The 144179-nt window shown below is 44.4% G+C and overlaps 1 protein-coding gene across 2 annotated transcripts; it reads right to left on the reverse strand.

Annotated features, from left to right (window-relative positions):
• Positions 1–36549: 36549 nt before the first annotated feature.
• Positions 36550–106757, reverse strand: SLC16A14 (solute carrier family 16 member 14). Of its 2 annotated transcripts, none has more exons than XM_082249977.1 (5): positions 106425–106757; positions 64091–64358; positions 59317–59460; positions 54391–55350; positions 36550–37106 (listed from the first exon to the last, which is right to left on the reverse strand). In XM_082249977.1, the coding sequence occupies exons 2-5, from the start codon at positions 64350–64352 to the stop codon at positions 36955–36957; spliced, it is 1518 nt and encodes a 505-aa protein (XP_082106103.1). In that variant the 5' UTR covers positions 64353–64358; positions 106425–106757; the 3' UTR covers positions 36550–36954. The 2 variants fall into 2 exon arrangements, with proteins under 2 accessions (XP_082106103.1, XP_082106102.1); XM_082249976.1 differs by lacking the exon at positions 106425–106757 and adding an exon at positions 90284–90436.
• Between the last annotated feature and the right edge of the window lie 37422 nt (positions 106758–144179).

The raw sequence follows: 144179 nt of genomic DNA on the forward strand, positions 1-144179 counted from the left end.
AGTAGAGATAGACTATGGAGTTTGTCCTCTCCATGCCTTTGAGACCAATTGCAGCTATTTTATATATATATTTTTAAATTCTCATATGTTTATTACATAAGGCTTTGTCCTATTTAGAAATCAATGCTGCCCGGCGACTTCCGTGTTACATGGCGTCCCTGTGGCTATGGCAACGAGGAGGGGAGATTAGCCAATCAGCGAGTAGTGCAGGTTATATACGTGGGTGACGTCCTATCCGCTCTCCAAGACAGCTGAGGAAGTCTCCGCCCATAGGAGACGATACGCGTGCGGGGGGAAGGAGGAGCGACTGACGTCACCCGCTGTCACTCGGAAGCCGGCAAGGTCGTGTAGGACTTGCCGCTGTTGTGTACCTGATCTGCACAATTTTATCTACTACAGAGTAAGAGGCCAATTTTTTATCTGCTGTTTCTTAATAAAGTATTATCAGGTTTACACTATGGTTTGCCCGCTTTTGTCTTTCCTGTAATATGTTTGCTGGAGGGAGCTTTGGAATTTTATCTGACTATCCTAGGACTAGCAGTGCCCTGTGTCCCATGTGAGGAGAGGATATCTTTGCTTACTCCTTGTATGTTTAAGGTGAGAGGCTAATTCTTATGGTGACGGGCTGTTATACACTGAAGATCACCTGTGTCGTCTATCAGGAGTTTGCACTGTCCTTATTCCTCACCTGTGGGCTGCTGCATGGACTTTTTATGTTTGTTTCTACTAGTTCTCATTATTTAGGATTTAGAGTACCACTTAAAGCGCTGCACTATTTTACCATATGATTTCCATTGTCCTGGTGCTCCAAGGCCTTCAAAAGTTTGATAGGTCGTCATGAAATTAGATGTGTAATTTTTGCTCCTAGAACGCCTGGTGGTGCTACTTGAATGTTGGGCCTTTGCATGTGGACAGGCTGTGTAAAAGTCTCAGACATGTGGTATTGCCATAATCAGGGGGAGTAGCAGAATGTATTTTGGGATTTCATTTTTGGTATGTACATGCTGTGTTTTAGAAATATCTTTTAAATGGACAACTTTGTGTTAAAAAATATGTTTTCATTTTCTTTCCACGTTTTCCGAAAACTTGTGAAAAAAAATAACATGTTCAAAAGACTCACAATGCCTCATAGAATATACGTTGGGGTGTTTGCTTTCCAAAATGGGGTCATTTTGTAGGTGTTTCCATTATCCTAGTGCTCCAAGGCCTTCAAAAGTGTGATAGGTCGTCATGAAATTAGATGTGTTATTTTTGCTCCTAGAATGCCTGGAGGTGTTACCTGGATGGTGTGCCTCTGTATGTGGCCAGGCTGTGTAAAAGTCTCACACATGTAGTATTGCAAAACTCAGGAGGAACTGCAGAATGTATTTTGGGGTGTATTTTTGCTATGTACATGCTAGGTGTTAGAAAAATTTGTGTAAATGAACAACTTTTGGTAAAAAAGAAATAAGTTTTCATTTTCTTTCCACGTATTCCAAAAACTTGTTGACAAAAATTACATGCTCAAAAGACTCATAATGCCTCATAGAATATACATTGGGGTGTTTGCTTTCTAAAATGGGGTCATTTTGTGGGTGTTTCCATTGTCCTAGTGTTCCAGGGCCTTCAAAAGTGCGATAGGTCGTCATGAAATTAAATGTGTAATTTATGCTCCTAGAATGCTTAGAGATGCTACTTGGATGTGGAGTCTCTTTATCTGGCCAGGCTGTGTAAAAGTTTCACACATGTGGTATCGCTATACTCAGGAGGAGTAGAAGAATGTATTTTGGGGTGTAACTTTTGCTATGTACATGCTATGTGTTAGAAATATTGTATACAGTTACAGCTTTGTGTTAAAAAAAAAAGTAAGTTTCTATTTTCTTTCCACAAAAACTTGTGGAGAAAATTATACTTTTAAAAGACTCATTATGCTGATGGGCAGGGCCGCCATCAGGGGGGGTACAGCCAGTACTCCTGTATAGGGCTCAGGCACACAGGGGGGCCTGGGCAGCAGTAGGATTGGTGGGGAGAGGGATCAATGACAGAGCAGTGCACTGTCTGCCTCTTCCTCCACCAGCTGAAAGCCGAGTTTTCCCCCTCTCGCTGGCTTTCAGCTGTTTGTCCCCGCCCACACTCAGAGCTGGGACACGGGGACTGCAGTCTGGAGAAGTGGTGGAGTCGTGAAGAGGTAAGACCTGGGAGGAGGTGCACTGTGTGGTGCTCTGCGGGCTCTCCCCTCCTGTCTGAACAACACTCGTCCATGCAGCATAAGAGACAGGATCGCTCATACATTGCATCAGACTGTACATACACACACACACAGTTTGATTACCACCCCCTACCTCCTCCGCGGGCTGCTCATCTCCCGACAGAAGGAAATGTGGGTAGGGAGGTGGTAATCAAACTGTGTGTGAGTGTACAGTCCGATGCAATGTAAGAGCGATCCTGTCTCTTATGCTGTGTGTTGTTCAGACAGGAGGGGAAAGCACAACACAGCGCACCCCCTCCTGGCTTAGTAGTGGTTTCTCCCTGTCAGTTTGGGGGGCTTACAGCAATAATAATGGGAAAATAATTTATGCCTGGGGTGTTTTAGGGATTGGCAGCTCTCTTTGCTAGCAAGTGTAATGGGGATTTGGTAGAAGGAGGAATGGGGGGGGGGGGTGCTTGTAGGAGGGTTTAGGGGATTTGAGCCCGAAAGGGGGGGATTGGGGGGAAAGTTTGTGCTAGGAGCAGGGCTGGGGGATTTGTGCTAGAAGGGGAGAATTTGTGCTGGGGGGATGGGGATGTGAATTTGTGGAGGGATTTGGGGGGTTGTGCTGGGAGGGGTGATTGGGAGGGATTTGTGCTAGGAAGAGAGATTGGGGGGGTGATAATATCATTTTGATATTTTTCGCCAGAAGTGGGGGGGGGGGGGCTGTCAGGTAGGCTGTATGGGGCCCTGGGATTTCTAGCGGCAGCCCTGCTGATGGGTGTAGCCCCGCGCAATGCCCTGTGATCTCTTTACAACTGTGTGGTTAATTAGGCTGCTGCTGTGTTGATGGTTGAAAACCAAATCTAGTAAAGTTAGTAACTGCAGCTCTGCCCTAGTAAAAGTGCATAATACAAAAAACACATTACATTTTTCTAATTGGTGTCCAATCAATTAAGGACATAAAATAAAGTGCTGAAATAACAAGAAAATTATAACAAAATATAATCAAGTTCTGTGAATAAAGTGCTCCGTGCAATAAAAAAAAATCAAAAATAGTCCATTACCATCTAAAGGGCCATCAAACTCTTGTGAATCTTGATATAATGTGACTCCAATGTGGTATGCTCCCCTCCTATGTGCCCCCACTCACCAGCTGTATGCATAAGACAGGCCCAGATAATATTTCTCTTTTCTCCACTCCTTCCACATAGTATGTTAGACTATGAAATCGCATCCGAAGCAGGACTGTGACCCAGTGATCACTCTTTATCACCTTCTTATCTCCTACACTTCTCTCTCCAAGTATTTACCATTATTGTTTTCACCATGAAAGGAACGGGAGAATATCCATAGTGTGATACTGTTAATTTTATTAATAATAAAAAAACGCAATTGCACTTACTTAAAAAAAGATAATTAAAAGCAAAAAGTATTAAAAATTAGCGCCTCGGCATATTCCCATACAACAGCTGCTCGTCATTGACTGATCGCGCTTGACATGTTTTACCCCTCCCACCTTTACAGGGCTCATTCAATAATTGATGGAATTGTGTCTTTTTTTCATTCCAGTATAAAGTCTATGCCATAGTTAATGTATGAATTGTGTGCCAAGCATGGATTATATATACAGTATCTCACAAAAGTAAGTACATCCCTCACATTTTTGGAAATATTATATTTGTTCATGTGACAACACTGAAGAAATGCCCCTTTCTACAATGTAAAGTAGTGAGTGTACAGCTTGTATAACAGTGTAAATTTGCAGTCCCCTCAAAATAACTCAACACACAGCCATTAATGTCTAAACCGCTGGCAACAAGTGAGTACACCCCTAAGTGAAAATGTCCAAATTGGGCCCAAAGTGTCAATATTTTGTGTGGCCACCGTTATTTTCCAGCACTGCCTTATCCCTCTTGGGCATGGAGTTCACCAGAGCTTCACAGGTTGCCACTGGAGTCCTCTTCCACTCCTCCATGATGACATCATGGAGCTGGTGGAAGTTAGAGACCTTGTGCTCCTACAACTTCAGTTTGAGGATGCCCCACAGATGCTCAATAGGGTTTATGTCTGGAGATGTGCTTAGCCAGTCCATCACCTTTACCCTCAGCTTCTTTAGAAAGGCAGTGGTCATCTTGGAGGTGTGTTTGGGATTGTTATCATGTTGGAATACTGCCCTGCGGCCCAGTCTCCAAAAGGAGGGGTTCATGATCTGCTTTAGTATGTCACAGTACATGAAAATAGTAAACTCCGCGCTTATGGAATATTGGATGTAAAATGGAAATATTTAGGCTGCAGCCTACCTATAACATAGTCGGAAGACTATATAAAGGTGAAGAAGTGGGGGGTAGGGGGTGGCGCTGCCTATTAGGTGAGGTAGATGAATGTTGGAGTGCCAAGTGAAGGTGACAACGAATAAATAGTTAAATGCGATAAATTAATATGTGACAATATTAAATATGGTGTGTAAAATAGAAAATTGATGAGTCAAAGTGACATATGCATATACGTCTCTATAAAGTGACGTGTGCTAAGATGATCTTGAAAAATGAAAATGAAGCAATATAGGAACAAGTAATGGTGTAAGATAGCAATGTAATGAATATATACGTCCTGGCATGTGCAAATATGATCACTATGTAAACTCAACAAGTTAAATATAATATATAATATTAACACCAAAAAATAAGTACAAATAAATCCAGGTGCATCTGTGAATCAAAGTGACACGTGCAACCACTCAAATAATAATGACATGTGCTGATAGAACCATAAATGTAGGTCTCGGACATCGCGCTTGCCACGCCCCCAAGACTCCGGCTTTGTACTGATTATAGCGGGACGCCGCTTTTTACATGTTATTCGCTTGTGTTGATCTACTGCCATGTAAGTAGAACTTTGAATAAAGCTGTTTTTATACCGCCAAACGGGATTACGCTATGAATGCTTTTATCCTCTACATATTGCCATACATATCGGAGTCGTGTCTGGATCTATGAGCGAGTGAGGGTTTGATGCAGTCTAGTGATACTTGGTCCGTTCACGCAGAGGAGAGAACCCAGTCCATAGGAGTTATTACTTTATGCTCTTGGCCCATCCATTAATTTGGAGGCCCACTCATTGCGGTAAGCTGCCATCTTGCCTATCCGCACGGGTGACTGTTTTATTTCCATTGCTTTTCACATCTTGGGATCTTCACCCTCTAGTGGACTCTCCACCATCTATATATGCCGAATGGACTTATGATTTAGCGCAATTGATTCATTTTATTATATTGCATTGTTATCAATTGTATATCAATTTATCAACTTTTTAAGCACAATTAATTTTGCTGTTCATAGCGCTGCACTACTTGACACACAATATGAATGGGATTACTATGAATCCAGTGTTCTAGCTGCTACCTTGTTTTATGTTAATTTATCATATACTTTTTTATTCATCATTAAGCGCAGGATATCCCCCTTGATTTTATTTGTTTGTTATAGTTTTATCCTGCCGCTATTTTGTTGGTGTTTTTTATCACTTTATCATGGATATTTTTGAGTTCAGAACTCAGCAAGTTCTGGATATGGAGGATGTTTTCACCGGCACCCCTGTCTCTACAGATGATATTGGAAGTCGATTCACCAGACTTAAAAACCTGATGACTACCGAGGTGCATACCAACTGGGATATAGCGTTCCTTGAACGATATATCGCGGATAAAATGGTACCTAGGAGTCTCAGGTGGGAGGTCAATCCCCAGAATGACGAACCAGACCTTGATGGCTGGTTTAAATACTTCAATGAGGCTGGGATTCAGTTTTTACAATTCCTCATTAGTAGAAAAAGGAGTAAGTTATCCAAAATTGATAGTGAAATCAGTGATTTGAAGAAATCACTGGAAGAGTTCAAGGAGAAGGATGACTATAAAAAACAGTCTGAGCTCCTTGTGAAACACCTTGAGAAGGAAACCTCTGACCAAAAAAACAAGAAAAAACGGAAGTTTAACCGTGATGTAGGTGACTATAAAAATGACACGGTGTTCAAATGGCAAACCAATAGGGCTGTTGGTACTGCTGGTACAAATAATAATATCCAGGGTGAACCCATGGATACTGTGACAGCTACTACTACTATGTCTAACAGCCAGGTTACCACCGGAGGGGCTACTAACAGGCCCACTGGTAATGTGAGGGGTCAAAACTCTAACAAATTTCCCACAGGTGCTCTACCCAATAGAGGATTTAACAGTCATAATAACACTAGAAATGGCAATAGACCACCGTTTTTTAATCAACAGAAACCGCCTTTTAATAGACGGGGCCCACCGCAGTATAACTATTATAATGCTCCCTACACTCCGAGACAAGGAGGCACTATACCCACCTTTAATCGGTTTACTCCTTTGGAAAATAATGGATGGGATTCTCCTAATGATAATAGAGTCATCACTCGACACCCAAGGAACGACTCGAGGGAGTGGAATGATAATGGTGACCGTTTTGGTGATCGGTTCGTTTCTGAGTACGAACAATTCGACTCACCGCGCAATTATCGTCCACCCCCACCGGCTGATATGAATACATATCAAGGGGATTTTCCCAGGGGCAATCAAAATACCCAGAGGGATTTTCCCAGGAACAACCAAAATACCCAAAGGGACACCGAACAAAGAGAGGGACCAGAGGGGGGCGGAAGGCGAGGGCAAAAAAGAAGGCGACTTTAAATGATGGGGGTATATTCAACCTTTCTAAAGCCTCTTTCACAAAAGAGGAACAATCCGTATTAAACCGCGGGTTGAAATTTGCACCTCCTAGGACAATCAATAAGTTTGACACCTTCATCGATGTCCATAAATACATCAGAAAATTTAATATACAGAGATATATATTGTCTAACCCCAGAACAACATCTAACAATAGTAGTAAATACACTCATACTACTTTGGCCAACGCGTCCCTCTTCAACCCACCCGGAAAGGTCTCCTCTTCTGTACAGGTTTTTAAGGAACTTGTACTGGGTGACCTTGAAAGGATTAAAATAAAGAAGCCACCAACCAATAACTCTTTGCAAATCGGGTTGCAGACATTGTGTGAACACAAGGACATAGTCATCCGTCCGGCCGACAAAGGTGGAGGAATTGTCGTGCTTGACAAGGATGACTATGTCCTTGAGATGAACAACATTCTAAGTGATAGGGATACCTATCAGATTCTCAAAAGAAATCCAACAATCAAATATAAAAAAGAGCTTCAGGCTCTAGTTGAGCAGGCCTTTGATAAAGGTATCTTAAAAGAGAAGGAAAAACTATTTTTGGTTCCCCTGGCTCCTCGCTTGCCGGTTATGTACTTTCTTCCAAAAGTGCATAAGAATCCCATCAAACCCCCCGGCCACCCCATCATCAGTGGGATAGATTCCCTATGTTCCCGCATGGGAAGATATGTGGATTCTTTTCTCCAACCCTTGGTGATGCAGATGCCCTCCTACCTTAAGGACACCACCCATGTTCTTAATATCGTTGAGGACATCACATGGAAGGAGGGCATGATCCTTGCTACAGCGGACGTCATGTCCCTGTACACGATCATACCGCATCAACTGGGGTATGAGGCAGTACATTATTATTTAAACACTCTGAGTAATCTGGATAGAGCACAGATTGAGTTCATTTTGGAAATTTTGAACTTTGCAATGACTCACAATTTTTTTTGGTTCAACAACACTTACTTCTTGCAGTGTCGTGGTGTGGCTATGGGGGCGAAATTTGCCCCCAGCCTGGCCAACTTATTCATGGCCAGGTGGGAGGAGGATGTCGTCTATAGGGACCGACCGCCCCAGCTGGTGCTGTGGCGTAGGTACATAGACGACATCCTCCTCCTTTGGGATGGTGACCAATGTTCCCTTGACCTGTTCATGTCCACACTAAATGAGAACAATAGAGGTATCAAACTTGACTGTACCAGTAGTACAACCAGTATTAATTTCCTAGATTTAAATCTGGTGGTCGAGGAGGATAGGTTGGTCACTTCCACCTTCTTTAAACAAACCGATCGCAATAGCTTCATCCCAGTGGACAGCTGTCACCACAAATCATGGTTACAGGCTGTCCCAAAAGGACAATTCATGAGGCTGCGACGGAATTGTACTCATTTGGATATTTTTCTTACACAAGCCTCACAGCTTAAGAGCAAATTTCTGGATAAGGGTTACCAGGCTGATTCCCTAGATAAGACCATCAGGGAAGTGGCGGACATGGATAGGTCTGATTTACTTGCCCCACGTATTAGAACCAATGATAATCGACCTTTCAAAAATTGTTTTGTGACCTCTTTTAGTACACAACATTATGAGGTCAAGAGAATCATGCAGAAACATTGGTCTGTCATCAAGAATGACAGAGTACTAGGTCCGGCCCTCCCAGACCGACCTAATGTCCTCTTTAGAGGTGCTCCATCACTACGACACCAGGTGGCCCACAACGTTATAGAAAGACCGGAGCGGCCCATGTTCCTCCCGGAGTTAAAAGGGTTCTACCCGTGTAAGAGATGCAACATCTGTGCTTTTAATGTGTTTAAAGGTAGAAAAATTGAGAAAATCAGGTCCCATGTCACCGGGAGAGAGTATCCAATTAAATCCTTCATAACTTGTTCAACACAGAATGTAGTGTATCTACTTCAATGTAAATGCGGGAAACAATATATTGGACGAACCCTGAGAAACATGCAAATCCGTATGGGGGAACATGTGGCAAATATACGTAAAGCGTTCCCTGGCCATAGTGTGTCGAAACATTTTGACCACTGCCGACATAAAGACCCCCGTAATACGCTTTTTGTGGCTTTTGACAAATTCACTCCAAATTGGCGAGGGGCAAATGCAAAAAGGGAGTTATCCCGCGCTGAGACGCGGTGGATTTATATTTTGAAAACCTATGTCCCTCATGGCTTGAATGTTGAGTGGGACATTAACAGTTTTATTAATAACAGTTAAATGCTGTCGAGATGGGAAAAGCATAATCATGCTCTATCCCACTCAACATTCGTGTATGAATATGAATCCTTCATTTTTATTTTGTTATTATGTGGCAAAACCTTTTTTAAGTTTTTTTTATATCTCTTGCTTTTGCCGACCAGCTAGAGACCATTGTCAGGTTGATATGTAGAGTTATGTATTATAAGGGAAAAGTGCTGTAATCTGCCTTTTGGCCTTATTAATATTTTTTCTCTTTTTCCATTTAAGTCAAATGAATTTGTTTTTCTTGACTATATACTGTTTAGCCACTAGATGGCGCTTATTGACATCGGTGATCAATATATGCATTTAATCCTGGTTTTCTTTCATATGACACCATGTTTATTTATTTTTTATATTATTTGCTGAATTAATTATTGCTGCCCTTATTTGATTAATTTGATCGAGGATGGCTAATTAGTTATTCTGCTCTGAATCCTATGTTCTCCTCGATGCTATTGTTTTTATAGTGCACTTCCGCCCTTAATGGCCAAGGGTCAGATTTGTCACTTCCGCCCTTTCCGTCCGTGATTGAACGAAGTTCCGGATGTGATTCTTGTATGGGGTATTTGTAAGGCGTGACCGCGATGTCCGGTAACCACGCCCCTGACGACGTCACTCTGACGAAACCGGTCGGGAGGTTCCGGACATCGTGCTTGCCACGCCCCCAAGACGCCGGCTTTGTACTGATTATAGCGGGACGCCGCTTTTTACATGTTATCCGCTTGTGTTGATCTACTGCCATGTAAGTAGAACTTTGAATAAAGCTGTTTTTATACCGCCAAACGGGATTACGCTATGAATGCTTTTATCCTCTACATATTGCCATACATATCGGAGTCGTGTCTGGATCTATGAGCGAGTGAGGGTTTGATGCAGTCTAGTGATACTTGGTCAGTTCACGCAGAGGAGAGAATCCAGTCCATAGGAGTTATTACTTTATGCTCTTAGTGGCCCATCCATTAATTTGGAGGCCCACTCATTGCGGTAAGCTGCCATCTTGCCTATCCGCACGGGTGACTGTTTTATTTCCATTGCTTTTCACATCTTGGGATCTTCACCCTCTAGTGGACTCTCCACCATCTATATATGCCGAATGGACTTATGATTTAGCGCAATTGATTCATTTTATTATATTGCATTGTTATCAATTGTATATCAATTTATCAACTTTTTAAGCACAATTAATTTTGCTGTTCATAGCGCTGCACTACTTGACACACAATATAAATGTAGGTCTACCTAGTAGATTTATACACTGTTACACAAATATATAAGTGCCAATAAACTGAGAAAAAAGTAGATGTGCAAAAAAAAAAAAAAATTTATGTGCAATAGAAATGCAGGTGAAAAAGATATACAGTGATACAATATAACTGTAAAGTGACTGGTGCATAAAAACATCCAAAAATGATGTATCCCAGTGGCGGCAAACGTGGTAAGATGACTAAGACAGTTCAATGGTGAATAGACAATAGTCTATTTGGAGTAGTATGGTGATAAGTGATGAAAGACCGTCCTGAGAGTGTGAATATAATATTCTTTGTGTAAACTATACACTATAGTATGTGACCCCGTGGTGGGTGGTGAGGTGCTCAGTGACCCCTCAGGTAAACAGTACACTCACCAGAGTGTCTCCTTCTCCTGGTCCGGGGTGGGATGTCTGGAAAGGTTCCTAGGGGTCCAGGGGTGGAAGGTCCCAAGTGAGTGCTAATGGGGATCTGATGGGGTCTGGGGATATCCACTCCAGGTATCCGCAATAATGGTGGGGCAAATGTTCAAAAGATAGAGAGGCACATAGTGTAATACTGTCAGTAAGATGTTTATTAGGTATACATCTTAACCACTTAAGCCCCGGAGGATTTTGCAGCTTAAAGACCAGACCCCTTTTTTCAACTTGGCACTTCGTGACTTTAACTGATAATTGCGCGGTCATGCAATGCTGTACCTAAACGAAATTTACGTCCTTTTTTTCCCACAAACAGAGCTTTCTTTTGGTGGTATTTGATCGCCTCTGCGCTTTTGATTTTTTGCGATATTAATAAAAAAAGAGCGAAAATTTTGCAAAAAAATGACATTTTCAACTTTGTCTTTTAAAAAATATCCAATATACTCAATTTATGTCATTTTTTTTTGCCAAAATATATTTAGCTACATGTCTTTGACAAAAAAAAAATCAATGAGCGTATTTTTATTGGTTTGCGCAAAAGTTATAGCGTCTACAAACTATGGTGTAAATACTGAAATTTACGCAGCTTTAATTTCTAACTGCCTATCTCATTTCATGAAGTGCTAAAATGGCAGGGCAGTACAAAACCCCCCCAAACTACCACTTTTTGGAAAGTAGAGATCCTAAGGAATGTTCTGAGAGGCATGTTGAGCTCATTGAATATTTTTTTTTTTACACAAAGTTGTCATTGAAATGATATATTGCTCACACATGCCATGGGTATATGTGTGATTACACCCCAAAATATATTCTGCTGCTTCTCCTGAGTACAGGGATACCACATATGTGAGACTTTTTGGGAGCCTAGCTGTGTACGGGACCCCAAACAAATCACCACCATCAGAATTTCAAAGGGCGTACATTTTTCATTGCATTTTCTCACTACCTATAACGGTTTAGGAGGCCCTGAAATGTCAAGATACCACAAAACCCCCCCAAATGACCCCATTTTGGAAAGTAGACACCCCAAGCTGTTTGCTGAGAGGCATGGTAAGTCCATGGAATATTTTATATTTTGCCACAAGTTTTGGGAAAATTACAATTTTTTTTTTTACACAACGTTGTCACTAAAAGATACATTTCTCACACATGACATGGGTATATGTGGAATGACACCCCAAAATACATTCTGCCGCTTCTCCTGAGTATGGGGATGCCCCATGTGTGAGACTTTTTGGGAGCCTAGCTGTGTACAGGACCGCAAAAGCCAATCAACACTCTCAGGTTTTCTAATGGCGTAAATTGTTCATGTCACCTCTGCACTACCTGTCACAGTTTCGGAGGCCCTAAAACTCCAAGATAGCACCAAACCCCCCCAAATGACCCCATTTTGGAAAGTAGACAACCCAAGCTATTTGCTGAGAGGCATGGTGAATCCATGGAATATTTTATATTTTGCCACAATTTCCGGGAAATATATATATATATATATATATATATATATATTTTTTTTTACACAAAGTTGTCAGTAAATGATATTTTGCTCACACATGCCATGGGTATATGTGAAATGACACCCCAAAATACATTCTGCTGCTTCTCCTGAGTATAGGGATACCCCATGTGTCAGACTTTTTTGCAGTCTAGCCGAGTACAGGACCCCGAAATCCAACCTCCACTTTCAGGCTTTCTAAGGGCGTAAATTGTTGATTTCACTCCTGACTACCTATCACAGTTTTGGAGGCCATGAAGTACATTAAAAAAAAGTACAGTAGGAAGAGTAGAAGAACATATAAAATGACTGACACAACAACAGTTTTTGGATCCTTTTATTTTTCTTTCTAACTGTTTCTTGATGTCTTGATTTGGGACTGGGATCTTCCAGCTTGGGTCTCTCAAAATGTTGATGGACATCCAACATTCTTCGAGACCCTGTGTTTGTGTGCCCTACACTGTGTCGTGCTGTACCCTACACTAATACTCCACTAGTGTATGGTAGTGCTCAAAACATTCCCCGATGCAGAGACCAGGTTGGTCAGGACATTTGGGACAATAATAACGGGTGTCACTCCTACATCCGCGCCTGCTACAGACACGACATCTTCTTTGGGGGTGTCTTTGGGTAGGGGTACTCGGGAGGACATAAGGAAAATGTCTCTCATGCAGCCGGCTCACTGCATCTGGAAGGGGAAGTTGGGCAGGCATGCCTCCTGGGTACAGGTAGGCAAGGATGATCGCTTCCTGGAATTCCCGGAAGGATCCAGTTCATCCTGACGCCCTGTAGAGGACAAAGGCGTTCAGCATAGCCAATTGGTAAAGGTAAACAGACACTTTTTTGTACCAGCATCTGGCTTTACGGGCAACTAAGTACGGCGCCAAAAGCTGGTCGTTAAGGTCCACCCCTCCCATGTTAAGGTTATATTCGTGGACACAGAGGGGTTTCTCCACAACGCCAGATGCCGTAGGAATTTGGACTGTCGTGTCTGCGTGAAGGGAGGACAGAACATAAACATCCCGTGTATCCTTCCACTTCACCGCAAGCAATTTGTCAGTTTTCAAGCAGGCTCTCTCCCCCCGACTAAGAAGGGAATTTACAAGCCGTTGGGGGAAGCCCCGGCGATTAGGTCGCACGGTGCCACATGCGCCAATTTGTAATTCGAACAGGTGACTAAATAGTGGCACGCTTGTGTAAAAGTTGTCCACGTACAAATGGTACCCCTTTCCGGATAAGGGTGACACCAAGTCCCAAACAATCTTACCGCTGCTCCCTATGTAATCTGGGCAGTTCGGGGGCTCCACAGTGCTATCTTTTCCCTCATAGACCCAGAAACTAACTGTATAGCCTGTGGCCCTGTCACACAATTTATACAGTTTGACCCCGTACTTCGCACGCTTGCTGGGGAGGTACTGTTTCATAGCAAGTCGGCCAGTAAATTTAATCAGGGACTCGTCAACGCAGACAACTTGTTCGGGGGTAAACAAGGCTGCAAACCACTGATTGAAGTGGTCTATGAGGGGCCGAATTTTGTGGAGCCGATCATATTCAGGGTCTCCTGAGGACAACAGAGTTCATTGTCGCTGAAATGCACAAATCGCAGAATTTGCTCGTATCTCGCCCTGGACATGAAGGCAGAGTACATGCGCATATGGTGAACTGGGCTAGTGGACCAATATAGCTGCAATTCCCTCTGTTTAGTTATGCCCATGTGGAGGGAAAGGCCCAGAAAGATTTTAAAATCGGAAACCGTTATAGGTTTCCAGCCGAATGGTCTGGCAAGGGGCGAATTTGGGTTGGCGGCGATGAATTGTCGTGCATATAAATTTGATTGATCCACAATAGATCTGTAAAGATCTTCCGTGAAGAACAGCTCAAAAAAGTTCAGGGGCGTAAAACCAGCTGTCTCCACGTGGATTCCAGGTTGGGCGGTGAATGGGGGAAGTACTGGCGCTGTAGAATCAGTGGGTTGCCAATTGGGATATGCCAGCGCATCAGGGAGGGCACTATGGGCTCTACGGGCCTGTCTACGAATACGCGGTGGCTGCGGGCCACTACTCGTGCTAGCCACCGCACCAGCTTCAACTGCACTTAGGGGACTCGCCACGTCACCAGGTGATACTGCAGTGCTGGTTGTACTAGGTCCAGGGTGTACTAGGCCGCTGGCGCTTGCCAGGTCGCCAGAAAAATGAGCGGCACTAGTAACCACACTCTGCTCCATACGAGCACCCTGCGATTCCTGCATCTCAACAACTCTAGAATGGGGTCGGGTACGCCTGGGTCTAACAGGGACCCATCTGTCGTCGGAGCTATCTGTCAGGGAGCCGCTGCTGTCATCTGGTTCGTATACTGACAGTAATTCGGTCATTGTAGCTTCCCCATCGCTATCAGATGACACGGCCAGTATACTATAAGCCTCTTCACCACTGTACAAACGTTTAGATATTTTGGTAACTAAATTTACCTGTACAGTGGTGTTGACTCACAGGTAATAAAAGCACCTGGTTGTCAAGGACTATTTCAAGCGCTACCAAAAAAACTGCTAATGCTAGCAGGGATCAGGCCTGACTCTGCTAACACAGCGGTTTTGTGTGTTGTGTTTTTTTGTAAGTGACAGTAATCTATTGATTACTACACTTACCTGGGTGAAAGGGTTAAACACAGGTGCTGGCAGGAATCAGTGGTGACCGTGCAAACACTGCGTTTTGGGAACCCTAAACTATGGGGGCGCTAGTATAGTTCTGATCAGATCAGATATTGATCTGTTCAAACACTATACTAGTAATGGAAGTGTATGTGCGTGTGTGTGGTAATCAAGGGGTTACTTCTAACTATGCGCCGGGGATCTGGGGGGGGGGGGGGTGGCGGGGACCCTAAACCTCCTTTGGGATAGAAACTAACTCGCTAGCGCAACCTCAAGTCACAATCACACTAATACAAAATACAGTAAAAACAGTATATTATGTGTGTATTAGTGTGCAATGTGACAGGGGGGAAGGGGTTACCTGGATGTGATCAGGGGGGGATCAGGGGGTTAAATCTTTATTGGAAGGGGCTGGCGGGTATCCTACGGATAAAAGAAACGGTGGCAAGCGCTAAACCTGGTCACAAGTCACACTTATACGGGTATATAGAAAATGCTATATACTGTATACAGTGTGTTGTGGCAGGGGGTGTAGGGGTGATCAGGGGGGGATCAGGGGGTTAAATCTTTATTGGGCGGGTGGCGGGGACCCTAAACCTCCTTGGGACAGAAACTTAGTCGCCTGCGCTAATTCTGATCACAATCACACTAATACAAAAATACAAAAACACTGTATATTACGTTTGTATTAGTGCTGATGTGACAGAGGGTGTAGGGGTTAACTGGCAGTGATCAGGGGGTTAAATCTTTATTTGGGGGTTGTGGCGGGTAATTTATGTGGAAAAGGGGGGGCCGCAAGCACTACACCTGACCACAAATCACACTTATACGGGTATATAGCAAAATGCTATATACTGTATACGGTGTGTGTTATGGCAGGGGGTGTAGGGGTGATCAGGGGGTTAAATCTTTATTGGAGGGGTGGCGGGGACCCTAAACCTTCTTGGGACAGAAACTTAGTCGCCTGCGCTAATTCTGATCACAATCACATTAATACAAAAATACAAAAACACCGTATATTACATTTGTATTAGTGCTGATGTGACAGAGGGTGTAGGGGTTAACTGGCGGTGATCAGGGGGGGGTCAGGGGGGATCAAGTGGGGGGGATCAAGTGGTTAAATCTTTATTGGGGGGTGGGGGGTAATTTAAGTGGAAAAGGGGGGGTCGCAAGCGCTACACCTGACCACAAATCACACGTATACAGGTATATAGGAAAATGCTATATGCTGTATGTGTGTTGTGTCAGGGACTGTAGGGGACTGTAGGGGTTAAATTGGGGGGCCATCGGGGGGTAAATGTGCCTATCTAGCTGTGTGTGGTGTGCTTGGTGCAATTACTCACAGTTAGATGTGCTCTCCTCTCACGCTGGATCCAAAAAGACCGTTGGGAGGGGAGGGCACATCTTCTCTAAGCCTGTGTTTACATTTCACAGGCTTAGAGTGTCACTTGATTGGGCAGGACCGATCAACAGGTCCAGGCCAAAAATGATTGGCCTGGACCTGATGACTGATTGGTTCTGAACCCAATCGAGTCCTCGGCGGGATCGCGCGTGCGCGCGCCAGAGCGGCTCAGGCTAGTGACGTAAATATACGTCACTTTGCCTGGCCGGGGCTGACCGCCGCAGTAAATTTACTTGCGGCGGTCGGCAAGTGGTTAAGAGGCTTGGGTCATTTTACAGTTATATTGTATCACTGTATATCTTTTTCACCTGCATTTCTATTGCACATTAATTTTTTTTTTTTTGCACATCTACTTTTTTCTCAGTTTATTGGCACTTATATATTTGTGTAACAGTGTATAAATCTACTAGGTAGACCTACATTTATGGTTCTATCAGCACATGTCATTATTATTTGAGTGGTTGCCACTTTGATTCACAGATGCACCTGGATTTATTTGTACTTATTTTTTGGTGTTAATATTATATATTATATTTAACTTGTTGAGTTTACATAGTGATCATATTTGCACATGCCAGGACGTATATATTCATTACATTGCTATCTTACACCATTACTTGTTCCTATATTGCTTCATTTTCATTTTTCAAGATCATTTTAGCACACGTCACTTTATAGAGACGTATATGCATATGTCACTTTGACTCATCAATTTCTATTTTACACACCATATTTAATATTGTCACATATTAATTTATCGCATTTAACTATTTATTCATTGTCACCTTCACTTGGCACTCCAACATTCATCTACCTCACCTAATAGGCAGCGCCACCCCCTACCCCCCACTTCTTCATGTCACAGTACATGTTGGCAAAAGTGAGTACACCCATCACATTTTTGTAAATATTTTATTATTTCTTTTCAGGTGACAACACTGAAGAAATGACACTTTGCTTCAATGTAAAGTAGTGAGTGTACAGCTTGTATATATGTGTAAATTTGCTGTCCCCTCAAAATAACTCAACACACAGCCATTAATGTCTAAACCGCTGGCAACAAAAGTGAGTACACCCCTAAGTGACAATGTGCAAATTGGGCCCAATTAGCCATTTCCCTCTCGGGTGTCATGTGACTCGTTAGTGTTACAAGGTCTCAGGTGTGAATGGGGAGCAGGTGTGTTAAATTTGGTGTTATCACTCTCACTCTCTCATGCTCGTCACTGGAAGTTCAACATGGCACCTCTTGGCAAATAATTCTCTGAGGATCTGAAAAAAAGAAATGTTGCTCTACATAAAGATGGCCTAGGCTATAAGAAGATTGCCAAGACCCTGAAACAGAGCTGCAGCATGGTGGCCAAGACCATACAGCAGTTTACCAGGACAGGTTCCACTCAGAACAGGCCTCGCCATGGTTGACCAAAGAAGATCAGTGCACGTGCTCAGCGTAATTTTCCAGAGGTTGTCTTTAGAAAATAGATGTATGAGTGCTGCCAGCATTGCTGCAGAGGTTGAAGGGGTGGGAGGTCAGCCTGTTAGTGCTCAGACCATATACATCAAATTGGTCTGCATGGCTATCATCCCAGAAGGAAGCCTCTTCTAAAGATGATGCACAAGAAAGCCCGCAAACAGTTTGCTGAAGGCAAGCAGACTAAGAACCATGTCCTGTGGTCTGATGGGACCAAGATAACTTATTTGGTTCAGATGATGTAAAGCGTGTGTGGCGGCAACCAGGTAAGGAGTACAAAGACAAGTGTGTCTTGCCTACAGTCAAGCATGGTGGTGGGAGTGTCATAGTCTGGGGCTGCATGAGTGCTGCAGGCACTGGGGGGGTGGGGGGGCCTACAGTTCATTGAGGGAACCATGAATGCCAACATGTACTGTGACATACTAAAGCAGAGCATGAACCCCTCCCTTTGGAGACTGGGCCGCAGGGCAGTATTACATGATAACGACCCCAAACACACCTCCAAGAGGACCATTGCCTTGCTGAAGAAGCTGAGGGTAAAGGTGATGGACTGGCCAAGCATGTCTGCAGACCTAAACCTTTTTGAGCATCTGTGGGGCATCCTCAAATGGAAGGTGGAGGAGCGCAGGGTCTCTAACATCCATAAACTCCATGATGTTGTCATGAAGGAGTGGAAGAGGACTCCAGTAGCAACCTATGAAGCTCTGGTGAATTCCATGCCCAAGAGGGTTAAGGCAGTGCTGGAAAATATTGGTGGCCACACAAAATATTAACACTTTGGGCCCAATCTGGACATTTTCACGTAGGGGTATATTCACTTTTGTTGCCAGTGGTTTAGACATCAATGGCTGTGTGTTGAACAACACTCGTACATGCAGCATAAGAGACAGGATCGCTCCTACATTGCATCAGACTGTACACACACACAGTTTGATTACCACCCCCTACCTCCTCCGCGGGCTCCTCATCTCCCGACAGCAGGAAATGTGGGTAGGGAGCGATAATCAAACTGTGTGTGAGTGTACAGTCCGATGCAATTTAAGAGCGATCCTGTCTCTTATGCTGTGTGTTGTTCAGACAGGGGGGGGGAAGCAAAACACAGTGCACCCCCTCCTGGCTTAGTAGTGGTTTCTCCCTGTCGGTTTGGGGGGCTTACAGAAATAATAATGGGAAAATAATTTATGTCTGGTATGTTTGAGGGATTGGCTGCTCTTTTTGCTAGCAAGTGTAATGGGGATTTGGTAGAAGGAGGAATGGGGGGGGGGGTGCTTGTAGGAGGGTTTGGCGGATTTGAGCCAGAAGGGGGAATTGGGGAACGTTTGTGCTAGAGAGGGGCTGGGGGATTTGTGGTAGGAGGGGGGAATTTGTGCTGGGGGGATGGGGTTGTGAATTTGTGGAGGGATTTTGGGGGGTTGTGCTGGGAGGGGTGATTGGGAGGGATTTGTGCTAGGAAGAGAGATTGGGGGGGGTGATAATATAATTCTGATATTTTTTTGCCGGAAGTGGGGGGGGGGGGTCCTGTCAGGTAGGCTGTATGGGGCCCTGGGATGTCTAGCGGCAGCCCTGCTGATGGGTGTAGCCCCGCGCAATGCCCTGTGATCTCTTTACAACTGTGTGGTTAATTAGGCTGCTGCTGTGTTGATGGTTGAAAACCTAATCTAGTAAAGTTAGTAACTACAGCGCTGCCCTAGTAAAAGTGCATAATACAAAAAACACATTACATTTTTATAATTGGTGTCCAATCAATTAAGGACATAAAATAAAGTGCTGAAATAACAAGAAAATGATAACAAAATATAATCAAGTGCTGTGAATAAAGTGCTCCGTGCAATAAAAAAAAAAAATCAAAAATAGTCCATTACCATCTAAAGTGCCATCAAACTCTTGTGAATCTTGATATAATGTGACTCCAATGTGGTATGCTCCCCTCCTATGTGCCCCCACATGAATGAAGCTCTGTGGAATTCCATGCCCAAGAGGGTTAAGGCAGTGCTGGAAAATATTGGTGGCCACACAAAATATTGACACTTTGGACCCAATTTGGACATTTTCACTTAGGGGTATATTCACTTTTGTTGCCAGCGGTTTAGACATTAATGGCTGTGTGTTGAGTTATTTTGAGGGGACAGAAAACTTACACTGTTATACAAGCTGTACACTCACTACATTGTAGCAAAGTGTCATTTCTTCAGTGTTGTCACATGAAAAGATACAATAACATATGTACAGACATGTGAGGGGTGTATTCACTTTTGTGGGATACTGTGTATATATATATATATAAATATATATATATATATATACACACAGCTGCAAGAAAAAGTATGTGAACCCTTTGGAATGACATGGATTTCTGCACAAATTGGTCATAAAATGTGATCTGATCATCATCTAAGTCACAACAATAGACAATCACAGTCTGCTTAAACTAATAACACACACAGAATGAAATGTTGCCATGTTTTTATTGAACACACCATGTAAACATTCACAGTGCAGGTGGAAAAAGTATGTGAACCCCTAGACTAAGGACATCTCCAAGAGCTAATTGGAGTGAGATGTCAGCCAACTGAAGTCCAATCAATGCGAGGAGATTGGAGGTGTTGGTTACAGCTGCCCTGCCCTATAAAAAACACACACCAGTTCTGGGTTTACTTTTCACAAGAAGCATTGCCTGATGTGAATGATGCCTCGCACAAAAGAGCTCTCAGAAGACCTACGATTAAGAATTGTTGACTTGCATAAAGCTGGAAAGGGTTATAAAAGTATCTCCAAAAGCCTTGCTGTTCATCAGTCCACGGTAAGACAAATTGTCTATAAATGGAGAAAGTTCAGCACTGCTGCTACTCTCCCTAGGAGTGGCCGTCCTGTAAAGATGACTGGAAGAGCACAGCGCAGACTGCTCAATGAGATGAAGAAGAATCCTAGAGTGTCAGCTAAAGACTTACAAAAGTCACTGGCAATTGCTAACATCCCTATTAGCGAATCTACAATACGTAAAACACTAAACAAGAATGGATTTCATGGGGGGATACCACAGAGGAAGCCACTGCTGTCCAAACAAAACATTGCTGCACGTTTACAGTTTGCACAAGAGCACCTGGATGTTCCATAGCAGTAATGGCAAAATATTCTGTGGACAGATAAAACCAAAGTTGAGTTGTTTGGAAGAAACACACAACACTATCTGTGGCGAAAAAGAGGCACAGCACACCAACATCAAAACCTCATCCCAACTGTGAAGTATGGTGGTGGGGGCATCATGGTTTGGGGCTGCTTTGCTGCGTCAGGGCCTGGACGGATTGCCATCATCGAAGGAAAAATTAATTCCCAAGTTTATCAAGACATTTTGCAGGAGAACTTAAGGCCATCTGTCTACCAGCTGAATCTCAATAGAAGATGGGTGTTGCAACAGGACAATAACCCAAAGCATAGAAGTAAATCAACAACAGAATGGCTTAAACAGAAGAAAATACGCCTTCTGAAGTGGCCCAGTCAGAGTCCTGACCTCAACCCAATTGAGATGCTGTGGCATGACCTCAAGAAAGCGATTCACAACAGACATCCCAAGAATATTGCTGAATTGAAACAGTTCTGTAAGAGGAATGGTCAAGAATTACTCCTGACTGTTGTGCACATCTGATCTGCAACTACAGGAAACGTTTGGTTGAAGTTATTGCTGCCAAAGGAGGTTCAACCAGTTTTTAAATCCAAGGGCTCACATACTTTTTCCACCTAGACTGTGAATGTTTACATGGTGTGTTCAATAAAAACATGGCAACATTTCATTCTTTGTGTGTTATCAGTTTACGCAGATTGTGATTGTCTATTGTTCTGACTCAGATGATGATCAGATCACATTTTATGACCAATATGTGCAGAAATCCATATCATTCCAAAGGGTTCACATACTTTTTATTGCAGCTGTGTGTTTGTGTATATATATATATATATATATATATATATATATATATATATATATATATATATATGGGATTGAAGGAAAACTCTCGTTGGTAAAGGGGTTATTTTAATCAGCACATAACAAACCTAAATGTCTCCTGAACACTGTATAAAATAAAAATCAAATGTAGCATAAATATATACTAAAGCTGAAACGAAAACTGCATGATAACCTCCAGCATCCAATTGGATTTAATTTTTACTAAGTCACAAAATTAAAAGTTTAATTCTGATTCTGGTTGCAATTGATTAGGGTACTGTGTTCTTAGGCTAGGTTTACATTTGTGCGTTGTTGGAACGCTCACAAATCTTGCGCTTTCCTGCAAAGCACAGAAACATGCTGCCCCAGTGCCCCTTTGCAGACATGCAGAGGTGCCATTAATTCTTAAAGTGGTAGTAAACTCAGAATCATTTAAATCCGCTAACAGGCAGGCTTTTTATGACAGAAAAGACCCCTGCCTGTAATGTGATCTGAGCCAGACATGAGCAGCTCAGACCATATTTACAGCCCGCTTCGCGTGCTCCAGCAATGTGACTACTGCACGCATGCGTGGGAGTGATGTCACATCGGTCCGGCTAATCAAGCGTCTGGAGATGTGAAACTCGGAACGAAGACCGGAGGAAGATGGAAGCACCAGGGACCAGGGAGAGCCCTGACAGTGCATCGCTGGAGGGCTCTGTTTGTAGGTAAGTTTGACATAATGTAAAAGTATGCGGTGCATGCTAGTACATTATGACTTAAAGCGGAATTCTGGGCACAGAAACATTTTTTCAGTGAACATACCCCCGGGACAGTCAGGGCTAGTACATTCCACAATGGCTAGCCTCTGATCTGTCCCGGTTCGCACTTACCTGCAAGAAGAAATACTCATTTATAAAATTTCTTCCACAGCGTTGCCATCTCTGTTGTGGGCAGCTGAAGCCAGCGCGATCCTCTTCTGCGTCCTCTTCCGCGTCTTCTTCTCCCAGAATGCGCCTTCACCGGCCCCTCTCGTCACTTCCGGCGTCGCACCGGAAGTGACGAGCGGGGCCGGTGCAGGCGTATTGATTCCTGGGAGCGATGGCGTTCAGCTTCCAGGAATCATTGCAAGCTGGAAGAGACGGCGCGGGCCGAGGCCGCAGAGGGAGGAAGTGACGAAAGGTGAGTATTTCTTTCTACAATTACAAGGTAAGTAAAAAAAAAAAATAATCCTAACTATCCAATTCCTTTTCAGGTGAAGCAAAGCAAGCGGATAGGCACAAAATCGATTAGGTCGATTTTGTGCCCGGAACTCCGCTTTAAACCTGCAGGGGGCACATTATTTTATATTGTTCATGAGACTTTACTACTGCATTAATGGCACACCTATGTACAGTGCCTTGCGAAAGTATTCGGCCCCCTTGAACTTTGCGACCTTTTGCCACATTTCAGGCTTCAAACATAAAGATATAAAACTGTAATTTTTTGTGAAGAATCAACAAGTGGGACACAATCATGAAGTGGAACGAAATTTATTGGATATTTCCAACTTTGTTAACAAATAAAAAACTGAAAAATTGGGTGTGCAAAATTATTCAGCCCCTTTACTTTCAGTGCAGCAAACTCTCTCCAGAAGTTCAGTGAGGATCTCTGAATGATCCAATGTTGACCTAAATGACTAATGATGATAAATAGAATCCACCTGTGTGTAATCAAGTCTCCGTATAAATGCACCTGCACTGTGATAGTCTCAGAGGTCCGTTTAAAGCGCAGAGAGCATCATGAAGAACAAGGAACACACCAGGCAGGTCCGAGATACTGTTGTGGAGAAGTTTAAAGCCAGATTTGGATACAAAAAGATTTCCCAAGCTTTAAACATCCCAAGGAGCACTGTGCAAGCGATAATATTGAAATGGAAGGAGTATCAGACCACTGCAAATCTATGAAGACCTGGCTGTCCCTCTAAACTTTCAGCTCATACAAGGAGAAGACTGATCAGAGATGCAGCCAAGAGGCCCATGATCACTCTGGATGAACCACAGAGATCTACAGCTGAGGAGGGAGACTCTGTCCATAGGACAACAATCAGTCGTATACTGCACAAATCTGGCCTTTATGGAAGAGTGGCAAGAAGAAAGCCATTTCTTAAAGATATCCATAAAAAGTGTCGTTTAAAGTTTTCCACAAGCCACCTGGGAGACACACCAAACATGTGGAAGAAGGTGCTCTGGTCAGATGAAACCAAAATCGAACTTTTTGGCAACAATGCAAAACGTTATGTTTGGCGTAAAAGCAACACAGCTCATCACCCTGAACACACCATCCCCACTGTCAAACATGGTGGTGGCAGCATCATGGTTTGGGCCTGCTTTTCTTCAGCAGGGACATGGAAGATGGTTAAAATTGATGGGAAGATGGATGGAGCCAAATACAGGACCATTCTGGAAGAAAACCTGATGGAGTCTGCAAAAGACCTGAGACTGGGACGGAGATTTGTCTTCCAACAAGACAATGATCCAAAACATAAAGCAAAATCTACAATGGAATGGTTCACAAATAAACATATCCAAGTGTTAGAATGGCGAAGTCAAAGTTCAAACCTGAATCCAATCGAGAATCTGTTCACAAACGCTCTCCATCCAACCTCACTGAGCTCGAGTTGTTTTGCAAGGAGGAATGGGCAAAAATTTCAGTCTTTCGATGTGCAAAACTGATAGAGACATACCCCAAGCGACTTACAGCTGTAATCGCAGCAAAAGGTGGTGCTACAAAGTATTAACTTAAGGGGGCTGAATAAGTTTGCACGCCCAATTTTTCAGTTTTTTATTTGTTAAAAAAGTTTGAAATATCCAATAAATTTTGTTCCACTTCATGATTGTGTCCCACTTGTTGTTGATTCTTCACAAAAAAATTACAGTTTTATATCTTTATGTTTGAAGCCTGAAATGTGGCAAAAGGTCGAAAAGTTCAAGGGGCCCGAATACTTTCGCAAGGCACTGTATATATAAACACAAGAGCCATAACGCATAGTGCTGCAGCGCCGTTTGTTTCAGTGCGGCACGATTTTTCAAAAGTGTCAGGGACTTCTTTTGGGCATTTCTCGTGCATTAGGCAACCTATTGAACTGAATGTGCTGCCCTACATGCGACATACGGAACCGATAGTGTGAACAGAGCCTAACTGAAAAAGGCAGCAAATCCTTATGCCCTCCATTGCATTTCACAATGGATTTAGCAGCAGTCCCTTGAGAAAGATAAATCAGTGTGTACATGCACATAGATTAAACACAACAAAGGTCTGCATAAAATTAAGTCTTTTATTTTGCTCAAAACTTCAAACAAAAGTTCTGTAGTAGTATCTTTTGTGATAAAAATGACATGCTGAAGCTATAATCTCGACTCATATTTGTTTTATTCCAGTTTCAGTGGAGCTTGTTTAGTCCAAGTTCCTCCTTGAGGTATTATATTTATTTTTATATAACTGATATAAATAAAAAGACTGTCAATGTTTTTGTTTCGCTTCAACCGCATTGACATAAATTGACTACCAGTTTCCTCAAATCAGTGAAATGACTGAAAAGATTATTATAACACTTTCAATCAGTGATCAATTAAAGTGGCAAAACTAACTGTTAAAGTTGAACTAAAGGCAATTTTTTTCAATTTTGGATTGAACAAGGGAGGGTTAAAACCCCTGTCAGATTATTGCCATCTGTGCCCCAACTAGGGAGTTTTTCCTTCACTTCTGGTTCCATAGCCAAAACAGGAAGTGAGAGGAATTCCCTCCAAAGTGGGGGAAACCTTAGTTATGACTAATGTCACCAAAACCAATGAGCCCAGTGGAACATTTCCCCCCTATTTATATTCTGGTGACAACACAAAATTCAGGATTCTTTTCAAATTTACTCTTGATAACAGTCAACAGGAAAAATACAGAAGGCAAATCTCCCTAATAGGGTCACAGACATCAATAAAACATGACAAGCGTTCTCCCTCTCCACTCTATCCAAAACTAAAAAAAGGTTTTGTCTTTAGTTATACTTTAGTTATACTTTTAAAAAATACACAAGAAGTTTTAATTTCAGATATTCCTTAACCACTTCCTGGCCCTCATATAGGAAAATGACGGCCACAAGGTGTTTAAGTTATCCTGACTGGGCGTCATATGACGTCCAGCAGAATGCGCCATTAATGCGCGCCCCCGGGGTTGATCGGGAATGGCGCGTGGCTCTCGGACACAGCCCGTCCCCGATCATGGTAAAAAGCCATTGGAATTGGCTGTTTACCACGTGATGGGCTGTGTCCAATCACAGCCGGTCACAACTGTTAACACAAGAGCCATTAGCAGGAGATCCCGGCTTCTTCTCCTCAAACACCGATCATGGGAGGAGGAGAGCAGGATCAGTCAGTCATTTGTCTTTTACCTTTACAATTATACATTACTGTGCACCACATGCCCCCCCAATAAAGAGAACCTGTCATACAGCCCATCTGGATCTGTCACACAGGCCATCAGTACCGCCATCCGTACCACCATCAGTGACCTGTCCCACAGGCCATCAGTACCGCCATCAGTGACCTGTCACATAGGCCATCAGTACCGCCATCAGTACTGCCATCAGTGACCTGCCACACAGGCCATCAGTCCAGCCACCGGTGACCTGTCACATAGGCCATCAGTACCGCCATCTGTACTGCCATCAGTGACCTGTCACACAGGCCATCAATACCGCCATCAGTGATCTGTCACACAGGCCATCAGTACCACCATCAGTGATCTGTCACACAGGCCATCAGTACCGCCATCAGTGACCTGTTACAGAGGCCATCAGTACCGCCGTCAGGGACCTGTCACAAAGGCCATCAGTACCGCCATCAGTGATCTGTCACACAAGCCATCAGTGCTGCCATCAGTGATCTGTCAAACAGACCATCAGTACCGCCATCAGAGATCTGTCACACAGGCCATCAGTACCACCGTTGGTGACCTGTCACACAAGCCATCAGTACCGCCTTCAGTGACCTGTCACACAGGCCATCAGTACCACCATCAGTGATCTGTCACACAGGCCATCAGTACCACCATCAGTGATCTGTCACACAGGCCATCAGTACCACCATCAGTGATCTGAAACACATGCCATCAGTACCACCATCAGTGATCTGAAGCACAGGCTATCACTAACGCCATCAGTGATCTGTCACACAGGCCATCAGTACCGCCATCAGTGATCTGGCACACAGGCCATCAGTACCGCCATCAGTGATCTGAAACACAGGCTATCACTAACGCCATCAGTGATCTGTCACACAGGCCATCAGTACCGCCATCAGTGATCTGTGACTGTCACACAGGCTGTCACTACCACCATCAGTGATCTGTCACAACAGGCCATCAATACTATTCCCTCTTCAATCTGTCCATAACAAAAAAAAAATGTTTAGTAGTATTACTGGTCTAATATTTCCAAGCACAGTGGTATAACTAAAGGGAGCACTGTACTTTTATCTCCCCTCACAGTGATGTAACTGGTCACAACACCATCCTTTCAGCAGTCACAAGTTTTATATCAGCCTTATTGTGCCACCTTTTCTGTCCATAATATAATTGAGATCATGACCATGATTATATTCCCTGTTCACTAATCACAGTAAGCTGACAACACAATGACACAAATTCTCCTTTTCCTATTACACTATATTTCTATAGTTCTATAGCAATAATGCATCTTCTCATCTCTTGAGGAGACACTTCCCATCCTCATCCAGACCAGCTCAACAAAATTGGGTGTCCAAAGTAAAGATGGGACACGGGATCTAAATGTCTTGTTTATTGCACTATAAACTCCCGGCCTTTGGTTTCAATTACAAACATAATACCAACCCTTATTATTGTAGGAAGAAAACATAGGCCTCTATGTGGTAGCACAGTACGTGATACAGTTGTCACCCAAAAGGAAGTCCTTAAAAAAGAAGAACTATTGTCCTTACCTCTTCACTGCCTGTGGCTCCCTTTCTTGCTTTGTTTAGAATCCATATCTATTGACGAATCTTCTCCATTCTATATATTGTGTGCGTAGGATGCTAGATTTACCAATGCACGCTATGGCTCCATCAGCCGGGTCGCATGTCACTACCAGATGAAGTAGTGATGAAAAGGCTGGATGGAACCACAAAACACAGCAGTGGATCACGGATCCATCACAAATGGAAGTGTGTTGGATCCCCTATCCAACAGAAAACAAGATATAGAAATCGCCAGCACTCCAATATATTTTTTTCAATGATTTATTGTTAAAAACTACATGTAACACAGGTCAAATATCCAGTGTTTCAGGAACTCACGGTGTCCTTTCTTTAGAGTGACTCAAGGATCACTGAGTCACACTAAGGAAGGGACCCTGAAAGGCCCTAAAACCCTGGATATTTGACCTTGTGACATGGAGTACTACGTCCTACATAGTATTTTAAGGTATAACTAAAAGTAAAGTTTTTAGTTTTGGATAGAGTGGAGAGGAATTAGAACGACTGTCAGTTTATATTGCTGTCTGTGCCCCTTTCACACTTGTGCGACTTGTCCTGCAACTTGGGGACTCCGTGATTTCCAATGAGTACCGTTCATGTCTGTGTGACTTCCAGTCGCAATGACTTCAAAGTAGTCCCTGCACTTCTTTGGTCTGACTTTGATGCATTTTGAGGTCTATAGACCTCAAGATTACACAGGCATTGCTTCAAGTCCAGTCAAAATTGCGGAATAAATTATGCGGTAAAATCGCATGACTTTTAGGTGTGAAAGGGGCCTTAGGGAGATTCACACTCTCTATTTGTCTTGTTTACCATTAGCAATGAAAGTGAGAGTGTGAATCTCCCTAAGGCCCCTTTCACACTTGTGCGACCTAAAAGTCACGCGGTTTTACCGCAATAATTTTGCCGCATTTTTGACTGGACTTGAAGCAATGCCTGTGTAATCTTGAGGTCTGTGGACCTCAAAACGCATCAAAGTCAGACCAAAGTAATGCAGGGACTACTTTGAAGTCGTTGCGATTTGAAGTTACACAGATGTGAACGGTACTCATTGGAAATCATGGAGTATGACTTGTCTTGGGACTTTGCAGTCTCAAGTCGCAGGACAAGTTGCACAAGTGTGAAAGGGGCCTAAAAGAAAATCCCAAATTTTTGGTTTTCCCCAGAAAAGTAAGAGGGGAAATCTTCCAACCAACCATCTTCACACTGGTTCTGGTGACCTTGGGGTCCCCAAGGGATTCCCTTAGTTTGCAGGGGTTTTCGCTCACTTCCTGTTTGGCTATGGGACAGAAAGTGAAGAGACAGATGGCACAAAAAAAAAAAACAACAGGATAAGTTATAACCCTCCCTTAAATAGTTTATTTTTATCAATTAACAAGATGGAAAGTAAATGAACAGAAGAGAAATCCAAATCAGATCAATATTTGGATGACCACCCTTTGCCTTCAAAAGAGCATTACAGGAGTTGTAAAGTCAGGAAGTTTTTTTTTTTTATCTCAATGCATTCTATGCATTAGGATAAAATGCCTTCTGTGTGTGGCAGCCTCCCCAGCACCCCCTAATACTTACCTGAGCCCCCCACTCTGTCCAGCGATGTCCACGAGTCCCTCGGCCGTCCTGGGACTCTCCCTTTTGATTGGCTGAGATACAGCCGCAGCGCCATTGGCTCCCATGGCTGTCAATTAAAGTCAATAAACCAATCAGGTGAGAGAGGGGGCGGGGCCGAATGGCAGCTCCGTTTCTGAATAGACACATGGAGCTGCAGCTCGACTCGGGTCCCCCCATAGCAAGCTGCTTGTTATGGGGGCACTCAATAGGAGGGAGGGGCCAGGAACGGGAACGATGGACCCGAGAAGAGAAGGATCCAGGCTGCTCTGTGCAAAACCAACTGTACAGAGAAGGTAAGTATAACATGTTTGGTATTTTCTTTTTTTAACAAGACTTTACAATCACTTAAATTCTTCTATGTACACATGCATACAGTTTTTGAAGGAACTCAGCAAGTAGGTTGTTCCAAATCCTTCTGTCTCTTCATATAATCCATGATGTTGAGATCAGAGCTCTGTGGGGGCCAAACCATTGTTCTTCTCTACACTGAAGATTGTTCTTAATGACATTGGCTGCATGTTTTGGGTCATTGTTCTGCTGCAGAGTAAATTTGGGGCCGATCATACGCCTCCTGATGGTATGGCAGAATGGATAAGTATCTGCCTCTATTTCTCATCATTGAGGACACCAATGGTCCTGACCAGATCTCCAACTCCATTTGGAGAAAAGCAGCCACAAACTTGCAAGAAACCCTCCACCATGCTTCACTGTTGCCTGCAGACACTCATTGTACTGTTCTCCAGCCCTTTGGCTAACAAACTGCCTCCTGCTACAGCCAAATATTTTACATTTTGACTCACCAGTCCAGAGCAGCTGCTTTTATTTTTCTGCACCCCAGTTCCTACGTTTTAATGCATAGCTGAGTTGCTTACCCTTGTTTCCGCAAGGCATGGCTTTTTGACTGAAATTCTTCCATGAAGACCACTTCTGGCCAGACTTCTCTGGACAGTAGATGGCTGTACCTGAGTCCCACTGGTTTCCACCAGTTCTGTACTATTGGCACTGCTGGACATCTTTGGATGCTGAAGCAAAGTAAGCATGATGTGACTGAATCTACTGTCCTCAATGTTGCCCGATCAATGGTGTCCTAATTGCTGAGAAATACAGGCAGATTCTTATCAATCATGCCAAACCATCAGGGGGGTGTGTGATTGCCCCAATTGTATTCTGTAGCAGGACCACAGCCCCAAACATACAGTCAATGTCATTAAAAATATTTTCAATGTAAAGAAGAAAAAGGAGTCCTGAAAGTAATGGTTTGGCCCCAAAAAAGATCTGATCGTAATATCATTGAATTCTTTTGGGATTACATGAAGAGACAAAAGGATTTGAGGCAGCCCACATTCACAGAAAATCTGTAACTAATTCTCCAAGATGTCTGGAACAACCTACCTGCCGAGTTCCTTAAAAAAACTGCGTGCAAGTGTACCTAGAAGAATTGATGCTGTTTTAAAGGCAAAGGGTAGTCACTTCAAATATTTATTTGATTTGGATTTCTCTACCTTTCATTTACTTTCCATCTTGTTAATTGATAAAAATAAACTATGAAGATTTCTATTCTTGAAAGCATTCCGAGTTCTTTCAAAAACTGTGTGCAAGTGTACCCAGAAGAATTGATGCTGGTTTAAAAGCATGTTTACTTTACAGCATTTCTTCATACCTACCTAAAACCTTTGCACAGTACTGTATATATATATATGTATATATATATGTATATATATATGTATATGTGTATATATATATGTATATATATATGTATATGTGTATATATATATATATATATATATATATATATGTATATGCGTATATATATATATATATATATATATATGTGTGTATATGCGTATATATATATATATATATATATATATATGTATATATATATATATATATATATTTTTTTTTTTTTTTTAAGTATTATTATTTTATTTTTTTTGCCTTTTTGTTAAGTGTCCCCAGCAGGTTTTCAAAACAAAAAAGAAAAAAAAAATAGCTCTGGCTGCAATACTCACTTATGCAGTAATTCCTTTCCACCAATAGATGTCCCTATGTCCTCATGAGTCATTCAACCCAGAAGACTGAGGGCATCCTATGAGTGCAGTACATCATAGATCTACCCCATGGCATTCTACACTTACATCCTCTTGTCAACCTGGCATCCTACACTTACATACAATACTGCAGAGACTGGCGTCAACTTATATAATCACGACATGCTATCACATTCAAGCTTATAAGCAAAATTATTAAAAAATTAAAAAATGATTTAAAAAAAAAAATGTATTGAGTTTTTTAAACTTTGAGGACTAAAGTCTAAGCTGACCTGCTCTTAAAACCACCCAGATTATTATTCAGGTAAGAAATGCATAATTGTTTTTTTTTTTTCATTCTGGTTAATGCACCATTATGGAACAGATATGTATGCCTTCTGTTTACCACTGAAATCACAGAAAATAATGAAACAAGATTTACACAAGATCTGCTCGGTCACAAACTGTTAGTACAAAGTCCAAAACATCAACCAAGAACATACCATATGCAAGATAAAGAGTGATAGGATGACCCATAAATATTTATCCCATCCAATATAAAATACACTATTTTCTATCCCCTTGGCAATTCATATTGTAATAGTTTAGCTTAGCAATATAGTTACATGCTGCTCACACATTGAATTGAGGCTTTACCTGGATGCAATTGGCAAGCTTTAGTAACTTTGAATTTTATTGCAAAAAAAATTTGATGCATTTTCTTAAGAAATGTATGAATAATACTTTTTGTGAAGATCCAGTAAAGCTAGATCACCCAGAGCTAGGTATGCATAAGACAGAAGATAACAGAATGCTGCTATCCATACTTATTTTATAGGATGCTTGGCTTAATATTCCTGCATAAAATGTATGGGTTATAAACAATGCCAGGCAGATGACTAAAATAACAGTCATGAGCAGACCACACTACGGCTATGGTCAGATCTGCACTTTGTGTAAGAGATTTGTTTTGTAATTTTTTTCTACCTTTATTAATACAAATGCATTACAGTAAACCCCCGCTCCATCGCGGTTCAGTTTTTGCGGTCCCGGTATATTGAGTTTTTTTTTGTAATGTTATTTTACTATATAAATCATTAAAAATGAAATATTTTTGTGTTTTCCATAGCTCTTGCTATGCCTCTCAATGTCTTTTATGTGTTTAAATGAGTTTCTATTGTTTTAAAAGTGTGTTTAGAGACCTTAAAATGCTTTTACACGTACAGTGACAGTAAAAAAAACATGCCTACAATGCATTTTAATAGGGTTTTTCTATTTCGCGGATTTTCACTTTTCGCGGCTGGGTCCGGAACGTAACCCCCGCAATGGAGGGGGGTTTACTGTATTACATTGTCATCTGAAAGTGTTTTAGAAGTATGCAGCATATGCAGCATCTTAGTACACTCCTCCTGAATATATTGGTAGGTGTCTTAGGCATATGCACATGATCATATGAATTAATGCTCCAAATATGCTGGATTTTTTTCCAGACAGAACTTGGCAGAAAAAGTGTCTCTAGTTTTGCGTATGTATGCATATTTATGCGCGTATGGACACGCGTTTATACACATATGACGTTGAGCATAGATTAATTCTGCTAGTAATAATATTAGTTTATTCTGGCCATTGGAATACATTTACCCTCTTATTATGCATTTATGCGCGCTTAGGTGTGTAAATTATGCTCATAAGTTCCTCTCTAAATGCAGCTTTGGTGCGTTTTTTTCCCCACTAAGCTCTACTCCTAAAATACTGATCCAAACACCTGATGTGCATGGCCACATAGGCTTTTGTAGCATTTATTATGCCAGTGTGCATAAGGCCTTAAAAAAAGCTGTATTATCACATAACCACCAGGCTATTTGTGTTTCATCCTATACTGCATAATTTATCTTGCACCGACTTGATGTTTCGGCGCATTAGAGAAAGTCCTTTCAGCCCCCTTTGTAAATGGGGCTACCAGTCATTGAAATTTGAAAGCGGTGAAATGGCTGAAAGAAGGACTGATTGGTTATGAAATGTCAGATAAGTTCTAAAATTACTCTAGGAAATTCTGCATGAACCACATTAATCTATTCATATATATTCTGCATTTGCCAGCAGACCCGTACGAATTGTAGCAATAGCATCAGATTCCATTGTGCAATATTTGAACTGTCTTTAGCTGCAGGATGTTTCACAAGGGCTGGTTGCAATCTGTTAGCCTTTTATCAGAGAAAAGGACACCTCTCAATTTGTAAATACAATCATTCTTTTTATTCTGTAAATACATACTTCCTAAATAGCCATTTCATACCTGAAGCAGGTTTTTTAACAACTTGCATACACATTCAGCATTCTTTTCTTTTTATTCATGTTGGAATTGGGAAGAGATGGATCATTCTTAGAGACTGACCACTGCACATTTAAAATGAATAGGAAAAATCTCAATTTGTCCTACACAAATCCTGCTAAACTAATAAATATTAATAAAGACAGTGAGAACTTTAGAATTTGGGATGTATATATATATATATATATATATATATATATATATATATATATATATACACACACTATATTGTCAACAGTATTGGGACGCCTGCCTTTACACGCACATGAACTTTAATGGCACCCCAGTCTTAGTCCATATTGTTCAATATTGAGTTGGCCCACCCTTGGCAGTTATAACAGCTTTAGCTCTTCTGGGAAGGCTGTCCACAAGGTTTAGGAGTGTGTCAGGGGGAATGTTTGATCATTCTTTCTGAAGCACATTTGTGAGGTCAGGCACTGATGTTGGACGAAAAAGCCTGGCTCGCAGTCTCCACTCGAATTCATCCCAAAGGTGTTTTATCCGGTTGAGGTCAGGACCCTGTGCAGGCCAGTCAAGTTCCTCCACGCCAAACTCGCTCATCCATGTCTTTATGGACCTTGCTTTGTGCACTGGTGCATAGTCATGTTGGAACAGGAAGGGGCCATCCCCAAACTGTTCCCACAAAGTTGGGAGCATGAAATTGTCCAAAATGTCTTGGTAAGCTGACGCCTTAAGAGTTCCCTTCACTGGAACTAAGGGGCCAAGGCTAACCCCTGAAAAAAAACCCCACACCATGATCCCCCCTCCACCAAAAGATTTGGACCAGTGCATAAAGCAAGGTCCATAAAGACATGGATGAGTGAGTATGGGGTGGAGGAACTTGACTGGCCTGCATAGAGTCTTGACCTCAACCCAATAGAACACTTTGAAAGAATGGTCAAACATTCCCATAAACACACTCGTAAACCTTGTGGACAGCCTACCCAGAAAAGTTGAAGCCGTATTAGCTGCTAAGGGTTGGCCAAATCAATATTGAACCCTACAGACTAAGACTGGGATGCTATTAACGTTCATGTGCGTGTAAAGGCAGGTGTCCCAATACTTTTGACAATATAGTGTATATAGTTCTGGGCACATGATCATTTCTAGATCATTGGTCACATAGTACTCACGGAAATGGAGGCTCACTGTTTACCGGAGCTGTTGACCTCTACCCCCAAGTCAGTTTAACAAAAAACACATGTTCACCAACACCGCAATGCTGGTCAAGTTACAGGCACCATTTATTAAAGTAGCAGATTCTCAATTAGTATTTTCAGTTGGGTATCTGCTTAAAAAATCAGTTTCACCCTCTGCTCAGTGCTGGTTCCTCACCATCCTCCGAAATACATATATAAGCACAATATCGCTACCAAAAATACATTTGCCTGTCTGTAGCAGCCTTCACAGCCAACCGATGTCAGTTACATTCTCTCAATGAATTGTTCATTATGTACAATACACAAATAATCTGGAAAATACATCACTAAAAACTACCAACCAGCACTCTTATCTCTAGTCCTTGGTCCTAAATTACGTTATTAAAAATGCGGCCTTTAGGAACCTTCGTCTTTTCCTCAAGCATGAGCAAAACACATAAGGAAGGTCCTGAAAGCTTGCATCTTTAATAAATTAGATTAGCCAATAAAAGGCATAAAATTAACTGCCAATTTCTGCATTAAACAATGGCTAACGCTTTCCAAGATCTCCAGTGCTTACGAAGACAGCGACGAAAAAATGTATTTCAAGTGTTGGCTCAGTTGGAATTTAAAGGGCAACATCGAATAATAGTAGGGCAAATTTGGGCAAGATTCACCTCTATTTCATATGGCAATCAACATGCACTATTGCACATTAATTTAAATGTGCAGCCCAATACAGAAATCTCAAAGAAATGCAAATGCATGTACTTTGTTTGTTTTTTAAATGCAGCAAACCATAATGCATGATAATAGGTTTTCAAACATCATAATGCGCTGTAAGGCATGTGCATTAGCAAGGTGCTTTGGGGTGCCTTTGCGAATAAATGGCACTTGCAGTACACCTAAAAGAAATGCACCTTAAATCAACTCCAAATCATGTACTTCAGACCTCAAATCAGCCCCAGTGCATGCACTTTATTATTCTGATCAGTTCCAACGCACGCATTCTTGCAGTGCACAGATGTGAACGGAGCGTAATGCAAGGAGCCTATACTATTTGGGACACACAGTGATGATAATTTTCTGCAGTAACTTGTGCCTCTTCTCCAACCCTCAAGGCCATAACAGTCATGTCACACGCTTGCAGTTCAGCATTATGTAGAAACCATCAGAGGAGTGTAGCACCAAAATCAGGCAATGAACTAGGTATGCAGCCAACTAGGCTTGGCAATTCTAGTATGCCTATTACTACTGAAGTCTTTAGGAGGCCAGCATGTGATTATGCTTTCTAGATATATATTCATCATCTATATCTTTCTTCTGAGGATTTAAGAACTCTCTTGTGATAGAGCACACCAAAATTGCAGCTCCCCAGCAAACTTTGCTGTGCAGACTGTCTGGCCCCTCAAGACAACTCTCCAAATCTTCTTAGTCCTGCAGCCTGGATCTTCTTCCATCCTTCTTCTGCTTGAAAAGGTGTGAAATAATATTTTAGTGAAATTACAGGGGTTCATGCACTGGGGCTGAGGTGCAGGGCTATAAAGATATGGAACAGTATCTAGGTGTCTCCATTAGGACATCAAAAATTACAGGGAGCTGAAAGCTAGGTAAATTACCAAACATTTCCAAAATGTTGGGGGGCAGAGGGATCCTGAGGAATAAAAATTGTACTAGAAGGGCACCTGTAATCCTTATTTATGAATGATTCTATACTTATACATGATCCAGTTTGTGTGATTTTCATTTACTGGAGGACTGGTGTAGATCTCTAACAAACGGTATAGCTTTATGTGGTTCTAAACCTTTTGAACAAACCATATATTTTTTTTTTATATTCTAAGTCATCTTTACATTTTTTTTTAAGCAGAAAACTGCAGGAGACATAAATATAGGAAAGGCAACAAATGGCTGGATGTGTGTAAAAATACAGATCCTGCTATGCCATGCCAGACAGGAAACACCATGACAAGTATTTGTACAAGGGCCGACTAGCCACAGGATCTTATTTTCTATAATATGGGTTTCAGTGTACATAGCAAATGTCCTTATTGCATTTTCAGGATTCAGGGATGTCTGTAGTTTTCTTAGTGTTATTCTCCTTTGGTTGCAGACAGGGCTCCATAAGCAAACAGATCATTCCCACCATGTACAGCAAGCCACACACGTAGAAGGAGTAGTCATATTTCTGGGTGATGTCATAGATCCAGCCTGCAAGAGGGAAGCGAAAGGTTTAGACATCTATCACACTGCAAAATACCTGTATAGGAGGCTTAAACTAAAAGTTGTAATGCCGTAGCATTTCAGTTCTTTTAGGGTCCATTCACACTACTGCGTTGTGACAACGCATATCACTTGCATTGGTGCAATGGAGAGTCGCTCTTTCTGAATATCCCTGCAGCACACCTATCCAAGGAACGTGCATTTCAGTGCAATGAGGGGCAATGCACTAATGTGTTGTGGTGCAGTTCACTTCCAGAAATGGTGCATGTATCTTTTTTAATGCATTAGGAATGGGCAGTCTTAAGGCAACACACGTTAGCATGTGGCATACCATACATTAATGCACATGTGCTAAAGTACTGCAACAGTGTGAATTATCACAAGACCTTTTTCCTGTAAAAAAAAATCTCATCGTGTTAAAACCACTGGAATATTAGGTACAGTTCACAAACAGGATGGCAAAAAGTTTTTTCACAGTGTCTGGTTAGTGTCAGTGTCTAAAGCCTCGTACACACGATCAGATTATCGGACGATCTTTCGTCTGTTTTTTGTTGCATGCTAGTCTCATGTCGAAAGTGAAGAGGTTTCTTTCATATGAAAATTCTCGTACAATAGAATTCTACTTCAGAAGTGATGTCATGTGTTGAATTGTTTTGTATGTGTTCTTTCATTTATGAGCATGCCTAGTCTTGCTCTTACGATTTTTTTTTGGATGAAAACTGTACTAATGAAATGAAAATCGGACGTTGTGTTGACGTACGATAAAAATTTTATAGCCTGCACATCCAGTTTTTGTCGTCCGAAAATTCATAATCGGCTGTCGAAAGCACTATACTAACAATCCGAAAATCGGCAGATCGTTCTTCAGATGAAATTTTACTTCCGATTTTCGTATTGTGTGTACGGGCCTTTATTGTATACAATGGCGGCCGGTTTATAGGGGCGCCGCCCCCCCCAATCTGTGGCAAAAAAAATAAATTACAATTTTCAGCCCACTAGGGGCGCTAGACCTACTGGTGGCTATGGGGGGGGTGGCCTTCTGGGGGTCATCGGGGCGCAGAGCAATGCGCCCGACACTCCCAACTCAAGTGCTGTCCTGGCTGTGATTGGTCCAGACTCCAGCCTGGACCAATCATACACGACATCCCGGGTGACTGATGTCGCGTGGGGGCGGTGCGTGCGTCAGTCACTCACCTTCCTGGCGTCACGTCACCTTCCCGCCCGCCGTCAGACGGTCAGAGAGGAGGAGCAGCGGGCCGGGGCGCATGGTGATCGAGGAGGAAGAAGAGAAGACTACGTCTCGTCTCCAATCTCCAGACTAGAGTCCCGACTGGCCGGCTCCCGAGTCCCGTTGCAGCGCCACAGAAAGCAGCAGCATGCCAGGCAGCAGTGATAGTCATTCAGGTAAGTGAGATTAAATGCTGCCAGTGCCTCAGTCAGACTCAGTGCCTCTCTCTCCTGTCTGTGTGGGGGTCCGGGACCGGGACTGCGGACTCGTGTGTGTCCGTCCGGCAGTGGGGGAACTTTTTGGAGAGTGCAGACTCAGACAGTCAGAGAGAGTCTGTCTGAGCCTGACCAGGCCAGCCCAGGACACCTCTTCCTCCGAGTCCGAGTCCTCCAAGCCAGCAGCAGCCAGCAAGTCTCTGAGTCCTGGAGATATTAATGCCAGTCAGTGCAGCCACCAGAACCATGATGTTGGGAATGGGAAGTTGGGAACCATAATCTTATACCAGGCTGCTGTGTGCCATAACCATTTACTATTAATAAATATATAGTGCCAGGCCAGCAGCCTGCTTAGCAATGAGAGTGTACACAATATAAGACAGTGCAGGCCAGGCCAATGACATTGTACATCAGGTAAAGTACTGCTATGCTAACTTAGCATAGCACTTTACCTGTGTACAATGTAACTGGCCTGGCCTGCGCTGTCTTATATTGGGTACACTGCTAAGCAGGCTGCTGGCCTGGCACTATATATTTATTAAAAGTAAACGGCACACAGCGGCCTGGTATAAGATGGTTCTCAACTTGGGAACCATGATCTTATACCAGGCCGCTGTGTGCCATCCATTTACTATTAATAAATATATAGTGCCAGGCCAGCAGCCTGCTTAGCAGTGAGAGTGTACACAATATAAGACAGTGCAGGCCAGGCCAATGACATTGTACATCAGGTAAAGTACTGCTATGCTAACTTTTTACTGCGTTTTTTGCTGCAAATTTTTCTTTTTGCGCTCCCCCCCAAAAATTTTGAGCACCAGCCGCCACTGATTGAATAAGGACTTTTTCCAATGCTGTTGAATATGGGTTGTCAACCATTCTTAATACTCCAGCAATTTTAACACAATGAGGTTTTTTTATGGAAAAAATTATTGTGATAAATAAGTTAAGAAAATCTGAAAAGTTTTGCTGCCACATGGCTCATATGCTTGAGAAAAGGTTTTGATGTTTTTTCCTTTTTTTTCCTTTTTTGTTAACTTTTGAGTCTGAGTATACTGTAGATCTATGTTTGTCCCAAGCATGTATGAAGTCATTTACTGTTGGCTGTCTCACTACCTCTGCTGGAAGGTTATTCCAAGCATCACCTACCCTTTCAGTAAAATAATACTTTCTAAAATTAGTTTTGAACTTTCCTCCAGTTAGTTTGAGGTCATGTCCCCATGTTCTTGATTTTGGTTTCATATTGAAAAAACTGCCTTCCTGAATATCTGAACCTTATTAATCCCCTTGATGTAGTTAAAGCTTTCAATCATGTCTCCACTTTCCCTTATTTCCTTCAGACTGTACATGTTAACCACTTAAGCCCCGGAGGATTTGGCTGCTCAAAGACCAGGGCCTATTTTGCGATTCGGCACTGCGTTACTTTAACGGACAATTGCGCGGTCATGCGACGCTGTACCCAAATGAAATTGACGTTCTTTTTTTCCCACAAACAGAGCTTTCTTTTGGTGGTATTTGATCACCTGTGCAATTTTTACTTTTTGCGCTATAAACAAAAAAAAAAAGCATAAATTTTGCAAAAATAACAATATTTTTCAAATTTTTTACATGAAATTCCCCCCAAAAAATGTAAAAATCTAAATTTTTTAACATTTTAGGCCAATTTGTTTTCTGCTACATATTTTTGGTGAATAAAAAATCACAATAAGTGTATTTTGATTGGTCTGCGCAAAAGTTATTGCGTTTACTAACTACGGGAAAGATTTATGTCATTTTTATTTTTTTAACTAGTAATGGCAGCGATCTGCGATTTTTTTTTGCGGGACTGCGACATTGAGGCGGACAGATTGGACCCTTAACTGACATTTTTGACCCTTTTGGGGGTACCAGTGACATTATTACAGTAATCAGTGCTATAAATATGCACTGTTACTGTAAAAATGACACTGGCAGGGAAGGGGTTAACTTTATTGGTGATGAGTGGGTTAAATGTATCCCTAGGGGCGTGATTCTAACTGTGGGGGGGTGTGGCTTGTGATGTAACCACAGAGACATACGATCCTACATAGCAGGATTGTATGATCTCTGCAGTTACACCAGGGAGAATGACAGGCGGCTTTGTTTACATTAGCCGCCTGCCTTTCTCCCTCTCCAGCGGGAGATCGCGAGTGACCGGCAGGCATCGTATTGTTTTTTTTTTTTGTTTTTTTTCTGAAGCACATGATTAGAGGCTCTAATTGGCTTAAAAAATTGTAAACTTAGGGCCCAGATCACTGCGTCCCCAGCCCACCCACTTGTGTGACAGTAGTGAATTAATATTCGCTATTGTCTTCCTGATTCACTGCCCGGCTAATCAGAAACTGAGTCCTGAGACCCGATTGGCCAGGGAGTCTTAGGACTCCCTGGCCAATCGGGTCTCAGGACCCACTTCCTGTTTGGCCAGGAGGAGAAGCAATGGCCCCGGGGCAAGGAGCAGCAGCCCTACCATCTGCATCCTAAGGTAAGGAGGCCTCTGATTGCCTCCTTCCCATTCATCTCCCATGGGGGGGGGATAGCCGCCTCTCCATCTGTCTCCCTGAGGGGGGGGGGGATCGCCGCCTTCCTGTCCATCTCCCTCCAAATATTGAGCACCATATTTATATAGATGTTCCTCAATTATCAACATATTATCAATAGATAATATCATAAATGGTACATTTTTTGTCGATCAATTACACAATCTGGGGCTACATTTTAACACACATATGCGCTGTCAATTTTATAAACTCTTTCCAATCGATTCCACTACTAACGTTTTGAAAATCGATCATTTAGACTAAAAGAATACGACATGAGGGTTTGTTTTTCTGGCTTCAAATCTGCATTTTGATAATCAAAATGAGCCCACTAACATTTTGAAAGTTAAACAATCGAGCGAATCGAATGCTTTTTCGAACTATTTTCTAACCATGTATAGCCAGCATTAGAAAGAAAATAGGTTTTATACTGCGAGATACAGAGTGAACCCAAGAGCTGAATTTGCAAAGCTGCCCTAAGGATGAGGAAATGAATATAAGTGTAATAGTCGTCTACTAGCATAACCTGTTCTACTCAAAGGTAAACATAACAATAAATCGCATGCTGCAGTTAAAAAAATTCCCACGTTTTCTGAAAACGTGAAAACCTCTTTTGAAGTAGAACTCCTGCCAAAAAAAAAAAAAAACCTCAAAAGCCCATTAAAATATCAAATAAATGTGTGTTTTGCTGCAATATTCAGCTTCAGTGCAGAGAGTTTTTGATTTCTACTGCGAGGTGTCCTCAGTCTGACCAGCATTATTCGGCCCACTTTCTCCAAGTCAAGTCCAAGGCATCTTGTTCCCACACCAGCCTGGGCAGTGAAAGGAGAAGCAGTACATGATCATCCCTCCGTCACTCTGCTTTCTCCTCCTATCAGTATGTTTCTTTTAGCACTTGTTCAGTTTGGCTCCTTGTTTTGCTTTTTCCTCTCACATCTGACCTGGCTGATATCAGGTCAAATTCAGGTACTTACCCTGCTTGCATTTAAAAAATATATGTAATGTTGCAATATTAGAGAAGTATGGTCAAAGCTTTTTTTGTGATACTTCATACTTCTCTTTTGGGTTACAGGAGTGCATTTTCTTTTGTTCTCCTGTCACTCAGAGTCAGCTGATAGGACAGAGCCATGCCAGGCTCTGGAAAGGTCCTCACAATATTGTTGGGATCCACCTGACTGCCAGCTAGCTATGCCTTTTAGCAGGATGTGCCCACCACCTCCCCAGCCTGGCACTCCACTTAGCGCTGGAATAGCAGAGCGGAGAGCAGTGACTGACAGTCACTGTTTTCTGCTCTGAGCAGACCAAGAACTGAGCGATTAGTGCTCATGTGATCACTCAGTTCTTGGTCTTAGAGCCATCATGGGACAGCTGCATCTCAGCACTAGTGCTGTAGCATAAAAAGTTTTTTTTTTTTTTTTAACATATCCCACACTTTAATAATGACAGAGCTGCGTTAATTTGCCATTTTATATCTGCCTAGAGTTCAGGTTTTTGTTACCCCAAAAATTCATATTCCTGATATGTGCCTGCTATACCATGTACTTGTAAGAGAAAGAAAGGGATGTATTCCAGAGATAAGACTATAATCCTTCCACTTTATAAAACTCTGGTCCGACCGCATCTGGAGTATTCTGTACAGTTCTGGTCGCCAGTCCTCAGGAGGGATGTGTTGGAGCTGGAGAGAGTCCAGAGAAGGGCAACTAAACTAATTAGGGGATTGGAGGACCTCAAGTATGAAGAGCGTCTGCAATCGCTCAATTTATTCTCCCTGGAGAAGAGACGCCTGAGGGGGGACATGATAGCAATTTATAAATATCTCAATGGGGATCTCAGCTTAGAAAAAAAGCTGTTCATTCGAAGGGATTGCATGAGGACAAGAGGGCATACAATGCGATTAGAGGAGAAGCGTTTTAACCTCAGGCAACGTGGGGGGTTCTTTACTGTTAGGGCTACAAGATTGTGGAATTCTCTACCACAAGAGGTGGTTTCTGCGGGAAGTATGGTGGCTTTCAAAAGACTCTTAGACTTACATCTCAAGGATCAGGACATTAAGGGCTATGTGAGATGATTACAGCCACACACACCTACACAGGTTGAACTGGATGGACAGTTGTCTTTATTCAACCTCACCTACTATGTAACTATCCTGTTCTCTTTGTATTGCTTCCTTTGTGTTGAATCCCTGGTGTTCCTGACAGTCCCTCTGCTTTCCTATTAAAAACTGACCACACTAATCAGGACAACACACCATGGCCAGTTCTCTAGCTATGCTGGGAACTCAGCCTGCTCTCCTCCAATGATCAGACTTTTCCTGAAATGCCCCTACTGCACAGCCATTCATTGGGAAGCTTAGTGTGCTGCTGCTCCTCCTCCCTCCAGCTTTTCTGCAGCTGAGAACAGAAGGAATGTGATCACTTATAAAAAAGGGTATTTATAATATTTTTTTATATCTATACAAAAATGTTTTGCCTTTCATTTCTATTTTAAACTGAATGGGTTGTTTTACAAGCCGATCGTTTACAATCACCTTAATTCATGCATAAAAAGCAAGTATGCCAAGTTCAGTTATCTTGGCATTGTATCTACAGTACACAGTTACTTTCATGCTTGTTCAGACCTGTATAATTTCAAGCCAAGAAAGTCTATGAACACTGGCCAATCATAGAACAGCCAGGCTGCAGAAAATACACGTCAGATCAGGTGATTTTCAATAGAGAAATTCTTGCACACTGCTTCACACGTATACATATTGGGCCATGGTGAATCTTTGATTATGTTGCTTAACTTTCACTTTTCTCACTATCCCGTAAAACTGTGTACTGTATACCATAAAACCTTTCCCTATTCCGATACCTCCCCACATGCTTCTCTGGTCATTCTAAAAAACTTCCTTCTAAAAATCAATGTGAGAAAATAACAAAATGTGTTTGGGTGCTGTAATAAGGAACAAGTGGAAATTGGTTTGAGTTGGCTGCATTCCTTTCTGTACTCAGCCTGATTAATGCCATCAGTGCCTGACACTGCGGCGTTAAGAAAGAAAATTGCCTTGCATATGCAAAATCAAGGAATTGTGGGAGACAATGCAGAAACAGCAGCCATGACGGTTTAGTTTTACCTTCTGCAGAATAACTATGGCTGGGGATTCTATTTCTCAAAAATGTTCATGAAATAACCTCAAATGATTAGCTAAAGTCATGTGCAGGGCCGGGACAAGGGGTGGACAGAGGGGGATGCATTAAAAGGAGATTGGGGGGGGGGGGGGATTTGTGTTGAGAAGGGGAATTTGGGGGCAGCGGGGCCTAAGAATTGTTCTAGGAGGGCAAATTTGGGGAGAGGTGCTAGGAATGGTGCTTTGGGGGATTTGTACTAGGTTGGGGGATTGGGGGAGGGGAATTTGTGCTGAAAGGGGGGGGGGGACTTGTGCTTAGAGGGGACATTTGGGGGGGGTAGAGGATTTGTGCTAGAAAGGGGATTTTTTTTGGGGGGGGGGGAGTGAATTTTGCTGGGGGAATATTGAGAGAGAGGATTTAGGCTGGGGGGAATGGGGGGGGGCAAAGATTTGTGCTGGGAGGGGGGATTTCAACAGAGGGATTTTTTTTTGGGGGGGGGGGATTTTCAGTGACACACAATGCTCATACATCTTGGGGGGGGGGCACAATTTAGCATGTTCTCCCTGGAGTCTAGACCAGTGGTCCTCATCTCCGGTCCTCAGGGCCCACTAACAGGCCAGATTTTAAGTATTACCTTGGGGAAATGCAGACTAGAGTACTGCAATCACTGAGCAGCAAATGATATCACCTGGGATGTATTTCAGTTATCTTGCAAATCTGGCCTGTTAGTGGGCCCTGTAGGCCAGGGTTGAGGACCACTGGTCTAGATGACCTTGTCCCGTCACTGGTCAGTGCATAGTGATCAGTGCAATTAGTGCTGTACTGAGCAAGCATAAGCAGTACATGTTGTGTCACTTTCTCAGTACTAGAATTTCAGTTTACTGCTTCTGGACCACCCAAGTACATTTACTGCAAAGGGGGTTGCCGCTCTACGTGAAATCACATACCTGTGTGTGATTTCGCTCTTCTTGGTCTGGGGCGTGCACCGCCGACCAGCTCCTGCTATGATTGGACATATTGGGAGCAAATCACCGGGTCTGGTGGGCCAGATGCCTGCCGGGACCCATCGATCATTCCCAAGGCAGGCAGAACAGCGGTGTGCCTATGTAAATGTAGCAGATCGCCATTCTGTGACAGGAGAAGACAGAGATCTTGTGTTTCAGCTAAGCAGGAACACAGATCTCTGTCTTCTTACAGTACAAGCACCCCCCCCCCCACAAGCACACACAGTTAGAAAGCACTCCCAGGGAACACATTTAACCTATTGATTTCCCCTGACATTAACCCTTTCCCTGCCAGTATCATTAGTACAGTTACAGTGCAATTTTTTTTAGCACTGATCACTAGTCCCAAAAAAAGTGTAATTTAGTGTCCGATTTGTCCATCGCAGTGTCGCAGTCCCGCTATAAGTCACTGATTGCAGCCATTACTAGTAAAAAAAAATAATGCATACAAATTCTATAAAAATATCACACAGTTTGTAGATACTATAACATTTGCGCAAACCAATCAATATACGCTTATGGGGTTTTTTATACCAAAAATATGTAGCAGAAAACATATTGGTCTAAATTGATAAAGAAATTAGTTTTTTTTTTTAAATGTTTTTTATTGGATATGTTTTATAGCAGAGAGTAATAAATATTTTTTTTTTTTTCAAAATTGTCTGTCTTTTTATAGTGCAAAAAATAAAAACTGCAGAAGTGATCAAATACAACCAAAAGAAATCTCTATTTGTGGGAAAAAAAGGACATAGATTTTATTTGGGTACATCGTCGCACAACCGCGCAGTTGTCAGGTAAATTATTTCAGTGCTGTATCGCAAAAAATGGCCTGGTCATGAAGCGGGGTAAACCTTCCAAAGTGGATAAACAGCAGAACAAATGTTTTCTTAACCACTTAAGCCCCGGAAGATTTTACCCCCATTCCGACCAGGGGGTATTTTGCGATTCGGCACTGCGTGATTTTAACGCACAATTGCGCGGTCGTGCCACGCTGTACCTAAACGAATTTGGCGTCCTTTTTTTCCCACAAACAGAGCTTTCTTTTGGTGGTATTTGATCACCTGTGCGATTTTTTAATCACGCGCTATAAATAAAAAAAGAGCGTCAATTTTGCAAAAATAGCAATATTTTTCACATTTTTTTATATGAAATTCCCCCCAAAAAAAATGTAAAAATCAAAATTTTTAAACATTTTCGGCCAATTTGTTTTATGCTACCTATGTTTGGTAAAAAAAAATCGCAAAAAGCGTATTTTGATTGGTTTGCGCAAAAGTTATCGCGTTTACTAACAAAGGGAAAGATTTTTGTAATTTTTGTTGTTTTTTTTTTAACGCGTAATGGCGGCGATCTGCGATTTTTTTTGCGGTACTGCGACATTGCGGCGGACAGATCGGACCCTTGACTGACATTTTTGACACTTTTGGGGTTACCAGTGACATTTCTACAGTAATCAGTGCTATATATATGCACTGTTACTGTAAAAATACACTGGTAGTGAAGGGGTTAACTTTATTTGGGAGGGAGGGGCTGTGTGTGTCCCTAGGGGCGTGCTTTCTACTGTGATTGGCTGTGGCTTGAGCTGTAAGGACACTGATCAACGGATCTACATAGTATATCCATGTGATCAGTGTCTTTACAGCGAGGAGAATGACAGGTGGCTTGTTTACACAAGCTGCCTGACATTCTCCCTCTCCCCCGCCGATCGCCGAGTGGCCGGCGGACATCGGGTCCGCTGGACACACGCGCGGGGGGGCCCGTGACCACGCGGGAGCGGGAGCGCGCCTCCGGGGGCGCGCACTCGCTCCCTAGACCCTCACAAGCAATCGACGTAGCCCTACGTTAGTTTGCCTGTGAGGGGCTGACCGCCGACGTAGATAGTCGTGCGGCGGTCGGCAAGTGGTTAAGGACCAGGCCTATTTCTGACATTGGTTGGTTACAAAAAAAAAATCTGTATTTTTTGCTAGACAATTATTCAGAACCCCCAGACATTATATATATATATATATATATATATATATATAGATAGATTTTTTAAGCAGAGACCCTAGAGAATTACAAACAGTCTTCCAAACGCAATTTTTTGGGAAAAAATACACTTTTTTGAATGAAAAAATAAGAGAACAGTAAAGTTAGAACAATTTTTTTCTATAATGTGAAAGATAATGTTACACCGAGTAAATTGATACCTAACATGCTTCAAGATTGCACACGCTCTTTGAATTGCGACCAATTTTGGTACTAAAAAATCTACATAGGCAATGTTTTAAAAATTTTCTACAGGTTACCAGTTTAGAGTTACAGAGGAGGTCTAGTACTAGAATTATTGCTCTCGCTCTAACAATCGTGGCGATACCTCACATGTGTGGTTTGAACACCATTTACATATGTGGGCGTGACTTGCGTATGCGTTCGCTTCTGAGCGTGAGCTCAGAGGGATGAGGCACTTTACATTTTTTTTTTCTCATTTATTTTACTTTTTATTTTTTATATTTACACTGTCCCTTTAAATTGTTTTTTTTTTGTTCACTTTTATTCCTATTACAAGGAACGTAAACATCCCTTGTAATAGAAATAAGCAGAACAAGTCCGAGATCTGGGGTCAAAAAGACCTCAGATCTCACATTTACACTTAAAAGAAATAAAAAAAAAAAAAATGTAATTTATGTTATTTAAAAAAAACATTTGGCCCTTTAAGGTCGTTGGGCGAAAGTGACGTTTGACGTCGCTCCGGTCCTCCAAGGGCATAGAGTCAAGTGGGGGCCATCTTGCCCTCACTCGACTTCCTGCTCATCAGGTAAGGGGATCGGATCCTTTTCCCCACTAACGATGGCTCCGGTGGAAAAAGCGTGGAAAACGACTAGGAATTGGCGGGAGGGGGGCACCTTTCCCGCCACCCATAAATGTGATCCCGTGGCGAATCTGCCGCTGGCACCACTTTTATGTGAAATAGGACCGCCTGTCGTGTAAGAAATACCGGGGTTATGGCAGCTATCGGTCATTAAATACAAATGTAAAGTCTGTAAAAAAAAAAAAAACAAAAGCACCACTCGCATACATAGATATAAATGCACTTAAAATGTCTTAGAGCTGAAGTTTAATCTGCTTATATGTTGCCTTCCCTGGTTCCTCCTCTGCCTCCTCATCCACATGCTGTTTTCGATACATATCTTTTTTATGCCTAGTGATCACTGAGTCCTTGAGCTTTTTTATGCAATGCAGGCAGATAATGACCAGTAGAAGGGTCAGCAGGGGGCTGTACATAACTTCCTGAAAATATCACATCATCCTGCCTCTCTTCTCACATATCCTTCATCACTGATGCAAGCAGTGGGCTTGGGAGGAGTTATGCAAATATCAGTTCATACAAGTTCCAAGGAGTGGGCATTTCTTAGCAGACTGTATTTGCTCACAGACCACCTTAGGTAGTGCCCACATGTGATCCAGAGCTTCCATTAGTGAAATCCAGTGATTAAAATGAGCAGGTCTGGGACGGTCAGGCTCGGAGGAAAGGGCTAGATCAGGGGTGTCCAACTTGTGGCCCAAGACAACTATCAATGTGGTTAATTTTTTTGTAAAGAAAAAAAAAAAATTAGAATTTTTTTGTAAAAATGCATTTACACTTAGCGAACACATAGTTACAGTGCCTTGCGAAAGTATTCGGCCCCCTTGAACCTTGCGACCTTTTTTCATTTCATTTCAGGCTTCAAACATAAAGATATAAAACTGTCATTTTTTGTGAAGAATCAACAACAAGTGGGGCACAATCATGAAGTGGAACGAAATTTATTGGATATTTCAAACTTTTTTAACAATTAAAAAACTGAAAAATTGGGCGTGCAATATTATTCAGCCCCTTTACTTTCAGTGCAGCAAACTCTCTCCAGAAGTTCAGTGAGGATCTCTGAATGATCCAATGTTGATGTAAATGACTAATGATGATAAATAGAATCAAGTCTCTGTATAAGCCCCCGTTCACACTGGGGCGACCTGTCAGACGACCTGGTCGCCTGACAGGTTCGCCGTAGGTTGCCTTGCATTGAGAAGCTATGGACCCGTACTAATAGGAGCGACACAAGTCGCTCCGACTTAGAAAAAGGGTCCGGAGCTTCTTTGGGGCGACCCGGAGCGACCTGCATAGACTTCAATGTTATGAAGTCCGTGCCGGCCGCTCCGAGGCCGCAGTGCAAGCAGCGCGCCGCAACCTCGGAGGTCGCCCCGGGAAGTAGCGTCGCCCCAGTGTGAACGGGGCCTCAATGCACCTGCACTGTGATAGTCTCAGAGGTCTGTTTAAAGCGCAGAGAGCATCATGAAGAACAAGGAACACACCAGGCAGGTCCGAGATACTGTTGTGGAGAAGTTTAAAGCCGGATTTGGATACAAAAAGATTTCCCAAGCTTTAAACATCCCAAGGAGCACTGTGCAAGCGATAATATTGAAAGAAGTATCAGACCACTGCAAATCTACGAAGACCTGGCCGTCCCTCTAAACTTTCAGCTCATACAAGGAGAAGACTGATCAGAGATGCAGCCAAGAGGCCCATGATCACTCTGGATGAACTGCAGAGATCTACAGCTGAGGTGGGAGACTCTGTCCATAGGACAACAATCAGTCGTATACTGCACAAATCTGGCCTTTATGGAAGAGTGGCAAGAAGAAAGCCATTTCTTAAAGATATCCATAAAAAGTGTTGTTTAAAGTTTGCCACAAGCCACCTGGGAGACACACCAAACATGTGGAAGAAGGTGCTCTGGTCAGATGAAACCAAAATCGAACTTTTTGGCAACAATGCAAAACGTTAGGTTTGGCGTAAAAGCAACACAGCTCATCACCCTGAACACACCATCCCCACTGTCAAACATGGTGGTGGCAGCATCATGGTTTGGGCCTGCTTTTCTTCAGCAGGGACAGGGAAGATGGTTAAAATTGATGGGAAGATGGATGGAGCCAAATACAGGACCATTCTGGAAGAAAACCTGATGGAGTCTGCAAAAGACCTGAGACTGGGACGGAGATTTGTCTTCCAACAAGACAATGATCCAAAACATAAAGCAAAATCTACAATGGAATGGTTCACAAATAAACATATCCAGGTATTAGAATGGCCAAGTCAAAGTCCAGACCTGAATCAAATTGTGAATCTGTGGAAAGAACTGAAAACTGCTGTTCACAAACGCTCTCCATCCAACCTCACTGAGCTCTAGCTGTTTTGCAAGGAGGAATGTGCAAATATTTCAGTCTCTCGATGTTCAAAACTGATAGAGACATACCCCAAGCCACTTACAGCTGTAATCACAGCAAAAGGTGGCCCTACAAAGTATTAACTTAAGGGGGCTGAATAATTTTGCACGCCCAATTTTTCAGTTTTTTATTTGTTAAAAAAGTTTGAAATATCCAATAAATTTCATTCCACTGCATGATTGTTTCCCACTTGTTGTTGATTCTTCACAAAAAATTACAGTTTTATATCTTTATGTTTGAAGCCTGAAATGTGGCAAAAGGTCGCAAAGTTCAAGGGGGCCGAATACTTTCGTAAGGCACTGTACATAGTTGGTAAGGTTGAATAAGAAGGTTGAATAAAGACACCAATCCATCCAGTTCAACCCGTGGTGTGTGTGAGTGTGTGAGTTTAGGTCAATAGTAATTCCCATATCCCTGTATGTTACGATCGTTAAGGTGCTCATCTAATAGTTTTTTAAACTATCAATGCTCCCTGCTGATACTACTGCTTGTGGAAGAGAATTCCACATCCTTAACGCTCTGACAGCAAAAAACCCTCTACACAGTTTAAAGTTAAATGCTTCTCTTCCAGTTTCAGTGAATGGCCCTGTGTCTTTTTAACTTTCCTCCCATTGAAAAGTTTTTTCCCTATGCTAAGGTCACCAGTAATGTATTTTTTTATATCGCTATCATATCTCTTCTCAAAGGTCTCTTTCTTAGAGAGAATAAGTTTAATGCTTGTAGTCATTCCTCATAGCTGAGGTCCTCTAGTCCCTTTATTAGCTTTGTTGCTTTTTCTCTGTGGCAGAATTCTAGTTTTATCTCTGGAATAAATTCCCTTTTTAATGCATGCAAATATTCTGCTAGCTTTGCTTGCAACAGCTTGGCATTCCATGCCATTGCTGAGCCTGTCATTTACTAGGACCCCCCAGATCTTTTTCTATCCTGGATTCCCCCAGAGGTTCTCCCCCTAGCGAGTAACTTGCGTTTGTATTTTTAGCACCCAAATACAATACTTACCACTTTCCACATTATGAGTACTCACTATTTTTTACCACCATTTTGAAACGTCCCTGTAATCTGTTTTCTATCCAGGTACATACCCTATGATCCATGCCTACAGACCTCAGTTTGTAAAGTAAACGTTTATGTGGGACTCTATCAAATGCCTTTGCAAAATCCAGGTATACCACGTCCACAGGCCTACCTTTATTTAGATGGTAGCTCACTTCCTCATTGAATATTAACAGATTGGTGTGGCAAGAACGATCCTTCATAAATGCATGCTGATTACTACTAATGATACAATTTTCAACAGAAAATTCTTGGATATACTCCCTTATTATCCGCTCCAAAAGTTTACAAACTATTGATGTTAGACTGACTGGTCTGTAGTTTCCTGGGATATATCTCAGCCCTTTTTTAAATACTGGTACCAATTTTGCTTTTCTACAATCAGCTGATACCATTCCAGTCAGTAAACTGTCCATATAAATTAGGAACAACCCGGTGTAAGCCACCTGGTCCTGGTGATTTATTTATGTTACGTTTTTCAAGTCTATTTCTGACCCTGGCTTCTGTTAGCCACATGGGACAAAGAAAAAAATTACAGTGTCACTTTAATGGAGTCTTATCTTCCCAAAGAAAAATATCCCAACTCCTTACAATCACGCCTTATTCATGTCATCAGTTTTTGGAAGCACTAATATTTGTGAGCAACTATTTTTAGGGATGAAGCATATGAAGGGCAAAATTAGAACTAAAAGGTCTGATGAGCACCTTGAGAATTCACTGAGAATTGCTACTACATCCATCAAACCAGATATTAATGCGTAAGTTTATCAAAAACAGTGTCAAATATCACACTAGTTTTATGTTACCCTCTTTTACTTTCATATTTACCCACTTGCCGACCGCTCACTGAGCTGCTACTGCGGCAAAGTGGCTCGTTATCAACGCTGGACAACGCCCCCTCTCAGCGGCACGCGCGCGCCGCCGGAGGCTCGCTTCCTCTATATTCAGACACAGCGGGAGTCGGGCCAGCGGAGGAGAGGTGTGGGGGATCGAGTGAGGAAATCCGCCCACTTGTGTAAACAAAGGGGGCAGATCTCCTCTGTGACAGACAGTCACAGATTATAGGATACCTGCGATCTGTGTCTGTGTCACACAATCCCCTCCCCCCACACACGTCAGTAAGCATGAGGCATACATTTAACCCCTTGATCACCAACAATAAAGTTTACCCCTTCCCTAACAGTGCATATTTATAGCACTGATTACTGTAGTAATGTCACTGGTACCCCCAAAAGTGTCAAAAATGTCAGTCAGGGGTCCGATCTGTCCGCCGCAATGTCGCAAAAAAAATCGCAGATCGCCGCCATTACTAGTAAAAAAAAATAAACAATAAAAATGACAAATCTTTCCCGTAGTTAGTAAACGCGATAACTTTTGCGCAAACCAATCAAAATACGCTTATTATGATTTTTTTTTTACCAAAAATATTTAGCAGAAAACAAATTGGCCTAAAATGTTAAAAAATTTTGATTTTTAAATTTTTTTTGGGAATGTTATATATCATGATGTAAAAAATATTGTTTTTTTTTTCAAAATTTTCGCTCTTTTTTTAAAAAATTTAAAATCGCACAGGTGATCAAATACCACCAAAAAAAATACATTTTGGCCTAAATATATGACAAAAATTGAATACCTTGGATATTTTTTAACTGTCAAAGTAGAAAATGTCAATTTTTTCACAAAATTTTCGTTCTTTCTTTATTAATATTGCAAAAAATTTAAAAGCGCAGAGGTGATCAAATACCACCAAAATGAAGCTCTGTTTGTGGGAAAAAAGGACGTAAATTTAGTTTGGGTACAGGGTTGCATGACTGCGCAATTGTCAGTTAAAGTCGCGCAGTGCCAAGTTGCAAAAAGTGGCCTGGACGTAAAGCAGGAAAATCCTCCGGTGGTAAAGTGGTTTAAAAGTTACCAAAAAAATGAAGTTTTATTACTCAGATAGGTACATTATCTATATTAGTGATTGTTAAAGCGGAGCTCCGGGCACAAAATCGACCTAATCGATTTTGTGCCCATCCACTTGCTTTGCTTCACCTGAAAAGGAATTGGATAGTTAGGATTATTTTTTTTTTTTACTTACCTTGTAATTGTAGAAAGAAATACTCACCTTTTTTCACTTCCTCCCTCTGTGGCCGCGGCCCGCGCCGTCACTTCAGCTTTACAATGATTCCTGGGAGCTGAACGTCATCGCTCCCAGGAATCAATGCGACGGCACCGGCCCCGCTCGTCACTTCCGGTGCGACGCCGCATTCCCTGCTAAACAGCTTCTGGGCATGCCCAGAAGCTGTGTAGGAATGCGGCGCCGCACCGGAAGTGACGAGAGGGGCCGGTGAAGGCGCATTCTGGGAGAAGAAGACACGGAAGAGGACGCAGAAGAGGATCGCGCTGGCTTCAGCTGCCCACAACAGAGATTGCAACGCTGTGGAAGAAATTTTATAAGTGAGTATTTCTTCTTGCAGGTAAGTGCGACCCGGGACAGATCAGAGGCTAGCCATTGTGGAATGTACTAGCCCTGACTGTCCCGGGGGTATGTTCATTGAAAAAAATGTTTCTGTGCCCGGAACTCCGCTTTAAGGTTAGGATGTCAATCACAAGCTGTATGCTTGGGGGGAGCGCTTCCCCGGAATTCTCTGGTGTCAGCATTATGGATCAGAAGTGACTAATGCAGATAACAGAGGGAAGAAAAAGCAGACAGAAATCACACTAGGTGCTTTGGATTAGGGCAAGTATACACTTTAGAAGGATATTCTTTGCTCGTTTTTAATTTCAGAAGTTTACAATCACTTTAATTTTGGTCAAGGTTTCTTTGATTTTTGTACATCAGCTCTATGGTACATGAAGGTGACTTAGCTTTAGTGTCATGGTACTGTACCTGCAAATGGAGGTCCTAGAAGTGCAGATATCCCATTGGCACATATGATGATCCCATAGGCATTCGCCAGCTGCTTGATGCCCACTAAATCTTCTGTAACAACAGGCATGAGGGAGAAGTAGCCACTGGAGAACCCTATAAGAGCACAGACCACAGCCAGGGCCGCATATACTTGCATAAGTGGGAGGATCAGGATGCAGATACCCATAGTAAAGTTAGAAGCAAGGAAGACATTCCAGGCACTGACACATGACAGGTCACCAATATAACCCAGGAAAATTTTCCCAAATATATGCACAATGGCAATAATTGAGGTGAGTGGAAAGATGTTGTTTTGCTCTGCCATGCCATAAAGCTCCACAATCTCTGGGAGGTGAATAAAGGGAATTACAAAGCTGCAGTAGGCCAGAAGTGCCCACACCACAAATGCTACAAAGACCTTGTTGGTGAAGAGGGAGGCTGTCCCAAAGTAGCTAGAATACCAGGCCCAAAATCCACTTCTCACAGTCACAGTCATGCGGGTCAGTGACTTCAGGATTCCCAGTTTGCTCATATCTTTCTTAACAATGCCATTACTTGAGTCTTCCTTACACCATGGTGCTGCAGTGTCTTCTCCCTCTTCAGGTAGGTTGCTGTTTGCTTTCCCAACATCAGCCTCCAGCAGGGAAACTTCTCTAGTTGTTTTGTGAGCACCAGTCTTCTCCATGCTGCATTTTTCTATATGGTCCAGGGGTCTCATGAGGGCTCCACACACACACAGGTTTAGAGTGATGGCTCCCTGGATTATCATGGCATTCCTCCAGCCAAATTCTGCACACAAGTACTTCAACAGCACAGTAATCAGGAATGTCCCGAACCCTGTCCCAGTGGTGCTCAGTCCCTGTGCCAGTGCACGGCGCTTCTGAAAATACTGACCCACGATTACCACTGCAGGTAGGTACACCATCCCACTCCCGATACCTGAGGAAAGAACAAGCATGCACAGTAACTTTCATGTGTCCATGTTAAAACAAACATCTTCATGTGTGTGCAGGAGTGCAATCTATTCTAAGGCTGGGCACAGATTGCTCAGAATAAAGAGAAAAGGGGCTGAATAGCCCCTTTGATTTATGGGGCAGTGGCAGGTAAGGTTAGTGTAGTCAGAAATACTAGGAAATTCCAGTTGTTAGGCAGAGTTCCAGTCTGTCAGCTATTACTTAGAGCTGATTGGATGGTCAGATAACGGTTAGCTACCCAAGTATCTAGGTAGAATAAGCCCCTTACTTGTTTTATCCTGTTTTTCCCGCCGGTGATACAGGTTTGTGATTGGTTCAGAGTCTTCCAGCAGAGCCATTTAAGGGGTCCCCTCACGGACGGGACTTCACATCGCCTGACAAGAAGAAGACAGCAGAGCGGTTCCCCTCCCCCCCTTTTTGTTTTGTCGCGGTCAGTTTATTATTTTAGGGTCACCTTCGCTCGTTGCGAAGGGGGACGTTTATGTTGAAAACGTGTTTATTGAGTTGGATTTTTTTTTTTTTTTTTTTAAGCCCGTAGCGTGTGCAACACACTCAAAAGACTCCACCCGGTGCATAAAAAAGTGCACACACACAAAGTGAGTAACACAAAAAAGCACAGGGTGTGCGACAACGTATGGTCTTCCCTCCGAGGAGGTAGGACCCAAAACCTCAATCCCCCGGGGCGCAAGGCTCCTGACAGGGACATAAGGTACTCATGGTCTGTCTGGCCGAAACCAGACAGACCCCGTTCTTCAGGGGGACTGCCGAAACAGCCCCCACCGAGTACTAAGTAGGGCTCCCCCGAAGGGAGACCCCATGGGAGAGGGCGAACTAAGCCAAAAGGCCATATCCACCCCCTCCCAAGACTTAAGGCAGGGCCCGAGGACCCACACACTCCAGTCTGTGCAAATAAAGAAAACAAAGGTGATAGTGCAGGTGACGGACTCCAAAGAAAAAGACAAACAAAACATAGAAGTGGGGAAGGGGAAGTGGGGAAAGTGCAATGGTGCCATGTGAGGAACCAAGGCAGGCCTTCCAGCCGGAATAAAAAATTCCTCTGGTGCAAGCCAAATGGCCTGTCCCAAGAGGCAGGTGCGAAAAAGGTGTGCATAGTGCAGTGACCAAGGTGCCAAAAGAACTCACAGCGAGCTGCCCCTCACCAGTGAGAAATTAAGGCACCCCTGGGCTGCCACCCCAGGGGCACTTACACTACGGGCTTTTTCAATCTCAGCCCCCGGCCAGACCAAATGTAGCCTATCCCCACCAGCAGACATCAGAACCTGGACAGCTTGGGGAGAGCTTACCTACAACTGGGGACAGGCCCCCTACAGGCCAGATCAACCCAGGAGAGAAAGCCCCCCCCTCGCCATCCTGTTCCTCAGTCCATTACATCCAGGAGCAGTTCCGCCGGCCCCCCCGAACCGGCTTCCCGCTCCCTTCAAACTGGTTAGGACAGTTCAACCCATTCAAATCAGAAGGCGGCGGGCCCCACATGCTTTCCCAGATGACCTACTTCCCATACCTCAAAACTCAGAGCGCTCCGGGTTTCGGTCATACTGGTACTAGCTAAGGCCCATACCAACTGATAAGAACAGATACTACACTTGATCTTAGCCAAAAGGCCGAGAAGCGATGTATTTAAATTCTGCTAATGGCAACCTGGGTCGTGGTGACCGGGTTGTTTTATTCTGATGTTTATTGATATTTTAATGAGTTATTGATTATGAATTTTGTTAAATAATAAACGGCCGCGGCCTCTTTTATTCCAAACTTTAAAGAATTTTGTGGTGTCATTTATTTAATAAGTTTAAGTTATTTATAAGATAAAGAAAGTCCTGCCTACTGCCCCATACACTGATCAGCATTGCAGCCATTTGGCTGCATCTGTTGATCCAATGTAAATTTCCCAGCAGTCCTGCTAGACAGAAGTTGATAGTTAGATTGGCTTCTGTTGAGTGGGAATGGCCATAAATGGGTCAAAATTTGGCTGGTCCCTGCTAAACCAGCTGAATTTCAATCCATCTATGACCAAAAGTCAGCAATATGCTTCCAACTGGAGGGAGGAGAAGGCAGTCACTGCCCTTGTTTTTTCCAATTATTCAGGTAGTTTGTAAGCTCGACTTCCAATTCTCAGTAATGGGTTAATAATCACACATAACTCCCATTCCAAACCTATGCTGCCTCTTTATTCTTTTCCTGGGCTGCTTTAGATAATAAGGTTCAGCTGCTCTTTAGTCAATGCAGTTTGCTGGACACCATTTGATTATACTACACAATTAATTTACAAATAATGATTAGAAGATTGTTGTTTAATACCACAATGGTGAGAAATTTCAATTGTGAGTAAGTGCTGGTTCACACATATGCCATGCGGGAACCTTGCGAATCCGCCGCGGGTTTCCGCATCACACTCGACTCGCAGGAAGGTCACGCTGCCTTATGCGAATTGCTGGGGGTGTCAATACAAGGTTAACAACACCCCCAGGTCAGTTCACATATCACAGTGCGAACTGTCAATTCGGACATAAATTAGAACGCATAGGTATGAACACCCATGCGATCCGATTCTGGTGCGGACCAAAAAAGGGTCCTGTGTGACTTTGGTCCAAATGCGATGCAAATTCAGCCATACAATCTGTATGGCTGAATTCGCAGCGCACAGACATTGCCTGTGATTGTCAGAGCAGTGCGCTGCGAATCACATGCTATGTCTGACATCACATATGTGTGAACCGGCACTTAAGGAATTTTTTGCTGTTTCACTGTTGTTCTCTACCACTGTAAGGATAAGATGGGGTTGACATATTTGTATTCACTTTATTTCCTCTCATTTGACACGCACTGAATACAGTATATGTCAGGAGATCTAAAACTGTAAGTGCCGGTTCACACATATGCAATGTCAGACATCGCATGGAATTTGCAGCGCACTGCTCTGCAAATCACATGCGATGTCTGTGCGTTGCGAATTCAGCCATATACAGATTGTATGAATTTGCATCGCATTCGAACCAAGGTTGCAAAGGGCCCTTTTTTTGGTCCGCACCAGAATCGTATCGCATGGGCACACCTATGCAATCTGATTCCTGTCCGAATTGACAGTTCGCACTGCTATATGCAAACTGATCTGGGGTGTCATTAACTTTGTATTGACACCCCTAGCAATTCGCATATGGCAATGTGAACTGCCTGCGAGGCGAGTGCGATGAGGGAACCCGCAGTGGATTTGCAGGGTTCCCGCATTGCATATGTGTGAACCGGCACTAAATGTCTTGTTCAGCTAGATTTTCCTTTCTCCTCTCTCTGCTTCGGCATACTGGAGATCAGTGAATGTATTTGCATGACCATCTCTCTAAAACAACAGAGCATCATATTATCACAAATGAGAAGTATGGGATTTAAGGGGCTCAGATTAGGTATGGTTAGTTTATGTGAATTGTCCTATTCATATTATAGGAATTGCCTCTAAAGGGTCTTTCTAAACCAGGGTTCCCCCAGAGGTTGTTAGGGGTTCCTTCAGAAGAGAGCAGTGGAAGACTGATCTCCTGCTTACACTGACCATCAATGTGAAGGGTCATATCTACACTGACCACCAATGTAAGGGGTCACTTTTAGACCATACAGATCACAGACCACAATGTAGAATGGCACTTTTACACTAATCATTGACCACTTAATGGAATCTGTTTCTTTTTCACTGATCATCAATATAATTGGTCGCTTTTACAATGACCACCAATTTAACAAGTCACTACAATTTTCTCTGTCTATGTTCCTTTTCTGGTCATCATTATTAATACTGATCATGCTAATGTAGCACAAGTTGTAGGCCTGATCATTTTAGTGGGGGTTCTAGAAACTATTTTAAGGGTTCCCACATGTTTAAAGGCTCAAGTAAGGCTGTTCTAAAAGATGACAATATTGCACTCACCAGCCATCACTCCAAATGTAAAGAACAGAAAATGGACATTGGTGGCAAAAGCACTCAGCACCCATCCAAGTGACGTCAAGAACCCTCCAATCATGGCAGTCTTCCGACATCCACAGGTGTTAATGAACAAGCCAATAAAAGGACCTGGAGAATAAATCAACATGACAAATAACTAGATAACTTTCAGCAACAAAACAGTTTCCTGTTGTCTTAGACCGCATTGTTGCCATATTGAGTTTAGGCGTAATCTCCCTTACCGTGTTGTGAGGATGAGGAGTTATGTATAAATCTCCTATAATAATTTTAAATAGATGGATGTAAATATTTATTTTTCAAGATATTGAGTATTGATTTCAAATGGATAAGTATGTTTGAAATGCATGCCTGGGAAACCTAGGAGGGGTCTGCTATTTACACTGATAAACAAACGGTAGTACAGCCCCGTAATTATGTTCCTTTTCCCCAGACATTACGGGGCCAGAAAATAATTGATAATCTTCCATGACAGGTCATTCCTTTATCTAGCCCTCTACTTCAAAGACCCAGGAGACGACCTAACATGATTAATCCCCACCCAGAGAGGAGGGCTATCGAGAGGCTGAGTTATGCTAAATATAGGGTACACCAATCAGAATGGTTCTGAACAAGACGAGATGGGTCTATATTAATATAGCTGAGGAGAGAGATCACTCTCTCTGGCAAGCAGACTAGGATGAAGATACTGGGGATGGTAAATATAGACTATACCTCTCACACTTAGAATGTATACATGCTTTTTCTCTTTAGTGTTTGAATACACACTGCAGGCACCATGCCTGAAGCGAAAAGGTAACTTAACTCCATGCTCAATACGTACATGGTATTGTAAATAGGGCTATTGTGGGTAATTTGTATATATGTATATATCTATTATGTAACCCATTCAATAAATGTGTATTGCTGATTGAACTATCTCTTTTGTGTAAAGATCTCTCTGGATCTAGATGTGTATAGGTGCATGCTACTAAAATAATGGGGGTGTATGCACAGGTACAAAGAACAAAAGGCAACAGCATTCACATTGATCCGACTTGGACCGCGACTTGTCAGCCTGACAAGTCGCGGTCCGTCACGCTCCCATTGAGTAGTACAGGACCGGTTCTAATAGGAGCGACACAAGTCGCTCCGACTTAGAAAAAGGGTCCTGTACTACTTCGGGGCGACCTGGAGGCGACTTGCATAGACATTCATTTTATGAAGTCCGTGCAAGTCGCGCCGAAGTCGCGCTGCACGCGACTTGACAGGTCGCCCCCTAAGTCGGAGCGACCTAGTGTGAACCGAGCCTTAGGAGAAGTTTAATCATGTTGTTTTCAAACAACACAACATGCCTGAGCTTCTATACTGTAATATTAATGCTATTTATTAAATAAGCTATAATAAAATATAAACAGAATAGCACAAAAGGTGCCCATTTGTAAAACTAATTGCAGCTTAAGAACTGCCCCTGGCTGCACCATGTATAACTGCATGAGAAGTTCTAAAGCTAAAAAATGTACTGCCTTTGATACATTACAGGTCATTGCAGACTGATATCTGGTATGATTAATGTATGTACATTACTGCTAGGTAGAAGCTGTAAAAACTATTGGCGAGCAGTGGGAGGAAAGCCTGTATACTGTATGTCCATGATCTATTTATGCTGAGCTGGAGCTCTCTCTGGCAGAGGAACAAAAAAGCAAATTGATGGGTCCAGTTGGGCTTGATATTCTACAAGAATTTGTACCTTTATCTGGTAACTCTAAAAAAAAAAAACCTCACAAAAGCTTTAAAGCGAAACTAAACCTATCAATTTAAGGCTCCTTTCACACGGCCGCTCCGTGTGAAAGGTCCGCTGCGGGACTTTTTTTTTTTTTTTTTTCCACGGAGCGGATGACATTTCTGTCATCCGCTCCGTGTGCCCGCATATCATCCCATCCGTTTGCGGATGATATGCGGACATAATGTAAGTATATGGCACTGCGGATGTCAGCGGATGACACCGCTGACATCCGATTTTCCTTCCTTTCCGTTTTTTACACGGAAGGAAAAATGGGGTTCTGTTCCATTCGTAAAAACGGAACAGAACTGACAGGAGGAAAATCGGGTGTCAGCGGATGGTATTCCGCTGACACCCGCAGTGCCATTCACTTACATTATGTCCGTAAATCATCCGCAAACGGATTGGATGATTTGCAGACACACGGAGCGGCCGTGTGAAAGGACCCTAAGAGTTTTGAAAAACAGTTACATTCCTGGCACGTGGTGGGAATGTAACTCACATTGGTTGTACTCTCAATCGAACTGTCAAACCATCAAATGGCTGGTGTCATAACTGATCACATGATCAAACAGAGGCCAAGATGGCAGCTTCCTTGGCTGAAAACGATAGGAGAGTTTAGTTCCACTTTAAGTGATTCTTTGGTTGAAGTTTAAAATTGATTTAAAGTGGAACTATACTTGCCTAGAATCCAGCGATGCTCTGCCCCAGAACTCACTGCCGTCTGCTGATACTTCCAGGCTTTCGGGACTCAATTGCTTGCCACTGTCATTGGCCAGGTGGAGATGATGTCATTCCAGCGCATGCGCGGGAGTTCCGTCAGATTCAGCTTTGCAGATTTTGTGCAGTGAGCTGCACTTGCCCAGCTTACTGTACAGGGACAGACAAGCAGGTAAGTAGCTTTAACGCACAAGGGCCCTTTCACACGGGCGTTCCGCATGTCCGTATATCATCCTATTTTTTTGCGGATGATATACGGACATAATGTATGTCAATGGCATTGCAGATGTCAGCGGATGACCATCCGCTGACATCTGATTTTCATCCTTTCAGTTCTGTTCCGTTTTTTGGAACGGAACAAAACCCTATTTTTGTTCCGTTTAAAAAACGGAACGGATGCAAAATCGGATGTCAGCGGTGTCATCTGCTGACATCCGCAATGACCATAGACATGCATTATGTCCGTATATCATCCGCTCCTTGAAAAAAAAAAAAAAAAAAAGTGCCGGAGCGGATCGCAATGCGGTCCGCTCCGTGTGAAAGAGCCCTAAGAGACAAAGCATGGCTCTTCTTCATTAACCTGCAGCCACTCCCAGGCAAATCGCCGCAGCTGTAAGTCGCTCGCCCTCGGGAGTCTAGGGGCGCGAGTGCGCGCCACCAGCGGCGCGCTTCTGCCCCCGCTCGTCAGCGGGGAAGCCAATACAGTGGGCAGGCAGCTCTAATTGCCGCCTGACCCCTGCGATCGTTCCCCGCTGAGAGAGAAGAACAGTCCGCTGTTGTAAACACAGCCGACCGTCCTTCTCCATGTAATGATCATAGAGCCCCTGTGATCCTTCTATATAGGATCACATGTCTCTATGGTCATTTCAGAAGCCATGCCCCCCACAGTTGGAATCACTCCCCTAGGCTCACATTTAACCCCTTGATCACCCATAATGTTAACCCCCTTCCCTGCCAGTGTCATTATTACAGTAACAGTGCATATTTTTAGCACTGATTACTGTAGTAATGTCACTGGTCCCCCCGAAAGTGTCAAAAATGTCAGTCAGGGGTCCAATCTGTCCGCCGCAATGTCGCAGTCCTGCAAAAAATCGCAGATTGCCGCCATTACTAATAAAAAATTTAAAAAACAATAAAAATTACATAAATCTTTCCCGTAGTGAGTAGACGTGATAACTTTTGCGCAAACCAATCAAAATACGCTTATTGTGATTTTTTTTTACCAAAAATATGTAGCAGAAAACAAATTGGCCTAAAATGTTAAAAAATTTAGATTTTTAAAAAATTTTTTTCAGACTGTCATATAGCAGAATGTGAAAAATATATATATTTTTTTCAAAATTGTCGCTCTTTTTTTGTTTATAGCGCAAAAAATAAAAATCGCACAGGTGATCAAATACCACCAAAAGAAAGCTCTATTTGTGGGAAAAAAAGGACGTCAATTTTATTTGGGTACAGCGTCCCACGACCGCGCAATTGTCCGTTAAAATAACGCAGTGCCGAATCAAAAATAGGACCTGGTCAGGAAGGGGGCAAATCCTTCTGGTCCAGAAGTGGTTAAAAATCTTGCCTGTCTGCTCATTTTCATTATGGAGCCTAAAGTTCCACTTTAAAACAGCTTGTTTTTTAAAGTGAAACTGAAGTTGAAATGCTTTGTCATGGGGTGATATTAATTGTTTAATCCTGGAATAGTGGGTGACTCAACATCCATTATCCCATTAGAACCAGAAGTTATATGTGCTCATTGTGTATTCACAGTATGTTTGACCTGAGCTCTATTTAATGCTTACTGAATAAACCTGAGCCAAGACTTACACATGCAGAGTATACCAACAACAAGAGCATGCACTGAGTAGAATTTAACTGTAAAAATGTTTTGCCTCCCTATGTTTACTGTGTATGTGCGTGTGTACTTCTTCATCAGTGTACATATACAGTGCGAATAGGTACAGCACTTCTGTTTACATATCCTTATGGAAGCACATAGACATAGGATATAGGTACGGTCTGTCTAGACACAAATGCTTGGCTTACCAAGCCATGACAATAGCAAAAGCAAAAAAAAAAAATTTTTATCTTAGGGGAGATAAAAAACATTGAAAGGATTTTTTTGTAACGTGTCCAGCTGACAGTGCCCCCCGATTTGGGTCGGCCAGATCAAGCAACTGTAATGGTATATCTATGAGCAGCATCAGACAAAATTGTACAGTATCACTGAAATGTATAAAAGAGGCAAGATTTTCTAGTGCAATTTCATACCTACGATTAGAGTGATGCCCATTGTCAGGGAACTGACCCAAGCTGTTAGACCTCTGCTTTGGTTGAACTCCTCCAGCCATTCCATGTTGAGAATGCCTAGTGCCATCTGTGATCCCATAATCAGCAAGTGGACAAGGAAAGAAGACAAGACCACCATCCATGCCCAGCCTCCATCAATATTCAGGTTCCCCTTCTGTGTGTCTCCCCGGCCCTTTAGCTTCCTGTCCAATTCCTTCTCCATATCTGCTCCTTCGCTGCACATCTTGGCCTGTATTAAAGAGTCATTAAAAGGAACAGGTTAATGTAAACACATTTTGACAGCATACATCTTTACAAAAGGACTATGTTCATGCTGGGGAGATATGCCTTCTCTTTTTATCCTGTTGACCATTGTCACCAAAACACAAAGTGGTGGAAAATTCAGATCTTTACAGTTTTCTTCAATAATGAAATAGAGGAGAATTCTTGCAAAAGGCACACCTATTCCTGTGACAACTGTCTAGGAGGGGATTTTTCTTCCATTTGGAAAGATATTCTTCTCGCTTAAATCTTTGGAACAGGAAGGAAAGGGAAAATCTGCTCAATGAGATACAAAAAAAAAAAAAGACCCGGAATAAGGTTCTAAGCATTTGTTACTCTACCCAAACCTAAAACAAAATGTTTTGGCTTTTGATAAACTAACTTTAAAGTTGTTCTAATAGTCAGTTCACACCGGGGTGACTCAAAGTCGCCCCGACTTTGAAATCGCCCGTGCAGCACGACTTCATCGCGGCTTGCAAACGACTTCTCATAATAGTAGTCAATGCAAGTCGCTCCGACTTCGCCAAGAAGTAGTGCAGGAAACTTTTTCTAAGTCGGAGCGACTTGAGTCGCTCTGATTAGAATGGTTCCATTGCACAGAATTGAGCGCTACTTGACAGGCGACCAAGTAGTCTAGGTTGGAGTAGTGTGAACCGGGTCTAAAGGTAGAAGGTTTTTTCATTTTATGCATTGAGATAAAAAAACCTTCTGTGTGCATCAGCCCCCCTAATACTTACCTGAGCCCCATCTTGATTCAGCTCTGTTGAGACAGCAGAGGGCTCTACTGGCTACCGCTGCTGGCAATCAGTGAGCCAATGAGGAGAGAGAGGGGGTGGGGGCCAAGCCGTGGTAATGTCTGAATAGACACATGGAGCAGCTGCTTGGCTCGTATGCCCCCACAGCAAGCTGCTTGTTGTGGGGGCACTTGGCAGGAGGGAGGGCCAGGAGTGCCGGCGGGGGACCCAAGAAGAGGAGGATCTGGGTTGCTCTGTGTAAACCACTGAGCAAGTAAGTATAACATGTTTGTTATTTAAAAAAAAAAAAAACAAGACTTTAATATCACATTAAACAATTGTAAAGTCTCATTTTTTTCCCTATAAAAATAGCAAACATGTTATACGTACCTGCTCTGTTGCAGTGGATTTGCACAGAGCAGCTTGGATCCTCCTTTTCTCTGGTCCCTCTTCTGTGCTCCTGGCCCCTACCTCCTGTTCAGTGTCACCACAGCAAGCCGCTTGCTGTGGGGGCACCCAAGCCGAGTCACAGCAACCTGTGTCCATTCAGACACAGAGCCCCGACCTGGCCCGCACCCTCTCTCTACTGATTGGCTAGCTGACTTTGATTGACAGCAGCGGTAGCCAAACAGGAAGGAGAATCTTGGACAGCTGAGACACTCGTGGACATCACTGGACAGAGAGGGACCTCAGGTAAGTGTTAGGGGGCCGACACAGAAGGTTTTAGAATGCATTAAGATAAAAAAACCTTCTGACTTTACAACTCCTTTAAGTATTCTGTTTGTCTTTATCCTGCAGCATTTTCTGGATATTATCTATCAGATCCATGCGACTATAATTATATGACAAAACAAAACAAGGGAAAGGTATAACCAAAAAAGGGGATAAGATAAATGGATATGAAAAAGTTTACCCACTCGCTCACAAGTGAACGGTACTCAAATGGCAAAACAACATACTCAAAAAAAGGGAATTGGATGACTAGAAAAAGAGGTGTCACCCCAAAGAAAGCGCCATATAATAGAGTAACAGGGGTATAGCTTCACAAAATCGAGTCTCAAAAGAAAAACAGTGGCAGTCCAGGAAAAGAAGGAGAGTCAACACTCAGGTGGTACATGATCGTCTGAAGCAATACATTCAAGTAAATCGCATTAAGTGATCGGAAACTGAATGTGGCATAAAAAGTGGTTCCAAATCAAATACAAAAGGAAACCTGAGTGTTGACTCTCCTTCTTTTCCTGGACTGTCACCGGCTGGCGTACCTTCGTCTGAATCCTTGCCCCTGTGGGGTTACTTTTGACCTGTGTTACATTTATTAGTGTCTCTGTGATTCGGCCACTCTTGTGTGCATGTGGATTGCTCTTTAGGTGACAGCAGTCCACCTACAATATCTGTGTTTGTCCTTTGTTTTTAATTAACCACGTGGTTCATTTTTAGGGGTGAGGTGGAAGGTGTTGTACCTCTATTTTACAATGTTACCGTGTGTTCTGCTTTTTGTATTTAATAAAATTTACCATTTTTTCATTAGCAGTGGTTCCGTTGTTTTTTCTTTTGAGACTCAATTTTGTGAAGCTATACCCCTGTTACTTTATTATATGGCGCTTTCTTTGGGGTGACACCTCTTTTTCTAGTCATCCCATCCCCTTTTTTTGACTATAATTATATGAAGCTAAACTAGAAAAACATGATTGATGTTTGTCAGCAGTCTTTATTTATCACAGATGGATAGGTCAAAATCATTTCTGATGGGGGCGTGTCCTGACCATGGAGGAGTGAGGACGCACATTGCCTCGGCTCCGCACCCGCCACAGCCATTACCATAAGAATCCGCCAGCTTCCTACCTCCCTGTCGGCTCCAGCGATGCCCTCCCGACGCCGGACTGCCTCACAACCGCCGCGGCCGGATCGTTCCATGCCGGGCCGCATCCCGGCCTTCTTCCCCGAGGTCCGCGGCCGGGCTCCACAGCCATCCAAGATGGCGGCGGCGGTGGAGGAGATGCTGGCCTCACCGCGTCCTACGGCCAGCCCTGCATGGAGCACGGACACTGGGCTCTCTCCACAGCGATCGGTGCATACGCATACCCCGATCCCTGCTGCCACCCCCTGCCTCTCGGAGTCCCAGGAGGGGGGTCCCGGTCTCACAGCCACTCTGGGGGATGGGGACCTGAGGAGGCACATTTGGGCCCTTCCTACTAAGGCAGACCTGGACAGATTCATCTCCAGGGTTGAGACTGCCTTTAAAGAGGATATTGCTCAGCTGAAGGTGGACACTTCTCACTTGGGATCCCGTGTGGAGTCTGTAGAACAGCGCCTGGATGCAGCTCTCCCTATCATTTCCCAGTTACAGGCACACTGTGTGGGACGGGATCAGAAAATTGAGGCCCTGCTCTCCCAACTTGACGACTTTGAAAATCGCAGCCGCCGGGGGAATATCAGGATTTGGGTCCTCCCTGAAGCCACGGCCCCTAGGGACATTGTCCCCACACTGACGGACATATTCAGAGAGATTTTGGGCCTCCCTGCCACTGCCCCTATTGAAATTGATAGGGCGCACAGGGCCCTGCGACCTCCTTCACAAGACGCTGACAATCCACGTGACGTCATCTGTAAGCTCCATAAATACACCATTAAAGACAATATAATGCAGAAGATGAGAAACAAGCCCTTTTTTGACTTTGATGGTGCACGTCTTTACTTCTACCAGGATTTGTCGCGCCGCACCCTTATGCAACTCAGGGCTCTTCGTCCTCTGCTCGAGTCGCTTCAAGCTGCTGGCCTCACCTACCGCTGGGGCTTCCCCTTTTATCTTCAAGCTACTAGAGGTGATGTCTCGGCTACCCTACGCACCAAAGACGACCTCCAGGGGTTCCTATCGGCCCTGGGCCTGGGACCTGTGGACTTTCCGGACTGGAGAACCCTGCCCGAAATGTCGTCCGTCCGCCTACCTCAGCCCTGGCAACCGGCTCCCCGCCGGCAACGCAGACGTCAACGTCCTCGCCATGTGGAGGGTCCCGGCGTGGCCTCCCCTCCTGCTGAATCTTAGTTGCCTATGACCCTGGTTCTGCTGGTGCCCTATTACATGTGTTTTGGGGCTCCTGCTTGGGACTCTGAACTGTGCCTTGCAATCTCCCGGTGTTCTTGCCTTGGCCCGGTTGTCCGCGGGATCCTTCCGCTGGGGGGGTGGAGGAGGGTCCTTTTCTCTCCCCTTGGCCCCTTTTTCTCACCAGGAACCTGTTGGGCGGGTGCGGGTTGGGTCCCCTATTTTTTTGTTTTTGTTTTTTATTGTTGGTCCCTGCCCTGGTTCTGTGGGTGTCTTCCCCTTGGTGGTCGGCCTACGTTCCCCCAGTAGGTTACCCCCTGTGGTTTTAGTCCCCTATTGTGGACTGCGGCTGCTGCCCAGTGTGCCTCTCCTTCTGGGGTGTCACACTCGGCCCGGCCCTTAGTTCCCTCCCCTATTGGGGTCAGGGTGGTTGCTCGGTTTCTCGGTCAACCTCAAAATTTTTTCTTTCTCCTTTTTATGGGTTATCTTTTTCTGTTTTTTTCTTACTTAATTGACTGTGGTATTATTATCATGACTGCTGTATTTTACTTACCCTCTTTTCTTTGTTCTTTTCCTCCCTCGTGCCTGCACATCCGGAAGCCGGTTCTCCTCGTCTCTCCACGTTATCCCCGCTGCCTCCTTGCTGGTCCGTCGCAACCCTGGTCTTGTGATGTCATCACTTAAGGTAATGTCATACAATGTGCGGGGCCTGTGCTCCCCGCACAAACGGAACAGATTGTGGTGGGAACTGAAGAAGCTCGGGGCGCAGGTGGTTCTCCTGCAGGAGACCCACTTTACCCCCCGCTCCCTCCCAAAGCTCCCTACGCACCTCTATAGTCAATGGTACCATAGCCTATCCCCTGTTAGCAAATCCCGAGGTACGGCTATTGCCATTCACCGGGCCTGTCCTTTTCAACCTGTCGACCATGTAGTCGACCCCCAGGGACGCTTTGTGTTCCTCAAGGGAACGCTCCACGGCAAAATGGTCACGCTGGCCTCACTTTATGCTCCCAATGCGGGGCAACTCACCTTCCTAGATGCCACTCTTGCATGTTTAGCCGACTTTAGGGAGGGGTCCCTGGTGGTAGGGGGCGATTTTAATGTCTGCTTTGACCCCCTCCTGGACACTTCTCATGGCAGATCCTCCCACTCCTTCGCTTTTCTCAAACATTACCGCAAGACCCTCCTATCTCTCCGCTTGGTGGACTCCTGGCGGATTCTTCACCCCCAGGACAAGGATTTTAGTTACTATTCCTCTTTACATGATGTCTATACGCGTATCGACGTCATTTATGTTGATCAGCTTTCCTTGGAGTGCCTGCGGAGATCGTCGATTGGCAACATCACGATCTCTGATCACGCACCGGTCCTGATAGAACTTGCCCTGCCTGCTAGCACCCATAGGTCCTGGACATGGCGGTTGAATGAAAACTTGCTGGATGATTCACAGGTTGTCTCTAGAGTTTCGGAGGTCTTGCGGTGCTATTTTGCTGAGAATGGATCGGACGGTCTGCCTGAGGGGGCGGTGTGGGAGGGCCATAAAGCGGTTGTCCGGGGGGAATTGATTTCCTTGGGTGCCAAACTTAAGAAGGAACGGCAGGCGGACTTTGCTAGAGTCTTGACCTCCCTTCAACAGGCCGAGCTTTCTCATAAGCAATCTGGTGACCCTGATGCCTTGACCCGCCTGACGGAGCTACGGGTGCTCTTTTCCCGCCTCTTGGACCGCGGCGTCCGGGCTCGTCTTCGCCACGTCTCTCATAAGTTCTATGAGCATGGCAACAAATGTGGGCGGATGCTGGCCCGGGCGCTGCGTAGGCAACGGGCCGGACTTTGTGTACCCAAAATGCGAGCCCCTTCGGGAGGACTGGTGCACAAGCCCTCTGACATAGCGGACTGTTTTCGGACTTACTATGCCGGCCTCTATGACCTGTCAGGCCGAGACTCTTCTGCTGCTCGCCGCGTTAAGACTGGTGCGATCCGGGACTACCTTTCAGATCATGCCTTTCCCTCCTTGACGGCAGAACAGCGCTCCTCTTTGGAGGCTCCTATCACTGTGCTCGAATTGGAAAATACTGTCCTCTCCCTGCCTAACGGCAAGAGCCCGGGCCCCGATGGCTACACAAAAGCTTACTACAAGACATTCCTCCCGCTATTGCAGGGGCCGATGTGTAGGTACTTTAATTCCCTAGCCTCGGGTGGATCGGTACCCCCGGAGGCGTTGCTGGCGCATATCACGGTGCTCCCTAAGGAGGGCAAAGACCCCACCTCCCCGCAGAGCTACCGCCCTATTTCACTACTAAATTCGGACGTGAAGATACTCGCTAAAATCCTGGCCAACCGCCTGAAATTCTTAATGCCCCAACTCATCCACCTAGACCAGACGGGTTTCATCGCTGGTAGGGAAGCTAGGGATAACGCCATCTGGGCTGTGCACTTGATCCACTGGGCCAAATCGCACCCTGAGTCCCCGCCCTACCTGATCCTCTCGACCGACGCCGAAAAGGCGTTCGATCGGGTGGACTGGCACTATATGCAGGCGGTGTTGGGGTCCCTGGGCCTCGGCTCCCGTATGATGGCTTGGATTCTGGCGCTGTATGCGGGCCCTAGGGCCAGGGTTCGGGTCAATGGCTACTTATCAGCGGACTTCCCGATCAGGAACGGTACCAGGCAGGGGTGCCCCCTTTCGTCCCTTCTTTTTGCCCTTGTTCTGGAACCTTTCTTGAGCAGGGTTCGGGCGAATGGCGATATTAGGGGTGTGACGGTAGGCAACATGGAGCACAAACTCTCGGCCTACGCTGATGATGTGTTATTCCATCTCACTGACCCCTTGCTCTCGCTTCCGGTCCTGATGCGGGAACTGGAGCGCTTTGGCGCTGTTTCCAACTTTAAAATAAATCTCACCAAATCGGAGATACTGCCGGTGTCCGTCCCCTCGTCCCTCTCCGGGGCCCTTAGGGCTGCCTTTCCCTTCACATGGACCACCACGTCTATGAGGTACCTCGGGATCCAACTTACCAACAGCTTCGACACGCTATACGCTCAGAACTACCCCCGACTGCTATCTAACATCAAACAGGACTTCCTCCATTGGACTAAGACGGCTTTCACTTGGCTAGGGAGGGTTAACATTGTTAAAATTACTGTCCTCCCTCGGGTGCTGTTTTACTTGCAAATGCTACCCATCCCCCTGCCCCGCGGTTTCTTCAATCACCTTGACGGCATGCTCATTGATTTTGTATGGAACGCGAAGCGCCCCCGCCTCGCACTGACTACCCTGAAGCGCCCGAAAAATCTGGGTGGCCTTGGCCTGCCAGATGTGCGTCGCTATTATAGGGCGGTTGTTCTACAACGTATTTTGAACTGGCGTTTCCACACCCACTCCAAGCTTTGGGTTTCCTTGGAGAAGTGTATGGCGGGTAGGAACCTGTCCTATGCTCCCTGGCTGTCCCGGGAATACAGGGGGCTGTCGATTTATACGTCTCCTCTGACGACCCAGGTCTTGGACACCTGGGATCGCATCAATAAGCTTCTAGACCTGGCGCCCCCTGTTTCCCCGCTGGCGCCCCTGGGGGGTTTCCTCTGGTTTCCTCCGGGTGAGCAGATGTCGTTCTTTGACCCCTGGGTGGATGATGGGAACGCTAGTTGTGGTAAGCTGCTGGAGGGGGGCAGACTGTTGCCTTACGAGCAGCTGGGAGGCCGTCGGGGTGGTTCCCCACTTAATTTCTGGAAATACCGCCAACTGCACCATTTCTTCCAGGTTCACGGCCCCTCGATTCGCCCTCCTGCCTCTCTCAAACCCTTTGAACGTTTGTTCATACAGGACGAGGCGGCCCCTCGTCTTGTGTCGGAAATGTACCAGCTACTGGGGGAGGCGGTTCCTGCTTCCAGGCCCGGATTCCTCCGGGCGTGGGAGCGGGACTTGGGCCGGGAACTTTCGGAGACGAGGTCGGCTCATCTCTACCAGCTTACGCACTCGAGCTCCACAGATTCCAAAATGCAAGAGACGAATTACAAAATTATGACTCGATGGTACAGGGTCCCTGCCGACCTTCATCGTATTTTCCCCTCCGTCCCTGCTACTTGCTGGAGGGGGTGTGGTGGCCGTGGTACTCTCCTCCATATTTGGTGGGAGTGCCCGGTCATCGCCCCCTTTTGGCGGGACATCCGCGATCAGATTAAAGCCATCCTGGATGTTGAGGTTCCCTTCGACCCCCTACACGTTCCATGCCTGCCGATTAGCCGATACCGACGCAGTATACTGCCCCATCTCCTCAATGCTGCCAGGAGATTAATCCCTATGTACTGGAAGAGGCCGCAGGTGCCGGGCGGCTCGGAGTGGAGGCGAGTGGTTGACGGCATCAGAGATGCGGAGGAATGGCTTGCTAAATGCAGGGGAACCGGGGACCGCGATGCTGAGAAGTGGAGACCCTGGCGGTTCCTGCTTCCAGGCCCGGATTCCTCCGGGCGTGGGAGCGGGACTTGGGCCGGGAACTTACGGAGACGAGGTCGGCTCATCTCTACCAGCTTACGCACTCGAGCTCCACAGATTCCAAAATGCAAGAGACGAATTACAAAATTATGACTCGATGGTACAGGGTCCCTGCCGACCTTCATCGTATTTTCCCCTCCGTCCCTGCTACTTGCTGGAGGGGGTGTGGTGGCCGTGGTCCTCTCCTCCATATTTGGTGGGAGTGCCCGGTCATCGCCCCCTTTTGGCAGGACATCCGCGATCAGATTAAAGCCATCCTGGATGTTGAGGTTCCCTTCGACCCCCTACACGTTCCATGCCTGCCGATTAGCCGATACCGATGCAGTATACTGCCCCATCTCCTCAATTCTGCCAGGAGATTAATCCCTATGTACTGGAAGAGGCCGCAGGTGCCGGGCGGCTCGGAGTGGAGGCGAGTAATTGACGGCATCAGAGATGCGGAGGAATGGCTTGCTAAATGCAGGGGAACCGGGGACCGCGATGCTGAGAAGTGGAGACCCTGGCTGGATCACATTGGTGACCCTGCCCTTGTGCCCTCCAGCCTCGATAGGGCCCTGTTAGTGCTTGCTGACCCGACCTTAAAGTGGAGTTCCACCCATTTTTGGAACTTTAGATCTTTGTAATCCCCTTTAAAATGGCTTTTACCAATGGAAACTTTTTTTTTTTTGCTAGTAAATACCTTAATTTTGGCTTTATTCCTCCTCTCCTCACTTCCTGGTCCGATCGGCGATGACGTCATTCGGCGATCCGCAGTGTCTGCTGGGATGTATTCTACTTGCAGTAGCTGTATCTGTACTGAGCCGTGCCTGCCCCGCCTCCGCCCCGCCTCCTCTCATTGAATTGCATTGTATGAATGTATTAAGGCTGTTCTCTGCCCAGCCTCCGCCCCGCCTCCTCTCATTGAATTGCATTGTATGAATGTATTAAGGCTGTTCTCTGCCCAGCCTCCGCCCCGCCTCCTCTCATTGAGTTGTATTGAGAGGAGGCGGGGCGGAGGCTGGGCAGAGAACAGCCTTAATACATTCATACAATGCAATTCAATGAGAGGAGGCGGGGCGGAGGCTGGGCAGAGAACGGCCTTAATACATTCATACAATGCAATTCAATGAGAGGAGGCGGGGCGGAGGCGGGGCAGGCACGGCTCAGTACAGATACAGCTACTGCAAGTAGAATACATCCCAGCAGACACTGCGGATCGCCGAATGACATCATCGCCGATCGGACCAGGAAGTGAGGAGAGGAGGAATAAAGCCAAAATTAAGGTATTTACTAGCAAAAAAAAAAAAAAAAGTTTCCATTGGTAAAAGCCATTTTAAAGGGGATTACAAAGATCTATGTATTCCAACCTATTAAAAATGGGTGGAACTCCGCTTTAACGGACTTGGCGGGCCCTTCGCCCCCAGCCCGACCCCTGGGTCCAGTGCCCCCCTCTCCTTAGGTGGCCACTGGAAGCTGCGTGTAGCCGGCTGTTGGAGGGCGGTGGACGGGATGCGTAGTGGAGATGGGTGTGCCCCGGATGATAGCAGGTACGTTTCTCTCTTCCCCCCCTCTTCTTTTCCTGCTGTTCCCCCTCTTTGTTTCCTCCTACTTCTGATACTCTCCCCCTTTCGTTCTATTTCTCTCACTGACTGTGTGATGCCACTTGCTTGTGTTGTATGTGCCCGGCGACAGGCATGCTGCCGGCGCCGTGTCCGTGGACCCACTGGGTCGTGGACACCCTGTCTGCTATTAGTACGAGGTGCTGTGGTGTGCCGTGTGCCTGGCCCCCCCCTCCCCGCTGCCCGGCTTGGGTGGTGGGTCGAGAGATGGGACTGTCCTCTGTTGGGGCGACTTCCCGGAGAGCGGTTTGTTGGAGGCCTCTTTTTTGGGCCCCCCTCTCTCTGGGTGTATCCCGCCGGAGGGCCCCGATGGGGTGCTGTTCCTATTTTGATTTTTCTTTCCTTTTCGCACACCTGGCGGCCTGAGTGCTCCGTTTTTGTGTCCACCTCTGGCGCCTGGTGGCATGCCTCTCGCCCCTGGGCTTCGGATCGCCGGCCCTGGAGGCTTACTGTAGTATGCGGAGCTACAGCACCTTTTGATGCCTAGGATTGCTGCTCCCCTCATGCAACACTTGTCACTTTGCCAATTGTTTGACTTGCTGTTTCTACTGTGCGTTCTTTTTTTTTTTTTTCCTTGTACGGTGTGATTTTGTTATATGTTGAAAAAGAAAGATTGTTTAAAAAAAAAAAAAATAATAATTTCTGATAATATTACGCAATTTAACACTACCTACATAAGTAAATGCAAAATGAAACAAAGAAGTAATCTTTGGCACTGAATAAAAAACATATACATATAATAGCTAAGTTAGATAGGGAATTAAACATTGAATGTCAGTATTACTGATACCAAGATTTAAACGGTAAGATTTATCAGGCCTTTGTTATGATATTTTTATGCTGCCTTGAAGCATGTACTCACAATTCTGTTTGTGTATTTAATGAACAAAGCTGAAAAGAACATATCTCGGTATGTGGCTGACAATGATCAGATGAGAAAGAAATACGTTAGAAGACAAATACAAAGCAAGCATCTCGTTTTGGGATACTGTGAGTCATAGCCACCCAGATCAGAAGCAGCCGACAGTAACTGCTTCTAAACACTGGCTGCAAATTACTATAATATGAGGGGAAAGCTTTTACTATCCCAAAAATTAGGTTTACTCTAACATGGGAAGTTTTTTTTTTTTTTTTAAATCAAACTATTTAATACACATTTCAGAGTACAGAATATAATGCAGTATGTGACTATCAGGAGTGTGTAAATGCTCTGGTTCTTTGACTGTTGCTGGTCTCATTCCAGCATCCTGGTTTTGGCTATGATGAATCCCTGTCTGTCTGTCCACCTGCAAGGTGATTAATGTGACCAGTCTCTGGGTGGAGACCAAACCTGATTAAAGCCAGCCAAGCCTGCAGTCTTATACTTGTGATAGTGTGTGTAATATGTGTGCCAGGCTCCCTGTTTGTCTGCCCTGCTCTGCTAGATTGGATTATCTCGTTGACAACCTCGAATTGGATATTGATTATTCTCTGAACTCTGTCTGCCTTTTGACTATAGATTGACCCCACTGCTCTAAACCTTGCCTACCTTGTCTCTGGACTGTCATTGAACCACTATGCCTGTCTGTTAACTGCAGGTACCTGTTTGCTTTGCTCAGTTTGCACATGCCCTGGCAGGGTAGCCAGGCCCTATAGCATCGTGTATAAGTCCTGGTGGCAACCGAGTACTGGTAGGCCTGCATGCCTTGCCTTATGGGAAAAGGGGGCTGCTATAGGTGAAGAATACAGAAGCTAGCTATAGTGTCTGACCACTTGCATTAGGGGTAAGCGTGACAGTAACAATGAAAGAATTCTGGATACACAACATTTTGTCATCTATAAACATTGTGAGAAAGGGGAGAATTTATTCTCCAGATGACAAAATGAATGTAAAAAACATTAGACATAGCAATGTGTAAAAGCACTTAGAAAAGAAGTTACCATTTGAGGAACTGTTCGGTCTTGTAGGAATAGCCTGCAGAACTTAAGGTCCCTGGCAAGCTTAATTTTAATTTGGGGAGGAGTTGTGTAGGAGTAGAAGGTTTATGTGAGGGCCAGAAGCAGAATGAGAAATATCTAGCATAGGGTGTCGGTAGGTTACACTTCTGGGCCATGGGAGCGAACTGTCAACGGTAGAAAGGGAAATGAAGAGATGAGGGGGAGGGAGAAATAGTAGGGAGGGGAGGGGTTTTTAGTGTTAAAAGTGTGTTAAGATTAATGGAGTCCTTTACCATCTACTTAGTATTTAAAAAATTGTCTCTTGGAAGTTTGAAGATTGCAAAATGAGAATTTTAATGAGAAGTTCTTAATCCTTCAACACTGTTCCAGTGTATAGGAGACATCTGTGTCCCATTCCCATTGCAACAAGTATAAGGCTTTTTAGTCTTGTGTTGGTAGTACCAGTTGAGTTTTGTGTACGGATAAGGAGTGTCTTAATGGACCTGAGCAGGGGTGCTTTCCAGAGGTTGAAACTGTAATGGCCGTTTCATATTGCTAGTTCATCTATGATAAACCAACAGCCTGCAAGTGTGAAATATGAGGTTCTGATTATTCTTTTTGAGAAGACGAGACAGATCAGGCTGGTAAGGGAACCAAGGATGAACTTTGGATTGTCCACAATAGACTATAGGGGGGATTCGCTTGGGGAAATAGCATGTTTTGTAAGGGTTGTAGAACATGTGCCAAGTGATAGTCTAATAGTAGGGTGCTGTTTTTGGCAAGGGGAAAATTTTTCCAAAATAACTGTTCTGTTTTATTTTACGCATTTGAAGGTTTTTATACACATGATTACGTAGGTATCATATTAATATCACAATTGTATTTTTATGGTAAAAAGGGGCGTAACATAGGCAGGCTAATTCTGATCAGGACTTGAAAGAATGCAAGCATGTAATTTAAACATTATTAGTGTCATGTGCACAGTGAGTGAAGTGTGCAATACATACAAAAATAGAATAAAATAATATACAGAAATTACAAATTTCCTTTACAAATGTGATGTTAACTATTTGCTGTAGAAAGTACATAAAATTTAGGAGAATTGCCACCTTAATAATGTTACAGCATCCAAGCCAAAATACTTCAGTGTGCCACTTTGTTAGCAGTAAGTTAACTTTACAAATTGAGCAGTGTAAAATTTAAGAAGAATGTGTCTTTCAAGCTAGCTGAGATGAGAGATACCAAGGACTTAATGGCTGTTAAGGTGATGTTTCAGTTTAGATAGTTTACATGTTGGATACCCCGTTCTGTTGAGCAGCCACAGGGACTACAAAGAAAAACAATAGTATCTAGTTACTCTGATGGATTCTCCATAATTTATAATCAAAAAATAGGTGCAGTTTAAAGTCTACATGGGGCGAGAGACAAACTACTGTGAAGAAATTAATTTACACACAGGATTCATTGAGAGATGCACCATGTGATCTATATGAAACCTTGGCTTTAGCTGGTGGTGATTCTTTGGATTGTGGAGAATAGATCCAAATGGCCTAAATTAAAATATACCTGTTTCCAAGATAAACACTTTAGTATCAGAGGCATAACCAGAACCTTCAGGGCCCTGGTGCAAGAAACCATGAAGGGCCCCCCGGACCCCTGGCCAGGGCACTTCCCTTCAAGCCTGGGGCTCTTCCCACTGATCCTGGGGCCCTTTACTCTTGTTGTGGGGCCCTTTATTATGGTCCAGCAGGGGGACCCTTTCACAAGTTCTGCAGTGGGCCCCCTTCCTTCCATCTTGGGGACTCCCCACGGTGCTGGAATGCCAGGACCCTGTCGCAAGTGTGACCTTTGCGATCCTAGAAGTTCACCCACTGGTGTCAGTAGTTTTTATTTTTTGGTATTTTAATTGTATTTTTTTTATCATTTTATTTTATTTTTTTACAACTTTACTGACTATGACTCCATTCAGAAAAGGAAGGAGCTGGTAAATTACATATTTACTTTCCCCTTCCTGGTTCTCTATTGTGACACATCCCCTGCATCAGCCAGCAGGAGAGGGGAGGGAGCACAGTGGGGGGGGGGGGGACCAGGGGAGCACACAGGGGCCCAGAGACAGCAGGATGCAAGTGAACTGGATAGGAGGAGTGGCGGGGGCAGCATACAGAGGAATCAATCTCCTCCATTTTCTTTCTGCAGCTACAGGAGGAAAAAGGAGGACAGTGATTTCTCTACATGCTGCCCCCGCCGCCCCTCCTATCCAGGTGTACAGGGGAGCCGCACAGGCCCCCTGGAGCATGGGGCCCGGTTGCAATTGCAACCCCTGCAACCCCTGTAGTTACGCCCCTGAAGTGTATACATGTTTCAAACTCACTGGTCTGGCACCAGTGGATTTAGATGAGTTATTAAAAAACTCAGATAAAGCTGGAGGGATGCCAACTATGCCTGACTAAATTATAAAGTACAGATAGGGAAACTTCAGGAAATGCTACCTTAGAAATTTATTAAATACCTTTTTTCACCAGGATTTCTGGGTAATGACATTTTATATGACAGGCCTGTGTTTCCCAAAGTTACCCAGCAAAGTCACTGCTTGTTTGCCAGAACCACTATCCCTGGGCTGATGAGGCCCAGAGGACAAATAGCCCTCTGCTTTTGTGTTCTGGGTCAGAGAAGTCTGTGTGAAGCCGTAAACACCTAGTGGATGCAACAATCCCTTCTATGCCACACACATAAAAACGTCTTTATGTAGAATTCCTTTAAAGGGCATTGTTTCTTGTGGCATAATCATGGGAATCTAAGATATTAATAATGCACGCCTCCCTGAAGATGGAATAGCTACAGAAAAGGGGAGGCAAAAGAAATATCAAATCCCTAATAAAGGATATAACTGGAAAATGGCTATAATTTGCAAATATAACCTTTAGCATTAAACATTTAGGAAAACAATGCTGATGTCATAAGATGTAAAGCATCTTTTAGATTGTAAGCTCTCATAAGCAGGGTCCTCCTAACTGTCTGGTCTTGAACTGTCCCCATGTAAATTGTGAAGCACTGTGCTATATAAATCCTGTGTATTAATAATAACAACCTGTGAGGTTATGTATTTATATATTTATATTTATTATAGGTATTTAAATAGCACTGACAATCTACATAATGTAATTACACATCAGTCCCTGCCCTCAAGGAGCTTACAATCTACATTTCCTATCTCATAACATACATATGCATCTAAGGGCTAATTTGGAACATAGCCTATTACCCTACCAGTAAGTCTTTGGAGTGGGAGATGAAATCCATGCAAGCCCATGGAAAACGTGTAAACTCTGTGCAGGTGATGTCCTGGGTGGGATTCCAACTGAGGACCCTTCCTTTTAATATGATGGGAAGATCATTCTCTCTTCACTTCAGTTAAGAAGAGTAGCAGATAGTAACCCACCAACACATGTTGGTGGATCTCATGGTAACAACTGTAGCATGTTTGTGTTGACCTGGGACACAGCAAAAAAAGCACAAGGCCAAATATAACTTTAGAGCTGCAATTGTGGGGGGTCCCCCCCAAGACCGTACTAGACCGTTTGAGCTGATATGGATTTTGAGGGGAAACCCACGCAAAAAAAAACAACAATGACAAGAGAAGTCCTTTACTAAAAATCTTCCTCCAAACTTCCCCCTCTGGTCTTTTCCCTTCAGTCTTCTCCCTCAGGACTTTTTCCTCTGATCTTCTCCCACCGGCATTCTTCTTCTGATCTTCTCGGTCGCTGCTGTCCTCTCCGCCGCTGACCTGGTCCTCCTCCGACGCTGTCTCCCGTGATTATGCTGGCTGCGTTCTTTGCGGCTTCTTATATAGTCATGGGGTGTGGCCAACTGGTGACGTCACCCAGAGACCCAGCCCCTTTTGTCGTCACATGATGACACGTGGCGACACAAGGGACAGGGGCTCTGGGTGACGTCATCAGGTAGCCACGCCCCATGGCTATATAAGAAGCCACAAAGAGCGGAGCTGGCAAAATCATGGTAGACAGCATTGTATTGTTGTCGGTGACAAGGGGATAAGGTGCTTTGGGGTGGGAAGGTGCAGAGCCCCCCCTGCCCCAAAGCACCTACTCCCTCATGTTGAGGGCATGTGGCCTGGTATAGTCCAGGAGGGGGCGCTCGCTCGTCCCCTCCCCTTTTCTGACCTGCCAGGATGCATACTCATATAAGGGCCTGGTATAGATTTTTGGGGGGGACCCCACGCTGTTTTTTTTTTTTGGGCGTGCGGGTTCCCCTCAAAAACCATATTAGACCAAAGGGTTTGGTATGGTCTTGGGGAGACCCCACACAATTTTTTTTTTCATTTTGGCGTGGGGGTTCTTTTTAAGATCCTCAGCGCACAAGCTGCACCACTTGGATGTGACTTCTATCCAAATGAATGGGCTGAAAGTCGGGTCAAAGACATCTCTCATAGGCAACCATTGATTTTTAATAGAGGTAAAGAAACGTTGCTAAAAGCTAACGTGGCTAAAGGCGCATTAACGCCAATAGAAAAAGCTACTAAAAGCGCATTTTTAAAGCTGCTTTTTCCTGCCATTGGTAGTGGCTTTGCAGCTCCTTTTTTCTAACGCTCTGTGTGCATAAGGCCTACGAGTCACTTTTTAATTTGGGATCTCTGCTTGTACAATGCTCATTTGTGCTAACCAGCTTTATACACAATCCAATGTTTCACCCTGTAAAGTGTAACCTTCACTGGGCAAAACATACAACTGGCACATTAGTAATTCACCAAAAATACTTATGTGCCTACTCTTAGTTTTTATTTACTGTCAGGTAAATAACATCTTTGAAGAGTGTTTCATACTAATTAGGCCCCCCCACAGTGTTACATGACCGAATAATTGTTAGACAAAGAATCAAAGCACTAGAAAGTGGTCAAGGTAAAAACCACAATAGTAACTCCAAATGTGTACCCCTGAGCAAAATCATTAAACTCCTCTAAAATTAACAACCAAACTGTCCTCTTCACTCATTCCAAAACCTCCTGCTCTCTAACTCCATCACTCCCATGCTCACCTACAGATCTTCTCCAGACACTCTCTTATTCTCTGGAACTCCTACACCAATCTATTTAGCAATCTTCTCTTTCCGTCTTTAGGAAACCACATAAATGCCATTTCTTCAAGGAAGCTTATCCAATCTCTGCCTAATAAACTGTATTTTTACATTCTACATCAGCACATCCTTTACAGTTAATACCTTTTGTATCACTTGACCCTTCCTTTTAGATTGTAAGCTCTCACAAACAAGACCCTCTGATCCCTATTTTATTGAATTATATTGTAAGTGTACTGTCTGTCTTTATTTTGTAAAGTGCTGTGCAAAATGCTGGCACTATAAATATCCTATATAATAATGATAATAATAATAATAACCAAAAACAATGTGATCATTCTCCTTACATGAATGGTATCATTTTAGAAAAATAGTGCTGGGAAGAAGATTCTAAGCTGGATAGAGAAACCTCAGATACAGATACAGGCACTAAGCAGTGTGTTAAAGCGGAGTTCCGGGCACAGAAATGATTTTTTACTGAACATACCCCCGGGACAGTCAGGGCTAGCACATTCCACAATGGCTAGCCTCTGATCTGTCCCGGTTCGCACTTACCTTTTAGAAGAAATACTTACTTATAAAATTTCTTCCACAGCATTTCCATCTCTGTTGTGGGCAGCTGAAGCCGGCGCGGTCCTCTTCTCTGTCTTCTTCCGCGTCTTCGTGTCCCAGAATGCACTGCACCGGCCCCTCTCGTCGCCCGGAAATGACGAGCGGGGCCGGTGCCGTCGCATTGATTCCTGGGAGCTATGACGTTTAGCTCCCAGGAATCATCGCGAGGCAGGAAGTGACGGGGTGAGCCGAGGCTCCGAGGGAGGAAGCAGTCAGAGGTGAGTATTTACGATCTTCAATAAAAAGGTGAGTAAACAAAAAAAATAAAAATAACTATCCAATTCCTTTTCAGGTGAGCTCTACCTAGCGGAGGGGCACAAAAAAAAAATCGTTTTTGTGCCCGGAACTCCGCTTTAAGCTTTTAAATCATAATTTTAGACAGATCTGCCTGTTTATGGTCATTGTAAGCATTATACAGTTCTATAAACTTGTGTTCTTATTAACATCCAATCAGGTTAATGGAGGATTTCTTCTGTTAAATTTCCATTTGGATGGAAAAATTAGACAAAGGTTTGTATAAATAGGTTTAGCCCTGGTTCACATTGATGCTCCTTTGAAATCATGCTACTTCACTTGAAGTAGCACAATTTCAAAGCAGCAGGCCAGCGCGATTTCAGGTGCTACTTCAAAAGCCATCTATGCGGCTTCATGCACAGATGTCTATTGAAGTTGCACCTGAAATAAGCAAAAGTAGTACAGGAACTACTTTTGCAAATTGATGCGGCGCCACAAAGTCGGCGTCGCACCTACTGGAACTGTGCCATGTGCCATTGCCGGAAATAGGCTCTGACATGTCATGCAATTGGACCTGTCAAATCGAATGAGAAGTCACTCCAATGTGAACGAGGGCTTATTGTCCTGTACATCTACACAAGAACATTGAGACCAAAGAAAATGATGAAATGTCCTTTGGGATAACAATTCTCTTCATAAGTGATAATCCCTGTTATACTTATAAACTGAGACAATGAGCAGGTGGAATAAGGCCTGCTATAGAACTGTGTGTAAATAGTCTAAAAGTTAACAGGATAAAGTCCACAAGGAGCTGCATTCGGTCACATATTAATTTTTGCCAGCTTGACATTCGTATAGGTCCATATATACACCTCTGCATTCAGACACAAAGTACATTAAGTACAGGGTCACACATGCAGCTCATCTCTTCCAAAGAGCACAGCAACACATTCAAATTAGCAAGGTAACAAAAGTACAGAAAGTACATGGTACGCAAACTGGACCGTTACAAATGATCTGTCCATAGATACACATAGATACATAAAAGACAGCAAAACAGAAAGATAAACTGTAAGAAAACAAAGGTTTCTTTAACAGCATAACTTGTAGTATTTCTTGATATCTGCAACAGTAATACATTTAATAAATATGAGATCAACATGGAACAATCTGTGCATGTAATGTCTAATAGTGTTTGCTCATTCAAACTATTGTAAATCTGAGAATTGTTCTTTTACTGTCCTAATGCCATATCTGGCTGGCTTTGGAGCAAATGGGAGTGGATGTAACTTGCAACATAGGACATGGAATTGCTGCAGAATGTTGACCTCCAACCCTGTCCAGTTGGCCTCTTTAGCTCTGTTTTGTACAAAGCCTGGGATTGCAGAAAAGCACTGGAAATATATGCAATTTTAGCTGGCCATACACTAGTAGAATTTTGTTTGCAAGTGTTTGTGTTAAAATTGAACTTTAGTCAGAAAATGAAGTCCTGCTATATCTCTTCAGGCTGGCCCCTTTTGCAGGTATACAGTAGCTATGTAAAACATTGAAAATATGTGTCTATACCAGGGTTTCTCGACCAGGGTTCCTCCTGAGGTTGCTAGGGTTTCCCTCAAGCAATGGGCAATTTCTGCCTCTCCAATATGTCCCCAATGACACCATTGTTCATTTTAGCTATCTGTAAGGGGGTAGTTCTTCCCAATGATGACAAAAGTAAGAAGCATTCTTCCCACTGACTGTCACACTAATGTCATGTCATGCGTTGTAGATTTTTAATTTTTAGCAGGGGTTCCCCGAGACCAGAAATTTATTTGAAGGGTTCCTCTGTGTTGAAAAGGTTGAGAAAGACTGGTCTATACTGTTTAAAATCCAGTAATAAGCTGTTTCACCCTGCTCTGCACATGCTCAGTTGCTCTCCCATTTTAGGCATTTTTAGGCACTACCGAGTTTGTAGAGGCCGATCTACTAAAAGCCATAAAATTAAAGCGGTGTTCCAGCCTCCAGCCTCCCCCTCCAAAAATTAAAAGTCAGCAGCTACACATACTGTAGCTGCTGACTTTTAATATTAGAACACTTACCTGTCCTGGAGTCCAGCGATGTCGGCACCACAGCCAATGTTTCCATCGGCTGTCGGGTGCTTCCGCCGCCATTGCTGGTGAGGGAACCCTGCAGTGAAGCCTTACGACTTCACAGGCGAGTCCCTAATGCGCATGCGCGAAGCGTGCTGCGCATTTGGATTAACTCGGAGGAGGGGACCAAACTTCCGAGGGACCGCGGCGCCGTCTCCCAGAAGTGGAGAACGGGTAAAAACATGTATCCATTCCCCCCTCCCCTCTGAAAGGTGCCAAATGTGGCACCAGAGGGGGGTGAGAAAGCAAATGAGCAGAAGTTCCACTTTTGGGTGGAACTCCGCTTTAAACTCTCCTATCCTTTACAGCCAAGGATGCTGCTTATGTTTAAACTGCAACTGACAGTTTGGTTGAGGACACAAGAAAATATGACAGTTAACAATCCCTGCATTCCAGGAATGTAACTGTTTTTTGAAACTGTTAAATTGATGGGTTTAGTTCCACTTTATGATTTACTGCTGTTTGGGGGCTCTGAGCTTCAGCAAAATGGAAGCCTCCAGCAAGAAGCAAGTTGTTATGGGTAAAGTTCCGCTTTAGGAACGTTTGTTTGATTTTCCAATTTTTAGTGGCGTCAAATCAATGTCCTTTTTTTATATGCAGTAACAATAAAAATGGACGGAGCAGGATGGAATTTTTTTCTTGAACAAATTAATTTCTAACAGTGAATATAGTTTTTATTTAGGAAAGTCCATTCATTCGAAAGTGGTAAGTCAAAAGCAAACAAAAGTCTGAAGCGCCATCGAATGACATTTGTCAAGTCATCAAATATACTGAGGATTTTAATGTAAATGTTTGTATGAATATTTGTACATTTTGTAAGATTTGATTGAAAACTTACTAGTGTATGTCCAGCTTGCCCTATGGCCCAGCCACCAGTGTATGTTAACAGTCCTGCAATCTTAGCATGTCTGGTTACCAGTGTAAAGATCAGGAAGAGCTATAACAGACAACATTAGGAAACCAATTGCAGAAGAAATAGAGCAAAGAAGAAAGAATGAGTCAAAAGAAATCCCACACTTCCAACAATTAGCTAAAGACAGACAACTTTCATCAAATTGGACTTTAAAGGGAACCTGTCACCTTTACACTAATCTTGCTCCAAAGCCTGCAATTACCATGATTTTGATCCTCGGGATAGTTCTGGAACAGCCTCCTCAGTCAAAGTGAAGCTGAATTCTAATGTGCAGTAACTCACAGTAACAACGTATATAATTTCAATTTCATCAAGGTATTACAGGCAAATCAATAAAATAAATTATTTCTCGCATCACACTGTTTTTTTTTGTTTTTTTTGCGTACTTTACTGAAATGTGACATTTTATTAAAGGATAAGTTTACCGTTTGTAATATATAACACCCATATTCAGGATGTAACATGTTGCACCAGCCCCATTATCCCCCCCCCCCGATTCCCCATTGTGACACCGAGCGGGGGAATCTTCTCCCTGAATTCCTTGTCACAATTTTTAAAAAATGTGGGCACCCGACCACATCATTCATTCACAGAGTTATGTGAATGTGAGAACTACAAGTACTGACAACCTTTGCACGTGTCGGGCTGTAAATCGCAATGAACTGCCAGAGCGCTGTTGAGCCGCTCTAGGTAGTTCATTGATATTTCCTGTCAGTGTATATCTGCCTGCCCGTATGAGGTACGGGAAGATAGCTACACAGACAGTCTGCAAGAGTCCTGCACCCGAAATCTGCTGATCACGGGTGCAATGCTTTGCAGGCTTCTAGTAAAAAAATAATAAATGCACATTTTTTCCCCCTGCAAAAAGATGAACGTATCCTTTAAGTTATATTGGCTTCAGCACAGTGTGAGGCAGTGGAATATCTTGCACTGCACTTTAAAGAAAAACATTACTGCATGCTGTACTTTTTTGTAACTGAGACGTGGTGGTGTCAACTGGTCAGGTAAGAGACAAGGCATTTTGCCTTGTCTTGCAGTGGGACTGCGCTGGAATAGTCACCCATTGCAGTCCTACTGCACCTGGTGGGAATAGGTCCTTTTAAGGTATCTCCACTCTAGATGGAGGAGCAACAGAGACACCCTTGGACAGCAGCATTGTCCTTCTGGGGAGACGGTAGTGTTAGATATACTAGAAGATTATGATGGACTTGACTAACAAATCAAAGCTGAACTCCAACTAACACATTTTAGGCAGTTACAGGTAAATTTTTTTCTTTCCTTTAGGTACAAAGGTTTCATTTAATGAATAATAACTAACCATTGTAAATGTTTTGTCTCTTTCCTCTAACTGCCACTTTTGTACCATAGACTGGTCTGCTAACCACTTGCCGACCGCTCACATGGAGCGTACTGCGGCAAAGTGGTTCGTTATCGTCCAGCGCCGTAGGTCTACGTCGCTGGACTCCTCCCCTTGTGGGCGGCACGCGCACCGCCGGAGGCTCGCTCCCGCTGTATTCAGACACAGCGGGAGTCGGGCCAGGGGAGGAGAGGTGGTGATCAGCGCCGCTCTTCCCCGATCGTCGGGGATCGAGTGAGGAGATCCGCCTGCTTGTGTAAACAAAGAGGGTGGATCTCCTAAGTGACAGCCAGGGACAGATTACAGGATTCAGCATAGCTGAACCTGTTATCTGTGCCTGTGTCACACAGTCCCCTCCCCCACACACGTCAGTAAGCACCAGGCATAAATTAACCCCTTGATCACCAATAAAAGTTACCCCCTTTCCTGCCAGTGTCATTTTTACAGTAACAGTGCATATTTATAGCACTAATTACTGTAGTAATATCACTGGTACCCCCAAAAGTGTCAAAAATGTCAGTTGGGGTCCGATCTGTCCACCGCAATGTCGCAGTCCGCAAAAAAAATCACAGAAGGCCGCCAGATCGCCGCCATTACTAGTTAAAAAAAACACAATAAAAATGACATACATTTCCCATAGTAGCTGCGATAACTTTTGCGCAAACCAATCAAAATACGCTTATTGCGATTTTTTTTAACCAAAAATATGTAGCAGAAAACAAATTGGCCTAAAATGTTAAAAAATGTAGATTTTTACATTTTTTGGGGCGAATGTCATATAAAAAAATGTGGAAAAATATGGTTATTTTTTCAAAATTGTCACTTTGTTTTGTTTATAGCGTAAAAAGTAAAAATCGCACAGGTGATCAAATACCACCAAAAGAAAGCTCTATTTATGGGAGAAAAAAAGGACACAATTTGGGTACAGCATCGCACGACCACGCAATTGTCCGTTAATGCAGTGCCGAATAGTAAAATATGGCCTGGTCAGGAATGGGGTAAAATCTTCCGATCTTAAAGCGCTTAAAAATACGCTCATTGAGAATTTTTTTGTCAAAGACATGTAGCTAAATACATTTTGGCCTAAATATATGACAAAAATTGAATATATTGGATATTATTTAACTGTCAAAGTAGAAAAATATTGTTATTTTTTTCAAAATTGTCGCTTTTTTTTATTAATATCGCATAAAATGAAAAGCGCAGAGGTGATCAAATACCACCAAAAGAAAGCTCTGTTTGTGGGAAGAAAAAGGACATAAATTTCGTTTGAGTACGGCGTTGCATGACCGCGGAATTGTCAGTTAAAGTCACACAGTGCCGAATCGCAAAAAGTGGCCTGGACTTAAAGCAGGAAAATCCTCCGGTCCTAAAGTGGTTAAAGGAAGTTGAAAATAACAGACTTGCTAGCTGTATCAACAGGTGAAAATAAGGAAAAAAAGAAAACTAGTGTCGCCACCACATCTAAGAATTGGAAAGCTGCAGTATAGAAAATCTTTGGTTTTGGGTTTATTACAGTTTCAAACTTTCCTTTTTTTTTTTTTTTTTTAATCTTTTTATTGTTTTAACAAAAACAACAACATACAAACAACAGGTGCAAAAGGTTCACTAAACAGCCTTACAACACCTGGCCATCAACAGGGAGAGCATTCAAGAGCATGGGGTGCCCACACAGGGGCGAAATTACATTGGCATCAAAATGTAACAACACAGCAGTAAATAGCATGGGACAGAGAGTGCAGCTTGAGCGGCAGCTCAGCCAATTCTCAGTCGGCGGTTAAGTAACCCTCGGGCCACCCACACCCAGGCAGGCAGCAAGCAACGGGATGGAAGAGTCCGCCAACCATCTGGCCCAGACTCTGTCGTGCTTCTTGGGGCACCTCCTATGAACAAAATTTCCTTTTTAATCAATGTTTAACATAGTACAACATTCTACTACTGCTCAATTATCCTAGAAGAGTAAATATAACAGACCTGAATCCCTGCACAGTATCTCAGCATCCATATCCTCTTAAATGTTCTCTCTCTATAAATATATATACAGTATCTCACAAAAGTAAGTACACCCCTCACATTTTTGTAAATATTTTATTATATCTTTTTACGTGACAACACTGAAGAAATGACACTTTGCTACAATGTAAAGTAGTGAGTGTACAGCTTGTATAACAGTGTAAATTTGCTGTCCCCTCAAAATAACTCAACACACAGCCATTAATGTCGTAAATCACTGGCAACAAAAGTGAGTACACCCCTTAGTGAAAATGTCTAAATTGGAACCAATTAGCCATTTTCTCTCCCCAGTGTCATGTGACTTGTTCATGTTACAAGGTCTCAGGTGTTGGGGAGCAGGAGTGTTAAAGTTGATGTTATCGCTCTCACTCTCTCATACTGGTCACTGGAAGCTCAACATGGCACCTCATGGCAAAGAACTCTCTGAGGATCTGAAAAAAAATAATTCTTGCTCTACATAAAGATGGCCTAGGTTATAAGAAGATTGCCAAGACCCTGAAACTGAGCTGCAGCTCAGTGGCCAAGACCAAACAGCGGTTTTACAGGACAGGTTCCACTCAGAACAGACCTTACCATGCTCGACCAAAGGAGTTAAGTCCATGTGCTCAGCGTCATATCCAGAGGTTGTCATTGGGAATAGACGTATGAGTGCTGCCAGCATTGCTACAGAGGTTGAAGGGGTTGGGGGGGGTCAGCCTGGCAGTGCTCAGACCATACGCCGCACACTGCATCAAATTGGTAGCCTTCTAAAGATGATGCACAAGAAGGCCTGCAAACAGTTTGCTGAAGACAAGCAGACTAAGGACATTGATTACTGGAACCATGCCCTGTGGTCTGATGAGAGCAAGATAAACTTGTTTGGCTCACATGGTGTCAAGCGAGTGCAAATACAAGTGTGTCTTGCCTACAGTCATGTAGGAGTGGAAGAGGACTCCAGTGGCAACCTGTGAAGCTCTGGTGAACTCCATGCCCAAGAGGTTTAAGGCAGTGCTGGAAAATAATTGTGGCCACACAAAATATTGACACTTTGGGCCCAATTTGAACATATTCATTTAGGGGTATACTCACTTTTGTTGCCAGCGGTTTAGATATTAATGGCTGTGTGTTGAGTTTTTTTGAGGGGACAACACATTACACTGTTATACAAGCTGTACACTCACTACTTTATATTGTAGCAAAGTGTCATTTCTTCAGTGTTGTCACATGAAAAGATTTATTAAAATATTTACAAAAATGTGAGCAGTGTACTCACCTTTGTGAGATACTGTATATGTATATATATATATATATCTATATCTATATATATATATAGATATAGATATATATATACATATATATCTATATATATATATATATATATATATAAGGATATAAATATATATATATATATATATATATATATATATATATATATATATATATATAGATAGATATTGTATACAGCAGTGCACTTTGAGTTATGAAAATGTGGAAATGCTGCCTATATGAAACCAAACAATTATGCAAATCCAATAATCCCATAATAGACCCAACACTTTCCATAAAATATTGCTACCTATACTGACCTTCGCACAGACAATTATCACTCTGGATGATGTAATGCTTTCGTGAAGCACTTTGTTCAGTATATGCAAATAAGCATCTTCCTGGACTGAGCAGATGCCGTCAGTAGAGATTGGACCTAGCGCTCTTTTTCTATTGAACCACAAACAAATATAGAACTATTACTACTGAAAACATTAGAACATTTCTGACCAATGACTTACCTGAAGCTGCATAATATGGAATGAGCTCAGAGGCTGGTCTGGTTATCTTACATGTACTGATTGAACAGTGAGCAGCTTGAGATGAAGTATGTCTGAATCCTCCCAGTTTTGGGATGGACATGGACAATAGTTGATACAAGGCACTCTGCTGGAATGTACACATGGTATAATAAGTCTGAGGAAACATTACCGGGGTGTAGATATTAATGCTGGCAAGGCAAAGTCAGCAAGATGCAAAGTCCACAGTAATAGTCTTAAATGTTGGCGTTTTAATGTTCAATCTCCCACCCGACAAAGGGAAATGAATTGTGTCAAAACAGGATGATTTCTCTGAAAGACAAGGCATTGACAATGATTTCCTAAACTTTTATGTGTCTATAACAGCTAAATGAATTTATGGTCTCTTATCTCTAAAGATAAACTGCTTTCAGGCACCTTGTATTCTACTGTATAGCTTTAAGGCCTCTCTATTGAGAAAATGATCTAATCGGGAACCTGAGCTGTCTGATAAACAATTCATTACAAAATAATGAATTTAAAATGAATAGATCTTAGCTAATAACATAAAGGGGGGTACATATCTGTCCCTAAACACATGTATCACGGTAACCACTGCAAAGGCTCCAGAGAGCCACTGGTTAGTCAGTACCTTGATACATCATGCTCTTCCACTGGGGTAAAAGTTTCCTTGATTTAAATAAGTAAGTAACATTATCTTTTTTTAATTTTAAGGTAGCATACTGCTTTCAGGAATGTCTGCTACTAGAAATCAATTCTTCCTGACTATTATCCACGACAGATCCTTTGAGATTTCCCTCTCCCAACCACAAATCTTCTTAGCTACACTATGCCCCCTCTCGCACCCAAGCTTTTTTTTAGGTCTCCTTACCCATTTCTGATAGCTGGACAGACAGCTATGGTTATGGCTGCAGTTTTCTGTGTCACCTATGTTCTAATTGTTGTTTTTTTTCCCATCACTCTTTACATTATTGCCACAGTTGAATCCACTCTTGGTAAAAATGTTTTTTCTAGGGCGGGGGTCGGAAACCCATCGATTGCGATCTACCTGTTAACTTCGGGCAGGTAATGGGTAGAACACAACCACGTCCCTGCTTTGCCAACCTGTGCTAGGTGCCGCTCCTTCCCGTTGCCTCCTCTGCTGCTCTCATCCTCATGTCAGTGTGGGTAGTGGGTGGCAGCACAGCCCAGGATGGAGGGCGGGAGCAGAAGCTGATCAAGTTAACTTGTCAAGTTAACCAGCAGGTTATTGGTTGCTAGAACACAGGGCGGGGGCACATGACACTACTGTGGGGGGGGGGGGAATGACACTACTGTGGGGGCACAGGTCATTACTGTGTGGGGGCAGAAGACACTACTGTGGGGGAGCAGAATTCCCTGCTTATGGGGCATAGGACACTACTGTGGGAGGGGGCAGAGGACACTACTGTGGGGGGGGGGGGGTTCAGAGGAGACTACTGTGAAGAGTGATATAAAAGGAGGGCAGAGGTCACTACTGTGGGGGTGGGGGGTGGGGGCAGAGGGCACTACTTTGGGGGGGGGGTCAAAGGAAACTACTGTGGGGGGTGATGTAAAGGTGTGAAGGAGGGCAAAGGATATTATTGTGGGGGGGGGGGGGCAGAATACGTTATTGTGGGGGGATGATGTGGAGTGGGGCAAAGGACACTAGTGGGGTGGGGGGGGGGGGAGTGATGTGAAAGTGGGGAGAGGATACTTCTGTGACACTGGATCTGTTGTGTAATGTTAAAGATGTTTTGTAGGTTGTCCAAGCCACTTCTTTAGTTCCAACACGTGTAGGGAAATGTAAACTGGTGCAAGCAGCAGCCTGACAGGGTATAACCAGTAAGTAAGTAAGTGCTGCAGTGTTATTTACAGAAGTGATATTCAACCCTTCTTGGAAATGTCATGTACTGTGTCCCAGCATCCTCCTAAACTTTCCAGGCATGGGCAAAGCTCTAACACTTCCAGGTAGTTTTGGAGCTTGCTGCTAGACCCCCAAACAAAATTCCTACTGCTCCATCATCACGAAGGAAGGTCTCACTGGTCATTATGAATGCCCACGAGGCAGAAGAAAGTTTGCAAGCTTTAGCACTATCTGGATGTGCCTTAAACTTTGCCTCTCAAAATGGCCTCAGAATTGGCCATGATAGGAATATTTGGTGGTTGTTGCAAGTACGTGCAGTCTTCTTAAGCAGACCCTTACCCCCCTCGTCTCTAAGTGATAGAGTTTCTTTATTGTTAAGGGTTAGGTTCAGTGTCAGGGTTAATATGTACTTTCTTGGTAAAGCCTAAGTTTAGGTATTTTTTTAGCATTAAATGAGGGGTGTCCCTTGTGCTGGCTCTGGCTGTTCTAGTTGAAATGCAAAGTCCACTGCCTCCTTCTCCCATACGCCCTGGTGCAGTGGGGGGGGGGGGATTAATACTATTAGCTGGACCTGTCATAGACACATGTCTAGAGTGCTGATTATGCCCGCCTTTTCTGCCCTCCTCCTGCATTCACTGAAGCTGTACTATAGCTTTCATCAATGAAAAGTGATCTATGAATAGAGGAAAGGTGGAAGTCTGCTGCCTCCATTCATAGATAGCTTTTTATTGCTGACAGCTATAGTACAGCCTCTATGAATTCAAGACATGGGTGGAAAAAGTGGTAAAGTCTACACTCTTGACAAGTACCTATGGCAGGTCTAATGGCTCTAATAACCCCGCAACATTGCCATTGTGGGGTATGGGAGGGTTGTCAGAAGAACTAAGATTTCAAATAGGACAGCTAGCACCAGCACAAGGGACATTTTTCAATGAAGGTATGCACCATCCCTTGTGCTTTTTTTTTTTTTTTTTTAAACATTTTTACTTAAACTTAGGCTTTAAAAGCCACCCCCAGGAAAAATGTTATTTTTTTCACTGTATATAGACTTAGGAAGAATAAACACTTCTGTTACTGTCCATAACTCCATTGGGGAGATTTGACCTTTACATCTTTCTTCCTGATCCTGTGACAGAGGGACAAAAAAAATGGAAGAGGTTGTCACTGGGACAAGAAGACACAGATTACAATAACTATAAGTTGTAACTAATTATTTTCCATTTCATTGCTAACAGTATTTTTTTTAACAGTCGAATACTTGACACATCACCTAAAGCTCAACTCTATTGATTTTTTTTTTTTGTTTTACACAGCATGGGAAAGGGTTGGAGTCTCTATCAAATTTTTATCTCCATCATTTTCTGTCCTGATGGGAACTAAGGGGGAATTCTCCTTAATGGGAATGCAGAGAGAGGCCCTGTGGAGTTGGGCTTTAAGGGATATGTTAAGTGTTATGGTTCAGTTTAAATTTAGGGGTTTGGTTATACGTTAGGGTTTAGATGAATGTTAATTGTATAGAAAATGATCACAGGACCAAGACACTTATGTCCTCTAAAGCCTCGTACACACTTTGAGTTTTTTTCTGTTCAATCCAGCAGTCCAGTAATACAGCAAACTCCCTCACTGAGCTGTTATGTTCTGACCAGCGGCGGCTCACGGCTTCTCCGGCATGGCAGCGTCTCCTTGAGTCCTCAGTGCTCGGCTCCCGCCTCCTCCCCAGCCAACTGCATGGGGTTTGCCTTTCGGCCAATCAGGAAGCGCATATCGGACGCGCTTCCTGATTGGCCAGGAGGAGGATCCGTGTGACAATAGCGAATTTTCATTTGCTATTGTCACACAATGGGTGGGCTCAGGGCGCAATGCTCTGCGCCCCGGGTCCACCCTTTGCATCACCCTATTAGAGCCTCTGGCTCTAATCAGGCGATGCAAAAAAAAAAAAAGCCCATTGAACTCCATGCGTCCGGCGCCCTGCATGTAGATTAGGGGGCCGGATGCATGGATAGGGGGGGCAGCGCCCCTGCGCCCCCAACACACCGGCCGCCACTGGTTCTGACAGGGAAAAGGCCCCCATACTAGAACACTCTGGTCAGCGTTCTCTGCCATTGGCTGAGAGCACTGATCAAGAGCCAGTCGGTTACTGATTTGCCAACATGCTTGCCCGACAGAAACCAGGCTTCTGTCAGACCGGCTAGCATACACACAGGCCAATGTCACCCAGCATTTGGTCTGTGTGTACGCGTTTTAAGACAATAATGACATTGGATTCTCTGTGCTAGAAAATAACATGCCACTGTCAGGGGGCCCCAAATCAACTGTCAAACCACAGCTGCCACAACTGATCTAGACTATACTAGCAACAATGTCCATCCCTAGTCTGGGCTGTGAGTTGAACATTTTTGTCTCTAGTCCCATTTATTGTATATACTGTATATTCTACATTGTTCTATAGAAGACAGTAATGTTCAATGTTCAATGCATACCTGCAATCCAATGTACAATGATTCACTTGCCCTTACAAATGTTCCCTGATAATCATTTATTAATGTTTATAACACAATTTAAAGTAGAAAAACAAAGCTAACCTTTCACACACTTTTCTAGTACCTAGAACTTTGATGAGACAGGACACGTTAACAGACTCAATAACTCAAAGGTGCAGTTTTAACTGTGCAAACAGATTATTTTCCTATTCATTTCTTCCTGATCCATCTGCAGGATATTAAGACAAATTACAGCGAGAATATGGGGATTTTCTAGTATACGATCATTTTGGGAAAGCGATTGCAGCAGTATTTCTGTAACCCGAGCCTGCAGTCCTAAGCAGACAACTGTGACAGTTATGCAGAGATTTGATTCCGTAGCAGATGGGGAAATACATCATTCACATGTGTAAACCTGTTTTATAATCTACTGTATCTCCTTTGTACTGCAGCAAGACTGATAAATCTGCCTGTAACCAAAGCATTTTGGAGCATGGAGAACAGCTGATGTATATGACCAATCTGTGACATTGTAAGCATGTGCTCCAAGCCGAAGTGCCTACAATATGGGACAACTAGGACAATTATGGTGCAGTGGGACAGAAAGGATTCTTGGTCTACTGGGCATTTTCACCCCCTCTCCTGCCCCGCCAATGTTCAGTTTTCAGCACTGTCGAACTTTGAATGACAATTGCGCGGTCATGCAACTAAATTTGTTTACTTTTTTTTTTTTAAGACAGATGGAGCTTTCTTTTGGTTTGGTCCACTGGGTTTTTTATTTTTTGCTAAACAAATTAAAAAGTCAAAAATTTTTGAAATTTCAAAAGTTTTTCTTAGTTTCTGTTATATAAAATGTTGTAAGTAAGTAACTTTTCTCCTTCAATGGTGTGAGCTGATGAGGCTGCACTGATGGGCATTGATATGCTGCACTGATGGGAACAGATAAGGGGACTGATGGGCACTGATGAGGCAGCACTGATGGGGGGCACTGATGAGGGATGAAGGAACACTGATGAGGCTGCACTTATATGTGTCACTGATAGGCGACACTGATGGGCACTTATAGGCAGCACTGATAGGCACTGACAGGCATCACTGATAGGCACTGACAGGCAGCACTAATGGGAACTGACAGGCAGCACTAATGGGCACTGTTGGGGCTGCACTTATCATCAGGACACTAATGATTAGCGCCCTGATTATTAGTGTAGATGTCCCCGGTGTGGATTGCCGCTTATCGGCTCTCCTCACGCGCTACCAGCACTGATAGGAGGCACTGATGAGCACTGATTGGCGGCACCATTGGGGCTGCACTGATAATCAGGACACTTATGATTAGTTCCCTGATTATACTGTAAGTGTAGATGTCCCTTGTGTGGATTGCCGCTTATCGGCTCTCCTCTCCTCCCGCGCTGCCAGTGTGAGGAGAGGATTGCCGATAACCAGCATATCTTGTTTACACTGTGATCAGCTGTGATTGGACACATCTGGCCACATGGTAAAGAGCCGCTGTGATTGACTCTTTACCCTGATCCGAAGGACACAGTGATCACAGATAACTGCAAATGAGCGTCGCAGGGGGCGCCCGGAAGCACAATCACGGGAGGAAGTCAAAAGATGCCCTCCTGGCAAAGTGCGACTGCACTGTAGCCGTCATTTGGCTATAACCCCTGACCCTCTGTCTGGACAGTGCTGATTGGCCCTGAGCTGATCACATGCACCATCCCCCCCCAACAAAAATCTCTCTAGCAATGCACACCAAGCTGAGCATATGCAGAGTGCCTCCTAGGGCTCTGTTCTATCAGTAGATGGATTTGGGGACATTGGAAGGAGGGGAGGAACAGAGAAGACAGGATCAAACAGCCTTCTTACACAATGGGCAGGATTAACCCTTTAGGTTCCTCAGTGAGTATAACAAGCATGCTTTACTGCATATACAGACTGATTTTACTGTTGTGGGTTTAGTAACACTTGAACAATTTTTTTTATTATTTTAAATAAATTATACATTTAAATTATTTTTTTAATGTGGTTGTACATATCAGAAAATAAATATGAGCAAAGCATATCTTTCTATAGTCTGTATTTTTCTCAATTAAGAGCTCTAAGTGTCATTTCTGTCTGCTGCTTCCTTTCTCTGCTATCAGCATGTGTCACTTCTGACAAGTTTTCCTGACACCAAGAGAAAAATAATGACAGAGGAGGGACCCTCAGCAAATTGACAGCCTCAACTCGGTTCCTGTGTGCTGTATGGAGGGGGGAGGGGGGGTGTCCCTTCCCTCCAATCAGCTCTCCTCACTGAGCTCTGCAGAGTGTAATTTCAGCTCTCTGACAGCTCAGACAAGCTTTATAAATGTTGGACTTTGAACGGATGTTGAAAAGAGAAGACTGCAGATAAACAGGTACAACTTATGTACCCTTGCTTACTGCGAGGTGATGTCTGCACAAATCAGATACTCCTCAAGCCACCAGATCCAGCGTTGTCATGTTGGCATCATTCTGTCAACAGACACTGCTCAGTCACATGCTGCCATCTTACTTCTGACATCATCGAGATGCTTGCTGGCTATAGCACTAAGCAATATTCTGTGTGTTCTCTTGTTTGGGACAGCTCCTTGCGCCCCCTTCCCCCGTCGAGAGAACACAATAGTAACCCATACACATCTTCTACTTAATGGCCCTGTGTGACGGAAGCCACTTTGGTTGGGGGGCCCGTGGAACCCAGCTTACCTTAGAGAGGTTGGGAAATCCCTGTCTCAGCTTCCCAGGTCCCTCCTATGTGTAAGTCACCCAGGTCCCTCCTATGTGTAAGTATGGACAACTACTTAATGGACACTGAGAATGTGGTTGGAATGGGACAGTAATATTTATCAACAATATCTCTCAAGAAATATATGAAGATTGTTCCTGGATTGTTTGATTTTGAACTATACATGTTCATTAAAAGAGCTGGTCGCATTGGCCTCTGTTCCATGTTCTTCAATGTAGGAGATGGACAGTCAGCTACTGGTGGTCTCCTGCTATTGTCTGTGTATTGAGGTGTTATAAGTTTTCTGCTAAGCATGTCTGTCCCATTGTTAATTGTTAATTGTGTCTCCTATTGTCTGATTAACTACAACATTGTCTGGGTGGACATTGTGTCACCCAGGCTGGTTTAAGTGCTGAGTTATTTAGCATGGTAATTATAACATTGTTTAGGTGTGGATTCCCATTCACCTATTGTTTCTGTCCAGATGGCTAGTTAATTAGCTCAGGTTAATTATGTTTCTGGTTACAGTTTTTATTGTTAGGGTAATCTGATCAGGAGGGGGATGTCCTCCTGGTGAGGTATATATTCTTTGTGAGTTTGTTCAAGGGTTCCAGATCTTATACAAGCTATTCTCGGCTAGTCTTGTATGTAGGGTGGCTAGAATATCTGATATCTATGTTCAAGACTGAAGGAAGTGGTATACTGACAGAAACACACAAGCACACTGTGGGTCAGTTCCGCTACACACTGTAATCCAGTTTTCATCCAATCTTTTATTTCTGTTTTTTTCTTTCTGACTCCCTGTAACATCCCTGTGAGTGCCTGAACCTCTCCACCCCCCCCCCCCCCCACTTTTATTTCATTTGAATAGGCAGTGTGCATTAGTTACAGTTATTTGCATTGCTCTATGCCCACCACAAATCCCATAGTTTCACAAACACAAAAAAGGAATTCAGAGATTTGGCGCAGACTGAGAGCAAAAAAATTGGATTTTTGAATTACCGTAAAATAAATTTCTCTGATGTTCATTGATGGACACAGTTCCTGATATTCATAACCATTGGGTTATTCTGCCCCCTACAGGAGTAGGACACAAGGCAGAGAAAATTTCTGGCTACACCCATGGGCAGTACCAGGGGGTATACCCCCTCTCTCTACTATAGCCACTCAGTTTTGTTACAAGCAGTGGCAGGGGAATTATAACTCCACAGAGGGGTGGGTGCTGTGTCCGTCAATGAACATCAGAGAAATGGATTTTACAGTAAGTCAAAAATCCCATTTTCTCTTTCGTTCATTGACGGACACAGCTCCTGATATGCATAACTATTGGGATGCCCCAAAGCAGTGCTAAACATGAGGTGTGGGAACAACAAAAAATTCCCAAGGTTAAACATTAGCCAACTAGGCAACAGGAGCTCAACCTAACAACTGGAGCCCACCTGAAAAAAAACAACACACCCTGAAAGAGGATCAGGTCCTCTTAAACAGCAGCCTACAAAACCTTGCGGCCAAAGGAAGCATCGGCAAATGCTAACACATCCACCGACAACCAGGTGGCCACCTTGCAAACCTACGTAACTGACGCCAGATGATGGAAAGCCTGGAAGGCACTAAGTGCCCTAGTAGAGTGCGCCTTGACAGGGAAAGGAGGAACCTGACCCCTGATGGAATAGGCCTGAACCCCCCCTCTGTCTGATCCATGTGGAAATGGTCGCAGAGGAAGCGGACAACCCTTTTCGAGGTCCATCAGTGAGCACAAAGAGAGAGTTTGACTTCCTGAAAGACTCCATAGCTGCCAGGTACACCCCAATTGTCCAGATCACATCCAAGGCATGCAAGGCAATTTCCTTTGGATGTATAGGCCTGGGACACAGGGAAGGCAACACAATGTCTTCATTTAAAAAAAAAAAACAGATACAACCTTTGGAAGGAACGACGGACAAGGTAGAAGAACCACCTTATCCCTGTGAATCACCAGGTAAGGTAGACTACAGTATAATGCCGCCAGTTTAAACACCCTGCATGCAAAGGTGATAGCCACTAAAAAGGCCACCTTCTGGGACAGCATAAGCAGGGGAATCTCCCAAATATTTTCAAAGGGAGGCTTCTGTAGAGCTGAAAGCACCAAATTAGGATCCCAAGGCGGTAACGGAGCTTGCACTGGAGGAACCAAATGTCGGACACCCTGAAGAAAGGTACGCACCAGGGAGTGTGTGGCCAAATGTCATTGGAAAAAGACCGATCACTTGGCGATTGATGGTACTCAAGGCTAATTTCTGTTCAACCCCCCAGTTGAAGAAAGGTCAAGATCCAAGTCACCGAGAAGGAGCGGAGAAGAACCCCAAGAGGCTCACACCACGCCATGTACGTCTTCCACGTAAGATGGTAGATCTTCCTAGAGGTAGATTTTGTAGCTTTCAACAGTGTAGGAATCACTGACTCAGATAAACCCCTATCCTTTAGCACCTGGCGTTCAACAGCCAAACCGTCAAAGCCAGCAACTGTAAAGCAGGATGGAAAATCGGTCCTTGGGACAGCAGATTCTACCTGGGAGGAAGCTGCCAAGGAATGTTGGCGACCAGCCGCACCAGATCGGCGTACCAAGCCCGGCGAGACCAGTCCAGAGCCACTAAGATGACCAGAATCCCTTCTGCCTTGATACTGCGTAGAAGTCTACGGCACCACCAGCGCATTTGTGGTGTCAGCCAGATGATCCCTTGACAGAGCCACAAATCTCTGCACTTTTCTGTTGAGCCGAGATGCTAACAGATCCACCTCAGGGGGGCCGCACCGGAGACAGAGCTGATCAAACACCTCCGGATGAAGGGACCACTCCCGGTGGTCCAACGCCTGCCAACTGAGGTAATTTGCCTGCCAATTTTCTACCCCGGGAATGTGTACGGCGGTGAGGGCTGGAACAAACCATTCTGCCCACCTTAAAATGCCAGCTACCTCCAGGACACTTCATGTGCCCCCTTGGTGATTGACATAAGCCATGGCCATGGCATTGTCCGATTGAATGCACACTGGAAAACCCTGAAGACAATCCATCCAATAATCCAAACACAGTCTGATCGCTCGGAGTTCCAATACATTGATCGTGAGTCTGGATTCTTCCAGCGTCCAGATCCCCTCAGCAGAATGCTTGGCGAGGGTTCCTCCCACGCTGGACAGGCTGGCATCCGTGGTGACTGCTGTCCAATACAAGGGGAGGAAGGAATTTCTCAGCAGAAGCGCCAGAGAATGAAGCCACCATATCAGGGACTCCTTCGTGCTCTGACTCAGCCGGATCTGATTGTCCAGAAACTGCAGAGCCTTGTCCCATTTGGCCAGAATTTCCCTTTGCAGGGACTTCGTATGGAAATGTGCAAATGGAACTGCCTCAAAGGTAGACACCATCAGGCCCATCACCTGCATGCAAGTCCGGAGGAATGACCATTCGCCAATGACCAGGAGGCGAATTGCAGCCTGCAATTTCTGGAATTTGTCCAGGGGAAGGAGCACTCTGGCTAAGGCCAAGTCCAGAGTCAGACCCAGATTGTCCAGCTTTGTGGACAGAACCAGAGCAGAGTTCTGAAAATTCAGAATCCAGATGAACTCCCGCAGAGTTCATATTGTGATCTCCAGGTTCTCCCCCAGAGCAGAGGGAGACTCCGCTCGCAGCAAGAGATTGTCCAAGTAGCCTAGTACCGCGATCCCCCATTGGTGTAGCAAGGACAAGGAGGGTACCCCCAATTGTTTGGGACTGTAAATGCCACTAGACACTGAGAAAAATACAACTAAAAGTAAAATAATCAAAACTTTATTTATACAAAAAAGAAAAAATACCACAGCTTGATGATACAACCAGTATACAGCTAGATATACAAAGCAGATTAAAATTGCATGCAATTTTAATCTGCTTTGTATATCTAGCTGTGTATTGGTTGTATCATCAACCTGTGGTATTTTTTCTCTTTTTTGTATAAATAAAGTTTTGATTATTTTACTTTTTAGTTTTATTTTTCTCAGTGTCTAGTGGCATTTACAGTCCCAAACAATTGGGGGTACCCTCCTTGTCTCTACTTACCGGGATGATAGCCACTAACACTAGGTACTAGGTGATGGGACTACATATTCATTGGTGTAGCAAAGATATAACCGGGGCTAACACTTTTGTGAAGACCCAAGGAGCAGATGCGAAACCAAAGGGTAACGCCACAAACTGATAATTCTCCTCTCTCACAGCGAAGCGGAGAAAACGCTGGTGAATGGCACATATTAGAATATGAAGGTAGGCATCCTTGATATCGACAGAGGCATGGAAATCCCCTGATGCAGGGATGCATCCACCGTTCAAATGGACTCCATTCTGATCTTCTAAACCCGCACAAAGCAGTTTAGCGCCTTGAGGTCCAGGATTGGACACACTTTTGCTTCCTTTCTGGGAACTGTGAACAGGTTTGAGTAAAAACCCTGAAAACATTCCGGGGTCGGAACCGAGACAACCACCCCTTGAGGGAACAGGTCTTGTACCGCCCCAAACAGGCCATGTAAGCGGTCTGGAGGCAGGTGCAAGTTGGAAGGAAAAAACCTTGCCGGGGGACAAGAGTAAAACTCGATCTTGTAGCCGGACTGAATGACTTAGTCATTTGACTTCGACTTGTCTTGCACCCAGTAAGTCCATAGGTTCGGAAACCAGGGAAGACGTACTCCCACCCCCCGACAGGGGTAAGGTGCACCTTCATGCTGAAGGAGCCTTGTCCCCAGGTCTGGAGAAGCCCAATCTTGGCTTGCCAGACCAGGTTTGTTTGGATCCTCCAGAAGAGGCCCTGAAAGGCTTTGAGCCCTTGTCAGTCGACCCTGAGGGACAAAAAAACTTCTTATGAGCTGAGAAAGAAGGCCCACGTCTATGACGAGGTTCCTTGCCCTTAGTAGCCTGTGGAAGAAAAGTACTCTTCCCCCCTGTGAGACCTTTAATGTTGTCATTCAGGGTACCTCCAAACAGGCAATCTCCTTGAAAAGGAAGATCAGTCAAGGCTTTTTTTGAAGTCTGATCCGCAAACCCGCACCTAAGCCAAAAAACACGCCGAAGGACCACTGCCAAAACAGAGAGGCGAGCCATTAGGGGAGCTGCATCCAAAGAGGGATGACAGATAAACTGCAGCCCCTGGACCAGCTGGTCCACCAGCTTGGTAAAGGCAGGGGGGAGCTGTTCCCCCTCCAGGTCACAGTGTAGGAGCTTAGCCCACTCGGTCAGAGTTTGCGACACTATGGCAATGGTGAATACGGGCCTCATTGCCGAACCAGCCAGAGTGTACATAGTGCGGGCCACAGCCTCCGCCTTCCGGTCAGCCGCATCCTTAAAGGCCGGGACTCTTTACCTAGAATTATAGTTGCCTTGTTTAATCTTGACTTCTTAAGAAGGGACTCCTCATAGGGGTAACGCCTAGTAAAGTGCATAGGGACCCCACAGGGATGCTTTGGTCATCCCCACTCTTTAGCGACAATTCTGTCACAATTGGCAGGGAAACAAAACACCTTTGCTGCTTTGGATGGCTTGTGAGTGCCAAAGGGCACCTGCACCTCCGTCGCAGCTTCAGCTGCGTCCCCCATCTTCAGGGTCTCACGCACAGATACAATTAGTGCATCCACCAGCGCATTTTCGTGTGCTGTCCCAGACGTGGAGGAATCATCCTCACTATCAGAGGATTCCAGGCGCGTGGTTGCAGACCCAGCAGGGTGACCCAGGAGAGCCCCGCAGTCTCAGAGAGGGGATCAGGTGGGGAAATGTGCTCCAAAGACTCCATGAGTCACAAGGGGGACCCCACAAAAAGTGTATAACAACACTGCTAAGGGACAACCCCTACAGCACTGGCAGCACCCCCTGGTCACTAGACACAAAGCACCAAGCGATCCTTAAAAGAGAGGGAAAGGACCCCACCAGACTCACCACCCACAGAAACAGGCACCTGCAGCCACCAGGAGAATCTGCACTACACGTAGGGCGATCAGGATGTAAAATATCCCAGGAGCCAGCACCAGGGGATGAGGAGGGGCTCCCACTGCCAAAATCGCCGCCCGCATGGCTCCACTGTCATGGCCACTGCTATTTCCAATGACAAACCACAAGAAAATGGCCGCCGGACTACACAAACATGGCTACCATGTATAGAAACACACAGGCTACAACAAAACGGCAGCCCTGTGCGGCATCATGAGGCTTACAGGGACCCAGCAGGGAGACCAGGCCTCAAGGACAGATCCAGGCAGGATGGGGGGCCCTGGCAGGAGCCCCCACCAAGTACAACCCCCCTCCGCACAATCAATTGTCTGAATGCCAGCAGCGCACCCCCCGGCCAGTTAGTGCCCTGCCCCCATCCCGGGGAAGTGGCCAGACCACCCAAATAGCCCCAGCGTGGAGGTGGGGGGGGGCAGGATGAGGTACTTGGCAAGGAGGGGGTGCCTGCAGGAAGGAGGGGAAAGCAGGGGTCCGATCGTCCCAAGGAGGGGCCCACGTCCACCCCAAAACCCTCCAGGGAGGGGGGGGGGGGACAGCTACTCACCACACCAGGAACTAGGCGGGCACCGCTCCAGACAGAACCCCTCTCCATCGAAATGGGGGGGGGGCTGTCGGCCAGGAGGAAGGCTGCAACTCGGGCCAAGACCTGGTCGTATGCGACCTCGCGAGGCGTTTAACTCGCAGTATCACAAAGGGGTTAATCCTGCTCCAGGTGAGAGATAAGTATCCAAGCTGTGCTGGATGCACGTCTAGTCTGTGGACCATGGAAGTAGCGATTGTATAGGAAATGGTTTGACAGCACTCCAGTGTCAGCAGATAAAAAGTCTTTATTTCTCCAAAAACATGACAGCACAATGAACAGATGCCTCAAACAGCAGACGCGTTTCACGAATCAAGTTCGCTTATTTATTGCTGTTTAACTCGCAGGCCAGCCCCCGTCCAGTGGGGCTATGTTGCGGTCGACCTAGCGTGGAGCTGAGGTCTGCGCACACTTGCTGGCCAGACTGGGTTGATCACTGGATCTAGATTATCCAGCCCGTCGCCTAATCTGACAGTTGATTGTAGATCTCACAGGAAAAAATCCAGGAGAAAAAAATGTTCTATCTAATAAAATGTTGCCTGATCCAAAGATCCCAGAAGGAACAAGGTCCTTACTCCTGACTAGGTAGAAAAAAGTGGCTATAGCAGAGTGAGGGAGTATACCCCCTGGGTCTGCCCATAGGTGTAGCCAGAATTATTTTCTGCCTAGTGTCCTACTCCTGTAGGGGGCAGTATAACCCAATGGTTATGAATATCAGGAGCTGTGTCTGTCAATGAAGCAAAGAGAAAATAGGAATTTCTAAAGTTAAACAACAAACTTGGGTACAACCAGCAATTATTGCTAGAGGCTGCTATAGCCGCTAACAATAATCACTGTCTTCTCCCAGCAGGGACGGCTTCCCCTGCCACCCCCCCCCCCCCCCCCGCAGGAGGAATTCCCACATCAACACTGTGGTTGCAGGAAGAAATTTGCTCCATGTATGGATGGCCTATGAAAAAGTTTCACTAAAGCTAGATTGCAGCGCCAGAGTTTAGTGTCACTTCTTCAACAGTGCGCATTGGGGTTGATTTACTTAAAGAGGAGTTCCCCTTTAAATACTGTAGCTGCTGACTTTTAATATTAGGACTTATCTGTCCAGGGTTCACGCAATGTCGGAACCAGATTTAGCTAATGGGTGCTGCCGCCACTATTCAAGGTAAGGGAGACCTTTCAGCTTCACCCCTAGTTTCCTACTGCGCATGCGTGAAGCGTGCTGCGCTTTCTAATTGGCCTGGCGGGAGAGAAAGCAGGTCGAACTTCTGAGGGACTGCGCTGCGGCGCTGTCTCCCGGAAGTGGGGGAGGGTACCTGTCAAAAACAGGTACCCCCCCCCCCCCCGAAAGGTTCCTAATGTGGCACCGGAGGGGGGAGGAAGCAATTAAGCAGAAGTTCCACTTTTGGGTGGAACTCACCTTTAAGGCAAATAGACTGTGCATTTTGCCAGGAGAAGACAATGTGTTGATGGCCGAATTAAGCGAGTTTATTTTCTGCAAGAAAGAAATTTGCACCGTGTATGACAGGCCTATGAAACAATTTCACGGAAATTAGATTACAGAGCCAGAGTGTCACTTCTTCAAGAGTGCACATCGAGTCCTAGACACATTCAAAAGGGATAATGGGGCTATCTAACAATTTTGTGCTGTAGGAGGGGGCTAATATCAGTTTTCATCCTCCATAAATATCCTTAGCACAGACGATGGCCAAGACTTGGGATACATGACCCGCTCATGTCCTGGAGGTGCACACAATAGGGTAATGAAAACCTGCCTTGTCCACAAAGAAAGGCAGTTGTGCCAATGACATCTGTATCCAAAGCTTCCCTTAACCGACAGTAACCTCACACTGCTGCGCTCCTATTGGTGGAGAGCTCAGGGACTGGAGATCCAGTCTTCCTATAAGATCCAGCCTTCCACAATGTATATAGAACCAAACAGTGCACTCACTTCTACCAGCAGAGAGGGTGTTTGGGGGGAAAAAACCTAAACATCTCCATCCACTACAGCCACATAGAGTGCAATGTATGGATGTGCAAACACAAATCACATTCTGTTCTGCTACCCAGGATTTTCTAGCTGAAGGATCAGGAAAACAACATGCAGATATTATTAGTAAACAATAGCTCAGCACATTATACTGCAGATCTGTTTACATCACACACTGATCTGTAGACAAAGGGCCTTTAGATGCATGAAATCTCCATAGAGGTGTGTGTCCCCCTTCCCCAGGTACATGTCATAGATGTCAGTCCCAGACACACACCGATCCAGGCATTGTATCCGCATTGATCCCTTCCACCTCCTGCCCCAGTGACAGCTGTAACTGCCCCCTGTGACAGCTGTACCTGGCTGTCCCCCTGTGACAGCTGTACCTGGCTGCCCCCCGTGTGACAGCTGTACCTGGCTGTCCCCGTGTGACAGCTGTACCTGGCTGTCCCCCTGTGACAGCTGTACCTGCTCCCCCGTGCACGCTCCGCTCTGCGCTCCTCAGATACTCGTCCATAAACAGTCTGCTCCGGTCCCCGGCATCTTCCCGGCTACAGCCCCGGCCGCCCCGCTCCTTCTATAAGAGTCCATAGTGTGCAGGGGGCTGGAGAGCCGACACCGCCGCCTTACTCCATCCTTGTCTGCCCTCATTCCCGGATCCTCGGCTCCTACTCCGACCTGACATCTCCACACTCCTTCACTGCCATACCGGCTAATTCTGGTTCCAGAGAGGAAAATAGATGAACGATGTGTGCAAACATCTCACAAGCACACTCTTGTGGCAGGATGGGGAGCCTGTGTACACTCTACCCAAAGCTATACACTGGGTATATATAATGTATACAGCGCATCAGTGGCGGCTGGTGCTCAAATTTTTTTGGGGGGGGCGCAAACAGAAAAATGTAATAGGCATTGCTTTGTGGCAAAAAACGCTCTAAAAAATTGTGTGACTTTGAGGTCGCAAAAGTGTGAAAGGGGCCTTCAGTAATTAAGGTGTAGCGTGCCCACTTCCAATGCAGAGAGACCAGCGTGCCCCCTTTCAATGCAGAGAGACCAGCGTGCCCCCTTTCAATGCAGAGAGACCAGCGTGCCCCCTTTCAATGCAGAGAGACCAGCGTGCCCCCTTTCAATGCACAGTGACCAGCGTGCCCCCTTTCAATGCACAGTGACCAGCGTGCCCCCTTTCAATGCACAGTGACCAGCGTGCCCCCTTTCAATGCAGAGATGCCAGCGTGCCCCCTTTCAATGCAGAGATGCCAGCGTGCCCCCTTTCAATGCAGAGAGACCGGCGTGCCCCCTTTCAAGGCAGAGAGACCAGCGTGCCCCCTTTCAAAGCAGAGAGACCAGCGTGCCCCCTTTCAATGCACAGTGACCAGCGTGCCCCCTTTCAATGCACAGTGACAAGCGTGCCCCCTTTCAATGCACAGTGATTAGCGTGCCCCCTTTCAATGCACAGTGACCAGCGTACCCCCTTTCAATGCAGAGATGCCAGCGTGCCCCCTTTCAATGCAGAGATGCCAGCGTGCCCCCTTTCAATGCAGAGAGACCAGCGTGCCCCCTTTCAAGGCAGAGAGACCAGCGTGCCCCCTTTCAAAGCAGAGAGACCAGCGTGCCCCCTTTCAATGCACAGTGACCAGCGTGCCCCCTTTCAATGCACAGTGACAAGCGTGCCCCCTTTCAATGCAGAGATGCCAGCGTGCCCCCTTTCAATGCAGAGAGACCAGCGTGCCCCCTTTCAATGCAGAGATGCCAGCGTGCCCCCTTTCAATGCAGAGATGCCAGCGTGCCCCCTTTCAATGCAGAGAGACCAGCGTGCCCCCTTTCAAGGCAGAGAGACCAGCGTGCCCCCTTTCAAAGCAGAGAGACCAGCGTGCCCCCTTTCAATGCACAGTGACCAGCGTGCCCCCTTTCAATGCACAGTGACAAGCGTGCCCCCTTTCAATGCACAGTGATTAGCGTGCCCCCTTTCAATGCACAGTGACCAGCCTGCCCCCTTCAAAACAGTGACCAGCGTGCCCCCTTCAATGCAGAGACCAGCGTGCATGCCCCCTTCAATGCAGAGACCAGCGTACATGCCCCCTTCAATGCAGTGACCAGCGTACACGCCCCCTTCAATGCAGTGACCAGCGTACATGCCCCCTTCAATGCAGTGACCAGCGTACATGCCCCCTTCAATGCAGTGACAAGCGTACATGCCCCCTTCAATGCAGAGACCAGCATACATGCCCTCTTCAATGCAGTGACCAGCGTACATGCCCCCTTCAATGCAGGGACCAGCGTACATGCCCCCTTCAATGCAGAGACCAGCATACATGCCCCCTACAATGCAGTGACCAGCGTACATGCCCCCTTCAATGCAGTGACCAGTGTACATGCCCCCTTCAATGCAGTGACCCTAGCGTACATGCCCCTTTCAATGCAGTGACCAGCGTACATGCCCCCTTCAATGCAGTGACCAGCGTGCATGCCCCCTTCAATGCAGTGACCAGCATACATGCCCCCTTCAATGCAGAGCCCAGCGTGCATGCCCCCTTCAATGCAGTGTGGTCCCGAGAGCGGTGCACTTACCTGGATCAGCAGCGGCGGCGGCGGCAGCTTCTCCCAGTCCCCCGGCGCGTCTCCTCGAGTCCTCCCGCTCCCGCCTCCTCCTCGGCCAATGGCATGGGGTTTGCCTTGCGGCCAAACAGGAATCAGGTATTAGACCCGCTCCCTGATTGGCCAGGAGGAGGATCCGTGTGACAATAGCGAATTTTCATCCGCTATTGTCACACAATGGGTGGACCCAGGGCCCACTGCTCTGCGCCCCGGGTCCACCCTTTGCTGCTGCCTCCTAGAGCCTCTGGCTTTAATCAGCTGATGCAAAAAAAAAAGCCCCATTGAACTCCATGCGTCCGGCGCCCCGCATGCAGATTAGGGTGCCAGATGCATGGATGGGGGGGGGGGGGGCGGCGGCCACCACTGCAGCGCATAGATAGGGGTACACTCTACCCAAAGCTATACACTGGGTATATATAATGTATACAGCTCATACATAGGGGTACACTCTACCCAAAGCTATTCACTGGGTATATACAGTTTAATGTATACAGCGCATAGATCGGGGTACACTATACCCATAGCTATACACTGGGTATATATAATGTATACAGCGCATAGATAGGGGTACACTCTACCCAAAGCTATACACTGGGAATATATAATGTATACAGTGCATAGATCGGGGTACACTCTACTCAAAGCTATACAAACACTGGGTATATAAAATGTATAGCGCGCATAGATCGGGGTACACTCTACCCATAACTATACACTGCGTATATATAATGTATACAGCGCATAGATAGGGGTACACTCTACCCATAGCTATACACTGGGTATATATAATGTATACAGCGCATAGATAGGGGTACACTCTACCCAAAGCTATACACTGGGTATATATAATGTATACAGCGCATAGATAGGGGTAAACTCTACCCAAAACTATACACTGGGTGTATATAATGTATACAGCGCATAGGGGTACACTCTTCCCATAGCTATACACTGGGTATATATAATGTATACAGCGCATAGATAGGGGTACACTCTACCCAAAACTATACACTGGGTATATAGAATGTATACAGTGCATAGATCGGGGTACACTATACCCATAGCTATACACTGGGTATATAGACTGTAAACATCGCATAGATTGGGGTACACTCTACCCAAAGCTATACACTGGGTATATATAATGTATACAGCGCATAGATAGGGGTACACTCTACCCAAAGCTATACACCGGGTATATATAATGTATACAGCACATAGATTGGGGTACACTCTACCCATAGCTATACACTGGGTCTATATAATGTATACAGCCCATAGATCGGGGTACACACTACCCTATAGCTATACACTTGGAATATATAATGTATACAGAGCAAAGATTGGGGTACACTCTACCCATAGCTATACACTGGATATATACAATATATACAGTGCACAGATTGGGGTACACTCTACACATAGCTATACACTGGGTATATAGAATGTATACAGTGCATAGATCGGGGTACACTCTACCCATAGCTATACACTGGGTATATATCAGGGGTCAAGTGCTGGGAAAAAAAGTGTGGGAACTCAGGAACTTACCCAAGATGCCCCCCCCCCCAACCCACCGACATTGCAAAAAAGTACCAAAAATGCCTGTATTCTGTGCTTAACAGTGCAAATATCAATATTTAAACTATAAACATGTAGATAGTGCTATTAGCAATGTGTTTAAGTTAAACAAAAGTGAAAAACCATATTTCTCCATTTACACGAAGGTCAGGTTAATATAACTCAACCAGCAAAGAGTTCTTCCTTACATCAGTGTCTGCAGGATTCCCCCTTACATGGCAAGGGAATTCTGACATAAAGGGGAATGCTGCAGATCATGATCTAAAGAGGAACTCCGATATAAGGGGGGATGCTCTGGTGACCAGAGACCCCCTTTAGCAGAGTCCACTGTGTTCCCCTTTATGATGGCATGGTTATCACGGTACTCTTTTTTGGTCTGTGTTCCCCTTTACATCAGAGTTCCCACTTACATTAGGGTCTGCAGCATTGCCCTTTACAGAGTTCCCCTTCAATTAGCGTCCACAGAGTTTCCCCTTGCACTGTAAGGGGGAAGCCTGCAGACTGATGTAAAGGGGAATGCCGGCAACTCTGATGTAGGGGGAACTCTGGTGACCAGAGACCACCTTCCGCAGAGTGAATGCACTAAGGAAAGAGGGGGAACCTTTATATCAGTGCCCCTTACATTATTGTATTCACTCCCCCTTATATCAGTGACCCCCACCCCCCCCCCCTCAGACTGGCCTGCCAGCACTGTCACTGACCTCCTCTTAAATGCACCATGCTTTGGTTTTATCCTATAGTCTCCTCTCCACAGTCCACATATGTCTGACTTCTCCTGTGATCCCCATCCTGACAGCACTCCCACTCTTGACTCCTCTCATAGGCGTGCGCACGGGGTGTGCCTGGGCACACCCTAATCACCCTGTGTCTGTTAGTGTAGGGCCAGCTGTCTCCCGAGATCTCCATCTTTGGCACTGAGGGTAGTGAGATACTTGGTGGAGAGGCGGCTGTGCTGTTGGCTCCAGCAGACAGTGAGGCTTGCCGGAGCCGCTCAGTGTATGTGACACTTGCAGGTAATGTTAATGCTTGCAGGGGGAAACACCAGCTGTCAAAACTCAGGGGTAATGTCGGGGGTGGGCGGGACCGAACAGCTATCAAACACCAACCAATGGGATGGGGTCTGGGCGGCACCCTAATCACCCTGTGTCTGTTAGTGTAGGGCCAGCTGTCTCCCGAGATCTCCATCTTTGGCACTGAGGGTAGTGAGATACTTGGTGGAGAGGCGGCTGTGCTGTTGGCTCCAGCAGACAGTGAGGCTTGCCGGAGCCGCTCAGTGTGTATGACACTTGCAGGTAATGTTAATGCTTGCAGGGGGAAAGACCAGCTGTCAAAACTCAGGGGTGATGTCGGGGGTGGGCGGAACCGAACAGCTATCAAACACCAACCAATGGGATGGGGTCTGGGCGGCAGCTTCGTTTATGTGGCTCCGCCCCTTTCTTAAGCAGCCCAATCATTGGCTGGTGTTTGACAGCAGCTCGATCCCGCCCACCCCCGACATCACCGCTGAGCTTTGACAGCTGGGCTTTCTCCCTGAAAGCAGCTACATTATATGACAGTGTCACACACACAGTGGGGTACCAATAGCAGGGGCGGGGGGCCACGCAATGGGGGGTGTCAGCCGGCGTTGCTCTGAGATCCCGCATCGCAGTGTGAAGGCAGCTGCAGTCGCAGCTCCTTCAGTCCATGCTGCTACTCTGCAGTCTCTGACCATCTCCTGTATCACGTCTGCAGTCTCTGACCATCTCCTGTATCACGTCTGCAGTCTCTGACCATCTCCTGTTTCATGTCTGCAGTCTCTGACCATCTCCTATATCATGTCCACAGGCTCTGACCTTCTCCTGTATCACGTCTCCAGTCTCTGACCATCTCCTGTATCTTGTCTGCAGTCTCTGACCATCTCCTGTATCATGTCCGCAGTCTCTGACCATCTCTTGTACCATGTCTGCAGTCTCTGACCATCTCCTGTATCATGTCTGCGGTCTCTGACCATCTCCTGTATCACGTCTGCAGTCTCTGACCATCTCCTGTTTCATGTCTGCAGTCTCTGACGATCTCCTGTATCATGTCTGCAGTCTCTGACCATCTCCTGTATCAAGTCTGCAGTCTCTGACCATCTCCTGTATCAAGTCTGCAGTCTCTGACCATCTCCTGTATCATGTCTGCAGTCTCTGACCATCTCCTGTATCACGTCTGCAGTCTCTGATCATCTACTGTATCATGTCTGCAGTCTCTGACCATCTCCTGTATCACGTCTGCAGTCTCTGACCATCTCCTGTATCATGACCTCGGTCTCTGACCATCTACTGTATCATGTCCTCAGTCTCTGACCATCTCCTGTATCATGTCTGCAGTTTCTGAATATCTCCTTTAGCAAGTCTCCAATCTCTTACTCAAACTTAAACACATTGCTAATAATATTAGCTATCTATTTATGCTGAAGGTAGGACTGTGCAGGGGAGGCAGAGAGTGCAAAAGGGGGAACTGTGATTAGGGAGAGGGGGGGCAGACTGCAAGGGGCACTGTGATGGGGGGCTGTGAATTTTGTGCAATAAATATTCTTGAAAACAATACAATTTTTTGTGGGTGGTTTTACATTTTAAAGTTGGGGGGGTGCCAGATATAGGATCCGCCCCGGGTGCCAAATACTCTAGGCATGCCACTGTACACACACTGAGCTGCTCTTGCAAGTCTCACTGTCTGCTGAATGTGAAACTCCCCCTCTCCCCTGTTAGTGTCCATAAGTGGTGCCCAGTAGTGCCACCTATCAGTGCCACCTCATCAGTGCCCACCAGTGCCACCTATCAGTGCCCACCAGTGCCGCCTCATCAGTGCCCATCAGTGTCACCTAATTGTGCCTATCAGTGCCCAGCAGTGCCGCCTCATCAGTGCCACCTATCAGTACCCACCAGTGCTGCCTCATTAGTGACATCTAACAGTGCCTATCAGTGCTTCCGATCAGTGCCACCAATCAGTGCCCACCAATGCCGCCTATTAGTAGCCATCAGTGATGCCTATAAGTGCCCAGCAGTGCTGCCAATCAGTGCTGCCTATCAGTGCCACCTATCAGTACCCATCAGTGCTGCCATTAAGGGCCACCTCTCAGTGCGGCCAATCAATGCCCATCAGTGCAGCCTCATCAGTGCCAGTCAGTGCTGAGAACAAGTGCCTATTAGTGCTGCCTATCAGTCCATATCAGTGCCTCACATGTAATTTCACCTGTAATACACATCAAAAGGAAAATAAGGCATACATCTTTTTCAAAAATTAGCAGTGATGGTGGAACCCCTCTACAGATATTTGCCATACAATTTAACTTAAGTGCAAAAACTTTTTAGTTGGAAGGTTTACACCAGTAGAGCACTTTGGAATTTTTATTTTTTAGATTGTTACACTTAATTTTATGTGTTTTAGTTAGTATTATAATGTAAATTATTGCACTTGAAGTTAATTTTCCACCACCCATGCTAAGTCCATGTCATTATGGACCTTGCTTTGTGCACTGGTGCGCAGTCACGTTGGAACAGGAAGGGGCCATCCCACAAATTTGGGAGCATGAAATTGTCCAAAATTTCTTGGTATGCTGACGCCCTAAGAGTCTAAGGGGCCAAGCCCAACCCCTGAAAAACACCCCACACTATAATCCCCCCTCCACCAAATGATTTGGACCAATGCACAAAGCAAGGACCATAAAGACATGGATGAGCGAGTTTGAGGTGGAGGAACTTGACTGGCCTGCACAGAGTCCTGACCTCAACCCGATAGAACACCTTTGGGATGAATTAGAGCAAAGACTGCGAGCCAGGCCTTCTCGTCCAACATCAGTGCCTGACGTCACTAATTCGCTTCTGGAAGAATGGTCAAACGTTCCCATAGACACACTCCTAAACCTTGTGGACAGCCTTCCCAGAGGAGTTGATGCTGGCATAGCTGCAAAGGGTGGGCCAACTCAATATTGAACCCTACAGACTAAGACTGGGATGCCATTAAAGTTCATGTGTGTGTAAAGGCAGGCGTCCCAATACTTTTAACAAGTGTGTATGTATATATATATATATATATATATAGTGTGTGTGTATGTGTATATATATATATATATATAGTGTGTGTGTGTATGTATATATATATATATATATATATATATATATATATATATATATATATATATATATATATATATATAGATATATATATACTCAGTATATATATATATATCTATATATATATATATATATATATACATACACACGCATGTGTGTTTTAGCTTTGGGATGCACACCCTAATGCAATAGGCTGTGCACACCTATGACTCCTCTCCAGACACCCCCTCAGAGACTACAGACATGATAAAAGACAAGAGATGGTCAGAGATTACAGACATGATACAAGAGATGGTTAGAGGCTGCAGACATGGTACAGGAGGTGGTTAGAGGCTGTGGAGATGGTACAGGAGATGGTCAAAGGCTGTTGACATGATACAGGAGGTGGTCAGAGGCTGCGGACATGATATATGAGGTAGTCAGAGGTTGCTGACATGGTAGAGGAAGTGGTCAGAGTGTGCGGAAACGATACAGGAGGTGGTCAGAAGCTGCGGACATGGTACAGGAGATGATTAGAGGCTGCAGACATGGTACAGGAGATGGTCAGAGGCTGCAGACATGGTATAGGAGATGGTCAAAGATTGCAGACATGGTACAGGAGATGTTAGAGGCTCCAGTTATGGTACAGGAGATGGTCAGAGGCTGCAGACATGGGACAGGAGATGTTAGAGGCTGCAGACATGGTACAGGAGATGGTTGGAGGCTGCAGACATGGTACAGGAGATGATTAGAGGATGCGGACATGGGTCAAGAGATGGTTAGAGGCTGTGGACAGCCATATTTTTTACGGGCGCTGCTGCCGGTAATAGACATTTACGGGCAGCCCGTAAATTAATGGGCAGTTGGCAACACTTCCCCACACAGTAGTGTACTCCTCTGCCTCCTTCATTCACCCTCCTCCACAGTAGTGCCCTCCTCTGCCCCCCTCAACTAGTGTCCTTCTCTGCCCCCCTTCATATCATGAACCCCCACTGCAGTGTCCACCTGCTGTGCCCCTTTCACCTCTCCAGATCAGTGTCCTCCTCTCCCTCCTTTAACCCCCCCCCCCCCCACAGTAATGCCCTCCTCTTCCACCTTCAACCCCCCCGACACTAATGTCCTCCTCTGCCCCTTCACCCACCCCCCCACAGTGGTGTCCTCCTCTGCCCCCTTAACCCCCCCACAGAAGTCCTCTCTTGCCCCCTAAGTTCACCCCCTCCTACAGTAGTGTCCTCCTCTACAGCTATCCCCTTTTATCTTACCCCCTCACAGTGTCCTCCTCTTTGCTTGGGTGAGGCGCCACCACCAAGATCCTAACATCAGTGTCCTGCTCTCTGTCTCTGCTGTGGCGAGGCACTGCCGCTGAGACCGAGTTCCTCTGCCTTCCATTTAAAAATGGCGCCAGATGGCACCACTGTATCAATGCGCATGCGCCCACCTGGCTGAAAATGGGCGAGCGTGTACGAGCTTTGCCGAGCCTGGCAGGCTTCAGAAAGGGGCATGCGCAGTTAGTGCTTGCCACAACTCACATACTTCAAAGGCCAGTCCTGCAGAATGCGGCTGCTAATGGGAACGGCATTTCTGCTATGGAAAAAGACATCGCATAGATCGGGGTACACTCTACCCATAGCTATACACTGGGTATATAGACCCTATAAAGCGCATAGATCGGGGTAAACTCTACCCATAGCTATACACTGGGTATATAGACCCTATAAAGCGCATAGATCGGGGTACACTCTACCCATAGCTATACACTGGGTATATAGAATGTATACAGTGCAGAGATCGGGGTGCACTCTACCCATAGCTATAAACTGGGTATAAAGAATTTATACAGTGCATGGATCGGGGTACACTCTACCCATAGCTATACACTGGGTATATATAATGTGTACAGCGCATAAATCGGGGAACAATCCACCCATAGCTTTACACTTGGTATATAAAATGTATATAGGCTGTATACAGCGCAGAGGTCCGGGTACACTCTACCCATAGCTATACACTTGGTATATAGAATGTATACAGCGCAGATATCTGGGTACACTCTACCCATAGCTATACACTGGGTATATAGAATGTATACAGCGCAGAGATCGGGGTACACTCTACCCATTGCTTTACACTGGGTATATAGAATGTATACAGCGCAGATATCTGGGTACACTCTACCCATAGCTATACACTGGGTATATAGAATGTATACAGCGCAGAGATCGGGGTACACTCTACCCATTGCTTTACACTGGGTATATAGAATGTATACAGCCCAGAGATCTGGGTACACTCTACCCATAGCTATACACTGGGTATATAGAATGTATACAGCGCATAGATAGGGGTACACTCTACCCAAAGCTATACACTAGGTATATATAATGTATATAGAGCATAGATCGGGGTACACTCTACCCATAGATATACACTGGGTATATATAATGTATACAGCGCATAGTTCAGGGTACACTCTACCCATAGCTATACACTGGGTATATAGACTGTATACAGCGCAGAGATCAGGGTACACTCTCCCCATAGCTATACACTGGGTATATAGAATGTATACAGCGCATAGATAGGGGTACACTCTACCCAAAGCTATACACTAGGTATATATAATGTATATAGCGCATAGATCGGGGTACACTCTACCCATAGATATACACTGGGTATATATAATGTACACAGCGCATAGTTCAGGGTACACTCTACCCATAGCTATACACTGGGTATATAGACTGTATACAGCGCAGAGATCAGGGTACACTCTCCCCATAGATATACACTGGGTATATATAATGTATACAGCACATAGATCGGAGTACACTCTACCCATAGCTATACACTGGGTATATATATATATATATATATATATATATATATATATATATATATATATATATATATATATAATGTATACAGCGCATAGATCGGGGTACACTCTATCCATAGCTATACACTGGGTATATAGACTGTATACAGTGCATAGATCGGGGTACATGCACTGGTGTTATGTACTGATTGGTACATGGAAGTATACGTCAGCCAGATTGATTGACACTAACCGGTCTTCATGCTGAACTATCACCATGACATTTGGACGGACTCCATCTTGAACCTTTTGGTGTGTATGTACCCATTCCATTTCTTCAAACCCAGACAGTAGGGAAAGCTCCTGATGCCTTGGGTACTAGAAAGAATGGAGAAAAACCCCAGATTTAGTTTTTTTGGTGACACCAGCACTATGGATTTGTTGCAGTATAATTCGTATGCGTAATCTTGCAATAATTGTTTCTTCTTGAGATTTTTTGGTCATGAATGAAAGGATTTGGTGATTGTACTCCCACCTAACTGTCTTTGATGTTTGTTGCCAGAACCCTGCAAAAGAAGGCTATCCTGGCTCCCACTGGAAGACACTGGTTGGGCCTACCTTTAAAAGACTTTCCAGATGTCTAGCAGCTTGCTCTGGATTTGACTCCATATAAAAAAGTAGTTTGAGCCTCCCTAACTGTAATCTGGTAAATTTCAGCCTGGCCTATAAGATTTGGCCTCCTGAACCCTTCAAAGATCGACCGACTTGAGCGAAAAGACGGCTGCTTCCTCGTATTAGACTGTGGCCACAGTCTGTACATTTCTTCTGTCACTCGCTTCATCCAGCATTTTGCCAAACAACAACCTCCCATTACAAAGAATGTTACAAAGGGCTTGTGTGGAAGCTTCATCCACCCTCCAGTAGTGCAGCCACAAAGCTCTCATGGCTGTGACTGAATGTGCCAGCCCTATAACTATTGAAGCCTTCACCAAAAGTCAACAGGTTCAAGTCCACCAGACACCATGCCCACTCCTGCATGTTCCACTTGAATTAAAGGCCATTTCTTAATGCTTTAAACATCACAGTTAACGCTGGTGCTAGTCAACAGGCAAAAATATGCTACAGTTTAGATTTTCTACAACTCAGAGGGCCAGTTCACCGCAATTTCTTAGTTGAAGGGCACTTTTTGCATGCGCATTTTTGAAGTGTTCAGGTGCTTTTTCAATGCATTTTGCCATGTCACAGATGCATTCCATACAGAAAAAATGCAACATGTTCTACTTTAGTTGACTGTACTTGAACACACTGCACTGGGGTGAGGTAGGCCATTGGAATCCATTGTAAACAGTGTTCATGCATTGACTCAGAATAAAAATGCATTGAACTGCACCTGCTGTGAACCAGCCTTAAATTCACTTTTCAATCCATAGTATTCCTAAAGGTATTGAAAGGCAAAGACAGTTGCACACCAGACGCCGGCAGACCCCATCCACTCCTGGAAGTGCGTTACTTAAACATGCATCAGCCAGCTTCACTGGATACAGCTTGGAGACCTTTTTCTGTAAATTGGTCTTCTTATCAGATCTTTCCCATTCTTCATCAATGAGCTTTTAACTTTCTGTCATTATGGGAAAAAAAGGCCCCTCCTTTTTCACATTTGGAATTATCTATGCACTTTTTGCGATGGTTGGGCATGTGCCTTACCTGTGGCATCGATATTTGCCGCATAGTTTCTGCTACAGCCTCTAGGCTTTAAAATTCCTGCATCCGTTTCCTTATCCATTGTCATTTGAGGCAATCCATGCAAATTATATTGTTGACACTTCAGACTGCATGCAGGTCCAACTTGCATCCAGGGCTGGCAAGGCATTTTCTATTGCGCCAATTTAAATGCATGTGAGCCCTTGCCACTTGAGCTGCTTGAGGAGCATGAAAGCCACCGTGTGGGAATCTGAGGTATGCAGATTGTCCTGGTCAAGAGATGACCAGTCGCGGGTCTTATGATTCCTGGAGTCTTTGTGTTTAGGGCTTCTGCTCCTAAAATAATTCAAGACACCATACTTTTCATTCTTTGAGCACTCTTTAAAAACATGTCCCACATTGCCCCTTGTACCGTTTGCTAGTCTTCTGTGCCACTGACAGGTGTGGTGAGCTCATATCTTCAAAAAAAAATGGAAAAAATATCACCAAGAAAAACAGGTACACTGTCACTTTAGGACTCATCTGCTTTCATCCAGTTACTTCAGAAGCAGAAGCAGGTGAGCCCAGGCAGCCATTCCAGAGGCAGACAGGAGACACAGAATCTGAGACAAATCCAGTCAGACTGTCTAACCCCCCACGAACACACATTACAGCAGGGGAGCAAACAGCAACAAATCTTTACCGCACAAGAGAAAACTGGCAGAACTGCAGAAAGAGAAGGAGAGAATCCAGTTCCTCTGCTGGTTCTAAGACTGTTTAAGCTGCTACTTGGTGACTGGTGGTCACTACCCCGCGCCACCCTGTCTCCCTGCCCTCCGTGACATCATTCACCGCCGCTCTCAGACTGAAAACAAAGCCAGGAGAGCAGTGTGGCACGCTGCCTATACAAGACAGGAAAAACCCAAGAGAGAGGCCAATGGTGACATTGCAAAGCTTACTAATACCACACCTATAGAATATTTGTGCTGTTTAGGCGACATTGCTCATGGCTTGGCACACGGGGCAACCAGTTTCAGGAGGGTTTACCTCCAACATTCATTGTCTGCACACCACCATTGATTCAACACAAATTATTGAATGAATGCCAATGACTGCCACCAGGACAATGGACACAGAAACAAAGGTTTTACACTGAACTTGTGCTTCTTCAAAACCTAAGGAAAACTGAAACACCAACCCTTAAATAGGAGGCTCTTCTCCCTATCGCAGGTGTGGGGTGATGTAATCAGTATCCTGTATGTTTGACAAGCAGATGAAAGCACTACACATACATATGTATACCACCCTGTGAATAAACTGAATAAACAAAATAACCAATACTCAAAATGTTTTTCTTAGACCTATTATCTTAGGTGATAAAAGAAAAATCAATAACATATAAATTAATATAATAGTGTCTGTGATACTTTTTTGATTTGCACTAACATACAATTTTTCCGGACAAGCTTTCAGGGTATGTCCCCTTCATCAGGGTCCAAGCAGTACTGATTCACAAAAGATTTAGCAGAAAGGTAAAACAACAGAATCTCTAAGCCAAAGGAAAAAAAAGAGAAATCCAAACAAACATACACAAATGTAACTGGCAATAGTAATAAAACTATAAGCCTAGCATAGTTAGTGAGATAAGACAGAGGGAGAGCTATAGACTGGAGGGGGGGGGGGTGATAGTCACAGAGGGGGGTCGTAAAACTCTAGAATAATGAGTAAGGAAACCCATATCTAAATTTAGGCCGTTATTTTTTGTGTCAAAAAGAAGTATCATTCTTAATTCAAAAGTTTTCATTTCCTGGATAGTTCTGAAATTCCCTTTAAGAACTAAAAGATTGAGGTCTTCTATAGTGTGGTCCGGTTGTGTGAAATGATGTTCCACAGGTGTGCAGAAACTATCTTCTTTGTGTTCCTTGATGGTATCTCTGTGCAAATTCATCCTCGCTTGCAACTTCTATTCTGTTTCTCCTACATAAAATCCCTTGCTACATCTTTTACATACAACCACTTCACTTTCAATAATGACATCTATCTCCAGTGTATGGGTACTGCTATGGGAAGTAAAATGGCACCCCAATATGCAAACTTATTTATGGCTGATCTGGAGGACAAATTTCTGAACAGCATACAACAAAAGCCATACAGATATTATCACTATATCGATGATATCTTCATCATATGGACAGAAAGTGAAGAAAATCTAAAACAGTTTTACTCATTGATCAACACCTTTCACCCATCTATTAAAGTTTAAACTAAAAGTAGATTATTCTAACAGGCATGTCAACTTCCTAGACACCACAGTATACATCAGAGATAACAAGCTTTATACTTCGATACACAGGAAACCGACTGACCGATGCAGTTATCTCCACAGTTCCAGTTTTAAACTCCAACACACTAAATGGGCCATCATACACAGCCAGGCCATCAGATACCACCAAATATGTTCAGACCCAGAAGACAGAGATAAACATCTCAGAACAGTAGCAGACTTCTTCCGTAAAAAAAGGTTATAAAGACCAAACCATCAACACCAGCATAAACACGGCCTTGAAAACCCAAAGAGAAAATCTTCTCCAATACAAAGAGAAAAAAACAAAACAAAATAACAGAGAATGAAACTCTGAAAGGAATATTCCAACAACCTCCAATACTGGCTTTCAGACAATCACCCAACCTCGGACATAAACTAATCAGCAGGAAACTTCATTCTGATTATGAAGTCACAAATAATGGGAGCAAACCCTGCACTAAAAAACGCTGCAGACTGTGCAACCAGATCAAACTGTCTAAAAGTGTCACACACACAAATGGAACCTTCAATATAACAGGATCATACAACTGCACCTCCAGTAATGTTGTGTACCTCATCCAATGTAAAAGCAAAGGATCTTATGTAGGCGAAACAGGACAGAAGTTGCAAGCGAGGAAGAATTTGCACAGACATACCATCAAGGAACATAAAGAAGATTGTTTCTGCACATCTGTGGGAAATCAATTTCAGAACTATCCAGGAAAGGAAAAATTTTGAATTAAGAATAATACTTCTTTTTGACACAAAAAAAAAATGGCCTAAATTTAGATATGGGATTCCTTACTCAGTATCCTACAGTTTTACGACCCCCCCCCCCCCAGTCTTTAGCTCTCCCACTGTCTTATCTCACTATGCTAGTTGTATTACCATTGCCAGTTACATTTGTTTTTGTTTATTTGGTTTTCTTTTTTTTCCTTTGGCTTATAGATTGTGTTTTTCTTTACCTCTCTGCTAAATCTTTTGTGAATCAGTACTGCTTGGACCTGTTTTAAATGCATTCTTCTCTTCAGTTTTCACAATGGAAATGGGGGATATAGTAACCAAGACTGTAATGTTAATAACACAGAATCTACCCTCATGGCTAACAGAAGACAGTATCAGAAATAGACTTGAAAAACTTAACATAAATAAGTCACCAGGACCAGATGGCTTATACTTTTGAGGGTCCTTAAGGAACTCAGCCAAGTGATAGCTAGACCATTGTTCCTAATTGTTTTGGACAATTTACTGACTGGAATGGTACCAGCAGATTGGAGAATAGCCAACGTGGTACCAATATTTAAAAAAGGGTCGAGATATATTCCTACAAACTACAGACCAGTCAGCCTAACATCGATAGTATGTTAGCTAATGGAAGGGATGATAAGAGACTAAATCCAAGATTTTAGTAATAAAAACAGTATTATTAGTGATAATCAGCACGGATTGATGAAACATTTTTCTTGCCAGACCAATCTATTAACGTTCTATGAAGAAGTAAGCTGCTATCTAGATAAAGAAACGCCTGTGGATGTGGTGTACCTGGATTTTGCAAAGACATTTTATACAGTTCCCCACAAACGTTTACAAACTGAAGTCTGTCGGCATGGAGAATAAGGTGAGTACCTGGATTAAAAACTGGCTAAAGGGGTGGGTCCAAAGTGTGGGGATAAATAGTACTCTACTTGTGATAAGAGTACTCTAAATGGTCCAGTGTGGTAAGTGGGGTCAACCAAAGATCTGTCCTGGGACCTATCATGTTTAAAATAGAAATAAATTAGGTTTAACGTTTAATCATGTTTAATTTATAAACAATATAAAGACTGGGATAAACAGCTCAATCTCAATATTTGTGGATGATACAAAGTTAATCAGGGCAATAGACTCAGCACAGGATGTGGAAACCTCACAAAAAGACCCAAATAAAATAATGGAGTGGGCATCTACATGGCTAATCAGGTTTAATTTTTAAAAATGTAAAGTATTGCTTTTGGGTGCTAAAAATACGAACGCAAGTAACTCTCTAGGGGGAGAACCTCTGGGGGAATCTAGGATGGAAAAGGACCTGGGGGTTCTAGTAGACGACAGACTCAGCAATGGCATGCAATGCAAAGCTGCTGCAAGCAAAGCCAACAGAATATTGGCATGCATTAAAAAGGGGATTCACTCCAGAGATAAAATGATAATACTCCCAATCTACAAGGCTGTGGTCTGGCCTCATTTTGAGTATGCCATCCAGTTCTGGGCACTAGTCCTCAGGAAGAATGTGCTGGAACTAGATAGAGTCCAGAGAAGGGCAACAAAGCTAATAAAAGGACTAGAGAATCTCAGCTATGGGGGAAGACTACAAGCACTGAATCTATTGTCTCTGGAGAGGAGACGTTTGAGAGGGGATATGCTAGCGATGTACAAATACCGTACTGGTGACCCAAGCAGAGAGAAAAAAACATTTCAGTGAAAGGGAATTTAAAAAGACACGCGGCCATTCACTGAAAATACAAGAGAAGCCGTTTAACCTTAAACTGCGTAGAGGGTTCTTTACTGTCAGAGCGGTAAGGATGTGGAATTCTCTTCCATAAGCATTGGTATTAGCAAGGAGCATTGATAGTTTCAAAAAACTATTAGATGGACACCTTAACGATCACAACATACAGGGATATACAATGTACTATTTACATAAACACATACACCCACAGACACACCATAGGTTGAATCGGATGGAATTTTTCTTTTTTCAGCCTTACCAACTATGTTACTATGTAACCTACTATTATTACTGCCACTGACACCAATGGTATTATTTTGTCCACTGATACCAATGCTGGGGGTTATTGTATCCCAACTTCTTCAGTGAGCATTGCGATACACTGCAAAAAATGCAACAGGTCCAACATTTTTGGTCTTTGAGGTGGGCTATAGCCCCTAAATTGTTTGCTATGCTACACTGCTATCGCACAACCCTCTGGAAGTGCTGAGGACCACACATTTGAGGCTGTCTATGGTTTTTAAGTTGGCCACCACTAGTGTATGGGGCATTCTTCCCAATGATCATGAATGTAAGAGGAATTCTTCTCACTGACCAATGGTGTAAGGCAGTGGTCCTCAACTCCAGTCCTCGGGGCCCACTAACAGGCCAGGTTTGCAAGATAACTAAATTACATCACAGGTGATCTCATTTGCTGCTCAGTGATTGCAGTATTCTAGTCTGCATCTCCCCAAGGTAATACTTAAAATCTGGCCTGTTAATGGACGCCAAGGACTGGAGTTGAGGACCACTGGTGTAAGGGACATTCTTTCTAATGACCATTAGTGTAACTAACCAATATTATTATTATTATTAGTAGTAGTAGTGGTAATTTAATTCTATATGTATTGCTCAAAATAATTCTGCTGCACTGAGGGGTGTATAAAAAAGAAAAAAAAAAAAAGATCTGCTTATATGAATGTGAATGGTACACATGCTTTTGCACTCACATAAATATGTTCCTACCATGAAAGGGTTAGTTGATTGTGTGCCCCCCCCAGGCAAAAGCATCTCCTTCCTCCCAAAACCAGAGAGGAGTTAAAGCGTTTGTTACCCAAGAATTTCATATCCTTGATATGGGCCTGCTGTACCGTGTACTTGAATGATAAAGTATCCTGTTCTCTTTGTATTGCTTCCTTTGTGTGAAATCCCTGGTGTTCCTGGCAGTCCTTCTGCTTTCCTATTAAAAACTGACCACACTAAGCAGGAGAGCACGCTGTGGTCAGTTCTCTAGCTATGCTGGGAACTCAATGTGCTCTCCTCCAATGATCAGACTTGTCCTGTCACGCCCCTGCTTCACAGCCGTTTACTGGAAAGCTCAGTGTGCTGCTTGCCTCTAAAGGTTGTACAACAAAATATTGGTTTATTTATCCTTTCATTTTTGTTTGTGATATTTTTATTTGTTTTAATTATTAAAATCTTCTGATAAATCAAAAACCAAAAGAAAAGTCAGATTTTTATTAAATTTGGAATAAATTATGACGGATGCCAAATACTTTTGTCAGTTTCAAGTTATTTCGGAGAAAATAGAGGGTACTTCTTTTTTCGTGTAAGGGAACCAGCAATTGTTTCCTTGTCTGCTATGTCAAAGGTGAACTTTAAACACATTATAAAATAAATAATTTAATGTAGCTGTATGTCCTTAAAAAATAAACAGTTTTACTGCAATTTGTCTAAAGCCCCGTACACACGTGCCGATTGTCGGCCGTAAATATTCGGCCGACGACCGATCGGCCGATTGTAGGCTTGTTAGTATGATGCTTCCGACAGCCGACAGCGCATTTTCGGCCGAACAGAATCTGTCGTGCAGGCATTAACATTTTTGTTGGCCAACACCAGAACGGCAGATTGTTCGCCAGTCAGTACAGATTTTGGCCGACAGACAGCAGATTTGCAAGACTGGGCATGCTCAGAAAGGAAAAAAGACAAGGAAAGTTAACCATCACATGACATCACTTCTGCAGTCAGCTGTTGTTGGCCGACAAAATTCGTGTGCAGTCTTTTGCAGTTTTCAACAGACATGACAGCCCTGGACAAAAGACGGCCGATCGTTCGGCCGACGATCGGTACGTGTGTATGAGGCTTAAGTACCTGTATCTGTCTTTACATTATCTTCCTTGAATCCCCTGCACAGTAGGTTTCAACTGGGAGAGGGTGGGTTGGCCCTGTATGCCTGATATGACATATTACATAATATTTCAATCAGTAACTTTAAAAAAAAAAAAAAAGTTTTTTTAGGATTTTTGAAGCATATAAAATTGTACAAAAAGGTACAGACAATAAACAAAAGGCAAGTACTTTATGCCAATACAGTAAAGCAGCACAAAGTCGCACTACCGCTGTAAAGCTATCCTACAATGTGAATTTGATTAAGTACTACACAACATCATGAAAAGAGGTCAGAGGTGCATGTGATAATATGATCTGCACTTCCAAATCAGTTTTAAGCACAAATATTCATTCATGTATAGCCTCCGACAACCTCTAACATGCGTGGATCAATACACAAGAGATTCAAAGAGACACAATCCAGCCGGATTTCGATCCATGTATGGGCAGGGAGGTTGTTCAGAAGTTGGTCTACTGATTGACTTCTGTACAACTGCCCTGCTGCATTTTCTCCACCTCATCAGCTACAGCCTGCAATGCTGATCAGTGCATTGTGACAGTGGAGCGGTCTCCCGGCTGTCAGAGTACAATAGCTCAGCTGGGAGGATTCCCCCATCCATATCGAGTATGGGTGAACGAAAAAAAAAAACATACTAATCTATGGGCTACTTTAGCAAGATAACAATAACCAAGAGGTAAGGAAAAGAACAAGAAAGGAAGACCAAGGAGTGGAAAAAGAAAGTATGGGGGTAACAAGATAGGGGCAGGCGAGATGAGCACCCGGTTGAGCATTACACCAAAAATTCTAGATGGGATTCACAAATAGGCCCCAAGTATAGATGAGCTGGAAACCTCAATGTAGGCTGACCAGATGGCTTTGAATTTTGAGTGTCATTTTTGAAAGTTAGCTGTAAGCTCCTCCATTTGAATAATAGTATTGAGTTCATTCCCTACAAGAAAGAACAGTGGACGTTCTCCAGTGTCTAGGGATCAGCATTCTGCCTATATATAAAAGGAATCAAAGAAGTAATTTTTACATTTTTGCAGTTGACCCCAGTATAATAGATAAAGTGGCCACTTCTGGGGTCCTAGGCCAAGTCATCCCCGTGATCAAGTGACAACGCTCCAATATGGAGCCCCAGTAGAGTCTAATGTGTGGACAAGCCCACCATATATGAAGCAGAGTGCCACCATTTTCTCTGCACCTCCAGCACTGATCTGGAACAGATGATATCAATATATGAAGTGTGATGTGGCTCCTATACCACCTAGTCAAGGGTTTATAATTTACCCCTTGGGTCTGGCAGAACATACTCAATTTAAAGGTTAAAAGGAATGACTTGTTCCAATCTGCCTCTGAAATGATGTGTCTCAGTTCTCTCTCTCTATCAATCCCTAATGTAGAAGGGGAGCTGCCTTTTCAGTTGCAAAAGTATCATGAGAAAAATTTTCACGAAAAGTTTGACACCTGCAGAGCAGATAACCTGTCTGTTTGGAGGAGGTTCAAAGCCGTCTAGCACAAGAATTTAATACAGTGCAGATCAGGGGGAAACTCCAGGTTTCCCAGAAGCAATAAAAGGAGATTTTATGCTTCCTAACTGTGGAATCCTTTATATGAAAGAGGGAAGCAACGAAGGTGGAAGGGTTTGTGGTGGTGGGTGGCATAGCGGTCATATCCATGGAAGGTATGTGAGAGATATTGGAGACTTACACTATATTGTTCAATCTTTACCCAAAGCTTGGAGTGAGTATGAAAGAACCAATCTGTAAACCTACTCAGCACAGCCACAACATAATATAGTTCAAGATGTGGTAAGCTCCCTCCACCATCTGGTTTTCTTTCACCCAAAATGTCATAACACAACTGAGCCAAAGTTTGGGGCCAAAGGTAATTGAGCAGGCCGGATCACAAGGATCAAAAGAATTGGCATGGGACACAAATAGCAGTGTTTGAAAAAGATACAGAAAGGGAGGGAGTATGTCAATTTTGTAAAGAGACATCCTCCCAACCAGGAATGATTCTCTGACAACCAGCTGCAAAGTCCATGTCGAGTAGAGGCTAGCACAGTTAAGTAATTGGGCTCATACAACTTGTCAACCTGAGCAGGTATATGTGCACCCAGGTACTTAATTGAGGTTGGTGCCCATCGGAAAAAAAAAGCTTCTTGAAGAAAGGCACAATCTTTAGTGGGTAGGAAAATGTTTTGGTGGCATTCATTTAAAAAATGACTTATATGGCCAAACAGTTCTATCTCTTTAATAATAGAAGCAAATGCTATGTTTGGATTTGAAACATGTTGGAGCAATTGTCCTCAAAGAGACGTCTTAGTTTGAGGTGGATATCATTTATTGTAACTCCACACATGGAGTCATTGGCTCACAAGGTGTTGGCTAAGTATTCCATAACTAGTATATACGAGACTTTAAAATTGAGATAATACATCTAAAAATCATAAAACATTAGGAAAGGGGACACCCCCAGCACGTGTCTTTTATTCTTCAGTATAGCAATATTGAATTTCCCATTTTTCTGACATCCCATAATGTTAATGTAATGCCAGTATATTGTTACCATTCTCTGGCATATGTTCTGTTTGGGGTCAGTCACCTAGGTGAAGAACGGAATGTTTTGCCTCATTGTATATGAACAAAGTACAAGGTGGGCTGCTGCCTGGGGAATGAAATACAATAATCTAGAAAAATAAACAAATGACTCAGTCAAATATTAGCAGAAATATTATATTTTTTGGATGGTTGTACTTGCCAGCACATGATAGATGAACTGTACTGTGTATGAAAACAGCCTGTGGTGTATATGTGTTCTGTTAACCCCTGCACTGTGGAGGGACAAAGGAGCTAGGAACCCATGGAGAAGTGAAGTCATATTGAATGCTCCGTACATTTGGGTTCTTCTGTTTTGGTGAAAAGGACATAAGGTTTTATAAACATAGGATAAACACCAACTTCGCCAAGAGAACAATCAGTGATATTGTTCCCAAGTTACTTGTTGACAACACAGGTCATTCATCATAACACCAATGAAACATCCTTATTGAAATTGTTTAGGTGCTGGTGATCAACCTCATCAATAAAAGCTGCATAGAAAAAGTGTGGCTAAGGGCAAAAGATATAAACAAGAATGTCATATATTTGGGGCGTGGCCTGGCGCAGCATGTGAGAGGACGTGTGTGAGAGGAGCTCCGCCGGACCGATATCCTTTACCGCTAATCCTGCAGCCCTCCGGGCACGATAATCCTCCCTTCACCTCCCGCACACCCGCGGCACTGACCTCCGCATGTCTCCGCCGAAGAAAGGCTCTGAAGCTGCGGCAAAACTGGCTGCATTCCGGAGGCTGGAGAAGGAGGCCCTGATCCAAGATGGCGCCGGCCCGTCGCTTGTGGTGGAGGAGCCTGAGAGCCCTGCTACATCCAAGGTTTTGGAAGCGATTGCCACTTGCCAGACCATGCTGACAACTAAAATCGAGGAGGTGAAGGTAGATATATCTTTGATGCGTCAGGATATGCAGAAGCTAAGGGACAGAGTTGGTGAGGCTGAACACAGGATTAGCGAGGTGGAAGACTCCCTCCCCCCATTGCAAAGCTCCTCAGACAGGCTGCAGCAACAAGTACACCTTATCCTCCAAAAACAAGATGACATGGAGAATAGGCTGCGCCGCTGTAACCTGCGGTTCATTGGCCTCCCGGAGGGCTCTGAAGGTGCAGACCCCTCATCCTATTTGGAACAATTGCTCACTCAGACATATGGCAGAGAATCCTTTTCACCCACTTTTGTTGTGGAACGTGCACATCGCCTCTCAGGGCGCCCCCCCCCTCAGGGTGCACCCCCCCGCACGTTCATCGCTAAATTCCTGAACTATCGGGACAGAGATGCCATATTACGCCTGGCCAGAGTTAAGGGGAACATTCCATTTGGAAATCACAAAATAGCGATTTTCCCCGACTTCTCTGCTGAGGTCCAGAGGCGCCGCAAGAGCTTTTTGGAGGTCAAACGCAGGCTGCGTATCAAGAATATCAAATACTCTATGTTGTATCCGGCCCGTCTTAGAGTGGAGGGTGAGGACCGAGCCCACTTCTTTGAGGATCCGGAAGCCGCCATCTCCTGGTTAGAAGGACTGGAAGCTAGAGCCTGACCACCTTGCCCTGGCGACTTCATGATACTTTCTCCCTGATTGCCTATACCTTAAGCTGCTGCAGAGGTGGAGGGGGGTTTTGTAGATCCTGCGGAACTCAAGACTTTACATCCCCATTCCCCCCCCCCTTCCCCCTCATTTTCCTGCACTACTGCTCCTGTGTTTGACCGGCGGAGCGCCCTAGCTCCACAGATGGAACTGATTTTTCTGTTCTCTTCCTATGGATTTCCACCTGCCCATAGGCTTTGCTACCCAGCGATACACCTGTTGGTTTTCGCCCCCTACACCCGCTAAGGCGTGTGTTTGTGCCCAACTCCCCTGTTGCCCCCTGCGACTTCTGCTGGACCTGGGCCCCCGGGCCCCCTTGCTTGTCCTAATTGTATTTTGCTGTATTTTTGCTGACTACCCTGGGGGTCCCTGGCCTCCTGATCTTGCTCTTTACCAGTCGCGTGTGGGCCTGTTCTGGTTGCGGCACTTGTTTGGGAACATGCCCGCACAAGTTGGGGTTGGTGCAGGGCAGGGAGGGGGGATTGGGGTATTACCATTGTTTACAGTTTATATTTGGTACAATCTCTATACTGTTTCTGTTCTATGCACATTGACCTCAAGTAATAACTATCTGCTCTTTTGCTGCCGTTTATTAATGCTAGTGTATGACCGTGGAATTGTTAGTTCTGTGGCCTTATTGCCTGAGATCCTGGGAGCCTCCGCTCCACGCTCCGTATTACCCCTGCCATGGCCGCATTGAAATTGTTGACGTGGAATGTCAGGGGTATGCGCGATAAGATTAAACGGACGGCTGTCTTTAATGTTTTACGCCGTGTACGGGCTGATATTATAGTTCTGGTGGAGACACATTTGGAGGGCCGCGTACAACAGTCTCTCAAACGGCCCTGGGTTGGCTGGGTGCAGCACTCTGCTTATAGCTCGCACTCCAGGGGTGTGGCGCTTCTGGTGGCCAAATCGGTACATTTCCAGCTCCTAGGATCTCAGGTCGACCCAATGGGTAGATATGTCTTTCTCAAAACGTCAGTCTATGGGGAATTGATGCTGCTGATGGCTTTCTATGTGCCCCCCCCTTACTCTGCTGTGATTATTATGGAGGGACTGGCGTTTATGGCACAATGCCCGGGGGCCCCGGTGATCTGGCTGGGTGACTTTAACAATGTGATGGACTCGGGTCTGGATAGATCCGGTGGCGCCTCCCAGGCGCCGCCGGGGTCGTCCCCGACCAGGTTCTCCCGGTTGTTGGAGAGCTTTGGTTTGGCCGACTCTTGGCGCAGCAAATACCCCGCTCAGCGCGCGTACTCCTGTTTCTCGGCTGCACACCATTCTATGTCACGCATTGATCTGATATTGCTGTCTCGAACCCTGCTCCCCAGATTACTGGCGGCAGGCTTTGCCCCACGGACTCTGTCTGATCACTGCCCTTATTGGATACTGTTGTCCTTGCCCTGCAATAGACCTCCCCCGGCCTGGCGCCTGAATCCCGCCTGGCTCCCCTTGGTGTCTGATGGGAACGACATTGAGGGGACCTGGACACAATTCTTCTCTGATAATGAGGGCACTGCCTCCCCAGCTGCAGTGTGGGAGGCATTTAAACTGTTCGCCAGATCCACTATGATTTCCAAAATCAAAGCTGTTAGAGCGCGGGCTGCTGAGGAGATCTCCAGGGCAACGACAAATCTAATTGAAGCTGAACAGGCCTTTATGGCGGACCCGACTCCGACACATGAATCCCAGTATAAATTGACCTCTAAAGTCCTTTCCCAACTTGAATATGAGAAGGCGAAATCTAAGATGTTTTTTCAGAAGCAGAATCTGTTTGCACATGGAGAGCGGGCGGGGAAACTCCTCGCATATTTAGTCCATTGTGAGGATAGGCCCCCGGTAGTTATTACTTTAAAGGATGACCTGGGTAATGAGATCACTGATCCTGCTGCGGTGACACAGTGTTTCCGATCATTTTTTAGCACACTTTACACCTCTAGGGCCCCCGCTGACTGCACTGACATGCATGACTTTCTGGACTCTATTGACTTTCCCACTTTGACACCCGACCAGTTGGCGACCCTCGAGGCACCCATCTCTGTGGAGGAGATTGCAGCAGCCGTGTCCAAGTTCCCTAGATCTAAGGCCCCCGGCCTAGACGGCCTCCCGATTGAATTCTTCTCCCAATATTCGGAACTCCTTTCTCCTAAATTATTGGCTTTGTTTCAATCTCTATTCAAAGATGCAACCCTACCCCCTTCTATGCGGGAGGCGCTAATTGTGCTCATCCCCAAGCCGGGCAAGGACGTACACGCCCCAGAGTCTTACCGTCCCATCTCTTTGCTCCCAGTAGACACTAAAATCCTATCCCTCCGTCTTAACAAGGTGATCCTTTCACTCATACACTCGGACCAGGCCGGGTTCATGCCTGGGAGGAACACCTCATTTAACCTTCGCCGGTTATTCATGAATCTCCAGGCACAACACGATGGAATGGGTGGCAGGGTGGTGGTCTCATTGGACACGGCTAAAGCATTCGACTCGGTAGAGTGGCCATTTCTATGGACCTGCCTGGACCGATACGGCTTTGGACCTAATTTTATTAAGTGGGTCAAACTTCTATATAGCGCCCCGGTAGCTAGGGTCCTGGCAAACGGCTGGCAGTCGACCGCCTTCCCTTTATCCCGTGGCACTCGACAGGGGTGCCCCCTCTCCCCCCTGCTGTATGCCCTGGCCGCGGAACCCCTGGCGATGGCCATTAGAGCACATCCCGGGATTCGTGGCCTACGTAAGGGACCGCTGGAGGAGAAGATCAGCATGTATGCGGATGACACTTTGTTATATTTGGAAGACTCTCGAGAATCCCTACTCACGGCCCTTTCTTTAATTGAACGGTACGGACGATTCTCCGGTTTTCAGATAAACTGGGATAAGTCACAAATTCTCCCGCTTGACGAGAGCCCGCAGGCGAACGCCCCCGCAAACCCGGCCTTACAATGTGTATCCCGCATTAAATACTTAGGGATTCAAGTGACAGCTAACTCAGCAGATTATGTCCCGGATAACGTTCAACCCTTGTTCCCTCTGCTTAAGGCTAAAATTCAAGTATGGTCCAAATTACCTCTGGGAGTGATGGGTAGAGTCAATTTAATTAAAATGATTCTCCTTCCCAAAATTCTCTATGTTGTATGGCACTCTCCTACTTACCTGCCACTCAGGCTGTTTAAGCAGATGGAATCACTCCTCAAGACCTTTGTTTGGGGTGCTAACCGGCACAAGATCTCCTGGCGCAAACTCAAGAATCCTACAAATCTAGGGGGATTGGCCCTGCCGGATTTTAATCTGTACTATCTGGCAGCTCAGTTGTCCCAGTTCTTTCACATAGATAAAACGGATAGAGAACGCTTCTTGACCCTGCTCTGTCCTGGGTGGGCTCATCCCCTCGGGGACCCCCTCCTAGTTATCCTTAGGGGCGTCAGGGGCTCGCCGGAGCCCCTGTGCCCCAGATCTCTTCTATACCACTATTGTCGGATCTGGGAGGTGGTAGCGTCCAGGCTTTGGTGCCCTCCATTCCACACATTCACCCCTCTGTGGCATAATAGTACATTGCGTGAGTTCCTCTCCATCCCTGACCTGTCGGTATGGAGCGGGAGGGGTATTCTTCTCCTTAGCCATATCTCCACGACCACTGGTCTACGGTCTTACGAGACCTTGCAAGACCAGTTTGCGCTCCAGGGCCCCATGCACTACAGATACTTACAGCTCTCCCATGCCTATAGATCTCAATTCCCTGACGGCCCTCCTGAGATAGAATCGGTTACCACCCTTGAGATTGTTAAAAGTACAGAACCCAGTCACCTCATTTCCATGTTCTACTCTGAACTTCACACACCTTCCTCGACCACTTTGGCTTTTGCACTTAAGACCCGCTGGGAGCGCAGTGTGGGGGCCATGGAAGATGGGGAATGGGAGGATGCCCTGGAGACGTGCCGCAGAGTGTCGCCAAAACTGTCGGATCGCCTAACCCAGACCTTTATAATACACCAGGCTTATCTCACCCCACTTAGACTGTCCAAATATCACTCTGACTTGGTCCCCTCTTGTCCTATGTGCAGAGACCCTGATGCTTCCTTCTTTCATCTATTGTGGAGCTGTCCCCAATTACAGACTCTATGGCAACAAGTAGTCACATTTCTGCATGACAAGATGGGGTCTCCTCTACAACTCTCCCCTAAGGAGTGTCTCCTGGGGGTCTATCCGGATGGAGAGATGCCCAAATCCACTGTCATATTTCTTCAGGAAACTTTGTTTATAGCACGTAAATTGATAGCCAGGAGGTGGATGAGACCTACTCCTCCTACTCTAGGATTGTGGATTAAGGAAATTAATAGTGTCATTCCATTTCATAAACTTTTATATAAACATAGGGGGTGCCCTCAGAAGTTCAACAAGATTTGGGACAAATGGGTGCAGTGCCCTGATACGGCTCAGTAGTGCAGTGGGTAACTACTTTATGCTGACCGCCCCTGTTAAACCAATATTGTCTGTTTGAGTGTTGGGCCGACAGAGAGTCACTGACTACTGCCTTATTTTTACTATGTCTGTTCTGTTTCTAAGTGTTAATCACTGTGTATATTTGTATTTTTGTACCTCAATGTGTTATGAATCTGATCGCAGTTTCAATGCACGGTTTATTTTTGTATTGTACCAAAAGTTTCAATAAACCTCACTGTTTTAAAAAAAAAAGAATGTCATATATTTTGTTCAAGCTGCAAATAAAAGGAGATATTTGCCACCAAAAAGAATTCTGACATTCATATCCTCAGTGGTTATAAAAGAAACCTGCTACGACTTGTTATTGCGGTTTCACAAGAAAGTCACTATGTAAAAATTCACCCTGAATGACAGTGTTTTTACCTGTTTCACTCAATGTTCAGTTAGGGTTTACAAACACATACCTAACAAGTCTTTTATGTGAAAGGGGACACCATATACCAAGTGCTTTTTCTTGTTAAATAGTTTTTATTAAGATTATTTCAAATAGTAACAAACAGGGAAAGTAAATCATAATAATAACAGAGGAAGGAAATCATAATAATAACAGAGGAAAGCAAACTCATAAAACATTGATATTATGGCCAGTAGCACATAGGTGCAGTTATGTAATCTAACTGCATGCCCATGTAGATAAGCCATTACAGCATTAAGCAATCTAAATATACGAATAGCATTAATACTTATAAGATGGGGTCGCTGATGGCCATTCTCTAATAGGGCCACCCCCAACCCCCCTGAACACCCCAAATGGGTACACGCTGTGTCCAGTTGGGGGGGAGGGGGTAGACCCTCCGACAGCTAAACATCCGTGGACCACCATATATTAGACTGACATGTACATATTTCTACAAGGTGTTATTTGTGACACTAACAGAGAATACATGAAAGGTAAAGTAAAGGGAATACTCTTTGGTAGTAAATCAAAGCAGGCTAATTGGGCTTGAGACCAGGAGCGGCATTAGGATGCTTTAACCAGTGAATCCATCGTTTGCTAAAGGTAGGCATTCTATGATCTTTAACAGCTAGTAACTTCTCAAAATGACATTGTGTGTTTACCCGTGAAGTAAGTTCCTGAATTTTTGGTGACTCGGGTGATTTCCAATGGTGAGTGATGGTCAATCTGGCAGCAAACAAGATGTGGAGTACTATAGTCTGGCACTTCGGAGGGATCAGATCTATTCCCAAGTTCAAAAGTGCCAAAGCCGGCCAGATAGAGAAGGTCGTGCCCAGAAAAACTCCAAGCAAAACCTCCACTTCCTTCCAAAAGGGTTGAACAAAGGTGCAATCCCAAAGGATATGATACAGTGTTCCTACCTTATTGCACCGTCTCCAACACAACGCACTGGAGGAGGGATAGATTTTAGATAGCCTATGAGGCGTTAAGTACCATCCATGGTATATTTTCAGAAATTGTTCCCAATGATCAATACATTTAGACAGTTTATAGTTGACCGTGATGGCCTTATGCCATTGTGAATCTGTAAAGGTCAATTGGAATTCAGATTCCCATTTAGTCCTACTTGGGCCCAATGAAGGTGCTTGGGTATTCATATACAAGTTGTAAAAAAAAGATATGCCCCGTGTGCCAGATATAGCGTGGCCCCTAAGGAAGTCCCATGCCGTAGCAGGGATGGATAACTGGAAGGCAAGTTTGTAAGTTTTGTGAAAATGGCAAATTTGTGCGGTTTTAAAGCAGTCTGCGGGGAGAGAGCTATCCTTAACGCTGAGCCAATAGTTGTGGCCATTTTTTTTCCAATCTAATGTCGAGAAGGATGGAATGATCCATTCGTAAGCCCCCAATGGAATATCTAAATTACGCCTTTCAAGGGTCTGATGGCGAATGAACAGTAAGGATCGCCAGGCAGTTAGTGTGGCCGTAATAGTAGGATGATGGATGCGGTGGGTCGAGGAGGACAAGGATGAGGCAGCTAATAGTGCCCCTAGATCCTGGTGCACTAGAAGGGATCTCTCCATGAAAACCCAAAGTTTGTCTAAAGGTTCCTGTAGCCAATATTGCATTTGGTCAAGGAGTGAGGCGGTATGATAAAAGGGGATGTTGGGGAGCCCCGCGCCTCCGTGGGTTCTCTTGCTCACCAGCGTTTTAAGGGCTATTCTCGGTCTTTTGCCAGACCATATCAAGGTCCTAAGAAGGGTATTACATTTCGCAAAGAAACTAGATGGTAGTGATATTGGGAGGGTGCGGAAAAAATATAATAGTTTGGGAGGAAGCTGCATCTTAAATGCAGCCATTTTACCTAGCCAGGATAGTTGTGCTTTATTTATCTGCTTCATATCATCTTCTATGTTACGGAGTAGAGGTGGGAAATTAGCCTCATATAGTTCAGAGGTGGATGGTGTCAGCTGGATGCCTAGGTAGGAAATGGTGCTATGTTCCCATTGAAAGGGGAATTGAGCTTTCAAATGGGCCAAGTTATCTTGGGTTAAATAAAGTGGGACTGCTTCGCATTTGGTTGTGTTAAGTTAAATAAAGTGGGACTGCTTCGCATTTGGTTGTGTTAAGTTTGTAGTACGATACTTGGCCAAAGGTGTCTATTACTTGTTGAACTTGGGCGAGAGATGTTTGTGGATCGGAAAGCGACAGAATAACGTCGTCTGCAAAAAGCCCTATTTTGTGCTCCTGGTTACCTATTGTTATCCCTCTAATAAGAGGGTCTGCGCTAATAGCTGCCGCTAACGGTTCGATGGCTAAAGTGAATATGATTGGGGACAACGGACAGCCCTGTCAGGTGCCGTTGGATAGGTCAAAAGATCTAGATAAAGAACCAGAGGTAAATACCTTTGCAGAAGGGTTTTTGTATAAGGTCATTATGGCAGAGTAAAGCCGGCCTGAAATGCCGAATTTATATAAGACTCTGTCCAGGTACTGCCAATGGACCCTATCAAAAGCCTTTTCCAAACTAAGGAGCACGGAAGGCAATTGACAGGTCCCAGCCTGGTGAATTAAATGAATCATCCTCCTAGTGCCGTCTGGTGCTTGTCTGCCTTTAACAAAGCCGACCTGTTCAGGACTTATAAGAGTCGGGGTAACTTCCAAGAGCCTATTTGCGAGTACCTTTGCGTATATCTTCACATCAGAATTTAGTAAAGATATAGGCCGGTAGTGTTGAGGGAGAGTGGGGTCTTTCCCCGTTTTCGGTAGAGTAATTATAATAGCTTCCATCATTTCTTTGGGAAATTGCTCGGTGGAGACTGCCTCGTTAAAAAGATTAGACAAGTGAGGAGTGAGAATGTCAGAGAACCCTGTATAATACTCTGAGGATAGGCCGTCTGTGCCTGGCGCTTTATGGGATGGAAGATCTTTAATTACCTTGGTGATTTCTTGAGGGTCTATAGGTCTATTTACTAATTCTAGGGTCGATGCATCTATTGCGGGTAACCTCAATTTGTCCAAGAAAGTGTTAATTTCCTCTAGAGAGGGCTGATGTACACCAGGGTCCTCCCGCAAATTATACAATGAGGAGTAGTAATCGCTAAAGTTCTGTGCTATGTCATGTGGGCTAATAGCCAAGGTACCTTTGGCGTGATGAGCCAGTTGGGAGATCCGGGTTCTAGTGCGTTGTTGCTGCAACTGTCTGGCTAACCATTTCCCTGCTTTGTTTCTCTGCGAATAGGAGGATGCTTTTAATTTTAGGATATACCTATCATGGTTATCTAACAGTGCCAATCTAAGATCAGATCTAACCTTAGTGAGTTCTGTCAGTACCGAGTCCTGTAAATGAATTTTATGCAAATTCTCCAGCCGAGCAATCTCCGCCAGAAGAGACGATATATATTGTGTTTTTTTTACGCTTAACTCTGGCATTCATCTGTATTAGCAATCCCCGAATGAATGCCTTGTGAGCACACCATAGATTAAATATATCAACCGAGCCCCCTGCATTGAAGAAAAAAAACTCCTGAAGGCGGACCTTCAATTCCTCAGTGCAAGCCGGATCAGCCAGCAAAAAGGTATTATTCCTCCATAAAGAGGTATTGAACCTGGGGTGACCATCCGTGATCTCAAGAGAGACCGGCGCATGGTCAGACCAGGAAATGTTATCAATTGTTGCATCAGATACTTTCAACAACAGCTTACGATCAACCAGGAAATAGTCAATTCTGCTATAAGAGGAATGCGGATTAGAGAAAAAAGTGAAGTCCCGTCCAGTGGGATTCAAACACCGCCAGGGATCGTGGAAGTCCTCTTGAAAAACATAGGGAGCCAGACCTAACTTTTTCTTGCGAGTTCTAGCTGTGGAATCTATAGATGGGTCCATGGTGATATTAAAGTCTCCACAAAGAACAACATACCCCCTCTGCACTGATCTCACCTTCTTCATCACTTTCCGAACAAACTTTTGTTGATGGGTATTAGGAGCATATAGTGTGACCAGGGTATAGGTAATGTTATTGACGGTTGCCACAACAATCAGGAACCGGCCATTGACATCCGTAACTAGGTCCAGTAAGTGAAAGGACAGAGTGTCCCTGAATGCCATCATGACACCCCTTTGTTTTTTAGAAAAGTTTGCCTGAAAAATATGTGGAAAAGATCTGTGAGAGCATTTAGGTGGGTTCAGTGCTGTGAAGTGCGTCTCCTGTACGCATAGAATATCTGCTTGTTTGTTAACAGCGTCTTTCCAAAGAGATCTCCTTTTGTGTGGGCTATTTAGCCCCTTTGTATTAAGAGATACTAGTTTCAGTACCATGGCAACACAATAGAAAAAGTATACAAAGGGAGTGCCACAAAGTCACATCAGGTGATAAAGAAGTGCACGGTGCACCAACAAAAGGTTTGCTGATGAAATAAAAATAAAAAAATATATATATAAGACAACAAAAAAGGGGAAAATTTGAACATACAGGCAGCCGCCCTGGCAACAGAGGGCCTCCAGTGGCCCATTGTACAGGCGAATCCTATACGCATCTCTAAGGGGTTAAGATCAATAGTCCAGCCGGACGGGATCTGTCAATTTAGGAGGGGAAAAGCAACTTAAGGGAGTACAGTCAGGTAGGGGCCCAGAGAGCTCGGTGTAATAATTCCAAGGTGGAGGAACCACAGTGCGGTGTGGTAGGAGGGTCAGCGACCCGAATTGCCCGCTTGAGAGGGTTGATCCGCGATATCTTCATCATCCTCTGGGGGGGAGTAGTCCCCATTTTCTCATTAAGAGGAGGCCATCATCCAGGTCAGAAATCCAAAAGGTCCTGTTGTTCCTTTCAATTTCAAGTTTAGTCGGGAACTTCCACCTGTACTTGATGTTGTTGTTGCGCAGGATTTTTGTGATGGTGTTAAGATTTTTCCTGGCAGCTACAGTGGCTTGGGAAAGATCTGTGTAGAGTAAGATACCTGCATATGGTTCAGGCAGGGAGGCACGTTGTCTTGCATATTGCATTAAGCGATCCTTCACATGAAAGAAATGTATTTTTGCAATGACGTTTCTAGGTACTCTCTCAGGCAAAAAGGACGGCTTAGGGAGCCTATGAACCCTGTCAATTGTCAAATCCTGACCTTGCACATCAGGGAGGAGTTCAGCAATCATCTTTTGTAGATAGGAGCGGAGTTCCGCCGCAGGAACCGACTCAGCAATGCCGCGAAACTTAATATTGTTGCGGCGGGAGCGGTCCTCCAAGTCCGCCATTTTTATTTTCATGGTGCGCATTTCATCCAACAGAGCATCATGGGCATCTACTAATTCATTGTGAGCCTGAGCATAATCACTCATATTAAATTCCACTTGATCAACCCTATTACCTAGAGCTTCCATTTCAACTTTAGTTTGTTTCATAAAGCTTGACATGTCATGTTGCAAAGCTCCCCGCAGTGTAATAAGCATATCCTTCATTGTGGAATCAATTATGGGCTGGCCAGCAGTGGGAAAAGCATTCAGTTTTTCCCCAAAGAGATTTGTGTCAGGTGGAGTAATTACAGAGGAGGGAGAGGTACTCACTTGAGTAGTTGTAATGTCCAGCTTCCTCTGTTTCACTGGGCTCTGGAAAATCAAGGTGTCAGGGTGACCATTCCCCTCATGTGTATATTCTTGCCTTGAGGAATCTGTCTCATGAGACACAACAGCAGCAGCAGCTGCTGCTGTGTGTCTGTGTGGCAGTGCTGTGAGGCAGGTGCCATTTTGACTTCTCTGAGGCCCCGCTGTACTGAAGAAATTTTTACGTTTGTGGGGTGCTTCCCGCGACTTGCGTTTCCTCATGTGAAAAGTAAAGTTGTGGGGTAATAGTAGAGGTGTCTAGGGATGAATTTGCTACCTTCCTTGTCGCTGTGAGCCGCCTAAACGATCCCGCTCATCCAGAGCTCAGAACTAAGCGTCCATCACCTCAGGATGCCGGCCACGCCCCCACCAAGTGCTTTTTCATAGGCAAAAGACACCATTTTACCACCTCTGTGATATTTCCATAATTTCTTCTGTACAAAAGATAGAATATCAGTACTAGAAATGCTTTAAATAATGTATGCATTATTTGAGTCGCCAAAGCAACCCATATTTCAGCATATATGTTACATCTGGTAGGCTCCCCTGTTCCCCCTGTTTTGGTGATAGTTGGTAGAGACTTTAACTAGATGTTCCCTGCCTCTCTCTGGGCGGCTCGGCAGGGTCCAGCGATGTAGACCTACGTCGCTGGATTCCTCCCTCTCATGCCGCCAGAGGCTCGCTCCCACTGTATTCAGACCCAGCGGGAGTGGGGCCAGGGGAGGAGAGGCGGTGATCACTGCCGCTCTTCCCCGATCGTCGGGGAAAGAGTGAGGAAATCCGCCCGCTTGTGTAAACAAAGCGGGCGGATCTCCTCTGTGACAGGCAGGGACAGATCACAAGATTCAGCATAGCTGAACCTGCGATCTGTGTCACACAATCCCCTCCCCCCACACACGTCAGTAAGCATGAGGCACACATTTAACCCCTTGATCACCAACAGTGTTAACCCCTTCCTTGCCAGTGTCATTATTACAGTAACAGTGCATATTTATAGCACTGATTACTGTAGTAATGTCACTGGTCCCCCCAAAAGTGTCAAAAATGTCAGTTAGGGGTCCGATCTGTCCGCCGCAATGTCGCAGTCCCGCAAAAAAAAAAAATCGCAGATCGCCGCCATTACTAGTAAAAAAAAAAATAAGCAATAAAAATGACAAATCTTTCCCGTAGTTAGTAAACGCAATAACTTTTGCGCAAACCAATCAAAATACGCTTATTGTGATTTTTTTTTTACCAAAAACATGTAGCAGAAAACAAATTGGCCTAAAATGTTAAAAAATTTTGATTTATAAATTTTTTGGGGGAATGTTATATATCAGAATGTGAAAAATATTGTTTTTTTTTTCAAAATTGTCACTCTTTTTTTCAAAAATTAAAAATCGCACAGGTGATCAAATACCACCAAAAGAAAGCTCTATTTGTGGGGAAAAAAATGACATAAATTAAATTAATTTGGGTACAGCGTCGCATGACCGCGCAATTGTCCGTTAAAGTAACGCAGTGCCGAATCGCAAAATATAGCCTGGTCAGGAATGGGGTAAAATCTTTCCGTCTTAAAGCGGTTAAAAATACGCTCATTGAGAATTTTTTTGTCAAAGACATGTAGCTAAATACATTTTGGCCTAAATATATGACAAAAATTGAATACCTTGGATATTTTTTAACTGTCAAAGTAGAAAATGTCAATTTTTTCACAAAATTTTCACTCTTTTTTTAATATCGCAAAAAATTTAAAGCGCAGAGGTGATAAAATACCAAAAGAAAGCTCTGTTTGTGGGAAAAAAAGGACGTAAATTTTGTTTGGGTACAGCGTTGCATGACTGCGCAATTGTCAGTTAATGTCGCGCAGTGCCAAGTTGAAAAAAGTGGCCTGGACGGTTAATTTCACTTTCCAAGCAGAGACGGGACTTAGGAAAGTCATTGTCTTCAGATGGCCTGTTCACTCATTTCCATTGAGCCCAATGGTGTCAGTGTACACCACCGTGTTGAGGTGCATGAGGTATTTTTGTAGTACAAAAGGCTGATATGCAAACTGCTGTGGTGAATAAACCACAATGAAATATTGCTTGTGACATTTTAAAAAAGTGCTATAAAAAATAGGAAACAGTGCAATTCTCCCGGGATTGGATCATTGTCACCGTTTCCTCCCAGGGTACACCAGTGGCCATGAGATCAATGCAGCTGCTGATGTAAATGAGTCCTTTCACTTCAAAAGACTTCGAAAAAAACATCCTTTCTACTGCTTTTATCGGAAGTCAAATTGTGTTGGATTCAACTTCTGTGTCCTACTGAAGAGTTAGGGTGTCTGTAGATTGTACCAGGTCAGCAAGGGGCCATACTGTCTGCACAGACAGTGTTTAGGAGGTATGGCATTGCATTTAGCAGCATTTGAAACAGAGCAGTAAAAAGACAGGATTTTAAAGCTTTTTTCACATATGCGCCAATGGTTTGAATTTTTCCCTGTGCCTCAGTAAGCACATCTTTCTATATAGATTCTGAGACTCTGCTTTCAAATAGAACACTCTTATTTAAGCGACTTGTATTACAGCCTGCTGTATTAACCTCATGTGTCTGTTGTCACTCATTAGAAAAAGATCTTTCTACAGTATGGAAAACTGTCCATGCATAGGGTTTTCTGTGTACTGTACTTGCGTGTGGAACTAAAATAACGGTTATTGCTAGTATTAGCACTGTTTCTGGGATTGCTCGTGACTGCAAAGTCTCACTGTTCCTTCACAAACTGAAGCATAGTTAACACGATTTACTATGCTTACATTATGAATGAACACAATTGCTTGGTATCGATCACCCACTGTGTTCATTCAGAAAAGAAAGGGGCTGGTAAATTACATATTTTGCAGCCCCTTCCCCCACTCCCCATCCTAAGGATCTCCCACAGCTGCCAACTGAAGAAGAGAGGAGGAGAAGCTGGCAGCGCTGTGAGGGGGTGGGGGGGGGGGCAGTTAACAGGTAAGCACGCAGTTGGGCCTGGGCAGCAGAAAGAAGGGGAACTGCACAGGAGGGGCGGTGGAGGTAGCATTTTCTGGAACCAGTCCCCTGTATTTTATTCCTGTGACAGCTGAATGCCAGTGGGAGGGAGAGGAGGAGAAGCCAGCTTTCACAGCAAAAACAACATTTTTATTTTATAGAGAGAGGAGCTGCTACTGAAGCACAAGCCGCCCAAGCAATAGTTCAGGCTGCCCAAGCACATACAGAGGCAAATATGCAGGCTGCCTAGGCATGTGCACAGGTTGAAGTGCAATCACACAGGTTCAGGCAGATGTGCAAGTTACGCAAGCATTTACGCAGGCAGAGATGCAAACTGCCCAAGCAGAAACATATGTCGCTGAAGCACGAGCACAGGCAGAAGTCCAATTGAAAGTCCTTCAGTAAAAAAAAAAAAAAAAGGAGTGGTAGCTGTTGCTAAGCTCAAAGTTTTGGAAAAAGTTGTGGAGGAAGAGTAATTATCTCCTTAGCTTAATATCACCAAGGAAAATGTACCTCGATCTTAGTTACTCAGACAGTACACATGGTGTGAACCCAGTCATAGCAGATTTGCCTTACAATAGCCAGGAAAAATGTGCAACTGCCAGTTCAAGGTATAAGGTGCAACATCAAATCTGCTTTCCATCCTTCTTAGGCTCCATGTACACGGGACGTTAGAAAAAACGACGTCATCTGTGACGGGAGGGGCGGGGCCTCCCAATGACGTCATCGTGGCCACGCCCTAATGGCTATATAACAAGCTGCAGAGACCGGAGATCGTCATAATCAAGGAGACGACCGGAGGAAGAAGAGCCGACAGCCGACAGCCAACAGCAAAAGAGCAGAAGACCCCGGAGAGGAGAAGACCTCG

The sequence above is a fragment of the Pelophylax lessonae genome (genome assembly GCF_965119305.1).
Source record: "Pelophylax lessonae genome assembly, chromosome: 3".
NCBI lineage: Eukaryota > Metazoa > Chordata > Amphibia > Anura > Ranidae > Pelophylax > Pelophylax lessonae.

Coding starts and splice junctions, on each gene's coding strand:
- SLC16A14 (XM_082249976.1), bottom strand. Junction 59,461..64,090: donor GGGCATCACTCTAATCGTAG/GTATGAAATTGC, acceptor TTTATTCTCCAG/GTCCTTTTATTGGCTTGTTC. Junction 55,351..59,316: donor TACATTTGGAGTGATGGCTG/GTGAGTGCAATA, acceptor TTCTTTCCTCAG/GTATCGGGAGTGGGATGGTG.